General features: G+C 46.3%; 1 protein-coding gene across 1 annotated transcript; it reads left to right on the top strand.

Annotated features, from left to right (window-relative positions):
- The first annotated feature begins 1,741 nt into the window (after nucleotides 1–1,741).
- On the top strand, nucleotides 1,742–112,764 carry ACTL6B (actin like 6B). Its single transcript, XM_069215623.1, has 14 exons — nucleotides 1,742–1,881; nucleotides 4,522–4,598; nucleotides 54,196–54,361; nucleotides 58,362–58,462; nucleotides 60,264–60,361; nucleotides 67,727–67,821; nucleotides 72,988–73,094; nucleotides 79,853–79,942; nucleotides 87,931–87,992; nucleotides 88,692–88,806; nucleotides 90,428–90,508; nucleotides 93,387–93,482; nucleotides 95,226–95,312; nucleotides 109,960–112,764. Exons 1-14 carry the CDS (start codon nucleotides 1,857–1,859, stop codon nucleotides 110,038–110,040), a joined length of 1,281 nt encoding a protein of 426 aa, XP_069071724.1. The 5' UTR covers nucleotides 1,742–1,856; the 3' UTR covers nucleotides 110,041–112,764.
- Nucleotides 112,765–114,195: the final 1,431 nt, after the last annotated feature.

Raw genomic sequence — 114,195 nt, forward strand, 5'->3', positions numbered from 1 at the left:
GCGCTACACTGAATATTCTTAGAGATTCAGGTAGATCATCGCTGCCCATTCCGGTCAGCCTGTGTTGTTGGCCCTTGGGTGCAAGTTTGACAAATGCTTATTACCGGCTGGTAGACGTGGGAGACCAAAATACAGACTAAGCTTTCCGGGACAGTTCAAATGTAACTTTCTACAAGTTCCCTTTTGAAATATTTATTACAAATCCTACTTCCCCAGTGAATTTGGCTTAATTTTTCAGAGTCTGAAAATTAAGCTGCTTTCTTGCTAGAGATAACACTTATTAAATGTAATATTCTAACCCTGTGCTTTCTTATGGAACAGCCAACTCTACTACAGTGAAAATAGCATTTAAGACCCGTTCAAGTGGGGACATGTTTAAGATTAAACTTTTACTTGCCTTCCTTTTAAATACCATGCCTACTTAGGGCAGAACTATTATTATTTAAAAGGAAGATTTAGGTGTGTCGTAAAGAGGGGCATTTTGACAGGTTGAATTTGCAATTTAAAACTGCAGAGCTAGGCTACAACGGTAGGCCTAGACACATGCTTAACAATGCTATACAGTGGATGTCACAATAAGTGCTGAAGTCCACTGGTAGCCTTTAATTTACAGGCCCAGAGTACCCTTACTATCATATACTAGGTACTTATAGGCAAAGTAAATAACCATTTAGGTGTACACCAATTTTACCATGTTGAAAGGAGAAGTACAATCACTTTACCACTTGTTATGGCGGTAAAGTATACAATGTTCTATAGGCAACAAAAATAAGGTTTAGCAAGAAGGCAAAAAAAATCCGGGCTGACCGTGCAGAAAGGTCAAATTTCCAACATCATGCATTCTCCTGTAGCATGGTAAAATAAACCAAGGCGTTGACTGCAGACCCACCTAAGAATCCATTTATTACATCATGCTTTGCACTCGTGCATGACCTTGCAGCACTTTTGAATGTATTAAAATCAAAGAAATGTAAAATATGAATATGGGACCAATAGTAGACCGTTCAAACTACAAAAACAAAAGAGAAAGCAGATAGCCGCACTTTGGAACTGAGCTTTGTGAACACGGAATCCTTGAACAGCAAGTTGGAGATGTATCTCTACAACAGGCACATTAGCCTACTGAGCTAGCGATTAGAGCATGGATTGTGGCTCCTGTGATTAGAATCACTTAATTGGCAAACACACAAATCTGGAGCCGGCACATTAACCCACTGAGCAGCCCTTTGAGTAGTTAGTTTGTATGACATGCCTTGGGTAACTTAAATGAGCTCGAGAAGGTGGCCTGGAAGATGCAAAATGGATGTGCAACAGGTGCATTAGCCCACTGAGCACTCTTCTCTTTCTGTCATTCGATGTTTGGATGAGCAGGTTGTTCTCGGGCCTCTACACGAAGAGGACTACATTCATCATGGCAGCTGCACACCCAATGTCTCCAAAAGCATCTTCTTTCTCACTCCCAGACTATGGGGACCCTGCTGGCGTGATGACGTCAGGGGCGGGACATATGAGGCCGTGGAAGACAGCGGTCTATTTTAATGCACTCATTTGTACATGCATATATATATATATTTATACGCTTTTTATCAGATCTTCTCCCTTCCTTTCCGGGCGGTCCCTTTAAGAGTCCGAGCTGCGCGAGCCGGGTGAACCCGCCCATTTCCTGCCGCCAGCCAATCGTCGGCGTCCACCGTCGGCCGTCCTGGCTTGCGATTGGTCGGATGAAAGGGTCATTCCCCAAATCTTTTTTTGGGTGGGGGAGGAAGGAGAAATTGGGCTGGTCAAACCCCAACCCTTCTTCCAGCTGCCTCTGCATCATCATCATCTTCAGCAGCAGCAGCAGGTCCCCGGGCAGGATGAGCGGGGGTGTGTATGGAGGAGGTAAGGGCGCCCCCGGGCCTGGATAGTGCACCCTCCATGCACAAGGGCGACTGGGCTGGTGCATGGCTCCTCAATGGGGCTCAGCAGTGATCCTCTGCACCGGTGCTGTTACAGGGGCGGGGGCCCACACCTGGGAGGGGCAGTGCACCTCACCTGTGCCATCTCTGCTGTTCCAGCACTAGAGTCCACGAGTAGCTCTGCCAGTGCACCTCACCCCTAATCTATGCCATCTCTTCTATTGCAGCACTATAGCTCTGCCAGTGCACCTCACACCTGCCCTATACCATCTTTCCTATTGTAGCACTGGAATCCATGCCTAGCTCTCCCAGTGCACCTCAGACCTTCCCGGAGCCATCTCTCCTTTTGCAGCCCTGGAGCCCATGGCTAGCTCTGCCAGTGCACCTTACACCTCCCCAGGGTCATCTCTCCTTTTGCAACACAGGATCCATGCCTATCTCCGCGGGTGCAACACACCCACTACCTGCATTCTGTCTCCTGTTGCAAAAGTGTGACCCCCACACATCTCTGCTAGTATTCACCTGCTCCATCCTACCTTTGCATTATTAGGACCCAAGCTCAGCTCTGCCAGTGCACCTCTCCTTGCCCTTCATCATCTCTTCTTTCGGAAGTTTAGGCAAGCCTCCCCAACGAGTACCTAGTGAGCTACGAGTTGCTCTACAGCTGCCTGTAAGTAGCTCTCCTGAATGCAGTCCAGCCAATTAAACTAAAAGCTTTTGCTTGGTTGAATTAATAAACATATACCTAACTTGAGATTATGTATTCAATATGAAAATGTGTTAATTTTGAGAACTCATAAGCTGATATTTGAAATAAAATGGTTGAATTTCCAAAATATATTTATATTTGAGTGATTAAATCATGTGGCATTTGGACATTTTTTTTACAAATATTATTGCCTTGGTACCGGAGGCATTGCAGCTATGCCTAGTATGCATTACCCATGCAGAGGCATTTCTAATGGGCAAAGCCCTTATTACATTACTGCTGGCAACCATGCCTGAGGCACTGAAGTTATCGCTGGTAGTAGCATTGCCTATTGGGGCCACTAATGGTTATCTTGTCTTATGTGGGCGATATTACAAAACTGATAACATTAGTAGCTCTCGATGAGTTTCACTGAACATAAGTAGATTTCATCACAGAAAAGGTTGGAGACCCCTAGGTCCTCCATAGGACTGCACAAGTGTACATCCACCCTGGGGATCATTGGTTTTGGGTCCCACACTCAGCTCTCTAAGTGCAGCAACAGTTCACTTGATCACCTATCCCTTGTCAGCTCAGGGGCCCATACCTGGTTCAACCATTGCACCTCTGCCCAGACCAGCATTGGTGCACACGTACAGCTCTCCCAGTGTACCTCAAGTCTCTTTCGTATCTCCCTCTACAGTGCATATCTGCAGCATTCCCTGATGGCACAGAATTGGGACCCACTCACAGCTCTGCCATTGCACCTCAGTCCTGCCTTGCTGCACCTCTTCCTGTTCCAGTACAGAGACACTCAGCCCCGCAGTGCACCTCATCCTGCCCTGCAGCTCATCAACCCTCTACACCTACATATGGCTCAGTCAATGTACCTCAACCCTAACATGCAACTGTCTTCTCCTCATGTATCTCAACCAGTGCACTTCAGAACTCACCTGCATGTCCCCTGCTAGGATCATCACACAGCACTGTCAATGCTCCAACGTCCTGACCCACAGCTCAGCACACAGCTCTACCAAAGAGACTCAACCCTCACCCGAAGCAGCGTTTGTGATTTCAGTGCTAGGAATAGCACAGAGCTCTCCAGTATACCCTCCTCCTGACACGCCCCCACCCCCTCGCTGGGAACCACATCCTGCTTTGTCTACGCAGCTCCATATTGTACTGAAACACCTTTGCTGTGTCACTTCTGGGACCCAGTCAGAGCTCTTGTAATACGAGTCATCCATAACCAGGGCCACTGGAATAATGCGGCAGAGGAGGACCAAATTATGCGGCAGGATTCACAAAATTATATGTGCAAGAAAAATCCAATTATGCGGTGTCATGTGCCACATTTAATGTTTGTATTCCCTCATTATTTTGGAATTTGTACATGTTAACACTATCTGAGCTAAGGTTTCACATCGTTAGTACCACGTTGACACCAAAATGCAGAGATTACAAGAAGAAAAGTGACCAGTCAGTCTTTGAGAAAGGCTTTGCACTGCGCGGCAAGGCATGTTGCCGCGCCTTTAGTAACTTTTGTTCCATGTAAGCTAAAACTTTTTTTATTGAAATCTTGAGATTATACAGAAAATGATGGATTATATTGCAAATTCATAATTATGTGTGCCAGATGTCTCAGCTACAGACTTGCAGTGGCCCTCACCTTAACATACACATGTTCCTCCAATTCACCTCAACCCAGCCTGCAGCATAATACGCAATAACTGTTCAGGGGCCGACATAGCTATTCATGTTGTGGAAGTGGCAGGGTTTTATTAATAACATATTATGTAGACTTTTTCTCACTCACTCACTCACTCACTCACTCGTGGAGTGGATTTTTATTTGTTTGACTTTTCTTTCTCCCCCCTTCCCCTTGTCTTTCACTGCCCCCCGCCCTCACCCCACCACCCTTCTGTCTCTGGTCAGATGAGGTTGGCGCCCTTGTTTTTGACATTGGCTCTTTCTCCGTGCGGGCCGGCTACGCAGGCGAGGATTGCCCCAAGGTCAGTTGTATGCACTTTTCCTCTCACTTATTCTGGTTATTTGCTTATCATACAACCCCATGGTCGCTGTGTGTGCGTATCTGCCTGAAATGATAGAGCAGCCATTGTTTGGTAGGTGAGGAGTGCAGTATTTTTTTTTTTACGTTTAGGCCTGGCAGCACCTATGCTAACGTAGACTGGCATACCCTGTCACCATTGCATATGGGCACCAGATCTGTGGCATGGTGGCAATGGCTTGAATTCTTTTTTGGGGGGTGAGAGGTTGGTTCCCAAACTAATGGGTGCATGTAGGAGGCTGGACTGGCTTATAGTGGGTACCTGATTGTACTTACACCTTGTGCCAGGTCCAGTTATCCCTTATTAGTAGATTAGTAGCATTCTAGCAGCTTAGGCTGATAGAGGTAGCTATAGCAGAGCAGCTTAGGCTGAACTAGGAAACATGCAAAGCTCCTACTATACCACTTATATCATATAGCACTATATCATAAGAACCACAGTATTCAGAGTTACTAAAAATAAAGGTACTTTATTTTAGTGACAACGTGTCAAAAGTATCTCAGAGGATATACTCCCTTAGGATGTAGGTAAAATACACAAAATATACACACAAACCAAAATCAGGTAAGTAAACAGTTAGAAAAGTAGTGCAACCACTGTAGAACACCATAGAATGCAATAGGAGACAACAGGCCTAGGGGCAACACAAACCATATACTCCAAAAGTGGAATGCGAACCAGAAATGGACCCCAGGCCTAGTGTAGTGTGTAGAGGGTCGCTGGGAGTGTAGGAAAACGCTAAGGGTATCCAAGATACCCCACCCCAAGACCCTGAAAAGTAGGAGTAAAGTTACCCTACTACCCCAGAAAGACAGTAAAGTCGAGTTAGGGGATTCTGCAAAGGCAACAACTGACTGCAAAGCACTGAAGACAGATTCCTGGACCTAAGGACATGCAAAGGAAGGGGACCAGGGGGCAGGAGCCCGCTAAACCCCGGATGAAGGTGCAAAAGGGTTGCCTCCGGCTGGATGAAGCCAAAGATTCTGCAACAACGGAAGGTGCCAGGAACTTCTCCTTTGGTCAGAAGATGTCCCACGGCGTGCTAGAGTTCTTTCCACGCATAAAGACCGCAAACAAGCCTTGCTAGCTGCAAGAGTCGCGGTTGAAGATAAAGGGTGCTGCTCGGGCCCAGGAAGGACCAGGAGGTCGCCACTTGGATGAGGAGACAGAGGGGGCGCTCAGCAACACAGAGAGCCCACGCAGAAGCAGGCAGCACCTGCAGAAGCACTTGAACATGCGTTTAAGAAATCTGAGCACGTCGGTCGTCTCAGCAACACAAAAGAGGATCCCACGAAGCCAGAGGTCAACTCAGTGAGTTGAGCAATGCAGGACGGAGTGCTGGGGACCTGGGCTGTACTGTGCACAAAGGAATCCTTGCAAGAGTGCACAAAAAGCCCTAGCAGCTGCAGTTCACGCAGTACACAGGATTACTGCCTGGCGTGGGGAGCAAGGACTTACCTCTGCCAAATTTGGACAGAAGGACCACTGGACTATGGGGGTCACTTGGACCAGCTCCTGTGTTCCAGGGACCACGCTCGTCGAGATGAGAGGGGACCCAGAGGACCGGTGATGCAGAAGTTTGGTGCCTGCGGTAGCAGGGGGAAGATTCCGTTGACCCACAGGAGATTTCTTCTTGGCTTCCAGTGTAGGGTGAAGGCAGACGGCCCTCAGAGCATGCACCACCAGGAAACAGTCGAGAAAGCCGGCAGGATGAGGCGCTACAATGTTGCTGGTAGTCTTCTTGCTACTTTGTTGCGGTTTTGCAGGCGTCCTAGAGCAGTCAGCGGTCGATCCTTGGCAGAAGTCAAAGAGAGAAGTGCAGAGGAACTCTGGTGAGCTCTTGCATTCGTTATCTGACGAGAAACCCACAGGAGAGACCCTCAATAGCCCTCAGAGGAGGATTGGCTACAGAGAGAGGTAAGCACCTATCAGGAGGGGCCTCTGACGTCACCTGCTGGCACCGGCCACTCAGAGGTCTCCATTGTGCCCTCACACCTCTGCATTCAAGATGGCGGAAGTCTGGGACACACTGGTTGAGCTCTGGACACCACCCCTGGGGAGGTGCTGGTCAGGGGAGTGGTCACTCCCCTTTCCTTTGTCCAGTTTTGTGCCAGAGCAGGGCTGGGGGGGATCCCTGAACCGGTGTAGACTGGCTTATGCAAGGAGGGCACCATCTGTGCCCTTCAAAGCATTTCCAGAGGCTGGGGGAGGCTACTCCTCTCAGGCCCTTAACACCTATTTCCAAAGGGAGAGGGAGTAACACCCTCTCTCAGAGGAAATCCTTTGTTCTGCCTTCCTGGGACTGGGCTGCCCAGACCCCAGGGGGGCAGAAACCTGTCTGAGGGTTGGCAGCAGGGAAAACCCCGGAGAGCTAGTTTGGCAGTACCCGATTGTCACCCCCCAATACCAGAATGGTATTGGGGGGATAATTCCATGATCCTAGACATGTCACATGGCCAAGTTCGGAGTTACCATTGTGAAGTTACACATAGGTATTGACCTATATGTAGTTCACGCGTGTAATGGTGTCCCCGCACTCACACAGTCTGGAGAAATTGCCCTGAACAATGTGGGGGCACCTTGGCTAGTGCCAGGGTTCCCTCACACTTAGTAACTTTGCACCTAACCTTCACTAAGTGAGGGTTAGACATAGAGGTGACTTATAAGTTACTTAAGTGCAGTGTAAAATGGCTGTGAAATAACGTGTATGTTATTTCACTCAGGCTGCAGTGGCAGTCCTGTGTAAGAATTGTCTGAGCTCCCTGTGGGTGGCAAAAGAAATGCTGCCTGCAGCCCACAGGGATCTCTTGGAACCCCAACGCCCTGGGAACCTAGGTACCATATACTAGGGGATTATAAGGGTGTTCCAGTGTTCCAATCAGAATTGGTAAAATTAGTCACTAGCCTGCAGTGACAATTTTAAAAGCTGAGGGGCTGGTTAGCAGAGCCTCATTGATACAGTTAGGCACCACACAGGGAACACATACAGGGCACAACATATGAGCACTGGGGTCCTGGCTAGCAGGATCCCAGTGACACAGGCAAAAGCAAACATAGACACAAGTAAAAAATGGGGGTAACATGCCAGGCAAGATGGTACTTTCCTAAAGTGCAGTACTAAAAGTTTGCAGTTCTTTCGCACTGATGAATACCTTCTCAGTGAAAAAGGGAGCATTGGCCTGGTGGACACTGAGATGTCCATCTACTATGCAGAATCTCCAAGGCTGGCTACACATCACTATGCAGTCAGGATGGGTGGGAATGAACAAACCTAGTCTTTTAACAATGTCTGTTTTTACCTGGTCTCCCAAGTACCTTGGCACTACCCGCTTCCTGTGGTTTTGTCATGTTACTATACCATAGCCATGTTGTGCCCACGAGAGAGCAACATCCGCTGTGAGACCTCTCTGTTGACTTTATACCTGGTGTCGGAGGCATAGCAGTCAGTGACATCAGACCATGAGTCTTTTAATTGTAGAATATGAGTTTCTTCAGGGCCCCCACCATCTCCAAACACTACCAGTCCATGGTGGATTATGTTCCCTATGTCTCAAATAGGGAGACTTTTTATTCTCCAGGTATTAACTCTACAGGATCCTCACCTTTGGCACCGCTCTGCCTCCCCCTAAGAGCAGAAGCATCAGAGTGCGTAATGTGGGGCTTCAGTGCGTCCCGACAGGGCAGGAGGTGGATGGCACATGGGACTTCCTGCCCTTTGCTGAAGCCTTCTTCAGGCTCACATGTCTGCCTTTTGTGCTGCAGCTTTGAAGGACCTTCCAACATACCAAAATCAAACACAAGCCCAGAGTCCTTTGACATGTTGCTGCACCAGAGTTGGAGGTAAATCAAAATCTAGAACTCACTGTGTGACAAATTTAGGGCTACATGTGACCACGATGTATCCACAATCTGTTTCCTGCACTAGGACACGCTGCAGTTTCTCGATTCTGTTCAACATTTGATTGAGTTGGGAAGCTTGACTCTTCTCACCTTTGGTCAGAGAAGGCTCCTTGAGCTGACACTCATAAGAGTCTTGGATGGGCCATCTGGCCAAGCAACAATAGTATGAGACATGGGGGCAGTTTTATTAAGGTGTTGGCGACAGCTCCCCCCAAATAAAGGCATTATTTTGAGTTGTCTGATCCCGTAACACCTCAATCTGTGGAGACCAGGGTTTCCATTTGAGACTTCTGGTAACCTTGTGTCACAGAGTTCAGGAGCTGACAGGGCACATAGCAGGGAATTAAAGTGGGTGCTTCACACAGGCAACAGAAGAGGCGAGGCCCACTGACCGGTGGGGAGGATAAGATGGAGTCATCCAGCACAGACTATCTGGCTTAAGGTGGGGAGACTCCACTGGAAGTCCTCTTGAGGTCTCCATTCATGCACATGACCTACAAGCTATAGGACCTCAGTGCAAATAGTGGACATCAGCTTCAAGAGTTGTGCAGCGAGGAACACCTGGACAGAATGAAGCATGCAGCGCCTACCCTGCAGATAAGGTGGCAGGCGGTCCAAACACCTGTCATGGGGAGCATGAAAGGTTAACAGTTTTTCTTCTGGCCACAAAGTGGCCGTGAAGTTCCTGAATGTGACCAGACCAGTGAGGACAACCTGGAGGAATCTCTTTCTGGATAGACTAAAGCAGTGACGATGGCAAAGACATTCTTTACACAGCCCTGATAGAAAGCACTATGGCTGCTCCTGATGCTGTAAAGGTAGGAGAGGCAGGGTGTGGGGGAGGTGTTATTGTACTGAAAAGAAGATGCAACTCTGTGTCAGGTCAAAGTGGAGATAACTTCAGCGGCCTGGGTGGCATTTTCCGAGTCCTTAAGTTGTCTGCAGAGATTCATTTTTTCACTTGCTATCTAGACCATTCTATATCTAATTTCATAAAGTTGGATAAGAAGGTGAAAGTCCTTGTGAATATTTACTGGGGCAACAACAGCAGGCTTCAGGGCACAACTGATCTAGCAGTAGACGTCAATGAGAGAGCATTGAGTATTTAGTAGGCATTTTCCTGTCTACAGATGTCCCTATCGTGTTAACCAAGAATTCAAACAAGAGGATAGACCTACTGAGAGAGAGAAAACAGGGATAATGTCTGTGTGGTGAGTACCTCAGATCAACAGCTCTAATACTCCACAGGCCACAGAGGCGCTCCAACAGTTTGATAACTCCACAGCCTGTATCGGTCCTATCTGCCAACCCACACTCTAGCTAGGAGGTACCTTGGTGAGATCCTCATCTGCTGTAGTAAAAGTTCAACATTTTCTTTTTGTTGCTTTTTGAGTTTTTTGCTTCAGACCTCTGCTCTTAGGACCTATAAACAGGCTTAGCCAGTTAACACTTTGCATAAGCGTCTCAATAGTCAGGGGAGCACCATTGCTGCTGTGGTACTGGCCTGACCTGAGCCAGGGGAAACACCTGACACTTATAGCTGTTTTACCACACGTAACTAACAAGTTAGCTATGGACGTGCACATGACCTGCACAGTTGCACAAATGTTCACATAGAAAGGTTAGCAAGTTTTTCAAACAGATATGTTGCATGTGTTTGTAGTTATTGGCTGTTACGGTTTGTTTGCCGGGAAAACACTGCATTTGGAAGAACACGTTTTCATTTTAGTAAGGTTTATTATAATATGTTTAGGGTCGAGCCTGCATTGCATGCGCTCGCGCATCACAGTGAGACGCTTTAGTTATTAGAAAAGGGCTCGGAGCCCTGTCGACATCACGTCAGTGTGTTTGATTGGTTCGTGGTCTTGCCTAGTAAAATCTGCTTGCTTTCATTAGTAAAAGGCATGCCCACGTCATGCCTTTTCCGGTGGCTAGCCCTCCTCAAGCGCAGCGACCAAGTACAGAAAACATGCGAGGCTCGCTGTTTATTGTCGGATCGTGGACTACTTTTTCTCTATTTTCCTAGCGCGATTTCACTTGGCAGAAGTCGAGCGCTTTACGCAGTTAATTTCACTTTTTCGGGTTACGTACATAAAAGCACTTTTGCCGATAGATGAAAAGTCGGGTTAGGAGTTTACAACGCGATCAGCTCTAACATGAGCAAACGCGAGACCCGTTGCATTGCAAATGCTTGTTTTATTTTGTATTGGTTTTACTTACATGTCTCCTGGGAGATTTGGCCATATTGAACCCAGTAGCCTTAGATTAACATTAGTTCATAGTGCTCACCAAGTAGGTGTGCTTTGGACAGGAATTCATTTAGCATTAGCTACATTTCCTTCACTATTGATACAGGCTGATTTTCTTTAAAAGATCCAAAGCATCCTTTCCAGGACTTAAAAAAGGAAAACCAAGGAATAATGTTCCCAGAGGGCATGTGGGGAAGTGCCTGTAATTTTCTAGTTCTACAGTTTCAATTTCTCTTGCTCAGGAGGACGCGTTAAAGACATTCACCAGCCTCCTAACCAGATCTTGAGGAATATTGGGACGTAAAGCACAGATCTATAGTTTGAAGCAGCGGCCCCTGCAAATGTCAAAGGGGGGGGTGGAGACGAGGACAGGGGCAAGCAAAAAAAAAAGAAGGAAATAAAAAAACTAAAAAAAACTTACCCTTTTCGCCTTTCCCGCCGACTCCTTTAGCTCCACTCCTCCTCTTGTGTGCCACCATTCACTGGGGCACCAGCACACTCATCCCAGCAATTCTGGTGCTGCTTTCATGCAAAAGCTAGCATGGAAGCTGCGTCAGGGTTGGTCTGAGCAGAAGTGACTGCCGCTCAGACACAGCCCTGGGGCCTGTGCAGTTTCTCCAGCCCGTCTGTTAAACACAGCTGGACTGGAGAACCCTAAGTGTGCATGTGTGTTTGGCCGGCCTGAGATGGCTGGCCAAACACACATGCACACTTAGATGCACTCTCCACGTCTCCCCCCCTCCCACCTCCCCGGCCCAGCCCTGTCCCTCCCTGTACTGCTGGTTGAGCCAGCAGATAAAAAATAAAACAATAGTGTAACTGTGGTTTTATTTTTCATCTCTTGGCCACTGGGGCAATGCTCCTCCGCCATTGCGGAGGAGCCGCCCATGATAGTTTCACAGATGGTATTTCGTCCATCAGTGTGATGGAGGACATTACATCGGACACCCTGGCAGATTGCAATCTGCCGAACCAGGAAACCTCGTTCAACCAGCACCGATCTCGGGACCTTGACAGGAACTGTTGTCATGGCAAAGTTTTGGTGGTGAGCCGCTATCAGTTTTGACAGCCGTCCACCAAACTACAACAAGCAATGTGATTTTCAAAATCAAAAACACGTAGTAGGAATTTGTTATTGAAAAACAAGAACCTAAAGACCACCACACCCAGGTAATTTTTTCCCTCTTGTGAGGGTCATCATTAGGTTTTGTTTTCTGTCCCTCACCATCAGGCTTTACCTGGAAGTGCTGGACAGAAAAAAGGACATCAAACCATCCATCCTAATTAGGGTGGGTGGTGGAAGGCTCTTCCTCTGACTGCTCCTAATCTTTCAGGCCGTTAAAGGAAGCTTTCAATTGGGGACCCTACACAGGCCAGAGTGACAGTCATTTTGGAAGATGGATACTTTGTCACATTTGCGAGGAAGTATTTTGTCTGCAAAACTGTAAACCACCCCTATGTCTTTAGCTACCCAGAGGATGCTGCTGACGTATTCTGGGTGTCTAATCAATGTGGAGGTCTGGACTGTGATTCTGTGGTGAAACAACTATTTCAGCAAGTTCAGAGGAAGCCCATATTTTTTCATTTTTACGGTAAAAACTTGGAATCTTCTACATCTGGATTAGGAAAATCCCAAAAAGTCAGGGTTCCAAAACTGATGTAAACCACAGCTTTAATTTTGACTTGTAATCGCTTGAATGTTTTTTGTGCCAAATGGACATGGTTGACCTGAACCGCCACTAATTATATCTGGGTTCCTGAAGCCTGAATCCTATGACAGTATTTCATGGTTTGCGTAGTCTGAGCTGTAAGCACTAATGTTTCTAGTTGATTAAGAGCTCATGCTAGAGGTATCCGGTTTGGTGGAACCCAAGTCTGTGCAGCCTTTCGGTCGGTCCCCTGTCGTGATTTTTTGCCTTCTATAAACATTATTGTGTCCAAATGGAAAACCTTCCAGTGGGACAAATCCTGCAGTGTATGTGACTGCGTGTGTTTGTAAAGGCGCTCCAGCCAGTGTGTAGTTTCAACTCCACGGAAGTCCTATTTTTACTATTTGTCAGTATTTTTCAGGGTTTTGATTTTTCCATTGGATTGCAGGTGTCATGTCTCTAGTAATATGTTTCATTAGGCAAATTTAATCACTGATCATAGCACTGATTTTTATTGTGATCATTTTGCCTTTTGTTTCCATTGGTGTTTTCAACAGTGTTAACTTAATATTTCCTCTATTTCTGTATCATGTTATCGCCGATTATATTTAATGTGAGATATTTTCAATTGCTTCAATTGATTTTAAATTTGGGATTTTACAGCACATCTTCAGCAGTTGCATTTTGAACATTTCTTTTTAGCTTTTATTATTGATTGTGATGTTTTATATTTTTACTTCTTTTTAATGTGATGTTTTAACCCCTTCGCTGCCAGGCCTTTTCCCCCTCCTGTGCCGGGCCTTTTTTTGCCTATTTGGGGCAGTTCGCGCTTAGGCCCTCATAACTTTTTGTCCACATAAGCTAACCAAGCCAAATTTGCGTCCTTTTTTTCCAACATCCTAGGGATTCTAGAGGTACCCAGACTTTGTGGGTTCCCTTGAAGGAGGCCAAGAAATTGGCCAAAATACAGTGAAAATTTCGTTTTTTTCAAAAAAATTGGAAAAAGTGGCTGCAGAAGAAGGCTTGTGGTTTTTCCCCTGAAAATGGCATCAACAAAGGGTTTGCGGTGCTAAACTCAGCAGCTTCCCAGCTTTCAGGAACAGGCAGACTTGAATCAGAAAACCCAATTTTTCAACACAATTTTGGCATTTTACTGGGGCATACCCCATTTGTGCAATTTTTTGTGCTTTCAGCCTCCTTCCAGTCAGTGACAGGAATGGTCATGAAACCAATGCTGGATCCCAGAAACCTAAACATTTCTGAAAAGTAGACAAAATTCTGAATTCAGCAAGGGGTCATTTGTGTAGATCCTACAAGGGTTTCCTACAGAAAATAACAGCTGAAAAAGAAAAATATTGAAATTGAGGTGAAAAAACCATCAATTTTTCTCTACGTTTTACTCTGTAACTTTTCCCTGCAATGTCAGATTATCGAAAGCAATATACCGTTACGTCTGCTGGACTCCTCTGGTTGCGGGGATATATAGGGTTTGTAGGTTCATCAAGAACCCGAGGAACCCAGAGCCAATAAATGAGCTGCACCCTGCAGTGCGTTTTCATTCTATACCGGGTATACAGCAATTCATTTGCTGAAATATAAGGAGTAAAAAATTGCTATCAAGAAAACCTTTGCATTTCCAAAAAGGGCACAAGATAAGGTGTTGAGGAGCAGTGGTTATTTGCACATCTCTGAATTCCGGGGTGACCATAGTAGCACGTGAATTACAGGGAATTTCTCAAATAGATGTCTTTTTTACACACACTCCTATATTTGGAAGGAAAAAATGTAGAGAAAGACAAGGGGCAATAGTACTTGTTTTGCTAATCTATGTTCCCCCAAGTCTCCCGATAAAAATGGTACCTCACTTGTGTGGGTAGGCCTAGCACCCGCGACAGGATATGCCCCAAAACACAACGTGGACACATCACAGAAAACAGAGCTGTTTTTAGCAAAGTGACTACCTGTAGATTTTGGCCTCTAGCTCAGCCGCCACCTAGGGAAACCTACCAAACCTGTGCATTTCTGAAAACTAGAGACCTAGGGGAATCCAAGGAGGGGTGACTTGCGGGGCTCGGACCAGGTTCTGTTACCCAGAATCCTTTGCAAATCTCAAAATTTGGCTAAAAAAACACATGTTCCTCACATTTCTGTGGCAGAAAGTTCTGGAATCTGAGAGGAGCCACAAATTTCCTTCCACCCAGCGTTCCCCCACGTCTCCCGATAAAAATGATACCTCACTTGTGTGGGTAGGCCTAGCGCCCGCGACAGGATATGCCCCAAAACACAACGTGGACATATCACAGAAAACAGAGCTGTTTTTAGCAAAGTGACTACCTGTAGATTTTGGCCTCTAGCTCAGCCGCCACCTAGGGAAACCTACCAAACCTGTGCATTTCTGAAAACTAGAGACCTAGGGGAATCCAAGGAGGGGTGACTTGCGGGGCTCGGACCAGGTTCTGTTACCCAGAATCCTTTGCAAATCTCAAAATTTGGCTAAAAAAACACATGTTCCTCACATTTCTGTGGCAGAAAGTTCTGGAATCTGAGAGGAGCCACAAATTTGCTTCCACCCAGCGTTCCCCCACGTCTCCCGATAAAAATGATACCTCACTTGTGTGGGTAGGCCTAGCGCCCGCGACAGGATATGCCCCAAAACACAACGTGGACATATCACAGAAAACAGAGCTGTTTTTAGCAAAGTGACTACCTGTAGGTTTTGGCCTCTAGCTCAGCCGCCACCTAGGGAAACCTACCAAACCTGTGCATTTCTGAAAACTAGAGACCTAGGGGAATCCAAGGAGGGGTGACTTGTGTGGCTCGGACCAGGTTCTGTTACCCAGAATCCTTTGCAAACCTCAAAATTTGGCTAAAAAAACACATGTTCCTCACATTTCTGTGGCAGAAAGTTCTGGAATCTGAGAGGAGCCACAAATTTCCTTCCACCCAGCGTTCCCCCACGTCTCCCGATCAAAATGATACCTCACTTGTGTGGGTAGGCCTAGCGCCCGCGACAGGATATGCCCCAAAACACAACGTGGACATATCACAGAAAACAGAGCTGTTTTTAGCAAAGTGACTACCTGTAGATTTTGGCCTCTAGCTCAGCCGCCACCTAGGGAAACCTACCAAACCTGTGCATTTCTGAAAACTAGAGACCTAGGGGAATCCAAGGAGGGGTGACTTGCGGGGCTCGGACCAGGTTCTGTTACCCAGAATCCTTTGCAAACCTCAAAATTTGGCTAAAAAAACACATGTTCCTCACATTTCTGTGGCAGAAAGTTCTGGAATCTGAGAGGAGCCACAAATTTCCTTCACCCAGCGTTCCCCCACGTCTCCCGATAAAAATGATACCTCACTTGTGTGGGTAGGCCTAGCGCCCGCGACAGGATATGCCCCCAAACACAACGTGGACATATCACAGAAAACAGAGCTGTTTTTAGCAAAGTGACTACCTGTAGATTTTGGCCTCTAGCTCAGCCGCCACCTAGGGAAACCTACCAAACCTGTGCATTTCTGAAAACTAGAGACCTAGGGGAATCCAAGGAGGGGTGACTTGCGGGGCTCGGACCAGGTTCTGTTACCCAGAATCCTTTGCAAATCTCAAAATTTGGCTAAAAAAACACATGTTCCTCACATTTCTGTGGCAGAAAGTTCTGGAATCTGAGAGGAGCCACAAATTTCCTTCCACCCAGCGTTCCCCCACGTCTCCCGATAAAAATGATACCTCACTTGTGTGGGTAGGCCTAGCGCCCGCGACAGGATATGCCCCAAAACACAACGTGGACATATCACAGAAAACAGAGCTGTTTTTAGCAAAGTGACTACCTGTAGATTTTGGCCTCTAGCTCAGCCGGCACCTAGGGAAACCTACCAAACCTGTGCATTTCTGAAAACTAGAGACCTAGGGGAATCCAAGGAGGGGTGACTTGTGTGGCTCGGACCAGGTTCTGTTACCCAGAATCCTTTGCAACCCTCAAAATTTGGCTAAAAAAACACATGTTCCTCACATTTCTGTGGCAGAAAGTTCTAGAATCTGAGAGGAGCCACAAATTTCCTTCCACCCAGCGTTCCCCCACGTCTCCCGATCAAAATGATACCTCACTTGTGTGGGTAGGCCTAGCGCCCGCGACAGGATATGCCCCAAAACACAACGTGGACACATCACAGAAAACAGAGCTGTTTTTAGCAAAGTGACTACCTGGAGATTTTGGCCTCTAGCTCAGCCGCCACCTAGGGAAACCTACCAAACCTGTACATTTCTGAAAACTAGAGACCTAGGGGAATCCAAGGAGGGGTGACTTGTGGGGCTCGGACCAGGTTCTGTTACCCAGAATCCTTTGCAAACCTCAAAATTTGGCTAAAAAAACACATGTCCCTCACATTTCTGTGGCAGAAAGTTCTGGAATCTGAGAGGAGCTACAAATTTCCTTCCACCCAGCGTTCCCCCAAGTCTCCCGATAACAATGATACCTCACTTGCGTGGGTAGGCCTAGCGCCGGCGACAGGAAACACCCCAAAGCGCAACGTGGACACATCCTAAATGTTGGAAAAAAACAGAGGTGTTTTTTGCGAAGTGCCTACCTGTAGATTTTGGCCTCTAGCTCAGCCGGCACCTAGGGAAACCTACCAAACCTGTGCATTTCTGAAAACTAGAGACCTAGGGGAATCCAAGGAGGGGTGACTTGCGGGGCTCGGACCAGGTTCTGTTACCCAGAATCCTTTGCAAACCTCACAATTTGGCTAAAAATACACGTTACTCACATTTCTGTGGCAGAAAGTTCTGGAATCTGAGAGGAGCCACAAATTTCCTTCTACCCAGCGTTCCCCCAAGTCTCCCGATAAAAATGATACCTCACTTGTGTGGGTAGGACTAGCGCCCACGAAAGGAAAGGGCCCAAAACACAACGTGGACACATCACATTTTTTTATAAAAAGCAGTGCCTACCTGTGGATTTTGGCCTGTAGCTCAGCCGACACCTGAGGAAACCTAGCAAACCAGTGCATTTTTGAAAACTAGAAACCCAGGGGAATCCAAGATGGGGTGACTTGCGGGGCTCTGACCAGGTTATGTTACCCAGAATCCTTTGCAAACCTCCAAATTTGGCCCAAAAAACACTTTTTCCTCTCATTTCGGTGACAGAAAGTTCTGGAATCTGAGAGGAGCCACAAATTTCCTTCCACCCAGCGTTCCCCTAAGTCTCTCGATAAAAATGGTACATCACTTCTGTGGGTAGGCCTTGCGCCCACAAAAGGAAATGGCCCAAAACACAACGTGGACACAACATATTTTTTCACAGAAAACAGAGGTGTTTTTTGCAAGGTGCCTACCTGTGGTGTTTGGCCTGTAGCTCAGCCGGCCCCGGGGGGGGGGGCAGAAATGCCCTAAAATAAATTTGCCCCCCCAACCCCCACCCTCCCCCGCCGGGAGCGACCCTTGCCTACGGGGTCGCTCCCCCTGCGTGACATTGGCCCCAAAAAAACAAATCCCCGGTGCCTAGTGGTTTCTGCCCCCTTGGGGGCAGGTTGACCTAAACTCAGCCAATCTGCCCCCAAGGGGGGCAGAAATGGCCTAAATACAATTTGTCCCCCAGGGGAGCGACTTTTGCCTGATGGGTCGCGCCCCATCTCTAAAAAAAAAAAAACAAAGAAAAAAAAAAAGAAAAAAAAGAAAAATTCCCCTGGCGCCTAGAGGTTTCTGCCCCCCCCCCGGGGGCAGTTCGGCCTAATAATAGGCCGATCTGTCCCCCGGGGGGGCAGAAATGGCCTAAAATAAATTTGCCCCCCCAACCCCCCCCCCCCCCCCCCCCCCCCCCCCGGGAGCGACCCTTGCCTACGGGGTCGCTCCCCCTGCGTGACATTGGCGCCAAAAAACAAATCCCCGGTGCCTAGTGGTTTCTGCCCCCTTGGGGGCAGATTGACCTAAAATTGGCCAATCTGCCCCCAGGGGGGCAGAAATGGTCTAAATACAATTTGCCCCCCCCAGGGGAGCGACCCTTGCCTGATGGGTCGCTCCCCATCTCTAAAAAAAGAAACAACAAAAAAAAAAAAAACACAAAAAAAAAATTGCCCTGGTGCCTAGAGTGTTCTGCCCCCCCCGGGGGCAGTTCGGCCTAATAATAGGCCGATCTGTCCCCCGGGGTGGGCAGAAATGGCCTAAAATAAATATGCCCCCCGAACCCCCACCCCCCCCCGGGAGCGACCCTTGCCTACGGGGTCGCTCCCCCTGCGTGACATTGGTGCCAAAAAACAAATCCCCGGTGCCTAGTGGTTTCTGCCCCCTTGGGGGCAGATTGACCTAAAATTGGCCAATCTGCCCCCAGGGGGACAGAAATGGTCTAAATACAATTTGCCCCCCCAGGGGAGCGACCCTTGCCTGATGGGTCGCTCCCCATCTCTAAAAAAAGAAACAACAAAAAAAAAAACACAAAAAATAAATTGCCCGGGCGCCTAGAGTGTTCTGCCCCCCACCCGGGGGCAGTTCGGCCTAATAATAGGCCGATCTGTCCCCCGGGGGGGCAGAAATTGCCCAAAATAAATTTGCCCCCCCAACCCCCACCCCCCGGGAGCGACCCTTGCCTACGGGGTCGCTCCCCCTGCGTGACATTGGCGCCAAAAAACAAATCCCCGGTGCCTAGTGGTTTCTGCCCCCTTGGGGGCAGATTGACCTAAAATTGGCCAATCTGCCCCCAGGGGGGCAGAAATGGTCTAAATACAATTTGCCCCCCCAGGGGAGCGACCCTTGCCTGATGGGTCGCTCCCCATCTCTAAAAAAAGAAACAACAAAAAAAAAAAACACAAAAAAAAAATTGCCCTGGCGCCTAGAGTGTTCTGCCCCCCCCCGGGGGCAGTTCGGCCTAATAATAGGCCGATCTGTCCCCCGGGGGGGCAGAAATGTCCTAAAATAAATTTGCCCCCCCAACCACACCCCCCCCCCCCCCCCCCCGGAGCGACCCTTGCCTACGGGGTCGCTCCCCCTGCGTGACATTGGCGCCAAAAAACAAATCCCCGGTGCCTAGTGGTTTCTGCCCCCTTGGGGGCAGATTGACCTAAAATTGGCCAATCTGCCCCCAGGGGGGCAGAAATGGTCTAAATACAATTTGCCCCCCCAGGGGAGCGACCCTTGCCTGATGGGTCGCTCCCCATCTCTAAAAAAAGAAACAACAAAAAAAAAAAACACAAAAAAAAATTCCCCTGGCGCCTAGAGGTTTCTGCCCCCCCCCCGGGGGCAGTTCGGCCTAATAATAGGCCGATCTGTCCCCCGGGGGGGCAGAAATGGCCTAAAATAAATTTGCCCCCCCAACCCCCACCCCCCCCCCCCGGGAGCGACCCTTGCCTACGGGGTCGCTCCCCCTGCGTGACATTGGCGCCAAAAAACAAATCCCCGGTGCCTAGTGGTTTCTGCCCCCTTGGGGGCAGATTGACCTAAAATTGGCCAATCTGCCCCCAGGGGGGCAGAAATGGTCTAAATACAATTTGCCCCCCCAGGGGAGCGACCCTTGCCTGATGGGTCGCTCCCCATCTCTAAAAAAAGAAACAACAAAAAAAAAAAAACACAAAAAAAAAATTGCCCTGGCGCCTAGAGTGTTCTGCCCCCCCCCCGGGGGCAGTTCAGCCTAATAATAGGCCGATCTGTCCCCCGGGGGGGGCAGAAATGGCCTAAAATAAATTTGCCCCCCCAACCCCCACCCCCCCCCCGGAGCGACCCTTGCCTACGGGGTCGCTCCCCCTGCGTGACATTGGCGCCAAAAAACAAATCCCCGGTGCCTAGTGGTTTCTGCCCCCTTGGGGGCAGATTGACCTAAAATTGGCCAATCTGCCCCCAGGGGGGCAGAAATGGTCTAAATACAATTTGCCCCCCCAGGGGAGCGACCCTTGCCTGATGGGTCGCTCCCCATCTCTAAAAAAAGAAACAACAAAAAAAAAAAACACAAAAAAAAAATTGCCCTGGCGCCTAGAGTGTTCTGCCCCCCCCCCCGGGGGCAGTTCGGCCTAATAATAGGCCGATCTGTCCCCCGGGGGGGCAGAAATGGCCTAAAATAAATTTGCCCCCCCCAACCCCCACCCCCCCCCCGGAGCGACCCTTGCCTACGGGGTCGCTCCCCCTGCGTGACATTGGTGCCAAAAAACAAATCCCCGGTGCCTAGTGGTTTCTGCCCCCTTGGGGGCAGATTGACCTAAAATTGGCCAATCTGCCCCCAGGGGGGCAGAAATGGTCTAAATACAATATGCCCCCCCAGGGGAGCGACCCTTGCCTGATGGGTCGCTCCCCATCTCTAAAAAAAGAAACAACAAAAAAAAAAAAACACAAAAAAAAAATTGCCCTGGCGCCTAGAGTGTTCTGCCCCCCCCCCCGGGGGCAGTTCGGCCTAATAATAGGCCGATCTGTCCCCCGGGGGGGCAGAAATGGCCTAAAATAAATTTGCCCCCCCAACCCCCACCCCCCCCCGGGAGCGACCCTTGCCTACGGGGTCGCTCCCCCTGCGTGACATTGGCGCCAAAAAACAAATCCCCGGTAAATACAATTTGCCCCCCCCCCAGGGGAGCGACCCTTGCCTGATGGGTCGCTCCCCATCTCTAAAAAAAAAAAAAGAACAAAAAAAAAAACACAAATAAAAATTTGCCCTGGCGCCTAGAGGTTTCTTCCCCCCCTGGGGGCAGATCGGCCTAATAATAGGCCGATCTGCCCCCAGGGGGGGCAGAAAAGGCCTTCCCAAAAAATTGCCCCCCCTGGGAGCGACCCTTGCCAAAGGGGTCGCTTTGTTGCGTGACATTCATGCGCAAAAAAAAACTCCCTGGTGTCTAATGGTTTCTGCCCCCCTTGGGGGCAGATTGGCCTTATCAAAATAGGCCAATCTGCCCCCAAGGGGGGCAGAAATGGCCTAAATATATATTGCCCCGTAGGGGAGCGACCCTTGCCTAAGGGATCGCTCCCCACCTAAAAAAAAAGAATTCATCACAAAAAAAAAGAAAAAAAAAAAAATGGTCCCTGGTGCCTAGAGGTTTTTGCCCCCCCTGGGGGCAGATCGGCCTAATAATAGGCCAATCTGCCCCCAGGGGGGGCAGAAAAGGCCTTCCTAAAAAAATGCCCCCCTGGGAGCGACCCTTGCCCAAGGGGTCGCTCCCTTTTGCCAATTTCAAGAAGAAAAAAAAAAATCCCTGGTGTCTAGTGGGGTTTCAAAAGCCGGATTGCAAGCAATCCGGCTTTTGAAACCTGTGAGAGACTTCAAAGGGAAGGAAATACATTTCCTTCCCTTTGAAGCCTCTCAGGGCCTCCCCCATGGGATTGAAAAAGAAATGCAAAAGCATTTCTTTTTCAATCGCGCTGGAAGCTCTGCTTCCAGCGCGATGGGGGAGACCCTGTGACTAATCAGCGCGCGCTCGCGCGCTGACGTCACAGGGGGGGTTGGGGGGGTCGGGGGTGGGAGGGGAAGGGCTTCCCCTTCCATCCCTGACTTGGGGGGGTGGGGGGGAACCCCACAGAGGGAGCGAGAGCGCTCCCTCTGGGCTCTGTGCACAGGACGTAATGGTTACGTCCTGGGCACAGCAGCACTGTGCCTCAGGACGTAACCATTACGTCCTGGGCACAGAAGGGGTTAAACATCGAGGTGGTCATTCTGAGTTTGGCCGGCTTTACCGAAGACTGCGTGTGTTTGTAAAGGCGCTCCAGCCAGAGTGTAGTTTCAACTCCACGGAAGTCCTATTGTTACTATTTTTCAGTATTTTTCAGGGTTTTGATTTTTCCATTGGATTGCAGGTGTCATGTCTCTAGTATTATGTTTCATTGGGCAAATTTAGTCACTGATCATAGCAATGATTTTTATTGTGATCATTTTGCCTTTTGTTTCCATTGGTGTTTTCAACAGTGTTAACTTAATATTTCCAATATTTCTGTATTATGTTATCGCCGATTATATTTAATGTGAGATATTTTCAATTGCTTCAATTGATTTTAAATTTGGAATTTTACAGCACATCTTCAGCAGTTGCATTTTGAACATTGCTTTTTAGCTTTTATTATTGATTGTGATGTTTTATATTTTTACTTCTTTTTAATGTGATGTTTTAAACATCGAGGTGGTCATTCTGAGTTTGGCCGGCTTTACCGAAGACTACCGTGCAAGCGGCTGCCAAAAGACTGCCAGTGACAGCGTTCTGAAGACCGCCGCATTACAACTCACCCACACAACACCACTCAAAATACACTCAAAAAATGACACAGTCCGCCTAAACAATGCGTGAAGGAGGTGGTTGTACCTCCAAGCCGACAACACCCCACCTGCCAAATAACTAATCTCAAATCAGCACAGCGGCAATCCATTGGTGGTCTGAACCGTTGCATGTAAAAAGGCACCACCACCAGAACACTGCACCACATTGGACAACACCATTACCCACACCTGTCCACAGCACTACAAAACACACCAGATGAGACTAATCTGTTATTGCAATTTGGGGACCCTATAATATGGACTGGGGATTTTAATATTGTACTGAATTATGATCTGGATAGGTCCTCACGTAGAAGGTCAAGAGCTGATGAGAAGATGCAAGCTCAGGTTCAAATAATGATGTCCCAATTTGGGTTACATGATGTGTGGAGAGGGAAGATGGGGCATGAGAAAGGGTACACTTATAATAATTTAAAATAGGCATCAGTCTAGGATTGTCTATTTTTTAATAGTTGGTATCTTAAAAGAGCTAGTGGAGGATGTGATACATGTTGGGGCGCATTTATCTGATCATTCTGCTATTAGCCTGAAGCTTAGGCTACTGATTATTAAAGAAGGAAGAAGGTGGACCTTAGATAGAACATTGTTATCAGATGAGAAGGTAATAGCGGAGTTACGGGTAGAAACATTGGAATTCTTTAAGTTTAACAAGGGCTCGTTTTCGTTGGCAGTAGTTTGGGACACCTTCAAAGCTTTTTTGAGGGAGAGACTGATAAATGCAGCTTCATTTAAGAGGAAAATATATAATGAAGAGATAAGAAGATTAGAAAGTCGGATACAGCAAGTTGATCAGAAATTAGTGGCGCAGCTATGTAAACTGGCTCAGGAGGCTTGGACGGAATTGGTAACAGTGATAGATAGGGTTAGATTGAGGTGTGAGGCAAATATGGTGGCACATTTTGAACACTGCGAAAATAGCGGTAAAATTTTGGCCTGGAAAATAAAATCTGAGATAGTTAGAAATAGGGTGGTAGAAATTCGAAGCGGAAACCAGCAGGTTAGGAGAAGTGGGGCAGAGGTGGAGGAAAGCTTTTATAATTATTTCAAAGATTTGTATACAGAGGAAATTGAGGTATATCCGGGGAGGATAAAGCAGTGGGTGGGGGTATTAGACTTACCTGCCCTGAGGGAAGAGGAAAGTGAGAAGCTTAATGAACCGATTAAGCTGTTAGAAGTAGAGCAAGCTATGCGGTCCATTAAACTTGGTAAGGCTCCAGGACCAGATGGTCTACCAGTCGAGGTATACCGAAACCTAGGAATTTGTGTTACGGATTTTCTATGGGAATTGTGCAATACTATAATGGAGGCGGATAAAATGCTTCCCCCGGCTTGGAATGACGCTATTATCACAATTATTCTAAAACCAGATAAAGACCCCAAAAAATGTAAGTCATACCACCCAATACCCCTTCTAAACAGTGATTATAAAATCTTTGCAAATGTGCTGGCAGGTAGGCTGGGGGTGCAGGGGTGGGAGGGGGGTTGGGGAAGGTTAATTCATACAGACCAGAAAGGATTTTTGAAGGGAAGAATTGACTCACGGGTTGATAGGTTCAATTGATTATGCCATTACGTGTCAAACCCCGTTAGCAGTTGTAATGGTTGATGCTACAAAGGTGTTTGATAGGGTTAATTGGACCTATTTAAATGAGGTGTGTGAGGTTTTTAAATTGGGTAGTCAGTTTATAAAGACCTTATTAAAAATGTACCATGACCCGTGTGCTAGAATTTTGGTTAATGGGTCACTTACTCCTTCATTTAAGGGGAACGAGACAGGGGTGCCCGTTACCTCCACTCTTGTTTGATCTATGTACTGAACCATTGGCTAGCAGTATTAGAAGGGACCAGAGGATCCCCCCATTTATGTGTAGGAAGCTATCTAGGAAAGTTTCGCTATATACAGACGATTTGATGGTATATACATCTAACGTGAGTCAGGCAATGCCGGCAGTGGAAGAATTAATGGTGGAGTTTGGAGAAATATTGGGTTATGCAGTTAATAATCAAAAGACAGAGGTTATGGCATGGAATATGGTTACAAGTACCCCTATAGTTAAAAAGCAGGGGTTTAAGTACTTAGGGGTTATTATAACGCAGGATATAAGTAAATTAGCAGATACAAACTTTATAAAAGTGACAAGTGGAGTAGATCAGTTAATGAGAAAATGGTCCAACCTTCCTCTACCATAGGATGGGTAAATTGCGGTAATATGGTAATAGTGCCCAAATTTACATTTATTTTTAACTCAATACCATTAATGTATAACCAAGACTGTTTTAGGAAACTCCAAGGTAAAATAAGTAGTTTTATTTGGGCTTCTAAGGGAGTTCGTATTTCCTGGAAAAAGCTGAGAAAGAAAAAAGAGAAAGGAGGATTGGCGGTCCCGGATCAGCAATATTATGCGTGGGCTTTTTTTCTGAAAAATGCGAGGGAATTTTTTAATCAATAAGGATACTTGGATGTGGGGCAGATCTTGACAGTAATGATGGAGAAAAAGTACGAACAGCAGAAGAGTTTTTTTGTACAAATTTTGAGACCCTAAATCTTTCAAGAAAATCCGATTTAAGTTGCTGCAGGATCTAGCAAAGCTCTGGTATAAAGTTAGGAGAATTACTAATCTATCCTACTACAGCGAACATGCTTCTGTTTGGGACTCACCTGGCTCCCCTGAATGGACAAACAATGCTTTGTCGATCCCGCTAAAAGAAGCTGGATTGTTGGAATGGGGACAGTTTTGTTATAATGGAGAAATAAGGTCGTATGAAAATTTGAATGGAGAGACAAGGGGTAATTTGTCTAAATTTAAATATCTTCAGATAAAAAGTTGGGTGAATCATCTAACTAAGGAAGTGGGAGGTACGAACAGCCTGGAGGAATTGATGCAGCAGGGAACTGTTTTGAAGAAACAAGTGGCCAGATGGTACTGGTTGATTCTGGACACTGTGGACGGTGAATTTACTCTCCCAGAAGAGTCACAGCAAAAGGATTTATGGCAAGTATCTGTTACACTTTTGAACAATACGGTTAAAACCACTGCTTTCAGAAGGAATCATTTGTTTTCTATTCTTAGAGTCTTCTGGACGCCAGCAAAGCACTCCAGACTGGATCGGAACATCACGGTTAGGTGCAGAAAATGCAGAGCAGATGATTTGCATACGTTTGTGGAATGCCCAAGGCTTAGTAAGTTTTGGGAATAGGTAGGTGAAGCAATTAAGGAAATACTTCCTCAGAGCCCTAAGGTATGCATATGTTAGTCATCTTTGGATGTCAGCATGAAGTAGCCAAGATAAATAAGGATGATGCTTAACTGCTTTTTTACATGATGCTGGTGGCAAGAAGGGAAATATGTAAAAAGTGGATTAGCGTCCTCTCTCCCACGTTTTTGGAGTGGAAAGACTCTATGATGTATAAGTGGAGACTTGGTGCAAGGGTGGATAGTAAGAGATGTAGGTTTTGGGACCCCCTGAAACAATGGTTGGATACTGGAATGGATATTGGTAAGGCAGTAAGTTAGGGATGTTCTTATGATTATGTATACTTCCAGACACCACTACGCCGTATTCCAGTGACTGTTGGAAATGTGGTTGTAGTGGAGGTCAGATACATTCCAGACAGGTATGGCTCTTTGAATGTGAGCTATGAGTAAAAGATGAACCCCCCCCTCTTTTTTCGGAAGTGGAATGTCGGAAGATTAATGATGACCAAAAAAAAGGAAGAAAAAAAACCCACCCCCCACTCATACCCAGAAACCTTTGCAACCAGAAACGTTGACAGAGCGAAGCAAGAGCCCACTGAAAGGAGGCGCTGCGTCTAGCTATCACAGGCACCATCACACTGAACACACATCACACAACACACTTCTTCATACAATCACTGCAGAGCCCACACACATACCGCTACCCAAACTCACACCCACAACCAGCACACCCATCATCCCTGCACAACATACATACACCCCCACCCACAACCCAACCACCATGGTACCACCAAAAAATTACACGATTCACAGGCGAGGAGGCGAGGAGCTGAGGGTCATGGTTAACAAAATCATCAGAGTGGAGCTGAAACTGTTTGGAGCACAGGTCCAGCAGACATCCATAGTCCTGAAGAACGACTTATGGCAGAGGATAGTCATCAGGGTGAATGCAGTGGGGAACTATCCACGCACAAGGGAGGACATAAGGAAGAGGGAGAACGACCTTAGGGGGAAGATACGGGCCATGGCTTCCAGCCACAAAATTGCCATCATAAGGACTGGTGGTGGACCCCCACCACCTCCCCCAGAATTGCCATAGTGGGAGGAGAAGGTCCTGGACATTCTACATCCAGAAGGGATGACAGGAATACCTAGTGGACTGGACACTGGTAAGTCAACTATACTCCCCGGCCAGCATGTCCCTGTGAACAGCATGTACCTCCACCACCCTCTCACCCCCTCACACCACCCTAACATGAACAAGCCCACCATGGACCCAATTCCCACCCTTGCATGCCACAGCCCTATACTGACACCATTCCCTCACAGGTCCACCCAGTGCAGCAAGTACCACAACTACCACATTGCAGCAAGTACCACAACTACCACAATGCAACACTCCCTTCCTTTGCATGATTGCTACATCCACTTCACATCCCTGCAATTGCACATTAAACCATGTTACTTCCATCACCAATAAGTATATGGACTGCACATCAGTACATGGCAATGACGGTAGACAGACAAACATTACCTGTTCTCCAAAATAGGCCCATTGCAACATTCCACTGATGGTAACACAAGCAGTAGACTAGTAACTGTCAATGCCATTACTGCCCTGCAAATCCAGTCAATGATGGCATACAACCACGTGTGTCACTGCTACAATACCATCATCTGACACAATACCGCTCATTCCAAAGGTCTCCCAAGTTACCTTGGGACCACAGGAGCCTAGGGACCAGAGGAGCCCAGTGACAGGAAGACCAGCCGTGGAAGCAGGTCCAATAGGGGACAACTCCCCTTGAAGTTTGGATATGGACGATGAGCCTGGCCCATCAGGCATGAGTGGTCAGTCCACAACCACCAGCCTCACCCTGCCCAAACTCAAACCACCTCCCCTGTGGCAGCCAGTGCACAGCAGAGCTCACCTTCCCATACCTGTGCCCGAAGGTCACATCAAACATCAGTGTTCCCCACATGACAGGGGCAGGAGTCAACGGTGCAAACCGAAGACAAAGAAGGTCCTGATGTTAGTGGGAGGGGGAGCACTGCACCAGCAGCACAGGCACACGGGGCAACAGCCAGTAGGAGGGCAGTCTTTGGCCAAGGGACGAGGCAGGTACAGGACACGACTGGCCAGGAGGCCGTCACCAGAGTCCTGGGAGCCTACCAGCAAACCCAGGACAAGATGGGCCTGATACTCACCACCTTGCAGGACACCCAAAGGCTGTAGGTGGAATACCACCAGGAAGCCATGCAGCAGTGGCGGGCACTCAGTGCCTCCATGGTCTCCATATTAGGGAAGTTCAAGGAATTGAACAATATCCTGTGAACAACCTCCACCCAACGGTAGGCCGCATCCAATAGTCAGGCAACACCACTGCCATCAACATCAGCACCTGCTACAGGAATGGAGGTCCAGCTGGAGGACCCACAGGCCACCAACACCCCTACCCTTGCAGCTGAGGGACCCCCCTGTAAAAGAGGTCGCCCATCCAAATATCCTGCAGGACATGAGGCCAAGACGAATCCCCCCACCAAGAAGTTATCCCTCTTCTGAACTGTCAACCTTGTTTGCCACTGTTACACCCTGTTGGCTGTCCAAAACCAAGTTCACATCATACCGGGCAAATGGATAAAGGACTTGTGAGACAAACAGCTGTTCCACCCACTCTGATCAGCACCTGGACCATTAACCCACTCCTCTGGGCTGTGATGTCATACACTTAATAAACACAAATCAACACAAGTCATGTTGCACGTCTCTTCATTGTATGTAGTAGCAATCCTGTTTCCAAGCAACAAATATATACACATGTCGGCACCACAATTATGTTGAAGAGACAGACGTAGTAGGACAATCCAGCAGGTGTGTAAGTACATCCATATTATAACAATGCCAACAGGCAATACAGTAATCAACTTGCAGACAGGGATGTGACCTGAAGAGGGACAATTAAATGGGATCAGGCACAATGTTGTAAGGCATGTGAACCACAGTCATACATCCACAGCATTTTAACACGTACACAGTACGAGTGGCCTAGCAGCTATGATACCACATATGTTGGGGCCTGCATAGGCACTCACACACGTGTAGGATAGGACAGATATCACATAGGTAACATCCTCTATAGTTCACCTCCCTGAGTAGTCAGGAACAGGTACTCAACACTCAGCAGCTGACAATGCAGCATGATGTGCCTACGCAGCAGGACAAGACTGATGAGTCCCCCTTACATTTACCAAAACAGGCAGACTGAGGACTCTAAACCTTTGGTCAAACTATAAGGCTGTACCGCAATGGCACCAGCATATCACATGTCCTTAGCAGCAGTGTGTTTCCACTACCCCTCATGGTAAGTCAGCTACCTTTGAGGGTCGGAAACCAAGATGGAATGCTGTAGTCCCCACACACACCTTGATGCATGCAAATACTGGATATAGACTGGCTTCAACAATACATCTTCCAAGTGCATTCAACATACAAATCACACATACCTGTACATCATTGAAAGTAGTAACAAATCAGGTCAGTCCTGTTGTCATGTGCCTCATCCTCGTCTGCCTCCCCCTCAGCATCAGAGACACCGGCCCTAAGCACTGCTCCAGCATCAATGTCCCCCCTCCTCCAACAGTGGGATGTGCCTTCTGAGGGCCAGATTATGGAGCATGCAGCATGCAACAATTATCTTGCAGACTTTCCCAGGTAGGTACTGTAGGGCACCACCGGACACATGGAAGCAACGAGATATAGCTTTCAGTAGACCGAAAGTCCGCTCAGTCACTTGCCTCGTCCGGCCATGTGCCTCATTGTACCTGTTCTCCCCTCCTGTAGTTGGATGTTTCACAGGTGTGAGGAGCCAGGGCAGGTTGGGATATTCGGAGTCACCTGTGTGGAAAAGGAGATATGTCGATAGGTAACAATGCTAGGCAGAGTGCTGACTGTGTTGGGAGGGGTGCAAATGTCAGACATGGAGGGCAGTACACATACTCATGAGCCAGACCCTTTCTCCCTGTAGCGGTGACATCATTGCAGGGACACTGCTGTTCTTCAGGATGTAGGAATTATATACGGATCCTGGGAATTTAGCATTCACATGTGTTATGTATTCGTCTACAAGACACGCCACTTGAACATTGAGCGAATATGTACTCATCCAGTTTCTGTAGACCTGTTCATTGGCCCTCGGAGGTACCAAGGCGATGTGAGTCCCATCAATGGCCCCAATTACATGTGGGACATTTGATATGTTGTAGAAGGCTGCTTTTACAGTGGGCAATTCTGGAGGTTGTGGGAACCTAATGTACCTGTGCACATGCTTCAGTAGTGCATCCAGCACATCCTGCAACACCTTACTGAATTGGGGCTGTGAAATCCCTGTCCCACTGTGACCTGAAAAGAGCCACTCTCCAGAAAATGCAGGACTGACAATACCTGGACTGTTGGAGGAATGGCATGGGGATTTCTCAAACCCAGCAGGAGGTCTGGCTTCAATGGGCGACCAATTCCCTGATGCACAAATGGTTCAGTCGATTGGTCAGGATGATGTGGTACTTTTCAATTGTATCAAGATCTACAAGTGGCCGGTAAACTGGTGCACTCCTCATCACTCCGTCGTGGCGATATCTGGATGGGGAGACAAACAATAATCTGGGAACCTCGCGCAATGTTGTGCACCAAGTATGACATATGACAGTCACAAAGTTTTATTCATGCAAGTTGGCTGTCATGTTGTGGGAAGACTCATTACTCCACACTCCATTCCTAACCAGACGATGGCACATAATCCCTGTGACAATGCACGTATACAGGACATGTAAACATACACCTTCCATGTGTTCCACCATACGGATTGTCAATAAAGACATATGTAGAGACAAGTGTGGTGATGTCACCAGACACTCACTACATATGTCATTGTCCACAGTGTGTGACCTAATGTATCAATTTGTGACGACATGCAGGTAATTATGCATTGTGAAACCAGGACAGTCATGTTACAGACTAATATGGCATCCGTCTGACGGCATGCATTGGACAGCCGGAAGTGACCTTGTTCCGCAAGCAGAAGTCGTCATGGTGGAAGGTGGTCTGAACCGCCGTGCAAATCCTCATTGGTTAACATTGACGTCTATGGGAGACTGGGCCCAATGACGATCACTGCCAGCGGTGACGGTCATGACCGCTGCAGCTGAAACCACCACTTTGTATGGGCCAGCTCACTTGACTCCTTGCATTCGAGCAAGACAGACCTCAACTTCGTGTGCTGCTGTCTCCTGTATCTTGGAGCAACGGTGGCATGCACTGCAGGGGTAGGGCCCCAGCCCTCACTACAGAGGAACTGGAGAAACTGGTGAAAGGGGTCCTACACCTGTATGGGCGGTTGTACGGTGTTCCAGGGCAACAGGTCAGTACAACATCCTTTGTCCCACATGTCGGGTGGAGTCTGATGATGTATGTGTGTGCACATTGACATGTCATGACTGATCAGGTGTTTTGCATGCACATGATATGTGGGGTATATTGGCAGTGTGCATGGCCCGTGTATGTTGTGTGTCGCCAAAGGTTTCAGCTGCATTGGTATTAATTACATCATGTCCCCCATTTTCAGAATGCTTCCCATGCAGTTCAGCGTCCACCAGAAAAAAAGGGTTATGGAGAGCCATCGCCAAGAAAGTGCGGACCCTGGGGGGTCCATAGCCAGCAGAGCACACACTGCAGGAAGTGGTGGGAGGACATGAGACGCTGGGCCTGGAAGACCGCAGAGGCCCATCTGAGGACTGCCTCCCAACATGGGAGGGGTGCCCGTAAGACCCTGACCCCACTAATGGCCCGCATACTGGCGGTGGCCTACCCATAGTTGGATGGGAGCTTGAAGGCAGCACAGCAGCCAGAAGGGGGTAAGTGTTGACTGTTAGGTGACTTCTGCATGGTGGGTGTGTACTGTGACCCTCACCGGAATTGGGATTTACGTGGTCAGATGAGATTTAGGTAATGTATAGTCCTAGTTGTCACACCAATCATGTAGGAGTGTGACACATTAGCTATGACCCATGCAGGAAAAGAAGTGGTGGTACGGTGACACACGTTCACCTGTACATATGGGTCGCTCAAGTATTCTTTCATGTTACTGGCTGCATCCTCCATCTCTGCGTGTACTGTTGTAGTACAAGGTGACCATATTGGCACTGAATTTGGGTAATGACAGGCATGTTTTGTAAACATTGCAATTGCTTCAATTGCTACATCAATGGACCTCGTACCACATGTACTCCACACATTCCTGTCAGTTGGTTTGTGTGCTCAGTTCCTCTGAGCCCAGATTTGTCTCATCCTGGAATGGATGACATGTGGTTGGGTATGTTCCTGGCCTGGATTGTTGGATCAGTCATTTAGCCAGTTGATTGGCATGTAGTGGTCTTCATTCAGTTGTATAGGCTGCAGGGTTGAGGTGATCGCTGATGAGTTTGGGTCTCGCTTGCATGACTCAATTGTAAGTGATTGCAAAATGGTCTCTTGTTTACCCGTCAGTGGCCGAATTATGTATTGTTTGTATGTGAAGTGGATGTGTGGGTTATCACAATTTCCTCACTTTCTGTTTCTCCGACCCCCTTCTCTCTCCACCTCTGTCTATGTGTGCATTAGCATCATCTGGCAAAGAAGGAAGGGCGCCGGCAAGTGGGGATGCAGCAGCCCATGGGACCCAGGAGGCTGGCACCAACGAAGCTGAGGGGACAAGTGGGACGGAGGGCGAGGGGAGCACCACGGTGGAGACTGGAGCAACTACCACATCTGATTCAGATTCCTCCTCCGATGGCGGCTCCTTGGTGGTGGTGGACCCACCTGGGACCACCTCAGCAACATCCTTGTCTGCCACCTCCCTTACAAGAACCGCCCTCCCTGTAGTACCCCACCCAGTTGCCCCTGCCACTCACCCAAGAGGATGGGTGCCTCCTTCGCCTCACGCACTTCTGCCCCTGCCCCAGTCAGCCCTGCTGCCCTCAGTGAGGAGACTATTGACCTTCTGCACTCACCACAGCTACCATCTCTGCCACCTGCAGCACATTCACCTCACTTGCACATGCCATTGCAACATTCATTCACACATCTCCCATTTCCTCTTCCTGCATCTCTACCTCCTTCTCCTAATGAATGCACATGCACCCACTCACCCACCCAACATTCACCCACCACACACCTGCACACATTAAACACACCAGCATCCACGTACAGCACACCAACACGTCACAGAAGCACTCCCTCTACTTCCACTCCCAACCCTCAAGCACATGATTGTTCCTGTGTACATAAGAAAGTTTTCCTTGCCATCCTTGACCTCTTCCCTACTCCTCTCCCACCCCGTGTTCCCCGTAAACGTTGTGTCCCCCTGCCCCTCCCAGGCCCTTCCACCTCCCATTCCTCAGGTGCCCCCTCTGGTGTTTCTCATGCTCCTCCACCCAGCAAGAAATCAACCCCTCCCAGAGCCAAAGTACTCCCTCCCAAGCCCAAACCGAGACATGCCCCTTCCAAATCAAAGCCACCCCCACCACCCCCAAACCCCTAAGTTGCTTGCCTGTCCCATTGATGCCCCTGTGACGTGGAGGCCTATTTGCTATCAGGAGTCAAGTTGGGGCCATGATATATGGACTTTATGCGTTTCTGCATTAATGCAGATTGGACTTTCCATTTGGCAGATTTAGTATATATTTATAATATTTTTGATAGTTCCAATTACATCTGCCCACATAGCTGTGATTGGTAAGATGGGATGCTTGTCCTGGTTACCTTCTACTTGGTGGTGTGACATCTGTGTGCAACGGTGTGTGAGGTCTGTGTATGGGTTGTGTCTGTGTTGTTGCATGCGCTGTGTAAATGGGTTGTGCCATGGGCATGTTGTGATGTGTCTGACTGCTTGCTTGTGGGATTGTATGGAGTGTAGTGTGCGTCCGTGTGTATGGTGCTGCATGTGTGGATTTGCTTGTTTGTACGTGATTTGTCACCTGTGTCATTGTTTGGATGTGTGTTCACTGCTATTGATTGTGTGTCATTGCTACATGCAGTTCGTGGTGTGTGTGTATGTGTGGTGTTGCACAACGTGCCTGTCTATGCCTGCGTTGAGGTGTTTGTTTTCTGGTTGTTGTGTGGTTATGAGGTGTGTTGGTGGGCATTGTGCTTTATGTTTGGCACATAACGGCTTGGCTCTGTGTGTGTATTGGGTATTTGGCATTGACGTATTTTGTGTGTGCCTGTGTGTGGCCTTTGCTGTCTGTGCGAGGAATGTGCGTCATGTGTGGGAGTGTGTCACTGCCATTTCCTCCACTCTGTGCTAGGTGTACTTACGGTTGTCATCTTCATCATTGTCGGTGGCCCTGAAGGTGTATGGCGAGGTACAACGCTGGGAAGACTAGCAGTTCGTTTGCCATGGAGGCCGCGGCCTCGTCTCTGTGCCTGGAGGTGGGTGTCTCCTTTTGTACTTTCTGTTTCTGCCAGGATTTTCATTGTGGCCAGCCCGCCCCGGATATCCTGGCAGTGTGGTGACTCGGAATATAGTGGGCCGGACATTGGCTTCCGCCAGCCTGAACTTGGCTTCCACCGCCGGGTGCTCCTCATCGGCAGTGGCGGTGCTGGCGGTGAGTTGTCTGTGTTACGTTGGGTTCACCACCTTACTCGTTATATGGCGGTCTGCACCGCCACCCTGGCGACGGTCAAAACAAAGCCGCCGGCGTGGCGTTCAGGTTACCGCCAAACTCTGAATGAACACCTGAACTTTGATGTTAATTTTCTTTTCCTTTAACTTTTGGATCCCTTACGATTTTTGCTTTGTTTCGGTTTTATTTTGCTTGTCACGCACGATTTGTTTACTTAATCTTGTTGTGAAGACTAAAAATGTTTTATTACTTAATTGAGCTTTTGTGATCTTGGGTTATTCAGCACTGCACCTATGCACAATTGTTCTGTCTTTGCCCTCACACCAAACTCTAATGTGTGAGTATAAGTCACTATCATTGACACCTTCTAGCCTTTATCGACTTGTCAATGAGCCATTGTCCAACTGGCCTATATCTTACAAAACCAGAAGAGGATGGTTACGTTTTGTAGGGTATTCTGTTCCTCCTAACTTATTTTCCTCTTGTTCTCTCGACCTGTCAGTGAACTGTCATCTAGTGATGGGACCCAAATATGTTTATAGTCACTGTTAGAACCTTGCTTTGCACTTTTGATATCATACAGTTCTGTGCATGCATGATCTCATCTGCTGCATGATTGTGCACTGTAAAGCATTCTCTTTTTTTATCAAGCATTAGGATAATGTGTTTAAATCTATTTTTTGCAAACAGATGCAAAATGCATTTAACCTTTAAAAGGAAAAATGCTGTGGTATTCTGAAGGTGACGTGGACACATTTGCAAAAAAAGACTCATCTCAAATATAAATAGAACAACCATGAACTGAAAGCAGGAGTCGAAGCAAACCTAGGGCCCCCCCCAGCTATCGCACTTAAGTGGACCCATGCGTTTTAGGTAGACGTGCACGTGGAAGATGCCTTTATTCACTTCAGGGAGCCAAAGACGTAAGAGGGTTGACCCTTTGCCCACCCTGGATCTTGTGGTGAGCAGAAGCAAAATGTGACTGAAACTTGACCCAACCAATGGCTCATGAGGACTCGCTGAAGCCCTTGAATGTGAATATTTATTTTAAATAATATGTATGCAGAGTTGCAGTGTTTGTGTGCTGTTTATTACCATTGTTGAGTGTGAGGAGGAGCCATGACTCACAAACAAGAGGTGAAGAAATCCTTGAGTGAGGCCTGATGCCCCTCTCCTCCCTCGACAATGGTAATAAATAGCATATTATACTCAGCACATCTGCATATTTGGTTTATGCCTTGGCGTATATTCATGTGCCATTTTTATAGCAAAAGGTATTTAATGAAAACCAGGAAGCAAGGGTTACATTTGTGCAGCACTGTAAACTCAGATACTGAAGAGACCGCTCGAGTATTAGATCTGTTTCCTTGTGTAAAGTAATTGTTATATGCAATCTGTGAGGCAATTAAAGTGTTTTTTTCTTATATCAATTTTGTTGGCTTCTGGTGATAAATATATGGTGCACACATGTATATATATTTATAAAGACATATATATAGAGAGAGATATACATACATATATTTGCACACCATGCCACCTCGCACAGGAACCAACCATGTGCAAACCAGACTTGGACCTGCTCCAGTAGGAATTGTCCAGCCCATACTGCTGGGCCAATCTCCTCCAAACCAGAACACAAGGGAGCGAAGATTGTTCCACTGCCAGCCAGCTGCACTGCGGGACATGGATGCCCCTTGCTTCCTGATGGAAAAGAGGACCGCAGTGCTATTGGGGTGCATCATTAACACCTTGGATCTGGTCAATAGGAGGAAGAACACGAAGGCTGAGAAAAGCAATATCAACTTCCATGAGGTTCATGTGGAGGGACATGTGGGATCTGGTGACCTCTGCCTCCTCCCTGTGTACTCTGACAGGTTGGTTGTGATCAAGACCTGTGTGGTGAAGGGAACAAACCCTTAAAACAAGCATTGGAAAAGACAGTAGGTCTCAACTTTAGGCTTTGCTTATGCTGTTCAGCAATAGAAAATCCAGTGTGACTCATCAAGTGTGCCAGGTTTGTAAGTTACCCTAAGAATAATGAAACATGCATTTACAAAAACACATGCATTTGTTTAAAGCAGTTGTTCCCAACCTTTTGACTTCTGTGGACCCCCCCTCTTTATCATTACTGAAACCCAGGGACCCCCACTGAATAATTATTGGAATCTGGGGCCCCCCACTCAGTCATTACAGAAACCTGGGACCTAATCTGTTAATATTATTTAATTTTCCAAGCAGTCGCGGACCCCGTGAGGAGTCTTAGCGGACCCCCAGGTCCCCCAGACCACAGGTTGTAAACCATTGGTTTAAAGCTTTGAGAGTTGCATGTTCTTCAAAAGCACCAGCTGCATTAGCAGCAGGAAATAAATGGTTGTCAGAGTATTCACAGAAGGAAGTGAAACGAACAGTGCATGTGAAGTGAGTCCCCTGGAGAAATACATCAGCACGCTTCAAGGACCTGGGAATCTCAGACGATCCCAATATAACATGAAGCTGACAAAAGCACATGCCAAGTGGAGGAGGTGAGGATGGCCAGAGTGCAACGCTCCAGTGTACAGCGAGAGAAAACATTGTACATACAACGATTTACTTCTCATCATGTAGTGAACAGAGGCGTTTTACACAGTGAGATTAAATATTGTACATTAATTAATTTATAGTGCATCTTGTGGAGTCATTTTGCACAAGAAGAGAAGGCAATAAACTGCAGGCCAAGCTGAAATTACAGAGGCAGAAGGAAAGTTAGAAGCACAGATGACTTCAGTCGTGACAATCAATCAGGCTAAATTGAAATCCTGTTTGAAAACAAACATTGCTAAGGAAAGGAGCTAGAAGTAACAGAAAGCTGCTTGAAACACATTGTCAAAGCAGCAGCGAAGGAAAAAAAACAGGCAAGGGAGGGAGCAAGAAAATGTATGTACTGTCATAGAGAGCTAAAAGCAGAAGAAAAATGTAGCTCTATGACTGTATGCAGTGTAAGGTTACAATTCATGCAATCCAAATGTCTTAATGTAGCTATGTTTCAGGGGAAGACAAACACAAGAAGAGAGAGGAAGGAAGGGCAACAAAAAAGGCTGACATGAAATCCAGACATCGATAAGCAATTGGCTGATCCAAGCACATTGCAAGAATTGGTATGGTATGCAATATGTCAGGCTACAGTGTTCTGCCGGCTTAACTCAAGCGTGCATTAATTATGCAAGGCCGCGGACAGACCCGTCGCTTAGTTGGGGAGGTGTAGTATTTCCTGGAATGCTGAAACATCACAGCTGCTTGGACGGCTTCCTTCTATTCTGCCATTGTGGGGGTAGCGGAATGAGCTGCATCAGGGTTCTGATATGTGCGTAGGCGCCATCTTGGATTGGGCTGCAATAGTGGTTAAGGATGGTGCCTGGCATTGTAGATTCATGTTAGCCCAATCTAAGATGGTTGGTAATTAGTTCCTATAGTTCCTCTTTAACTTTCAGGGTAATTGCCCCTATATAAGCAGGGGTCAGTCAAATGAACAGTGTGTCACAACCCTTTCACTGTGTCCTTTGGTGTAACTATTTTTTGGTGCTGTTCCTTGGCTGTTTTCTTGCCATTCGGATTCCTTGGTGTAGCTCCAGAGTTTTGTCGCCTGTTGTCTACATCAGAGGTTTTTGCTTCAGCTTTTTGCCCTCGCTGCAGTGGTTTCTTTCCAAGGGCCCTGCCAGCTGCTGTCGAATGCATCACTATTCAGTACAGTGGCTGTAGAAAGGAATCGCCCATTCTTCTGGGTCACATCCTTGAAGATAGGAAGACTTCCACTGTGTCCAGCTCTTAATAAAATTAGGGCCACATGTACGTACCTTTTCTTGTTGCAAACGGGTTTGCGACGAGAAAAAAAGCATTTTGGTATGTACAGACCCACTTTTGCGACTCGGTAATCTATTTACCGAATCGCAAAAAGGGTTTGCGAGTCACAATTAGGAAGGGGCGTTCCCTTCCTAATTGTGAGTCGCAGTGTGATGTAGGATTGTTTTGTGACCGTGAATGCGGTCACAAAACAATTGCAGTTAGCACCAGTTTCAAATTGATGCTAACCCATTCGCAAACGGGAAGGGGTTCCCATTGGACCCCTTCCCCTTTGTGAATGGTAGCGAAAATATATTTTCAGAGCAGGCAGTGGTCCTAGGGACCACTGCCTGCTCTGAAAAAATGAAAAGAAAACTTTTCATTTATGTTTTTGAAATGCATCCCGTTTTCCTTTAAGGAAAACGGGCTGCATTTTAAAAAAACTGCTTTATTTAAAAGTAGTCACAGACATGGTGGTCTGCTGTCCCCAGCAGGCCACCATCCCTGTGAGGGCAGCCATTCCCAATGGGGTAGCAAATTGCGACCTACCTTATGAATATTTATGAGGTAGGTCATTTGCGACCCCATTGGGAATCACAAACAGTATAATTGACACTATTGCACATCAGGTTTTGCGAGTCGCTATGACTCGCAATTTGCGAGTCTCAAAACCTAAAATTCGTACATGTGGCCCTAGGTCTTTTGACAACAGACAACTAAACCTGTCTGTGGATGAGACCTTAAAAAAAGCTCATGACCCAATGCACATTCTCATCTTCTGTACCCTCTCACTAAAATGGTTGTGCTCTCAGGACGCTTCATCGTGATCTACGTTTATTACTTTTACGCCCATAGTGGTAGTGACACCCATGCCCCAAACGCCATCATTAGCCTTCTAAAACCGCAACATTGAGTTAAAAAAAAATATATATATATTATAAACAAACTCTTGAGAATCCCGTTAAATCTTTCGCACAGCCATCCATCTCAAGATGATACAAGATGCTGGGCATGTTCTGCACACCATAAATTGTATCTCAGAAATCCTATCAGCTGCTTTCTCAGTGAAAGATTACTTATGCAAAGGTTGGATTGTGGTCTCCTTCATCCGCCACAACCTTGGCACTGATTTATTTCAGGGCAAATGTCTTGGTGCACCTCGTGGCACGGTGGCCATCCATAAAGATGTGCTCTTTATTAGTGCTGCCTGACTTTTTGTGTTCTTTGATCAGGTTGGTTCCAATGAGTAGAAGGGGTATAAGCTGTGTCTTGTTTAGTTTAGTTTTAGTTTTATTGAAATCTCCCAGTCAGACAAAAAGCACAATCTAAAAAAACAAAAGTTAAAAATCCCAGTACAAACAAGTTGCTAAATCATTCGGGAACTCTTCAGGTATATAATACTATCAGCATTGCTATAACAGTAATAACAGTGCACAGAAACTGCAGTGCACTATACTGTACATTGAGGGCCATTTAAATAATTAACATAAACTGTAAACAATGCAATCTTAACATTTGTTACAATTAAAACCTTACAGAAAGAAAAAGAAAAAAAACCTTCCTGCCTAAAGCTGGGCAAATACCCATATACAAAACTTCGCAGATATGACATTGTGTAAACATTAATAATGGTAAAAATAAATTAAAAAAATCAGTTTCAAACTTTTGAGGCTGGACAAGTATGTAAAACTAACAGCTTTAGACTGCGGTGGTACTAAGAGCTATAAACTGCAGTGATGAAAGTCACAAAGACAAAGTGCACAGTGCGATACGTATCTAAGGTAGAAACCGTATAAATAGTCAGTGCAATCTTGCAATTTAATTCAAATGGAGCCATATAAAAACCATTCCTGCCTAAGGCTGGAGTAATAGCCATGTGCAAAACTGCACAGAAATATTGTTATATAAACATTAGTGATAGTGCAATAATAAAATAGACATTTTCACTTTCTAGCCTGTAAGGCTGGTCCAATATCCCTTTGCAAAACGGTGCAAATAAAAACTCTTTACTTGCGCGATTCCACCCAAATGCTATGAGAACTCTGGACCATTGTAGCCAAAGATTCTTATTCTGATCCGTCCCCTCCAAGTGATATGAGGGCCCCGCAGCAGGTACACCAGGCAGCTGAAAGATATTTACAAACTGCACTTACTACCAGTGTAGATGAATCATTTTTACAACTTCCATAAGCATTGGCGCAGTCTTTATAAAAGCAAAGATTTACAAAGTGGGATGATCCATTTTGTCCTAGGGATCTTATATAAAGGACAGAAGAAAAGAAAGTGTTTGTTTCCACACATGATTGGCACAATTTGCATTTGTTACCTTCAGAGCTGTTTGACCACCATTGGGCAGTAAAAGCATTAACAGGGAGCGTACCATATCTAGAGTGGAGAAATAGGGAACCAGCATAGGCCGGTATTGCCAGGTCAAAAAATTGTTCAGCACGTGGCTCCTGTTTGACAAGCAAGAATTCTGATGTTAGTTGTCCCAACCCACTCTTATGGGAGATCTGCTCATTTACCTTCCCCCAATATCTCGGCTTGACGAGCATGGCAGCAACGGTTGGGATCGATTCAGGGTTCGCCCAAAACTGGGGAAACCCAATTCGACCCAAGCGGATTTTATTTCCCCCAGCCAACTAACCTTATCCCAACTGCTTGAGCACCCTAATAAGTCTGTGATTCCCTCCCGGAAAGGCTCCAGTTCCTCTGTCTTCCAGAGCCAGATCCAATATAAGGGGGGCTTCAGGGCTACATGATCTTCAATGTTGTTCAACCTGAGATCCAGTCTTAGAGGTACCAATGGGGTGCCCTTCCCCAGCCTAGCTATGTATCTGATAAAGTTGTTTTGGGATCGATTCAGGGTTCCCCCAAAACTGGAGAAACCCAATTCGACCCAAGCAGATTTTATTTCCCCCAGCCAACTAACCTTATCCCAACTGCTTGAGCTCCCTAATAAGTCTCTGATTCCCTCCCGGAAAGTCTCCAGTTCCTCTGTCTTCCAGAGCAGGATCCAATATAAGGGGGGCTTCAGGGCTACATGATCTTCAGTGTTGTTCAACCCGAGATCCAGTCTTAGAGGAACTAACGGGGTGCCCTTCCCCAGCCTAGCTATGTATCTGATGAAGTTGTTTTCTTTGACTACATTTCCACAATGGGGTTTAATGGAGGACTAACTACAGCTTTAGTTTTGCTGCCCAAAATCCCCCCTCTGTGGCATATGATATGGGCACTTTTACTAATATGTGCGTCCCATCTACCAGAATCCATCAATCGGATCCCTAGATAGTCGATCTCATTGACTCTTTCAAGATTGACTGAATTCATTGTTATACTAGCTTTCACATTCTTCTTTTCCTGGCAGAAAATCATCAGTTTTGTTTTCCCGACATTGACCTCAAGGTCAAAGTCTTTACAAAATAGGCAAAATTTGTTGACTAAGTTTTGTAGTCTCATAGGTGATTTTGCCTTAATAATGGTGTCGTCCCCGTAAAGCAACCCCAGGATTTTCTGACCAGCCAACCGAGGTGAGTCATTCTTGCAACTGTTTAGATACTTAATACAATTGTTTATGTACAAGACAAAGAGGGTGGGGTCTAGAACACAGCCTTGCCGCACTCCCCTTTCAGTGATGACTAGGTCTGTCAGTTCACCCTCCCTGCCACATCTGAATCAGGCAAAAGTATCTTCATGGAGTTGGACAATTTGGTTCAGGAGTCCACTAGGAACTCCCCTTTTGTTCAATGTCTGCCACACCTTATATCTGGCAACCAGATTGAAAGCTGCGCAGAGATAGATGAAGGCAACATATAAGTTTCCTCCACCAATATCCACCGTCTTCCATTTGATTGCCATATACCTCATCACTTGATAAATTATACTAACTGCAGGCCTAAATCCTGCCTGTAAACTTGAGATGGCCCCCCTTCTATTCAATCCACTCCTCCAGGTGAATCAAGATCTGCTACGCAAAAGTTTTTTGGAGGTTATCTAACAGGCTTATAGGCCGATAATTAGAAGGATCACTAGAATTTCCCTTGTTGTAGAGCGGGGCTATGTCAGCTCCTTTCCATGTATGGGGAACAGGTGCGCCTGGAGCCACTGCATTACAAACCTTATTTAAGTAAGGTGTCCAGATGTCAAGATTTGACTTATAGAGGTCACCTGGTATTTGGTCAAGGCTGGGGACTTTGCCCCACTTAGGGAGGATATTGCTGCCTTGGTCTCAGCTAAGGAAAACTTAGTTGGGGATACACTCTCTTCCCTACTGACACTCCCCTCTATGGGATCTTGCTCATCTCTCCCTGAGTAGAGTAAACTAAAATGTTTGACCCATACATCAGGAAGAATTAATGCCCCAAAGCAGAGGCTGGGATTCACCGCTTATGTTTGAAACCAGTTTCCAAAACTTCTGTCACAGAACTTCCTCAACGAGCCCACCCAGCCTACCCTCCTCACCATTAGTATTGAAGATACCATTGAAAATGGTAAATTGCCAAAAACATGTAACCATTGTGTTAGAAATGGGGTCTCTAGTTGGCAGTTGGTTTGCACCCTGTCCAAGTAGGGACCCTCACTCTAGTCAGGATAAGGGAGATACCCGCTCAGATAACCCCTGCTTACCCCCTTGGCAGCTTGGCACGAGCAGTCAGGCTTATCTCAGAAGCAATGTGTAAAGCATTTGCACTTAACACACTGTAATAAGTGAAAACACTACAAAAGGACAACACACTAGTTTTAGAAAATAGCCAATATTCATATATATAAAACAAGACCAAATGCGGTAAAAATCCAACATACAGTAAGAAAAATATGAATTCTGCAAGATTTACTCAAAACTAGTTTCTTGAAGTCGATAGCTCCACCTGGGGCTATCATGGCGTCGTGATCAACAAAACCAACAGTTCAGGCCGGCTGCGGCGTGGCGGGCCAGCTACGGTGTCGGGAAGACTCGCAAACAGTACCTTGGATTTGCAGGGCGTCGTGATCCTCGGGATGAGCTCCGGAGAGCGGCGTCACTGACATCGCGGTGTCGGTTCCGGAGTCGGTGCAGGAGTCATCGGGCTCTTGAGGTCACACGTGTTGCAGATCGAACTCCAGGCTGATGAAGTCAGGTGCACCGGCGTGGATGGCGTCGGGGCTGCGGTGCGAAGCAGGGCGATGCGACGTGCGGTGTCCACAGGTCATGGTGCAGGCAGCGCCGACGTCATTGCTGAAGTGCTGTCGTCGGTAGGCCCAAGCCAGCAGTGAGGGACGGGACTGTGCTTCGTGACCCTCACCAGCGGTATCCACAGGCCACGGTGCCACAGGATGCCTGGTGATGACACAGGAGTCAATGGTGCTGGCGTCGGTGGACTGGGGCTGAGGTGTGGGATGGGTCGGTGCTTTGTGTACCTCACGAGCAGTGTCCACAGGCCACGGTGCAGGCAGCGGCACTGGTGTCAGCAGGAGCATCGTCGTCGGGGATGCCCAGGCTGTGGTGTGAGCAGGCGATGCCGGAGTGCGGGGCCCACAGGTCGGGGTGCGAGCAGCGGCTTGGTGAAGTCATCCGATGACAGTGTCGGGGAGACCAGGGTCGCGGTGCGAAGTGGGGCAATGCGACTCCGTGTGGCGTCGGCAGGTCACGGTGTGGCCAGCGGTGTCGTTGGCGGCATCGCAGTGGTTTCTCCTCTTGAACAGCACAAAACACACAGTTCCCAGTGCTGCAGGTCAAGGAAACTGAAGTCTTTGGTGTCCCTGAGACTTCCAACAGAAGGCAAGCTCTACTTCAAGCCCTTGGAGAATTTTCTCAAGCAGGACACACAGCAAAGTTCACCCTTCGCACTCTTTTCAGGCAGTAGCAGCAACTGCAGGCCAGTCCAGCAAAGCAGCACAGCAAAGGGACAGTACTCCTCCTTCAGCTCTTCAGCTCTTCTCCTGGGCAGAGGTTCCTCTTGATTCCAGAAAGGTTCTAAAGTCTGGGGCTTTGGGTCTTCTTCTTATACCCAGTTCTGCCTTTAAAGTTGGCAAACTTCAAAGAAAATTCTCAAGTGTTTGCAAGATCCTTCCTTGTCCAGGCCATGCCCCAGACACTCACCAGGGGCTCAGAGATGGCATTGTGTGAGGTCAAGCACAGTCCTTTCAGGTGTGAGTGACCACTACTCCCCTGCCCTCCAGCACAGATGGCTAATCAAGATATGCAGGCTACACCCCAGCCCCCTTTGTGTCACTGTCTAGAGGAGAGGTGTGAACAGCCCAACTGTCAAACTGACCCAGACGGGCAATCCACAAACAGGCAGAGCCACAGAATGGATTAAGCAAGAATATGCCTCTTTCTAAAAGTGGCATTTTCAAACTAACAATCTAAAAACCAACTTCACTAAAAGATGTATTTTTAAATTGTGAGCTCAGAGACCCTAAACTCCACATTTGTATCTCCTCTCAAAGAGAATCTGCGCTTTAAGGATATTTAAAGGCAACTCTCGGGTAACCTATGAAAGAGATAGGCCTTGCACAGTGAAAACTGAATTTGGCAGTATTTCACACATCAAACACACTAGTATATGTCCTACCCTAAACATACACTGCACCTTGCCCATGGGGCTACCTAGGGCCTAACTCAGGGGTGCCTTACATGTAGTAAAAGGGATGATTGAGGCCTGGCAAGTGGGTACACTTGCCAAGTCGAATTGGCAGTTTAAAACTGCACACACAGACAGTGCAACGGCAGGTCTGAGTCATGTTTACAGGGCTACTAATGTGGGTGGCACAACCAGTGCTGCAGGCCCACTAGTAGCATTTGATTTACAGGCCTTGGGCAACTCTAGTGCACTTTACTAGTAAATCGAAAATGCCAATCATGGATAAACCAATAAACAGTACAATTTCTATAGGGAGCACCTGCACTTTAGCACTGATTAGCAGTGGTAAAGTGCACAGAGACAATAAACAAGCAAAACAGACCTAAAAAAATAGGAGGAAAAAGGCAAAAAGTTTGGGGATAACCCTGCAAAAAGGGCCATTTCCAACACATTGGATGACTTTGTTTTTCAGTTCTATATATGTCTCTGTGCTATTTAGCTGTAACCTTGGTACATTAGTAATCACTGCCACATATGGGCTGGCATCCGGCCAAGCCCTTTCTCATGGACAATCCAGGAGAGGTACTTTTGTGATCCTGATTGTGACATACTTCTAAATGCACTGGGGTTTCTCTTGGCACAGTGGAGCACCATCTTGTAGCCCAAACAATGGAGAGTTGCTCTGGGGTTGAGATTGAAGGGAGGAGATTTTACACAATAAATCATTAGACTTACATAATTGGGACCCCCTTCCCCCCAATTTCTCTTCAATGGCTGTTAGGCGGTTCTCTATGGAACACACTCATTTGGTTAACTCTTCCATTATGTGCTCTGTTACTAAAGTGATTAAGTCAGCAGGAACCTCCTGAAGCCTCTCAATCACTCCACTTTCAATTCTAGAGCTATTGGGACCCACAGTGCGTGCACGCTTATTCTTTAGGGAATTGTCGCCTCACTTTCTTTTCCCTTTTATTGCTGGGATCTCTGAGTCTGACACACAAGTCAGAGTGCCCAGTGGAACCGGTGGAAGTTCTGCCCTAGATAGATCAATTAGGCAGGTGTCCGATATCCCCAGACAACCCTCTCACGTGACTCTCTGTTGATTAACTTTTAGGGCTAATTGAGATGTCGGCAGTAACTGGGGTGGCGGGGAGGAGGTGCCAGAGGAAGCTGTGATAGATAGAAGGCGTTCAGCAGATTCAGTCTCCTTTCTGTGGCTCCAACAGCCCTTTGTAAAAAAACCATCTAGTGAATTGTTAGTTCTAGAGCTGTCCTGTGAAGTTACTACCTTCCGTTTACCCAGCTTTATACAGGTTCCAAGTACCATGAAAAAATACACTCAGGGACAAACTCAGCTCTTGTGGGGCTATTAGCTCTCGGGATTAAAAGGGAAGTCTAATTGGCATATAAAGTTCCATTTGCTATGGGTTGTTATAAATGGGTGGAACGTATAATCAGCCCAATTTTTGCTGCCCGGGCCACACAGTGACAAAACCGGTCCTTTAAGCTGGTCCTTCAGCATGCCTAATGGTCCTATATCTGTGGCACGCACTACCGTGTCTCTCGGGGCTCTGGGGGATTATGGACCCATCAGCTACTCAGTCTACACCTGCTGAGGGAATATGTGAATACTGACTACCACAAAATTCCTCTGTGAAGAGATACGATTTCTGTGACCCCCAGCAACAGGAAAATCAGCAGTCTTTGCTCTGCTTACAACAGTCTGTAAAGCTGTGAGGCTGTAACGGTGACTGACAAAGTTTTCAAGAATTTTGTTAAGGCTTTTCACAATCTCACCAGGGGAATTCCTTCACATCTCCCGCCAAGGTAGGTGTGCAGCGCTTCTCCTTTCCACGCCGGGTCAGCTGCACCATGCGTCAGCCAACCTCCATCGCTCCAGTGCCAATACCCAGTCTGTCTGCAGTCTGCATGAAGCCTCCAGTCACGGGGGCAGCTAGCGGGCCAGCTGGGCACGCAAAAAAGTCACCCGCTCGTTCACCCCATCCATTCAGCTGAGGGCAGCAGGGCTGACTGGGGCAGGGCCTGAGTTGCCTGGGGTGAAGGAGATGCCCACCATCCTGGGTGAGCGGGCACGGGAAACTCGAAGAGGGGCTGCTGGGAGGGCGCTGCTGGTATGGGGGGGGTGGCGGGTGTACCTGTTGATGCGGTGGGCACTGAGGTGCCCACCACCGCAAGGGAGCTCCCATCAGAGGAGGAGTCACTGTCGCTGGTGTCTTCTCCTGTCCCCATCGTGGAGCTCCCCTCGCCCTCCTTCCCACTGGTGCCTTCGGACTCTGTTACTTCACCCTCCAGGGCCATGTGGGGTGCAGCTCCCTCCTGCTCCGGTGCCACTGCTCCTCCGCCAGATGATGCTAATGCACACAAGGACAGGGTGACAAAACAAAAAGGGTGGGAAAGACAGAGGAGACACATGGGCAGTGCCTGCAACACCACTTCCGTTGGCGGACACAACACACAGGGAGCAGCCCTATGCACTAAGCCATGCACTAACAGGGCAGGGGAAAAGCACATGCCCATGGGGGACTCTGTCTAGACCCATTTCATGCACAGCTGGAACCCATAGGAGCCTGACTAGGTGTATAGGGCAAATACCACCTTTGGGGTTGGACTGGGAATGAGGCTACAAATCAATGGATCTACCTTTGTGCGTCTGCCCTGGCCTAGGGGAACCCACAGCCCACCTCCCCCATCCAGACACCTTGTCAAGCGTGCAGAGTCAGCTGAATGAGAGTGTACTCACCCCCTTGTGGCTGCTGTGATGCCCTCAAGCGCCCATCCAACTCAGGATATGCCACCGCCAGGATCTGGTACATCATGGGGGTCATGGTGCGACGGGCACCTCTTTTACGATGAGAGGCCATCCCCAGCTGGGCCTCCGCCGTCTTCTTGCTCCAGCGGCGCAGATCCTCTCATCTTTTCCGGCAGTGGGTGCTCTGTCTATGGTAGACCCCCAGGGTCCGCATTACCTTGGCGATGGCACGCCCAAATACCCTTCTTCTGGTGGGCGCTGATCTAGAGGAATAGTGAGGTAAAAATGTATGTTACTCCCTCGTACATTTCTTCTCACACATTGGCCGCAAACCTCCACCCTGGCCCAGAGAAACATACACATACCATCCTCACATGCTGGCCTGTCCCCCCCGTCTCTTCCATCCACGACACTCCATACAATCATGTGCCATCCACCATGCACACAGTTTACTCATCTGTTTGTCTGGAGGACCGTAGAGTTGCGTGTACTGGGGAGGACCTCATCCACCAGTTTCTCCAACTCCTCCGCAGTGAAGGCAGGGGCCCTTTCCCCAGACACTGTAGCCATTGTCGCTTCCAGACGCAGTCCACAGCAGCACTTGCAGTGTAGGTCCTCTCCTGTTGAAGGTCAGGTATCAAGTGAGGGAACAGATAGAAAATGGCAGTCACGTCCGCAGCGGTGAGTACCATCACCGCGGGCGTACATCGTCATTGGCTCCTGGAACCCATAGGGCTTCGACCACATACCGCGACGCTGCACAACGCCAGCGCAGTTACCTCATTGTGCAGATGGTGTGTTTGGCAGACCAGTACATCTCCCATGTTAATGCCAAGTATCCAGGCTCTGTGCATGACGCTTACATTTTGAGGAATAGCAGCATCCCTTATATGATGGGGCAACTCCAGAGGCACCATGTGTGGCTAATAGGTGAGCCCAAGGTCCCCACACAGTTTAATTTTCTGTCTGGGTATGGGAGAGTCCGTAATGTTTGGAGGATGTGTAACAGTTGTCCCTCGATATTTGCAGGTGACTCTGGTTACCCCAATCTGTCATGTCTACTGACCCCGGTGAGGAATCCAAGGACAAGGGCAGAGGAACGCTACAATGAGGCACATGGGTGAACTAGGAGGATAATCGAGCGCACCCTCGGCCTCCTGAAGGCCAGATTGCAGTGCCTCCATCTGACAGGTGGATCCCTATACTACTCACCGAAGAAGGTGTGCCAGATCATCGTGGCCTGCTGTATGTTGCACAACCTGGCTTTGCGACACCAGGTGCCTTTTCTGCAGGAGGACGGGCCTGATGGTGGTCTTGTGGCAGCTGTGGAGCCTGTGGACAGTGAAGAAGAGGAGGCAGAAGAAGAAGATGTAGACAACCGTAACAACATCATCATGCAATACTTCCGGTGAGACACAGAGGATGGCACTGCTTCCCGCATCTCATACTATTGTAGGACCTAGCATAAATCTGCCTTTTTGCCTCTGTGTATTGACCCTGACTTGTCACTTTGGCTTTCCATTTCACAGATCTGGGTCCCACTTTTTGCCTTCTGCTATGTTTACTGCTGGCCAACAACTGGGTAACATTGGTATGGGAACAAGTACATTGACAATCCTATATTTCAGAGAGGTTGCAATTACACATTTGTGAAAGCACAAACTGACTCCAGATTGATTTGTGATTCAAGGGTGTTTATTTCTGTGCTAATAAGTGGAGGGTGTGTGAAATGGGCTGGGGTGATAGTGGAGGAATGTCCATGGTAGAGTCCAGTCTCTTGGTCTCACAGGTGCATTGTCCAATGGGGCATAGGAAGGGGAGCAATAACAGTTTAAGGTGGACAGGATGACAAAGTGGGACAGAAGGGTGACATTCAGGAGGGTCTTATTTCCTGGTGGGGGTCTTGGCAATGTTCTCTGTCTTGTTCCTGGATCTCAGGGACCATTTGCAGGGTGGTTCTCCTTCTGGAGGGGGTGGGGTGCTGGTGGCCTGTTGGTCCTGTGGCGGTGCCTCCTGTCCACTAGCACCGGCGGAGGTGGAGGGCTGTTCATCGTCCAGGTTAGTGTCAGGGGCCCGTTTGTGCACCACTGTGTCCCTCATGGTGTTGACAAAGTCTGCCAGCACCCCTGCAATGATGACCAGGGTGGTGTTAATGGACTTTAAGTCCTCCCTGATCCTAAGGTAGTGTTCCTCCTGCAGCCGCTGAGTCTCCTGAAACTTGGCCAGTACCGTGCCCATGGTCTCCTGGGAGTGGTGGTATGCTCCCATGATATTGGAGAGTGCCTTGTGGAGTGTCGGTTCCTTGGGCCTGTCCTCCCCCTGTCGCACAGCAGTCCTCCTAGCTTCCCTGGTATCCTGTGCCTCTGTCCCTTGAACCGTGTGCCCACTACCACTGACCCCAGGTCCCTGATTGTCTTGGGTTGGTGGGTTTACCTGGGGTCCCCGTAGTGGTGGACACACAGCTGATTGACGTGTCCTGGGGACAGTGGCATGGGCCCGCTGGGTGGGGGCTGTGGTGGTGTTTCCTGAGGGGGGAGGGTCTGTGGTGGCTTGTGACAGTGGCAGGGGAACCGACTGTCCAGAGGTCCCTGATGGGCCGGGCTGGTCATCTTCATCCAGGCGTGCAGAGCTGCTGTCATCACTGTAGGCCTCTTCTGTGGGGGACTGGATATGTCTGGCACCTCCTGTCCCGTGAAGTTGGGTATGGGTCCTGTTGGGGTGTAAATGCATAGTTTTAGTATCTGTGTGTGCCATCTTGTGCATTGGGTGAGGTACCCTCCACTCCTGTGCTTGCATTATTGTGTTTGCCCTTTTGTGATAGTTGGTTTGGGGTCTGTGTGGGTATCTGTACTGGACTTGCTTTGTTGATGGGGTCCATGCATAGGTGTTGCATGCAGGGCCTTGGTATTGGGATATGTGGGTTGTGATAGTGGGGCATATGTGAGGTTTTGGAGTGATGGGGGTGAGGGTGAGGGTGGGGGTATGTGATGGCATGCAGGTGGGGTGGGGGGATTTGGTAAATAAGATATGACTTACCAGATTCCAGTCCTCCTGCTACTCCAGCTAGGCCCTCACCATGCAGTATTGCCAAGACTTGCTCCTCCCATGTTGTTAGTTGTGGGGGAGGAGGTGGGGGTCCACTGCCAGTCCTCTGTACAGCAATCTGGTGTCTGGATACCACTGAACCCACCTTCCCCCGTAGGTCGTTCCACCTCTTCCTGATGTCATCCCGTGTTCTTGGATGCTGTCCCACTGTGTTGACCCTGTCAACGATTCTCCGCCATAGCTCCGTCTTCCTAGCAATGGAGGTGTGCTGCACCTGTGATCCGAAAAGCTGTGGCTCTACTCTGATGATTTTCTCCACCATGACCCTGAGCTCCTCCTCTGAAAACCTGTGGTGTCTTTGAGGTGCCATGATGTTGTGTTGGTGATGTATGAGGTGCTGTTTATTGTGCTGTGTGATGTGTTGTGTTGGTGTGTGTTGTTTGAGGTGTGTGGATGTTGTATGAGTGATGGTGTTGTGTGCCTGCTGGTGCTGGTGTTGTGTTTGCTATTCTCTCTCTCTCAGCTTTTTCAAAAAAATGTGGTTGTAAGGGTTTGTGGGTAATGTGGGTGTGTGTTTTATAGTGTTGTGAGTGTGTGGGTGTGGTGTGTGTATGTGTATCAGGTGTGCATATTTGTAATTGTCGAATGTGGTTGTGTTTTGTAAATGTGTGTGTATTTTGAGCGCGGCGGTGTGTATCGCTAGTGGATTACCGCGGTTGTAAGACCGCAGCATTTATTCGTGGGTCGTGATAGTGTGGGCGTATTCTTGTTGGTGTGACGGTGTAGGTTTTGGTATCGCCAGTTTATCACTGACCTTTGGTGTGGCGGACTTGTGTGGGTGTCTGTCGTAATACCTGTAGCGGAATTCCGCGGCCGCAGCAGTATGTTGGTGGCCTTCAGCACGGCGGAAAGTGGAATTTACCGCCAGGGTTGTAATGAAATCAAACATATGTATTTCTCCAGTTCTCAGCTGTGCCATGTGTGTTTAGGGGGGTAACAAATTATAAACTTTAAAAATAAACACACTGAAATGACAGTTGCGAAAAGAAATAAGATCCAGAAACTTTAAACTATGGACAACTCGAAAAAATGCAATTCCAATCTCTGGTTGCCACCTCTGCTCTATCTCAAGTCCTAGCATGTTTGGTGGGGCAAGGGCTTGGTTTAAAATAGGGTGCTGGTCAATGTTTTTGGATGGATGTTTTTATGCTTTTTTGGCAGTCTTTATTTTCTGCTGGGATCAGCAGGCCACCATGTCTCTGATTGCTTTTTCAATCAAGCAAATTTTTTTTGGTAATGCAGCTCGTTTTGCTTAGAGGGAAAAGGGATGCATTACAAAAAAAAAAAGAAAAGTTTTTTGTTCATTTTTTGAGAGTAAGCAGTGATCCCTGGGACCACTACCTGCTCTTAAGAAATGTTTGCACCCACATTTACAAAGAGGAATAAGTCCCTTGAGGACCCCTTCCCATTTGCGACTGGGTTACCACCAGCTTGAAGTGGGCGATAAACTGCAAATTTTTTGTGACCACATTCCGGTCGCAAAACCTTCCTACATACTAGTGCAACTCGCTATTAGGGAGGGACGCCCTTAACATGCCCCTTCCTATAACCGACTCGCAAAATTCAGTAATAGGTTACTGACTTGAAACCGCTAAAACCTTTTTTACATGTGGAACTTTATTTCCTGTCGTTTTTGATGCAGCTCTCTCGGTTTTCCCTCAGTTGAGTGTTGTGTTGATGAACGCCCAATTATAACTCCAGATGCATAGCAGAGAAGTGCCCAGGGTGTCATTGGCCCAGCCACCAACATCTAGATCTATGAGTGGTTATGCACTTACGGTTAGGAGTGAATGGTTAGTGTTATACAGTTAGTGATTGTGGATAGTTAAGTCATAAGCGTATGGGTTAGGGATTGGGTTTAGAGCTAGTGGTTTAGGGTTACTGTAGCATTTTTTTTTTGTTGCCAACAGAGTTAGATACACATGGAAAGAATTAGAGTTTAGGTTAATTAGGATTAGTGTTTGGGTTTTCAAATTTCTAAGTAGAGTAGTTTTGGTTCGGCGTTGGTCAATTTCTAAGTTGGGTAGTTTTGGTTTGGGTTTGGTCGATTTCTGAGTTGGGTAGTTTTGGTTCAACGTTGTTCGATTTCTAAGTTGGGTAGTTTTGGTTTGGGGTTGGTCTATTTCTGAGTTGGGTAGTTTTGGTTCAGCGTTGGTCGATTTCTAAGTTGGGTAGTTTTGGTTCGGGGTTGGTTTTAGGAGTTGAGGAAAAAGTGTCAGGAGATAGCCTTTTTGTTTTGGGGTTAAGTGGTTAGGGTTAGTCTCTGAAAGGGTGGGATTAGCATTGTGGTTGGAGCTAAGGTCAAGGGCACTGGGTAAGAGATAGGTTTTGAGTTTTCAGGCTACATCTTCACTTACTTTTAATTAACGGGTGATTATAGTTAGGATGCTAGTTGGGGTTACAATCAGGGATATCAAGTGTACAGTTGTTAGATATTCTTTTATTAGGGTGAGCATAGTGGATTTAGAGGTTAGAGATAAGTTTTGAAGTTAGGATAATGTTAGCCACTGTGACATTCTCTGTCTGCTCCATCACTCTTGCCATAAATGCAACTCTATTAGAGACTTATGGAAGGAATATTGGGAAGGAAGTTGTGCTGACGATGCAGATTGCCCGGTCTAGGGTCTGCCTTGATGCAGGCAAAACTGCACACCTGTAAAAACTAGTCCCAGTTCAACGCTGTCACCTCCTCATGCTTCCACATCCTCCGCATGTTACGTAAAATCTTCAAGTGGATCCCACTGGATAGCAGACGTGCCAACATGCAGGCCCTCCTCAGAGAGGTACACTGGCTCCCCATCGAGAAGCGCCACCAGTTCAAACTTCTCACACACGCATTCGAGTCACTACGCAACATGGGACCCGCTATCCTCAATCACCGGCTTCACTTCCACGACCCACCAGGCACCTTCCCTCAGCATCACTCACATGCACACACCCCACATCTACATTACCTTACTTTACATTGCTAAAGTAAACTGTAACTTCAGAAAAACACAATTTTGTAACTGAAAAGGGGTATTTGTGCTGGACCACCTTAAAAAAGCTGCAGCCAGGGTTGAGTAAATAATACAACAAAAACAACCAAATTATGCAGCATTATGCTTCATATTTTGTAATAGTATTACTTCAGAATTTCATCATTTTTAAACTTGGTAACATTGCCTGGGCATTGGATGTGCCTCATTAATACCAGTTTAACAATAGAATATAGCAATAAGCAAGAGAAAGGTGATCAGTCCAACTTTGAAAATGACCTTCCACGGCACAGCAACATGTCGCTGCATTTTTAGTAACTTTTGAACTGTTTGAGCCTGCAACAAAATGTTTTTTTGTTGAAATCTGCAGATTATGCGGCAGATGGACTTTCCCGGTTGAGTTAACTGGTGATGTCTTGACTCTTTTAGGCAGACTTCCCCACCACGGTCGGCCTCCTTGCGCATGATGACTCTGCTATGGACATCGACGGCGAGAAGGAGAAGAAGGTTGGCAAGGTTTACTACATCGACACCAACTCTCTGCACGTGCCGCGGGAGGGTACGGAGGTCATCTCGCCCCTCAAGAACGGCATGAGTAAGATTCTGGCGCGGACGGAGGGGGAGGGCTTATTTCTTGATTGGAGGCTTGGGGAAGGAGAATTCTTTATACCTGTAAGATATGAGAGAGGGAGGACCTTCGAGAGCCATTGGTCCATAACATGGCTCTAGATTCCATGGCAGCAGCCCCAGTCTGTTTATTTTGGCATCCAGATAATACACCATTGATTTAGAATGGCCTTAATCAAAATAAACTTTTTCCACGTAAATTGGGTGGTACTCCTTTTTGAAGTATAGCTTAGCGTTTCATAATAGTAATATTTTATAGATACTCCTTAAAGGTTATCTTGAGAAAAACTAAAAGGTGATGGGTGAAATGCTAGAATTAATCTGACCCACAATTTGACATTTATAAAGGGTTCCAACTGTGAGACGGTGGTCACGTCACTTAAGAAGAGAGGCTTCTAGTTCCTTGCCTTCAGAAGGACATTATGGATAAAACTCTCAAACAGTAATATTGGGGCAAATAAAAATGCTTTGAATTAGCTTTTAAAGGGAAGAAATGTCATTCATGGGCAATCTAGTGCTCTTTTTAATTGCTATATATTTTGGTTTTCTCATACTATTAGCACATATTTCTCATGGTACATGTATAAGGGCACATGGATGATGGTGGTGAGAAATTATGAACATTAATACTTAAGAATATGATAGGGATGTGTTCTGGTGAAGAAGAAGGACTGTAAATAAACAATGACCACCACCAGAATAAAGCCAAGATGTTTTGTTGTTTAAGAATCCGGTAATTGAAAGCAGACTGAAGGAAGTTTAGTGCATAGGCTTAAAAATTATCCTAGCACTATGGAGAGCGGTTCGCTTTTTGTGAATAGAAGCAAGGTAAACTGGATAAAGTAAATATTTACGAGTACCTGGAGTGTGTGGGTTGGTGAGCTATGGTTGCGCATACAAGAAAAGACTGCGCTAGCTGTGGCGGGTGTCCGAATTTAATACTTTGCATTAGGGCCATCCATCACTACCTGTTATAAGGACTCCTACAGCATAGGTTGTCCCATTGATGAGTATGTGGCTGCTATTTGGCTTTCCTTCTGCAAATCGTCATCAAACCCTGCTTTGGACAGTGATGCTGAATTACTGTTGAATGTGAATGAGAAGAAAGCAGTACATGATTTATGTGAACTTTGGAATTGTTTTAATTGTTGCTTGTGCAGATGTTCCCTTCATTTTAATAACTCAGTAATAGTCAGTTAATACCTATTGGTATGCTTTGTTTATGTGGTTTAAAGAAACCTATAATTAACTAGTAAAAAATACATTCCTCAATCTTCATGCAAACTCTGAGACAAAAAACAACGCAAAACACATCATCTTAAGCGATGGTCTACTGGTCCAGCGTCTTTGGAGGCACCGATGAAGCATGTGAGCCCTTAGGCTTGGAACTGACCCCGCTTCGGTTAGATGACCCTAAACTACTAATGGGACACTGTGAGAGGAGCAGAGGTTGGTTGCTTGATTTTCAAGTGGACAAGGGAGCCCCCTGGAGTAACTCACCACTCTGCTGGTAAAGGAGACCTCTGCAAAGGATGAGGTGAACGTGGCGTCATTGGGCCTTCTACACATATGTGAGTAGAGAAAAGACATCTGCTAGAGAATAGGATTTTCTGCCCATCAGGAGTGTCAAGGACATTTTGTGTTTGTGATACGGTCCTCCGCAGGCCTGGAACTGTCTGACAGACACCATGCTCGAGGAGACTTTCTTAATGGAAACCTCGAGCTCCACTGTGAGAAGAGGTGTTTCAGCTAGTCAGTAGTTCTCCAAGGACAACCATTCCAAATCTCTCTTCCTTTACATGGAGATAGACATCTGTTCAGAGCATGGGGCGAGTTATGACTTCTGAGTTCACAGGGACCAGGGTTTGATCCGAAACAAGGGACCTCCCCGGTAAACGAGTGGCCCTTAGAACTGACAAGTAACTATTTTTTAATTTGCTTTCAGCAGATAGGGCAGAGACAAAGCATCTCACCATGTTAAACTCAAACACAATAAGATAAGGTAGAGCTTTTAAAGGCAGCGAAGGGTGCAATCATTACCAAAGATCTCTCCATGCCCTGATGCGGCACCTTGGAAGCTCCTGGTCTGTAGATGCTGCAGACCGCTCCGTCCCATCCAATGGGATGTTGAAGACATTTCTTGTCTTCTCTGTAGAGGCTGCAGACCGCTCCGTCCCATCCAATGGGATGTTGAAGACACTTCTTGTCTTCTCTGTAGAGGCTGCTGACAGCTCCGTCCCATCCAATGGGATGTTGAAGACACTTCTTGTCTTCTCTGTAGAGGCTGCTGACAGCTCCGTCCCATCCAATGGGATGTTGAAGACACTTCTTATCTTCTCTGTAGAGGCTGCAGACCGCTCCGTCCCATCCAATGGGATGTTGAAGACACTTCTTGTCTTCTCTGTAGAGGCTGCTGACAGCTCCGTCCCATCCAATGGGATGTTGAAGACACTTCTTGTCTTCTCTGTAGAGGCTGCAGACCACTCCGTCCCATCCAATGGGATGTTGAAGACACTTCTTGTCTTCTCTGTAGAGGCTGCAGACCACTCCGTCCCATCCAATGGGATGTTGAAGATCTCTCTCGTGGCCTCAAGGGAGAGGCCCGAGGAGTGCAGGTCTCCTAAAGTGTGGTGTCGTGGACATGTCCATGTGACTGATTACTTTCTATAGCACTGAAATGCCTGTCTTAATACCACGTCAGAACATTGTGTGATACCATATGCCAGCAAAGATGCAAAACACAAAAGCAGAATTCTGACAGCTGCAGTTGGTGTCATGCCTTAAACGGCAAATCCTGGCACGTGACCCGATACATGGATCCTAGGATGTTCAGTAGAGCCACCCTTGTCGTCGCGTCTTGCACCTGAACGCCAAGGACTATAGACAGGTGGCAATATTACGGTGCTGTCATGGCATGAGCCTCATCAAAAGACTTTGCTAGAATATTGGTGGCAACATTTTGTACCAACAAAGAGTTATTGCAAAATCTGGACCATTCTTAGGCTGGCACTATGGTTCTAAACTTGAGTAAGCCCTTCCATCCCCTTCACAATCTCCATAAAAAGGGGAAAGGACAGAGAGAAGATCTGAAACAGAAATAGAGTGAACATGAGAAAGAGTTAAAAACAAGAGAATATGAAAGGGAAATAGAGAAGACCTGAGAGAGAAAAAAGAGGGAAGGAATATGAGAGGGCGAAAAGAAGAAGCGAGAGGGATAACGAGAAGGAATAGGAAAGAGAGAGAATTGCGCGACTCCGTAAGTCTGGATGAAGGGCCCGAGAGTAGAACTGTGGCACTCTTAAGACCGCTCGTGCCCAGTGGGCACTGCTGCACCCTCCAGCCCGGGGTGCTGTAATTTGATGTTATTACAAAGTATTTTCCCTGCCCAGGCCAGCGTTTTGTGTGAATGTGTGCAAAGCACAAAGCGGTCTTTCTTTCCCCGGTGCGTCACTTCTCGTCTCAGAGCTGGAATTTTCCCTGGGGTGATCATCATGTGTTGATGGATTGAAATCATGGGGAGAATTGTTTTGTCTAATGTCATAAGATTATGCAGTGTTCTTCATTACTTAATTTTTCAATGCATATTTCCATGCACTTAGTTTCCTTTTGGTCACCATCTTCTTCTGTTTTCTTTCAATTTTTTATTTTTTCTATCTACTCCTTTACATTCTTTTTCTGAATATTCATTTCTTTTTCTTGTTTATTTTATTTTCCATCCTTTTACTCAATTCCTCCTTTTTTAACTACTTTTTTTTCTCTTAACATTTATTTTGTGATTGTTGAGTTGTTCTGTTGACTACAGCCTATTTGTGATTTTTTGCACAATGACCCCAGCTGCCTGTAGTTGATTTACGACTTGATGCATTGTACCCCTCACTTATTTTTCTTTTGTTTTGCACTTTTACCTCCTTTGGTGTGTACTTTCTCCTCATCGCCCTCTTTTTCCCTTCTCTTTTACTTCCGCGCAGTTGAAGATTGGGACTGTTTTCAGGCCATTTTGGATCACACGTACAACAAGCATGTCAAATCTGAACCCAATCTGCACCCTGTGTTGATGTCTGAAGCTCCGGTAAGTCACTCTTTCATCATACTATGAATTATCACTTAAACATAAAATAATTTCTTGTTTTGGAAGAGAGTATACTGTTATTAGGCAAACAGTGCTTACTGCCTAATAGTGAATGGGCACCAGTGTTACTGTGTAATGTTAATACCTTTGGTGATATTTGGCAAATCTGCACAAAACTTTCGAAAGTAAATCCACTTTTGGTTCTTCATGGCAAGCATTTTACATTTCCATCAAACAGATGCCAAGACAAAGGTTGGGTGGGTCTAAAACTGCCATCTCCCATTTCAGCTCATTTAGGATTCTTTGCTGTATGTTAAAAAACAGCATAATGGAATTGGCATGAAGGTAAAACCTTATTCAAAGAAGTGCCTTTGCTTGGTTTGGTGTAAATCTACCCAGTAGTTTTTGAGAAATTAGCGTTTAAAAAGGTGCCCAGTTGAACAAAAAGGGGCCATTTCAGAGTAATCTGGACCAATAGTTTGCTTGGAATCCACTTTATCGGTACTACTGACCTCGACGGCTAAAAATAATTTAAAAAACATACATACTCTAATCTGGTAGGCAGAGGAAGTGTTTTCTCCTGTTGCTATTTCGGTACTTCGGATTCGAAGATAGATCCGCAGTTCTACAAAAAAAATCAGACTTGTAAATCACATGAGATTTTGAGTGTTTTTGTTTGTTTTTTAATTAAAACTTTAAAGGCTTGGTGGTCCTTTGAGGGTCCCTACGCCGTAGCCTGGGGCCCAGAGTGTGCCTGCTGTGACCCTCATGGGCCCCTTTTTCTGATGTGTTTGACAATCAGAACTGTTGGTACCATGATTTTGAAAAGTCCGACAGGATAAAAGGCTACCTTCGCTATCAGGTTCTCACTTGTTTTAATATTAGTTCCCGGACAAGTGAATAATTGGCAGAATCCAAGTGGCAGAGTAATACAAAAGTGTTACCTCTGCAACTTTTTAAAATGCTAATATCTCAAGAACTCACTGGATTTACAACAGATCGCATTAGTTTGCCTTCCAACTAAAGTTCCACTTGCATGCAATCTTTTCAGCGGTTTTTAACTCTTCTTTCGGCAAAGTTTCCTCTATGAGCCAAAATTGAGAATGATTCACTTTTTCAGCCTCCCCTTAACTTTAATTTTAAAAAATGCTTTTAGGTGGATCTTTGGGAACCTTTGCATGCTAAAACTTATCTGTCTGTGTTGTTAGAGTGCCAAGTTATGCACAAAAAAGGAATTACAAAAAATACTCATCAGTTGAAAGTGCAACTGAGCCATAACTGCACAATGCTGACCACTATGTATTATGTAACTGTGTGACTTCCAGGTTTAATAAGTACACTGAACTTGCAACAGTGAGTTAAAGTGCCCCAGTGGTAGTTATACTGGCGGCCGCAGTTATACCTCTGCACCACTGGGTGTACACTGTGCAACTTTAAGAAGACACCGAGGCACTTTTGTTTTTATGCCAGGCCAAAGAGCCTTGCAGCCATTTTTGAGTTACATCTATACAGTGCCGGAGGTTGCTTAGGTTGAGTGTAAGTTGTAGGCAATGTTGCTTGAAATGCTTGGAAGCTGGGGCAATCTACCTGATTGTTGTTATATATTTCTGTGTACAACTAACTCTAGAAACAACCTGAAACATCACAACTAGCACTGTGATATCTTCCAGGTTCATCTTGGGCATTGCCTAGTAGAAGCCAAGTTAGTATCGCCTATGCGTCCATCTTTCTTACTCAATGAAACCAAAGAGCATGGTTGACTTTGTATTTGTGGTTAACATGCCTCTCTTTCTCTTCTCAGTGGAACACAAGGGCCAAGCGGGAGAAACTGACAGAACTGATGTTTGAGCACTACAACATTCCAGCCTTCTTCCTGTGCAAGACCGCGGTGCTGACAGCGTATCCTTCACCAGTAGCCGCACCACTAATAGATCCTAATCCTTACTGTGGCTAGTGAAGTGCTGCCCCAGCTAACGGGTATGGTCTCCTTTTAAAGAGACTAGTTTGGGTCCACGCAGAAAAAGCTTTTTTAGAAGACATAATAGTCTAGTTAAAATCTGGTTTGGGTCCCCTGTTCAAAGATGGAGATTGCAGGCTGGTGCAGAAGGTGGGAAAGGTAGGTGCCCACCTGAAACCTGAATTGTCCGGCAATGATGTCCTACCCAGATTCATGTGTGTTTGTTGAATTCCCTGCAGACTCGATGGATCCAAAACAATGGCCCACAGTGGTAAATTACTCTGTGGAGGATCCCTGTTTGTGGAATAAAAAGTTACCCACCTGTCCGCACTGGTTCCTCCAATTGCATTCATGTAGCTCTTCATACCCCTACACTTGTTCTCCAGCGATGCAGCCTATAAGGATTCTCCATTCTTAAGTTTCCTGGTGTCAAGGAGCAGACCCCTTGCTGAAAAGAAATTTACCCATAATGTTTATTTCTCAGGGAAGGCATCCCCTTTTCTGATTAATGCCCTGTTGCCAGGCCAGAGTTAGCAACAAATAATTCTCCTGAAGCTTCTGAATGTAGAGAGGACCCCGGGATATAGAATGAAATGTTACCTGTGCGAATTATGCGGCAACACGGGCATCCTCGTCCATCTCCTGCTCTCTAGAGTTCACAAGGCTCAGAACAAGTTCTTGGTGCCAAGTCAGACTGCACTGGTGATGAAGGATCATTGTAAATTATATAAGTCGGTGAGAATCCCATGCATGAGAGGGAAAGTTATCTACCTATAAGATTGATTCTCCAGTGAGGCCATCCTCTACTGCTTAAGAATGCGTTCCTGGTTCTAGGCCAGAGGCGGGGTAAGGAATTCTGCTAAAGATTATGAACTGAGAGTAAGAACGACATGACTGTGAACCTTATTTCAGTGAGGCAAGCCACACTTTCCTTTTCGGTCCTGTTGCGATGGGAATGTTACCTCCATTTCTTTTGTGCGGTTCCTGCTGCCCTGAATGATCCATGAAGTAAGTCTCTGGTTTTGATCCTTTATTTTAATCCTTTTTTTACTGCCTCAGTGCACAACAATCAAACTTACGTGCTGCAGATAACTGAGTTATGGAATGAGATCCAGAGAGAGGCTCTACAGCCAGGAGGTGCCACCCATACATTGCCTCCAGGGTCAGCATAACCACGGTCAGTTGAATTGATGTCTCTAGGTGGTGAGCTGGGGCAGGGCAGTAAGACTGGGAGTTGGCCTTCTGGCCTCGTGTGCTAAGATTGCCCAGTCTTTGGCGGTCTTGCTGCATTCGGTGTGCATGGGTACGGGCATATATTTGCTTTATTGTGAAGTAGGTTGAGAGAGAGAGAGAGATGACTGTCAGCTTGATGGAATCCATTTTGATCTCCACTGTAATCAAGCTGTAAAAATTGAGGCTGGAGATAGCCTTAAATGTTCATTGCTATAATTCCTAAAGCTTCAGTCACCCCCTAGACCAGAAGGTTTGGGGTAGATAGATACAGCAGTCTCTTTAGAAGTTTATTTGTCCCGTCTTGCACTCTTGTCACCCTGAGGGTGATAGAACATGTGGGCAGAGAGAGGTCTCTTTAGAAGATCAGAGTTAGTCTTTGACTCAGACCAACCCTTTTGTTCCTCAGGAAGTGCAACTTCCAAAAGACTGATAATTGTACGATGTGAGGAAGGCTTTTTACCCATTTGGGCCTGTGCTTTGGCCCTGTTATAGAAAAAGATGCCCAGCTTCACTGTTCAGGGCTGGCTTTAACGCTGGCGGCCCCCAGTGGAGCAATCATTTTCGACCCCTTACCCCCAATGATCTCCTCCTCCTCAGATTCCCTCACCACCACTGTAGGAAGTTGGCTCTGTATGTACTATTTCAAAGTAAGAAATAGCATGCACAGAGTCCAAGGGTTCCCCTTAGAGGTAAGATAGTGGCAAAAAGAGATAATTCTAATGCTCTATTTTGTGGTAGTGTGGTCGAGCAGTAGGCTTATCAGAGGGTAGTGTTAAGCATTTGTTGTACGCACACAGGCAATAAATGAGGAACACACACTCAAAGACAATTCCAGGCCAATAGGTTTTTATATAGAAAAATATATTTTCTTAGTTTATTTTAAGAACCACAGGTTCAAGATTTACAAACGATACTTTAAATGAAAGGTATTTCACTTGGGAACTTTAGGAACTTTGAATTAGCAAAATAGCATATACAGCTTTCACACAAATGGTAATAAGCTATTTTAAAACTGGACACAGTGCAATTTTCAACAGTTCCTGCGGGAGGTAAGTGTTTGTTAGTTTTGCAGGTAAGTAAACCACCTACAGGGTTCAAAGTTGGGTCCAAGGTAGCCCACCGTTGGGGGTTCAGGGCAACCCCAAAGTTATCACACCAGCAGCTCAGAACCGGTCAGGTGCAGAGGTCAAAGTGGTGCCCAAAACGCATAGGCTTCAATGGAGAAGGGGGTGCCCCGGTTCCAGCCTGCCAGCAGGTAAGTACCCGCATCTTCGGAGGGCAGACCAGGGGGGTTTTGTAGGGCACCGGGGGGGACACAAATCAGCACAAAAAGTACACCCTCAGCGGCACGGAGCGGCCGGGTGCAGTGTGCAAACAGGCGTCGGGTTTGTAATGTAGTTCAATGGGAGACCTAGGGGTCTCTTCAGCGATGCAGGCAAGGGGGGCGCTCCTCTGGGTAGCCACCACCTGGGCAAGGGAGAGGGCCACCTGGGGGTCACACCTGCACTGGAGGTCAGATCCTTCAGGTCCTGGGGGCTGCGGTGCAGTGTCCTTACCAGGCGTCGGGTTCTTAGAAGAAGGCAGTCGCGGTCAGGGGGAGCCTCTGGATTCCCTCTGCAGGCGTCGCTGTGGAGGCTCAGGGCGGTCAACTCTGGCTACTCACGGGCTCGCAGTCGCCGGGGAGTCCTCCCTGTAGTGTTGGTTCTCCACAAGTCGAGCCGGGGGCGTCGGGTGCAGAGTGCAAAGTCTCACGCTTCCGGCGGGAAACTAGTGTTCTTTCAAAGTTGCTTCTTTGTTGCAAAGATGCTTCTTCCTTGGAGCAGAGCCGCTGTCCTCAGGAGTTCTTGGTCCTTTTAGATGCAGGATAGTCCTCTGAGGCTTCAAAGGTCGCTGGACCCTGTGGAACGCGTCGCTGGAGCAGTTCTTTTGGAGGGGGGAGACAGGCCGGTAGAGCTGGGGCCAAAGCAGTTGGTGTCTCCGTCTTCTCTGCAGGTTTTGCAGCTAAGCAGTCCTTCTTCGTCTTAGGTTGCAGGAATCTAGTTTCCTAGGTTCTGGGGAGCCCCTAAATACTGATTTTAGGGGTGTGTTTAGGTCTGGGAGGGCAGTAGCCAATGGCTACTGTCCTTGAGGGTGGCTACACCCTCTTTGTGCCTCCTCCCTGAGGGGAGGGGAGCACATCCCTATTCCTATTGGGGGAATCCTCCAAAATCAAGATGGAGGATTCCTAAAGGCATGGGTCACCTCAGCTCAGGACACCTTAGAGGTTGTCCTGACTGGTGGGTGACTCCTCCTTGTTTTTCTCATTATCTCCCCTGTACTTGCCGCCAAAAGTGGGGGCTGTGTCCAGGGGGCGGGCATCTCCACTAGCTGGAGTGCCCTGGGGCATTGTAACACGAAGCCTGAGCCTTTGAGGCTCACTGCTAGGTGTTACAGTTCCTGCAGGGGGGAGGTGTGAAGCACCTCCACCCAGAGCAGGCTTTTGTTTCTGTCCTCAGAGAGCACAAAGGCCCTCACCACATGGGGTCAGAAACTCGTCTCTCAGCAGCAGGCTGGCACAGACCAGTCAGTCCTGCACTGAACAATTGGGTAAAATACAGGGGGCATCTCTAAGATGCCCTCTGTGTGCATTTTTTAATAAATCCAACACTGGCATCAGTGTGGGTTTATTATTCTGAGAAGTTTGATACCAAACTTCCCAGTATTCAGTGTAGCCATTATGGAGCTGTGGAGTTCGTTTTTGACAAACTCCCAGACCATATACTTAATATGGCCACAACTGTACTTACAATGTCTAAGAATAGACTTAGACACTGTAGGGGCATATTGCTCATGCAGCTATGTCCTCACCTGTGGTATAGTGCACCCTGCCTTAGGGCTGTAAGGCCTGCTAGAGGGGGACTTACCTATGCCACAGGCAGTATTTTGTGTGCCTGGCATCCTGAGGGGGATGCCATGTCGACTTTGCCTTTTTCTCCCCACCAACACACACAATCTGCCATGGCAGTGTGCATGTGTTAGGTGAGGGGTCCCTTAGGGTGGCACAACATATGCTGCAGCCCTTAGGGACCTTCCCTGGTCACAGGGACCTTGGTACCACTGGTACCTTTTACAAGGGACGTATCTGTGTGCCAGGGGTGTGCCAATTGTGGAAACAATGCTACATTTTAGGTGAAAGAACACTGGTGCTGGGGCCTGGTTAGCAGGGTCCCAGCACACTTCTCAGTCAAGTCAGCATCAGTATCAGGCAAAAAGTGGGGGGTAACTGCAACAGGGAGCCATTTCCTTACAACCACCCTACAGCACTGCCCCTCATCTCTCCATAGCCCCTCTCTCACATGCATTTCATTTGTTTATACTACTCAGTGTCAGAGCACTTTACATCACACAACATGATACAAAGACGATGCCCATACGTGTGTGAATCAGTCTATAGGAAATGTTTCTTAAGAATGTATTTCTACCTAAACACATCCTTTTAGCAACATTAACATAATGAAAAATGGGGGGAGACTAGCAAATATAACATTCTAATCTATGCCATGCAGTTTGCATGCAGCTCTTTGATGACATTTCATACGTTACTGTGATATATGAGGATTGTAGCTTATGATCTGCATGGTGCATGTTTTTTGCATAGGGAATATTAACCCTCTGTGCTAGTGTATAATGAGGTAAACTGTCAACTAGACAATACTCTGATCTCTGTTCAGTACGAACATAAATCACAAGAGTTATGTTGACATTTTTATTATTGCCTGAAAACTGCACAAGGAACTCTGGAGCATATGCTTTTAAAACGCTAAGTTATACCTAAACACAGCACCCCTCAAACTTAGTGCTAGGTGTGGCTGCCCCAGGCGCATCGCCCTAAAGCTGTCCTTGCCACCGTTCTTTCTTGCTGTTACCTGAAGTCAGAAACTTGGCTGGCCTGTCCTGAGATGCATGAACCAAGGGGCAGAACCACCTCAAACCAGTCTCTGATCTGTGCCTAGGGAATACACAAACGTTCTGCAAATATGGTATAAGATGGGGACTTGAAACCACAAGTCCATGTACCAGGACCTCACAATGACCAGTAGAAGTGGAATACGGCAGGATTTTAGATCCTTCTTAGATCGACAGCTCGTGTCCTTGACAGCCAGATTCCGCTGTTTGAAATGTTCAGAGGCTGACGACAGGGACAGTTCAAAGCATGTTTATTTATAAAGTATGTCATTACTAGAGAATTGTAAATGCAAGTCATCCACATTTTCTCCCATCAAATCCTGCTTTTTTCACAAGGACATACTCGGAACAATCTTACCTTTTCTTGCCTGAATTTTATAGGACTTCCGTGTGAACAGATGAATCTTACACCTTTTTTAAAATCTCTACTTTTAAAACGTAAAGGAGTTTCCTGAACTTTGGTTTACAGGGGATTTTAATTTTATCTGAAGAGTACTAAAGACTTCAGATCCTCTAGTAGGTGTTTCAAAGCTCACAGCGACACTCCATACAAGTCTTTGAGACCTCCATTGCCCCCTGGGTGGTCTCCAGTATTCTTTTATGCAAATGGCTTTCTCCTCCAGATATAACCTCCTCACACGTAGCAAGGCAGAGACATCATTAGTAGCTTTCCATAGTCACCTAATGGTGGTGCAATATGCCGGGTAGCCACATAAGCGACCAGTTGTACGCTTGAACATTTTTGGGTGAGCTCATTGTGCATCATTTGCTGCCTGGACCCATTTTGAAAAATGTTTCCAGTTTGTCGGCCGCTATCTTTTTTGAAGATGGTCTTCAGGATGGGTGTTTGTGCATGTGGAAGCTTCTTCTTCCTCTCGGTGGTTCACACTTTGTGGTTGGGAGTTGACACCTTAGCTCCAGACACTCTGATCGTGATCGTACTCTTTTCCTAGAAGTAATACGCAGTTCTGGTGGAGCCATCGTTGGTTCAGATTCACCGTCTTGGAGCTCTGTGCCTCCAAGGAGAATGCTTAGTTCCATGTCATCTATTCCTAGTTTCTGTCAGAGGGAGGGCGGGGGTAGATGTCAGTGGCTGAAGGTCATTGAAGTTTGTAACAAAGGTGGCCTAATGGTTTCCCATCAAGCAATGCCGTGCTCTCAATATTGTACCCCAATCCAGCTAACACGGGTCCTCTCCATTCTGCGGAACTGTATGGGTTTACCCAGACGGCACTGTGACAATTCACTTCTGTGACAGATTGTAACTTTGTGTTGTTCCAGGCAAGGGGTAGCCTTCCACTGCCAGACTGTGGAGGTGTTTAAAATTACTCATAGGATTCACTTGTAAACTCCAGGGTGGGCCCTGCCTGGGAACTTATGGAGTGAATTTGCAATGTAGTTATCTGCCTCATGGGGGAGGTGATGGGTGTTCCTTTAGCAGCCCTTGTCCTCCACATTAGTCTCATGTTACCAGCTGGACATTAGTGGCTTTAAGGAAGAGGTCTGTGTTAAGGAGGTGTTGGATTTGGTTCTTCAAGTAAAGAATATGGTTCTTTTATCAAAACCTTAGGTGTTTGGCATGATATACTGGGATGTGCTAAGAAGAAAACTCTAACCTTGCAACTTCTCAAATGTGTTCATAAAACTTTGCCAGGTTTGGTATCTGGGGAAGAAATGGGGGTAGAAACAGAGCTCTGCCTTGCACCAGGAATGTCAGTGCTGCTGTGGAGAGCTGCAAGTCACGGCTCGGAAGCATGTGAGAGTTGTTTTCAGCATCACCCACATATCTCTCATTTCCTTGCAGTGTGCGTCCATCATTCAGGAGTCTATTGTATTTCCTAAATAAGATGCCCCTAGGTGTGGTGTGCACATCTACATTATTATTTTGGTAATTATGATGTTAATGGTGATATTTTGCTTGCAGAAGGAACAAACCCACACCTGCTCTGGTCATTTAGAGCAAAATATGTCCTTCCTAAAATGTTCTCCTCGATTGTAGCAGATTTCATCAAATGTTATTGCTCGTGAGTGCACATGCGTGTGCTAGATTGCCTTCCTTCCATGATAAGGACATTTTCAAGCTCTTGTTTATGCCACTCAATGCTCCTTAACCTCTTGTTACCTGTCAGATTTGCCAATGGACGGTCTACGGGCCTCGTCCTGGATAGTGGGGCCACACACACCACGGCCATCCCAGTGCACGATGGATATGTTCTCCAGCAAGGTACGCCTGGACCTTTGTGTGTAGACTGTATTGATTATCAAAAGGACTATTCTGAAAACATTTGTATGATGTGGCCTCTTTTCCCCAGAGCAAAATGACCATGAAGCACCTTAAGAAACAGTCTGCACTTTGCTCTCTGTGGCACAATAAGTCATGATGCCTTACAACTGCTGTAAAGTACTCCACTGATCTATAAAGTCTGCCACCACCTGAAATTCAGAGCCCTCTGTGCCCTTAGGAACTCCTACAATGGTGTCATTGTTACGCCTGGAGTGGTTTTATGCATCCTCGGCCTGTCTGTGGAGCTCGGCAGTCAGAGAGAGGAGTGCAGAGACCTGGGGCTTAAAGCGGAGACATCCTCTTCGACCGTGGACATCCGGGACTTGGCTTCTGTTATGCGTGTTGAGGTGTTCAGGAGCTCTTGGTGAAGCAGTGCCACCTACATTCTTGCTTCTTGTGTATTCGTCTCCACTGCAGCTTGCGATGTACGGATGGCCTGGAGGATAGTATTGAGCTCATTAGATGGCATGGCGGGGTTATCCCCGCCAGTAGGGCTAGCTGATCCAGTGGTGGGACCAGTGGTGTATGCCGGTCTGTGAGGTGGCAGAGCGGGCCTGCCTGTCCTTGCCCATCACCACAGGGGCACGAAGTGATTATTGTGTGTCGCAGAACAGAGCCAGCCCTATTGCTGCAGGACTGTAGCTGAACGAGCAGCTGGCTCCCCAGGCTCCTGAAGGTGACGAAGAACCACTCGATTAGAAACGCCTACTTGATCCCTCCGGTTGCGGCAGGAGTCTCCTTGAGGCCCTTCTTCAAGCCCTGTGACTTGGGAGGAGAAGGGAGGTCTAGATGATGACCGATCTCTGGATCCCATGTTTCCTGCACTGGCTGACCCCGAATTAGACACAGACCTCTTTCACAGCTCTGCTATTTGATTAGGCCTGGACACCTGAATGCCATTCGGACGTGAACTCCAATGGCTTCGTTGTTCAGGTGCTGCAGTGAAATCTTCCAACTACCGGACCTGCTGCCAGCTCCAGACGAACAGGGGCCCATTTTCGTACTGACTGGGCGACAACCCTCGGCCTATGTGATCCTTGGAGGTTATGGCATCCCTGAAAACGCCAATTAACTCACACCTCAGTGGCCCACCACTTGCACTCACAGATAGACCTAGCTTCCCTGCCTGCCATTGGTTATAAGGTGCTTACCCAAATCCATATATTACCTTGTGGGATTTTGGACCTCTCCCCCTTGCTCCTCCACATGGGCCCCCCCCCAACGACAGGCTTACGTCCTATGTGGCGTCTCAACACCTGGTACCTCCAAGACAAACCCTTTGTCCACTCCCTGCATGTGGAGCTCCAGGCCTACTTTAATAACAACTAAAGGTCGGTCATGAAAGTGGGCACCCTGTGACAGCCAGCAATGCGACTATGCGGGGCTTTGCCCGAGGGCGTATTGTGGCCGGAGAGCGAGCCCACTCCCTCCATACTAGCCATTTGGAGGCCTCGCTCTTCGCCTGGAACAGCAACTTGCAGCTGGTCCTCGTGAAGACCTCCCCTGACAACTGGAACTTATCCAGGATGACATCCGGCAACACTCCCTTGACACCTCCAAGCACCTTTGGCAAGCCACTAACGCTATAGCTGGGGGGACAAGAATTGGAAATTGCTGTACTGGCTGGCCTCTCATTAGAAAGAAATTAGAACTTTGTCCTCTGTAGACTTCTGCCCGATATCACTCCTTAATGGAGAGGTTAAAATCTTCATCACTGTCCTAGCACCAGACTCAAGCGGGGTCTTACCGTGCTGATACACCCAGACCAGTGTGGCTTCCTGCCAACCCACGGCAGGTGGCATTGCTTCTGGGGACTGCAGGTGGCCCTGGCGCACCGTTATCAATTGCCACAAGACTTATCAGTATTATTTATCGACTTTGAAAAGGCTTTCGACCCGGTGGTCTGGTGATACCTCCGTCTGGCACTGTCTCGAGCTGGCTTTAGCCCCCAATTTCAAGGCATGCTTTGTGCCCTGTATTCGAATCCTATGGCCCTGGTCCGAATAAATGGGTTCTCATCTGAAGCCTTCCCCATAGGTTGGGGGACGAGGCAGGGATGCCCCCTCTCCCACCTCCTGTTTGTGTTAGCAATCAAAGCATTGGCCCAGCTCGCCCGGACAGACACCCAGATCGAGGGATGGCGATGGTGGGATACCCAGGAGGATGGCTTAGCACTATATGCAGATGATGTCCTATTATACTTAGTGAATCCCGGTACAAGTGGTCTTTTTTTGCTGAAGTGCTTTGCAGCAGCCTTGGGCCTTAAGATGAACCCCTCTAAGTCCGTCTTGGTGCCCCAGGCCCCCTGAAGGGACTGCTGTGATTCACAGATGAGCATCTCCCTTCGTCTGCTCAGTTTTAAATATCTGGGCGTTCGGGTCGCCCTCCGTCCAGAACTCGCCAGGAAGCTAAAGCTGATCTTGTCAAATGGCATTTCCCTCCATCTAAATGTCATGGGGCGCATTGCATTATACAAAATGGTGGGTCTACCACAGTTTTTTGTATGTCTATCAAATATGACCGCTCCACCTGTCTAGGAAGTGGTTTTATAGCCTGGATCAGGCAGCGACAACGTTCCTATGGCACGGATCGCGACCCCACTTGGCCCTCTTGCATTGCCAACGTGCCACTATGACGGTGGCTTGGGGATGACCAATCTTTTCCTTTACTATTTGGCATCTCACCTGCTTATCATTCATGACTGGTTTAAGGGGGGAATGGTCTGACCCAGCCTACCGATTAGAACTCTCCCTACTTGTTTTCCCCCAACTACAGACAATGCTATATGGCTCTACAGTCCCAATTTCCACACCACAGGTTATTCGAGTGGTACGCCTGGCCTGGAGGGTGGCGCTCGGCCCACGCATTGGAATGCCAAACTAACACAACAAACCCCCTTGAGGCATGGCAGGTGTCTGGGAGAGTTGGCGGCGCTTACGGGCTTTAAAAACTGAGCTCTCAATGGTATCACCCACTTGGGAGACATCTGAAAGGGAACACAAATGCGCTTCTTTGCAGACCTTCAAACAACGTATACACTGGCGAACACTCAATTATACAAATACCTCCAACTCCAACATACAGGCCACACTTGTGTTCCAACCACTGATGTTCTCCCATAGATTAGCCCCCTGGGGGCGAAGCTCCTAATGGGTAACTTGGGACGCTGAGGGATGTCACAGATTTATTGTACATTAATAATGAACTCGCCCAGCACTCTACACCACCTCAGAGATCGATCGGAGGATAGGCCACATTGAAGATGAGACTAGAGGGACGCCTTGATGGCCCTAAGAAAGCTGGCAATCTCATCTCAGTTACTAGTGATACAAACATACTATACTCACTCTGGCTACCTCTCACCAGGCTGGCTGCATCGGGCTGGTCTCCGTGCCAGCTAATCCTGCCTCATGTGCAAGACAGAAACAGCGGATTTTTATCACATGGTATGGTCCTGCCCCATAGTGACGGCCTACGGCAGGGTTCTACAAAGTCAGTCCTGGAGAGCCGGGTCCATGCCATATTTTTAGCATATCCGCATTTAGAAAAATGTAGATTTCTGAAACATCTTGTTGGGCATGGACTCTCTCCAGGACCAACTTTGCAGAACCCTGGCCTACGGGAACAGAGTGGCACGGGAGTTATCGGGCGTTCTTCGGTGGGAGGTCCCACGCTCCCTCCTACTGATACTGCTCGGTGTGTTGGAGGGCTCTGGGGGTACGAGAGCAGAGAAAACCGTGTTAGGCCGGTCCCTGCTTGTCGATAAACGAGAGGTTGCTGCCCGCTGGATGTCCTGTACTCCTGCTCTGCCGAGGTGGCGGCGAGGGGTAGATTGATGCGCGCAACAGGAACGAGTGGTTTACGAGGCGAGGAGTTGCCCCCGTAACTATGAGCGTGTTTGGGGGAAGTGGATGGCATCCTTTGTGTAATTGTGGTAACTGGTGCTATAACCTGGGTAGCATTCAGTACTCAATATGGTGCTTTTGTGATGCTCGAGAAGTGCTCCTCCGTGATATCGCCGCATTTATTTCTTCAAGAAATTACTTGCTTGTATGTCACTGTCAATCTCCACCACTCGGTGCTTTAAAATCAGTAAAAGTTTGTTTATTAAAAAAAAAAAGTGAATACTTTATAATATTGTTTATATTTGCTTACCTTGTTTTATTTACTAAAACTTTATTTACCGAAAAAAATACCAATTTCCTACTGAGACTACCAAAATAAGAATTCACTCCAAAACACTTCAAGTGGAAGGCTAAGTTGAATCAACATTTCAAATGTCAGATCCCACAGTCCAGCGCACGTTCGACCGACACCTACCCCTCGTGGCCACGAGATGGCGCGCGTTTCCTTGTATGCGGGAACAACAGTGTTAGAAACAGCTTTTGAAATCCCCAAGCAAGAATCTTTGTTAGTGTTTTTGCTGTAAATAAAATAGTCTACTCTACAAAGCACCTCATTGTTTCCTTTATATGTCAACCTTATTAAATCTCCTCCAGCCTTAGGCAAGACATCGCGACCTGTTGGATATTCAGTTAATTGTGGAATTGAAAAACAAAATGATTTATTTAATTAATTCAGGTATTTCTTTACTTGCTGGGATTTCTCTCTCTCAGGCACTGCTCCGTGGGTGTATTTAAAACAACTGAAGCAGTGAGTGCAATAAACATTGTGAGTTACAGGGAGTATGTATTTATAACACACTCGTGTTATAATTACAAAAAGCAAAATGATGCATATTTTCTTGTTTTTATTCCTATAATTTCTGCAGCCACCGCATGACATGTCTCCGTCTCCCGGGCTGAAGTTCCGCGTTTCACAGACAGAGCCCACTTAATAGTTATATTAAAAGCTGTTGGCGCCTCTCTCCAGTGAATCCAGGGGGTGTTCACACTCGGGGCCACACCTGGGGTTTGCTGTTCCATTCTAGTTGGCATCTGGCGTGTAACTGAACAATTCACGGCTGCTCCCTGAGCCACGTAGTGTGATCGCGGCCAACTCATTCCGTTTACCCGTGCTCTTGTTCTTTTATCTGCTAGCATGAGTTGCTTTTAGAAACAAGGTAATGACCACAAGTGTATATATTTTTTGTTTTTTAATTTGCAGGTATCGTGAAGTCGCCTCTGGCCGGCGACTTCATCACCATGCAGTGTCGCGAGCTCTTCCAGGAGCTGGGCATTGAGATCGTGCCCGCGTACATGATCGCTGCCAAGGTAAGGCTGGGTCTGAGAAGGGGTCATAGGGTGGGCAGCCGGGGCAGGAGGGTGGGCAGCCAGAACAGGGGCACAACCCCCCCCCACTGCTCTGTAGGGTGAATAATCGCTCAGGCCATTTAGGGGGACGTTGCACCAGGTTCACCGTCATTGGCTTCCATGTAGCAACTTAATGCATTCTGGGAGTCGTAGTCTTGGTTCACTACAGTTGAAAATACTGACCTGCAAGCAGTAGATCTCAGAGGCTCATAAAAGAAATGAGCTAGAGTGGAAACACGATGTCCTTGTTGACAATCGGTGCTGTGGCCAACCTCCCCTGCTCCATGGACAACAGAGACATCGCAGCTCTGAAAGGGACATTTGACGTATGTGTAACATGTAATTTGGGTAGATACTCTGTTGAGCAGAAGTAAATGATGAACCTTCAGAATCTGTGGATCACCTCAGGAATAAGTGAATATCTGAGTTTAGAGAAAAAGGCGAGGTATTTAATAGATGGACTTACTCTGAAGTCAGGCGAGGTTTGAAGCCACACCACAATGTTTATCCTGTGTGGGCTGAGTTCCCATGCAGGCCACAGTGTTCGCATAGTTCTGTATCTTTAGGATACCGTGGTTCCAGCAATGGTCAGTCACGTAAAAGGTGAGTGCATTCTGGGAGTTGGAGTCTTTGCTCACTTTGATTGAGCTGATGTGGAGAGCCATGCAGGGAAAGTATGGAGAGTGTAATTTGATGTCTGCTTGACAAGTACTCGCTCAGCGGCATCTAGTACCGTAGATATAGAACCAATGCACAGAGGCTGTGGCCCTGGCCTTCACTCTTGCCATGAACCAGGCATTCAGAAAAGGGATCCGGCATTCGAAGAAGAGATCTGGCATTCAAATAGGGGATCCGTCATTCGAAGAAGAGATCCGGCATTCAAAGAAGGGATCCGGCATTCAAAGAAGAGATCCGGCATTCGAAGAAGGGATCCTGCATTTGAATAAGAGATCTGGCATTCGAATAAGGGATCCGCCATTCGAAGAAGAGATCTGGCATTCGAAGAAGGGATCTAGCATTTTAATAAGGTATCTGGCATTCGAAGAAGAGATCCGGCATTCGAAGATGGGATCTGCCATTCAAAGAAGGGATCTAGCAGTAAAAGAAGGGGTATGACATTGAAATAAGAAATCTGGCATTCAAAGAAGGGATCTGACATTCAAAGAAAGGATCTGCCATTCAAAGAAAGGCATTCAAAGAAGGGATCTGATTTTTAAAGAAGGGATCTGGCATTCGAATAAGTGATCCGGCATTCGAAGAAGAGATCCGGTATTCGAAGAAGGGATCTGGCATTCAAAGAAGGGATCTGGCAGTCAAAAAAGGGATCTGATATTCAAAGAAGGGATCCAGTATTCGAAGAAGGCATCCGGTATTCAAAGAACGGATCTTCCATTCAAAAAAGGGATATGACATTGAAATAAGAGATCTGGCATTCGAAGAAGGGATCCAGCATTCGAAGAGGGGATCCGGCATTCAAAGAAGTGATCTGGCATTCGAAGAGGGGATCTGCCATTCGAAGAAACGATCTGGCATTCAAAGAAGCGATCTGGCGTTCGAAGAGGGGTTCTGCCATTCAAAGAAGGGGTCCGGCATTTAAAGAAGGGACAGTGGGACAGTGATATGGACATTGAGGTCAGTTTATTTCCACTGGGACACTGACCAGGGAACAAAAATTGAGAAAGGGGCATGGGTCATGGAGACCCTGTCCAGGGACATTGACATTTGAACAATGATTTTATCACACTGATACATGCGGTTGTGACAGTCTGTGACCCTGACATTAGGACATGTGATACAGGCACAAAGTGTCACTGAAAAGGGCACTGAGAACCCAGGTCTCTGTCGATGGGACATGAGGACATAGGGGCACGAATGTGCGAACATAAAGACCAGGCCTGTGAGCAACACCGGGAGCTCATGGACACTCGGACCATGAGTATCCGAGCAAACAAGACCATGGTCCCAACTAAACAACGTTGTTAACAATTCTCGGCCCCAGGAGGGCATAATGTTGGCAAATGTGGTTCATTCCTAAACTTTATTCTTGAGACAAAAGGGTAGCCTATCAAATTACAAAAACAATTATTCCCCAGCTCAGAACCCTGTCCCAGCTAAAGTAAACTCCCAGAATGCACCTTTCGGGTTCAAGTGCTTCCAGGAGGGTATATGCTTTCTGCTGTCGCAGTAGGGAAACGAGACCTTCAGTCGGGCTAGGCGGGCCGCATTTGAAGGAGAATAGAGGCACTTCCTTCCCTTGTTGTTTCAGCTTTTTCATCATTTGAATTGCACTTCCACTATCCAAGTCGATTTGTAATCCTTCGCGAGGCGGCCACCTAAAAGTGGCCACTACAGAGTGAGGATCTTTACCCAGAATGTACCACTACTGCCTCTGCATGGGGATCCAAGCAGTGTTTACTCTCTAAAAGTACTAGTGCATGGGCTGGCGGTGTGTCCTAGGAGGCTGTCACAGCATTACTGCCAAACACCAAGGCCGCCTAGCCTAGATTCCACCCTGTGCCTCTTCCTTACATCCCCATCAATTTCTGTATATTTTTCCTACTCCTGCAGGTGTGTTTTCATCCATGCTGTCCACCTTTGCAGCTGTTTCCCCATCTTTCTCTTCGGCCTTTGGTATTCCTTCTTCTCTTTTGGTCTGGGTCCCCCCAAAAGTGCTGGTTGCAGCCGCCTCCAAGCACATTCACAGATTAAGCACTAGGCCCAAGGCTGTGGAATGATGGATAGCTGGCTGTCTGACATGTTCTAGCTCAGTTTGACTAGTGGATGTGGGCACATTGCCTCACTCACTGCCTGGGCTGAGCCCCAGCTCCCCAACAACTTATTCCTAACATGTCTTTCTGTCCTGCTGACTGTTCTGTGACGCATGTCGCGCAGGGGCCTGCGCACTGAGCGCAGTGCTGACCGTGCGCGCATATCCTCGCGTGCATCATGCCTGCCTGAGTACTGAACATGTCTTTAGAGCTGCCATTAAAAACCCATTCAGTTATTTTAATGGTTGTTATTAAAATATGCCTAGAAATGCCGGTTTTGTCATGCTCGTTCCCAAAGGTGCCTTGGCAGAGAATGCAAAACCCTACGTATAATTTAATTTATATCCTAATCCTTTTCATTATTTAATTGTTCAGAGGTGCTTTCGAAACACCATTTGACACATTTCCTGAAAAATTCCCAATGTTCCTTTCGCATTGTAGTTTCAATGGCACAATTTAATACTTCCCATCAGCTTTCAATGTAGAATCCTTTAAAAATACCACCAAATGCATGCGTCCGCTCTAATCTCACTATATTGCGTCTATTTAAGAAAGATACTCAAGGGGTGGGGAAGCCGCATCCTTGTCCAACCAGGACCCCTTTTTTGATGTAGTTATCCTTTGGGGCCAAGCTTTGCAAAACATCTACTCCTGGCTCGGTGCAGCTTTGCTTATGCATCACCATCGAACATACGGAGCGCCGGGCCTGAGCACTCTGCCTGTCTGTCGATGTATCCTGGAGCCAAAGGAGTTTCCTGAAACTCAGTGGAAGCCAGTCGGACCTTCTGTTCCCCAACACCAAAACCATCAGCCCAGCACCGAGGTCCAAGCTTCATGGTCTCCATTGACTCTTGAACAACAGTTGTACACAACACTTTCCAAGTGTGGAGTCTCTGCACATAAAAAGACTTGTCTTCTTATGTGCAGAGACGCCGCACTCGTAAAGATACTGCTCGTAAATCCCTTTGTGAATAGCAAGTAATCATAATCTTTCACCGGTCTAAGTTTACCTTTCTGAATCAGGCCTTTAGTTCCTCTCCTATGTGACCTTTTTCCTCTCATACTTCTACCTGCATTAAAATAGTGTTCTTAGAAGGGTCCTGTGCCCCTGAAGAAACGCCGCATGCATCCTTCGGCAACTTCCATATTGTATATCAGAGTAAATAACTCTCCTGTCCCTGTGTCACCTGTAGTTACTGTTCCAGTGAAATTCACCTGACCATTGTTCATCGTGAGTTATCAGTCCTGGACATCGAGCACAAGATCTACTTTTAGTTCACGATTATGAGGTCTGCATGCTCAGATTGGTTCTTATTTGACTTTTTTACCTGTAACCACTAATTGTTAATTGAAAACTAACCCCATGACCTACTGTGTGGGGCGTGAAGCGGCAGTACCTTATAAAGACGCTTCAGTACTAACACAAATTGTGTTCCCAGTACTGCACAAATCTAAGTCTTTGAAATAGATAAGGCAGGGAGATTGCTCTCTATGGGGGTTATTCTAACTTTGGAGGAGTGTTAATCCGTCCCAAAAGTGACGGTAAAGTGACGGATATACCACCAGCCGTATTACGAGTTCCATAGGATATAATGGACTCGTAATACGGCTGGTGGTAAATCCGTCACTTTTCCGTCACTTTTGGGACGGATTAACACCTCCTCCAAAGTTAGAATAACCCCCTATGTGTTTTGTGCTTGCGGCTGAATTGTGTATGCGACCACCAGATTAGAAGTATAAATCCCTGCATGTCCTTTCAATAGGCAGTCTAGGGACTAAGCTGTTGACCTTTGAACTTGGGATGTGGCTTCTGGCCCCAGCTTGAACTTGACTGAAATGTGTGTGATTGTGGGCAAATCACTTAGGGCCTGATTTAGAATTTGGCAGATGAGTTCCGCCGTCTTAAACGTGACGGATACCCCATCCGCAATAATATGATTCCTATAGGATATAAAGGACTCGTAGTATGGCGGATGGGATATCCATCACGTTTGCGACAATGTAACCCCATTCGCCAACCTCTAAATCAGATCCTTAATTTCCATGTGCCTCAAATTGTAAAAGTATGTGAAATTATTTAAATTGTAAATATGTATGTGTCATGCAGTATCAATACACAATTCAAGCTAATCTCCAGTTGTTGCACACAATCTTGTATCTTCCCACTGACTTCTCTCACTAATGTAGAAAGCTCTTTAACTCCAAAACTAGGTCCATGCTGCAGAAATATACATGCACGCTTAATTCTGATTTTAGTGCTTCTAGTCTGTGATCCACCCAAGAGGTGATGCTCCTCTTGAGGTGAATTTTTCCTGTGACTGAAGTGCTTTCTTTTCTTCTGCTGAGTAAAGTTCACTGGATCTTGACAGACAGCAAGACAACCGTGCCCTATTTCAGCAAGCAGTGTGTGGATAATGTCTCACACTGTGCTAGCAAACTGTTTGACTTTGGGATTGGGTGTTTCAAAACCACATTGTGCCTTTGATCTTACATTCGGACGGAAATAAAATATTGAGGCGGACGTCCAGACAAGTTTTTAGCTCGTTCCACACAAATGGCAAAGGAATCTGTCGGTTTTCCTTTCCGTCTTCAGTAAGAGAAGATTTATTGAGAATTGAGTTGGTTTTCCAGTCAGTCTTTGCTAAGTGAAGATTTTGTCGACTAAATGTGCTGGTGATACCAATGTCTTCAGCTCACTTTTTATCTAGGAGTGGAGGATGGTTCTGTTGCAAAAGTTGTACATCTAGACTAAATTCACAAAAAAACTAACAATTGTTAATTTCTTGTGTAATGATTTCTCATCCTGCTAGGACAGCTTAAAGCCTCGGAATAATGTATGAAGGTTACCAAAATTAGTCTGTACTTCTATTTATAGCCAGTTTATGAGTAATAGAGGATTACCAAATTATTATTAATCTTGCCAGTCTAGACTGGTCAGAAAAGTTTCTGTGTGGCGTTCTCCAACGCTCCTGATTACCAGGACTCTGCAGCAAGTCAAGAAGTTCTCCACTTGCAGAGGATCCTCATAGCCTCTTTCTGGCCGAGACAGGTTTCTTTTTTTGGGATGCAATCTTCAACATCAGCAATGACCAGGTGCTTCTTGTCTTCTAATTTTCCTGTTTTGGCATACAAGATGGATTCTTCCTCCCTCCGATTACCGACCTTGAAAGCTTTGTTCCTGTTAAACTAGGTCATGCATCCTTGGAATTGCCAGGCTCAGAGAGCTCCATCTTGTGTGAAGCCAGGATTGACTTCAGTAGGCATCAGTAGAAGGATCGATGCATCGATAGATTGAAGAATCGATGGAATGAAGGATCGATGCATCAATGGATTAAAGAATCGATGGATTGAAGGATCGAAGGATTAAAGAATCGATAGATTGAAGGATCGATGCATCGATGGATCGATGCATCTTCAGCCAGCGGAGAATGAGGGAGAGTAAGATCTAACAGTACCGGAAACACCAAGGCGGTACTTTTCCCTTTAACTCCTGTTGCTGCCAAAATGAGCCACACCTCCCCCATCTTGCCCCTGCACCCATGGAGTAAGTTTTGTTCAGTCTTTATATTTTCTTTGCCTCAGCTTAGAGCCTGGCTATCACTTTCGACAATTCTCAAGACTTTTGACAGCCTTCACTGCAGAAGGATGCCCCAACCTTTCCCTCCCTGTCTCTCTTTCAGTCCAGAAAAAAGGACCCACTGAGAGCTGAATTTGCACTCTTCTGCAGCAAATACAAAATTAAACAGTGGTATTTTAGTTTAGCCAAAGCGAATTATAGACAAACTCTCCACATATACAAAATTGTTTTGTTATTTTTGAGATCCGTTTGTATGTATTTTAAAATAGTAGTGTGGGCTGCGAGATGTGCGAATCAGCCTATTTTGACTGAAAATGTATAGGAATATCTCTATCTGACCACTGGCAAACAATTATGTTACTTTGCTCACACAGGAAGCCGTCCGGGAAGGTGCTTCGCCCAGCTGGAAGAAGAAGGAGAAGCTGCCCCAGGTCTCCAAGTCTTGGCACAATTGCATGTGCAACGTAAGTAGACGGCGGGCGTGCCAAGGCCGACCCTACAATGAACACCGGTGTCATCCTCTGCGGTGGCTGTAGGTAGAGATTAACACTTTATCATTATTCACAGTTTTTTAAAGTTTTAATATGTTTTATTGATGAATTCCATAAAGCACCTGATTGAGGCTTTATGTCGTCATAGCACTGGAGTGTCTTAGATTGTGGGTCCAGTCATACACTCTTCAGTCAGGAGATGAAACGGCAGGTGGGCGACTGTAGGTCTATTATTTCAAGTTTTCAGACAATGGTTGACAGAAATGTTTTGATGGACCTACTTCCATTTTGCATTTGGGGGTTTTCTGTGCTGTCCTGGAGTGAGGGGAATGGATACCTCTCTTGAGAACTCCAGGGCTTATACATCTGCGGACCCATAACACTGATAGAGCTGCTGTGGGCATTTTCGGTTAAATATGGACTGTGTCGTCAAGTTTGCATTGCTGCCCTTTGATCCTAGCTTGGAATGAAGTGGTGTGATAGTTCCTGCAGCATTCTGGGCCTTTCCTCCAATGGCTTTGTTGAGAAAGTGAAACTCTTACAATTCTGGGAGGTTAGATCCTGTTTTAGGTTATTCTGTCAGAATCTGGCTGCTTGATTTACTAATATCTGCAGCAGGGAAATTTCTGTTTTGGTGCAGCAGTCACGATAGACTCTTGATTTGTTCCTTCACCTAAGGGGCTGGATGAACTCTTCCAAGCATCATGAGTTGGTGTTGTTTCTTTCTTGTGATGTATGTGATCTGATGTGTGCCAACAGTGCGTAATTTGTAAAATAATGAGTGCAAGTGACCAAAGCTCTGCACAGAAGCCTGCGGGTGGTGCAGTTAAATAGCAGCGCTCCGAATACCAAGGCTGCCTAGTCTTAAATCCACTGCATGCCTCTTTAATCCTCTACCAGGCATTCCCTACCCCTTTATCTCACAATTGCATGTTTCTGCTTTCTCGCCTTAAGATGTTTTTTCCATCTTTCTGTTCCTCCATCTTTCTGCTTTGTATGTTTTCCCTCTCTTGCTCTTAATAAACATCTGTTGCAGGAAAATAAGTGCCAGTCCCCAAAAATGAGTGCTGGTGCTCCCACCGGCAAACACTAGCTCAAATTAAGCACTGTGTGATGAAGAGCGCTGGGTCACACTAAACCCCATGGCGCTTAGTTTTCTGTGCTATCGAGGCTCTCCTTTTCTCTCCACCCTCTTCAGTTATAGACATGTATTTTGGTATCAGCTCTCTGCTATGAGGTATGGTCACCAGAGCTTTGTATATGGGTCCTTTCTGTCTGTATCCGGTTCATATCCGGTAAACCATGCCTTGGCGTGAGGGAACGAGAGGCAATCTAGACGTACCTCGTCTGCCTCCTCCCACGTTCCAGTCTAAATTACCAAACGAACAGGCTGGCATGTTATGTCAAGACCATGTGAGGTTTTCCACTGAGGAATTTTTTGGCCAGATAGTTTTTGGAGAAACCTAAATATCCTGTATGTATTTATATATACAAGGACCAATGGTTCATACAAAAATTATGATGGAGAGGGTGTGGTGTAACAGCCTGAGCTGCCAACTTCGTAGCCCATGGGAACCAGGTTCGAGTCTCGGCGTCGGCTCAACATCCTGTGATTCTGGGCAAATTACTTAATCACCCCGTGCCTACAATTCAGCGCCTTGAGACACTCACTGGTGATTTGCCATGCTTTACAAATCCAGGATTATTATTATTATGAGGTGAGGCCTCACACACCACCCTGAATGTCATGTTTCCCCATTGGGCCGCCCTTCGCCATAGAATGCTGTTTTGGTGAGTAGGATCCCTGTGTTAGCAAGGAGTACATTTGGGGTAGTTGAGTGAGGGAGAGTTTGAAAATCTCCGGTACCTTCCCAAGGTTGTATTTTTTATTATTTATTTAACCAACTGGGCCACTCTCTGCTTTCATTTCTACTTTCATATTTTTTCAAACATAATTTTGCGATGGGTCATTTTTTTAATGTATTATTTTGGCAAGCATATGCACCGCACCTTTAGACTGCCCTCTTTTACTTTTATTACTTTTAGACTCTTGGGGCCAGATGTAGGTAGTTCCGATTTTGCGAATCGGAAATTGCAAGTCGGTGCGACTCGCAATTTCCAATTCGCAAAATCGGATGCAGAACGGTGTCTCATACACCATCTGCGATTCGCTATGGGGTCGCAAAGACCCACCTCATTAGTATTAATGAGGTGGGTCGCATTTTGCAACCCCATAGCGAGTCCCTGCACTCACAGGGATGGTGGCCTGCTGAAGACAGGAGACCTCCATGTCTGTGACTGCTTTTTGAATAAAGCAGTTTTTTATTTTTATTTTGCAGCCCGTTTTCCTTAAAGGAGTAAATTATTGTTTTTTTTGTTTTTGTTTTCGTAAGGTGCTTGTGCGACCAAAGGACACCACAGAGCGCCAGAGAACAAAGAGAGAGGGAGAGGCAACTACAGGGTGATTGAAGTCATTAGAGCCACTCAGGAAAAGATGTGGGTCTTCAATCTTCCATTATTAGCAGAAGAATTTGATGGTAGTTTCATGATGAATATGCAGTGGTACAAAGTTCCCAATGACAGAGCCTTGTTGATGCAGAGAAATGCTTTCAAAACATTTTAGTCTTGATCGGAATAGTAAGAAACATTTTTGAGAGGCCCAATGTAGGTGTTTGATGGGCTGTAAGGAACCAACAGTATCAAAGGTACTCCAGGGCTGTAACATGCAAGGTATCGTCTATTCTAGCGCTGGGCTGAGGTGATCAAAGCCCTTCAAGGTAAAGTTGACTGGGACGGCAAAGCTTTGGGCTTTTTGTGATTTACTCAGGGTTTTGACTGGTAGCATTAGTTGATGTGTGAAAGGGCCACAGCTCTGATTAGGGAGATTTAGGTCCTCTTTACAACCTTGGCGGTCGGACGAAGCTGACCACCAAGGTTGTGCCGCCAGTCGGCCGCCCATGCAGCTGGAGACCCGCCGGCCACATGTGGACATCCCCGCCGGCCCAGCGGGGATGTCGGCTGTAACATTGCAGTCGGCTCCTAATGGAGCCGGTGTCAATGTGGCGGCTCGGTGGGTGCAGCAGCACCCGTCGCGCTTTTCACTGTCTGCCAGGCAGACAGTAAAAATCGCGACGGGCTGTGCCTGGGGTCCCCTGCACTGCCCATGCAAAATGCATGGCCCCGCAACTCCCCTTCCCGCCAGCCTTTCCATGGCGGTCTCTACCGCCATGAACAGGCTGGCAGGAAGGGGAGTCAAAATCCCCAGGGCAGTGCTGCAAGCAGCGCTGCCCTGGCGGATTCAAACCACCGGGACAACCATGGCGGAAAACTGCCGGTCCCGCGGTCAAAATATGGTGATTTGTACCACCGGCCTATTGGCGGTGTGATCGCCACTTCAACCCTGGTCTTTGACCGCCAGAGTTGTAATGAGGGCTTTAGTCTTGAAATGCAGAAAGGGAAGAAATCCATGGACACGGCAGAGGTAGAAGAACCCATTGTTAGTGACAGAATTGACCTGGATGGAGAAGGATGGTTCACTATCGGACATGATTCCGATGTTTGTGAACATCTAGTTCGGTTGTGATCAGTTAGGCACAACTTTAAACCAGTACCTAATGCTAACGCTAAAACTTATCCTTAAACATCACGCTTAATTCTACCACTGTAAGCCAAACCCCAACACCGGACCATATGCTAATCCTAAATTTATCCAGAATTCTCATCTTGGCCATAACAATATCCATATCCAGAATGAAATTCTTTATCTTGCCATAACTACAATGAAAATATTCTATTGACCTCAGTGCTAAAAATAATATGCAGTAACAACTAATTTGAACTTTTCGACGTAATTGATTTCTGTTGTGGGGTTTTTCTAAGTGATCTTTTTCTCTTTTCTTGGTTCAGTGTCCCAGCATGATTCTGTCTCATTGTAGTCAGATATGTGGTGAATTATTTATAACACTTTGTTCTGTTTAAATATGTGTCTGGTTCATTGGGCTCAGATTTTTGTACATCTGGATGCATTCGGATATGCTGTAGTTGTGTATATGTTGTGGATAACGTCTAAGTTCCAAGTTGCTCTTTCGTTGCGTCGTGCCCTGGTTTGCTCCAGCTTTGTTGTGGCTGGGGGCAGGTATGCTACATACCAGAAATGGCTGTATATGCTTCTGGTGTGTGTCCTGTTCAGTTGCAGGCGGTATGCTTCTGACCTCTTCCTTGTTTCTATGCAATGAAGTAAGTGTTTTTGTAGAATACTAGCTAGTTATGTTTCAGACATGTATCTGTATTGGTTGTCACTTTTTTATATATATATATTTGATATAGTTTTGGTCTGACAATGTTTCGATGTCAGTTTGGTTTGTTTGTGATGAGGTATGCTTTAACTTCTGGTTCTGAGAGCTTAGGCGTTCACATACTACATTACTACAGAGATGAGCCTCAGGCTTCCCTCTCCCTGGGGGAGTTACCAACCCTTCTGCTGGTCAGCAGGGGGTTATGGGTCATATAAGTAAGACACCATAGTAGATGCCCTGCCATTGTATCAGCAGTTTAGAAATGCTGTGTCAGTGCTCATCTACTGCTGGGCTGGACTGCTCAGTACGTGCAGTGAAAAGGAACAGAAGTCAGTCCTGTAATGGAAGGTGGGCACGAGTACGCAAGTATCCAGGTAGGCAGTGATGTAGGTACATGAAGAAGGTTTATTGTTGAAGATAAGTCTTAGTTACAGGAAATATAAGTAAGATGGTCCCTAGTAGCAGCCCCACCAGGAGCAGCATCCTTGCTGCTCGGCCCACTCTCACCAGCTGACATTGATTCCCAGCAGGCACGCATCAGCATTCCTTGACATCACACTCACAATGGCTGAGCAGCAGGGAACTGGTAACTAAGGAGAGAATGCATAGCAGCTGTTCAAGTCACAACAGTCAACATCTGCATTATACCAGTTAGAGAAATCTTACCAGGGCAAGGCTACACCTACTCTTGTCTCTTTTATGTTAATCACAATTCACAGTTGTTTCTTCTGGGCTCAGCCCTTGAAGGTTTTCACAGTCTTAACAATCCTTAGTGTCCAGATCTCCTTCTTTACTGTTCATTTCAGCAGATGGAGTTTGGACATGGGGATATACTCTCTTTATGTTGGTTCAAAGATGTGGAGAGCACTCTTCTCACACATTCTCCTAATATTGGAATCGACAAATGTGATTTAAGTCAAACCAACGCTATAAGCACATCCTTTCTAAGCCCTCCGACTTTAAATGCAACAAAACCCTGGCTCTATGTTTATTAACTTATTTGCTTCCTTGCGATACAGCTTATAAGCAACATCCTGCAGTCCTGCGACAGAGGTTAATATATCTCACTCAACTGTCCTACAACCCATCCTGATAAAGACTCATTACAACCAACCTTGAAGTCAAAACACGTAGCCACTATACATTAATGTCAAATACTGCTATCACTAACCAGTTGGGTGCACTAGCTATATGTTCGTAAAGTAGCAGACCAAAAACCTACAATCGTACGGCTCATGAGTGTTGTTACAACAAGTTTGTGGTCCTCTCCTGTAACTGTTGTATGTCCATGCATGAAGGGGTACGACCTGCAGTAACGTGATGTTCTTAACTGAATAGTTTTTAGAAACGCCACAGGTCTGCACACAATTAGTCTTGACTACCCAACTAATATGTCTACATCATTTCTGAAGAATCATGCCAAAGAGCTTTCTTCGTTTGGACAACATGTATTACCACTTGCCAGTTTTGTTGTTGTCAAGTATTCATGCATCGATTTACTTCAGTTGTGGTCAGATATGGTTTGCATTTCTGTCTTCTTTGGTTGTCATCACGTATGGTTTGGACATGCATCCAATTTAGTTGTCATCAGGTGTGATCTGTTCATGTATCCAATTTTAGTTGACATCCGGTCTGATTTTCACAGATATCCAATTTACCAGGTACGATTTGCACGTTTCCAATTGGCTTGTCATCAGCTATGGTTTGTACATGTTTCCAGTTCAGTTGTCATCAGGCGTGATTTGCTTATTTCCAATTCAGTTATCTTCGAGTACAACTTGCACAGGTTCCCTGAGCATTAACAGAATAATCAATGACGATCAGCTCGTTTCCATTTCAGTTGTCTTCATGTGTGATTTGCACAGGTTTGCAGTTCAGTTGTTGTCAGGCATTATTTGTACATGTTTGCAGTTCAGTAGATTTACTCTTTCTTCAACTTTAGTTGTGGCTAGGCTCAGTTATGGTCACTAGTTATTTACATCTGTATCCTGGTAGCTTGTAGAACTATAAACAGTTAGATCTTTTACTTTTGTGGTATTTAGTTGCATGTGTTTCTTCTTGTGATTTAGATCCTCAGGCTGTTATGCTTTTGATTGCTTATTTTTAAATTGTGGGCACTTTCAGTTGTGCTACGACCTGGCACCTGGTCGTTGGTAGTTGTGAGGTGGTTTGCTTGTGCCTTGGATTTGCTTCCAGTTAATTTGTGGTTTGGTGTGGCTTTGTCCTGTTGAGTTGTCCAACATTATTGATGTATGTTTTTGTATGAGCTAGAGCGTGTGTTATTGGTTATGCTATAGTGGTTGGAGAGCACACTTGCACCATAAATGACCATTTGGTGCTGGAGAGTCTGACACACCTACTGTGGTGGCAGCAAGAAAAGTAGTTTATTTGAGAGAAGATGTTCTTTAATCGACTTTATGCAAACAGACAGAATGTTCCCCACCATCATTGCCTGGATCCTGAGTAGGCGCCCAGGCACGGTTCCTCTCCAGTGATGAAAGACAAGGAAGCATGACTGCTGAAGCTTCCAGAAACCAGTAGGACAATTGTGTTGTATTTTGTTAGCAAGGGACTGTGGCATTGGCTGTGAATGGCTTGGTGTGTGGTGTTTAGAGTTCCACACCCAGTGGTCATTTGTAAATCAGAGGATCAGGGCCAGAAACAGGCCACATGATGGCTCTGAGAAGGTGAGGCGGGCCCTGCAGTGAGACCCCTCATCATGGCTCATCTGAGTCTGTGGTGCATTGGACAAATCTGCCTTTAGTTTAACCTACAAACACGGAGGAGCAGTAGTTGAGTTGTGCCTCAGTGTCAGTCACAAGTGATTTTACTACATTTTAGTTGTTTGGGAGATATCAGTGTTTGGACATCTGCCCCGAATCGAATTCCTAAGGATTGTAAATGTAGGACTCATGCCTTTTAAAGACTATTTACTAAACCAGTTTTCACGCAGGTAATAATAATTATACGCTAACACTTGTAGTGCCTTGGGGGAAGGAGCCTCTGGACATCAGGACACCTAGGACTACATTGGTGAGGGCTTGGGGCGCACCTTCAGTCTGTATCACAGTGATTTTGTGTGATTATTTTTTATGGGCTACAGGTTTTTGTGGTGTCAGTTTGTGTTGAAAGCACAAGTGCATCCCTTTTCAAAGTTAAAGCACTTCAGTAGAGAGTGTACTACCAGATTATTATATTTTACATACCGTGCTGCCAAAATATTGTAGCCAACATACTCTCTACTACTGCATTGTGAAGACAGGTGTTTTGAACCCTGCATCTACGTTCCTTGACAAAGTCTATATTTTGGTTATGATATTTTTGTAGCATGATATATTTCTATAAGTTCTCTGACATAGAACACATAAGAGTTTCATCAGATCGTGTTACTTCTTATCCCTCACTAATCATCATTAACACTACAGATAGTTCAGAAACATTATATTTCTTAGTTACCTGTGCAGACTATTCCTTGGCCTACGAGTTGTCTACACCACAATCTACTCTTGCCAACAGCAGGTCTCATAGGCCAAGAGCACCCAACCAACTTGATCAGTGGCGAAATTTTGTTGTAAAGTTTTGGAAAACTTGTGGTGAAAGCGTTTGGAGGATGGCTTGGAAGGGGTCTTGTTGCAGCTGAATTAACCCTTCGGGTTCCCTGTTTAGGAGGTGATCCAGGATTTCCAGGCCTCAGTATTGCAGGTGTCAGACTCCCCATACGATGAGCAGTGAGTACCTCTTTCCATCGATAAACACATGTATTGTGGTTAACCACATTCTCCTAACCTTGCTGTGAGAAAGTCTCTGTTGGAGAAGAAAGCTATGATCATTCATAGAGTTCATATATTTACTAGCTTTGAGACTGATGCCTGTACTGTCTTTATTACCATAACTCTCAAATTCTGGCTGTATGCTGAAGCTGTCTTGAATCTTGTTAATCCTTAAACTGTGAGTCTCACTCGTTGAGGGACAGTCTCATTTTTTTAAACAAAATTCAAGCATGATTGCAGTTTACTGGGATTCAGCTTTGCACATGGGCAGCAGTCTCGGATGCTGGAAGACCAGGGTTCACTCTGTTAGCACACGTTTGATGATTAAAGGGCATAGGAAGTCACTTTTGCTATAAGGCGTGTTTCATGAATACGCGCCAACCTTTTCATTGGTTGTCCATTGATCTCTGTAGACCACAACCTCAATGGCTGTAAGCCAGCCTAGTATATCCGAGATCCTTTGTGTACTTATCGCGAAGCTTTCCATTGCAAACACTCTTAGTTACATTAGTGTTTTTATCTTGAAGGTTTTCTAAGTCTTATAAGAGGATACCTTTGTAGTGGGAATGCAAGGGGGTGTAAGTCTTGGAGCTCCCTCTCAAATGTAAGAATGACCAAATTATCTGATTTTGTATTCTCCTCTCTGCTGTGGGGCAGAGTGGCAGCGCAGATGCCCACTGTCCACTATGAGATGCCGAACGGTTACAACACAGACTACGGTGCGGAGCGGCTGCGGATCCCCGAGGGTTTGTTTGATCCGTCCAATGTTAAGGTAAGGCATTCATAGTCACACGAAGTCCGAAGAGATAAACCTTGGAGGTGGGTCGAAGTAGTGGAAGAGGAGTTGGGGGGTAGCAATTATGTCAAAATGAATGGTGATAGCAAAAATAGACATGTTCTGACATTGATGTGTTTTTACTCAGTGTCGCAAAGGTGGAGGAAATGGGTGGTTCATGACCGTGAGTGGGACATGTCTTAGAAAAGTGGCCTTCATTGTAACAGCTTAACGGCTAAGATGTTGAAAAGAACGTTTCCCAAACCATTCATGAGGATGTACCTCTGTGTTAAGGATGCCCAATGTTCTGTACTGTACATATTTAATGTGTAATTCACAGCGTTGGAGACTGGGGTGTACTATACATTTTGACTTTAATAAGGAAGAAAGTATGAGAGTTGTGTGCCGTATATGCTGCAGACTGTTAAAAGCAACGCACCTCTAGCAGTGTGTGCTGTAGAGGCCACCATTTGTCACGAGCAGTCGCAGATCTAGCGATGTGTGGCGTGGTTCAAGCCACCCAACTTTTCTAAGTAAACTCAGATTTAGTAGTGTATGCTGTGCGGACGCCGACCACTAGAGGCAACCTCAGATTTAGCAGTGGTGCTCTGCAAGCCGCCAGGTGTTACAAGCAACCTCAGGTTTAGCAGTGGGGCTTTGCAAGTCACACCCCACCTCCCCGCCAGCAGCGGAAGCTGCAAAAACTTTAACAATGGATTGATAATAAACCATGTTTATTATTGTTTTGTTTGTTAAAGGGGTGGGCCACTGGGTGACACGCAGTCAGGGAAGTGCACTGTGCACTTACATCAGTGCGCATGTATGTTTGGCCGGCCGTCTTGGGCCGGCCAAACACACACGCGCAGTAGGCTCTCTCCAGCCCAGTTTCTGGGCTGGAGAGAGCCTGCACAGGCTCCCAGTCTGCCTGGGAGCAGCCTGGCTGGGGGCTCCCAGCCAATCCTGACGCTGCTCTGAGCAGCGCCGGGATTGGCCGCAGGGCAGGCTGGGAGCCAGTGTCTCCCTGCAGCGACAGGAGCAAGAGGAGTGGTGCAGGAGCGGAGCAGGTACGTTTTTATTTTTTTTAATGATTTTTTAATACAATTTACCCCCATCACCCCTACCCCCGCGCGCCCCATCCCTTCTGACCAAAGCGAGCCGCTACTGGCAGCGTGTGCTGTATGTGTTATTGACTTGCAAGCACAGATTTAGCAGTGTGTGTTGTTTACGCCACAAACTCTTACAGACACCCGCAGATCTTGTGATGTGAATTCTACAAGCCACCGACATTTACAAGCAGTTGCAGATTTCGCGACGTGTGCTGTATAAGCCATCAGTGGGTACAGGTAAACGCAGATTCAGCCGTGTTTCCTGTGCGAGCCACTGAGTGATACGGGCACTGTAGATGCAGTAGCCTGTGCTGTACAAGCTGCTGACTGTAAGAAGCAGCTTCAGATTCAGTGAGGTGTGCTTTGAGCTGTGGACTAGTATCAGCATCCTCATTGTGAGCAGCGCATAAGTGTCCGATTGTGCACAACACCAGCTTATGATTTTCATGAAAACTGGATTTAGTGGCTGTCAGTGTTCAGAGCTGTTGTCCTTTGTTACTAATGTCTTTCAGGGGCTTTCAGGAAACACCATGTTGGGAGTCGGCCATGTGGTGACTACCAGTATCGGCATGTGTGACATTGACATCCGGCCGGTACGTATGAGATGTACGCCTAAGAAATCTTCACATTTGTCAGGACAGCCCCTCTTTTGCATCACCTGTAACATCTAAACCTGCATGTGGTTCATGTCTGGGAGATCATATATAATAGCCACGTCTCACTGGTGAGTATCTATTTTGCATCATCTGTCAGCTGAGTAGCCCCTGACCATACCTTATAGCATGGGTACTCGCAAACATTTTCCCAGGGGCCAAAATGTTTGGTCTGGGATGTGCCCGGGGGCCGCATTGATGCCAGGGCAGTGGCGGTCGGGTGGGGTGGCTGGGGGGAATTGGTGGCAAGGAAGGTGTAGAGAAGCGAAGGATATCCATCTAGTGGCTGAAATGAACAATGAGAAACCAGAAAACGTGGAATTAATCCCGGCTTCCCCACTTTTCCAAATTGTGTGACCCTAGGCAATTGTTTAATTTTATGTTCCCTCCTTTTTCTGCATCATCACATATAAGAGGACCGCGGGATACATATTTTCATGGTGTGTGCTGCACAAAACCTGCATCTATTTTTGATTTAATAAACTATAATGTTGTTCATGTATGATATGAACCCAGGCCACCCATAAAGTGCGCATACCAAGTGACTTGCCTCTTTAATTCACTATTGTTGGTGTTCTCATGGTAAGGGGAAGAATTCATGTTCCCAAATTTATGGTTGAAAACTATCACTAGTAAAATGAATACTTCTCAATGCACTGATATAATAAATTGTACTAAGGTGAAAAGGTTCTGCATGTTAACCGAATACGCTTTTTTAATTTTGAAGAGACTGTCATAGTTTTACACGTATGCTGCAAGATGTCTTTAAAAATGAAGGCGTTTCTAAAGTTAAGCACAGGACTCCCTAGTTACTTCCTTTCTTTAACACCAATTCGGTTTGAAATAAATGATTGTCTATATTTTTGTTTTTAGTGCTGAGTCGAGCAAACAGCTGCCCAGTGCTCCTGTTGCCAGGGGGCCGCATGTAAAGGTCAGAGGAGCCTCATGCAGCCCGCACACCGTACTTTGAGTATCCTTGCTTTATAGCTTCACCTGGAACAGGAGCACACTCAATCCACCATATCTGAAATCTACAAGCAGGGGTCTTCATCCTGTGCAATTCAAGTAATTTTCACATCTGGCTAAAGTATCCCCTTTGCACCACATGTTTTTGAATTGTTTTTTTTAATTTTATTTTATTTGATAGCCACATGTACCAGATTTGACATCTGCATCTGGCTGAGGATTGCTTTCTGTGTGCAACTATGACATCCACATTTGGCCAGTAATTAGTTACTGTGCGCTGTACGTAATATCCACATCTTGCAGGGGTGTCACCAATCTCCCATATGTGATAAGCGCCCCACATCCCTGATATTGATGCCTGGATGGACTGTACCTTCCATGAACCATGTATGATGTCCACCTCTCACGGAAGGACCTTCTGTGTACCACATGTTAAACTCACGGACCACTGTGGGTACCACCTGTGTACCAAGAGTAATAATGCTCCAGTGGGCACCTGTTGAGGGGATTGGGATGCGCTCTGTTGATGAAGCATTATACTGTAGAATTAGGAGACAAAAATGCTTTTCCCAATAGACCAACTTGTGTGTTATATGATTAGAACCCAGGCAGACATGTTCCCAGCTTGGTCCAAGCATTGGAGAAAACTGGGGGCATGCAGCTGTGCAATTAACTAGCAATGACGAAGAATCCTTCCGATCATCGCTATGCGGATTTGCAAAATATTAGCTGCTGTGCTCAAAATGTGTGCAGGTTGTGGGAGATCCAGGGGAGGTGGAAAGGGAATCAGCTCACAATGAGTAAGCAGCTCTTTTTTAAATATTTTGGTGGCAGGGTAGTCACTCATCCAAGGTGTCCTTTTTTGGGGGCTACCTTTCGTGCGGCAAGGAGCCAGGGAAGCTATATAGACAGGCAGATTGTGTATTCCAGCCGCCAAGCCAAATATCTGGAAATCAATACCTTGTTTGATCATACAGGATGTTTGAAGTGGCCGTGCAAGAAGTTTATTTTGTTGTTGAAGGAGGCTCTATTTTTACGACCTTCATTACAAGTTACTCAGATGGGAGTCCGCTATCGAGATCCTGAGTAATGCAGTAATTTCACATGCAATATTCCCACGTGCTTGGATTACCTCAGGTTTTTGGGGGCATATTGATGAAGAAAACCTTGTAAAATCTGTCCTTGCAAATGGCCCTGCACCATGACAATGCATGTGAGCAGCGGTGCAGTAGCATAGATTTCACCAGCAATTCTCCAAAATGTAGCAGGTACTCGGAATTTCCAGGAAAATACAAATTTTAACATGAGCAAGGCGGTCATTGGATCTCTCTCAGGGGTACTGTGACAATATAAACTTTAACCCACCAGACAGACTCCCTATAGTTAGACCCGGGAAGTCACTGCCTGCAGGTTAAAGGAGTGCAGAATCTAGAGATCTCCCTCCTTGGAGCAGCCACCGAGGTGGTCTCAGATCAGAGGCCACTAGGTCAAAACAAAGTGGGAGAGACCTTAGAGGGGTACAGAGAAGTAAATGCAGGGGGGAAGGTACAACAAACCCCCAAGTCTCTAGTGGACACAGTGTGTGCTTAGGAGCTCTAGAGGGCCCTTGGGTACTCAAACATGTATTTATTTTAAGTTTTTGTTTTAAAAGTGTTAAATACCAGACTTTGCTTCTTTACCAATGATTTTTTCTACTGGTTTCTTTCCATGGTGGTCAGATACTGGGCAGTAGTAATCTTACCTTTAGAAGCAGCTCAGGAATTTCCCAGAATTGGGGCTTTGGTGGAGTTGGTGAAGGCATGGAAAGACATTTTCAGGAATCAGCAGCCGGTCTGTTCTCTGTCCTCACCAGGGCCTGTATGGCAGTGTGATCGTGACTGGGGGGAACACCTTGCTGCAGGGGTTCACCGACCGACTAAACCGGGAACTGGCGCAGAAGACACCACCGGTAAGTGAGGGGAAGAGTCTGTGGAAACTTGGGCCGGATGAAAGGGCGGTGCCTGGACCGTGTGCGATACCTGGCTTCAAGCATGTGACCGAGAGAGGGATATTGAGTGATCTGTGTTTTTGCATCCATCCTGGGTCACCAGTCACTGAGGAATTCTGTTAGAGTTATATGTTGGGCTTTAGAACTGGCATGACATGCCTACTGCAGGTCTGTGTGTGTATGCATGTGAGTGTGTGCACACCTGTGTGTGTTTGGGGGTGTGATTGCCTGTGTTGTCTATCTGTGTCTTTGTTAGCCCTGAAATAGTGAAGGGCTGTTAGAGGTCAGCACTGAAGTGCAGAGATAGTGCCCTGCAAAGAATTTTTAGTCCAGTCTCAAAAGAGGCAATGCGGAGGGAATTTCTGGGTAAGGCTAGCAGAGCTGCCAGGGGCCACAGGAATTTAATTGCAAGGAGTGATCTATGTCAAGATTGAGGTGCATTTGAAAAGCTGCCTGTTGCTTACAGGACTGACAAGGCAGGGAGGTCAGGACCCAAGAGTACTGGAAGAGCTGCACGAGATTCACAACCTGGAATAGCAGGCTGTGCTGCAGGTCAGGACTGAGGTGCATTAGACGAGCTGCCTGTGGATCGCAAGCTTGGAATAGCAGGCTGTGCTGCAGGTCAGGACTGAGATGCATTAGACGAGCTGCCTGTGCATCGCAAGCTTGGAATAGCAGGCTGTGCTGCAGGTCAGGACTGAGGTGCATTAGACGAGCTGCCTGTGGATCGCAAGCTTGGACTAGCAGGCTGTGCTGCAGGTCTGGACTGAGGTGCATTAGACGAGCTGCCTGTGGATCGCAAGCTTGGACTAGCAGGCTGTGCTGCAGGTCAGGACTGAGGTGCATTAGACGAGCTGCCTGTGGATCGCAAGCTTGGAATAGCAGGCTGTGCTGCAGGTCAGGACTGCGGTACTTTGTAAGAGCTGCCTGTGGATCACAGGACTGAGGTGCTATGAAAAAGCTGCTTGAGGGTCACAGACCTGGATTGGTGGGGAGTGCTGCAGGTCAGGATTGAGTTGCTTTAGAAGAGCCTCCTGGGAGTTACAGAACTGGAAAGGCAGGGAGTGTTGCAGGTGAGGACTGAGGTGCTTTGGAAGAGCTACCTGTAGGTCACAGGAATGGAATCACAGGGAATGTTGCAGGTCAGTATTATTGTGCCCAGTTTAACTGCTTCAATAAATCCTGGCCCAGTGTTGGGAACAGGAGCAGGAGTGGCCAGAAGTTCAAGAGAGTGAACAGGGTCTGACTGCTGCTGTTCAGAGGAGAGCTCACTCCCTTCATGTGTTGTGTTTATAAACGTGTCCTGCAGCTGGGATCCACCACAGGTTGCTTTGGGTGGAACCAGCATGTCACTGTGGGACCAGGAGTGGTTCTTGAGGTGAAACAGGGGAGCTGCTTCACTCTCAGATAAGTGATCACCCAAGCGGCCACAGAGGACCCACTGCAGATAATTTGAGCAGGACCGAGATGGACCGCACCTGCCATGGGTCGGTTGAGTGATGGGTCAGGTTTTCGCATCCGTCTTGTCTAGCCATCCGGAAGGCGGCTAGCTGTAGGGACACTGGAAGCAGTGATTATTGGCACTACCAGATTCCAGGATCCAACCTGTCTTTTATTTTGACTCTACCTCTGTCATCGTCTGGGTGTTTTATGCTCCGCGTGGCACCTTGCCTGGCTAACCTCTGTCTCCTTTCCTCACCGCAGAGCATGCGTCTGAAGTTGATCGCAAGTAACAGCACCATGGAGCGGCGGTTCAGCCCTTGGGTGGGCGGCTCAATCCTGGCCTCGCTGGTAAGTACCATCATCCTTTGAGGGGGTGCGCCTGTGTCCGCTCTGGATTTGGAGGTCAGCATCGCTGCGTATTGCTGATTCCTAGCACAGGGTGCCCTTAAGCACACAAGTCAAGACGTGAATATATAGAGCCCAAGAGCAAGTAACAGACTTTGCACATCCTGGGAAAGCTATGTGGACTTTCGAGGGACGATTTGGTATATTTTTGACACCAGAGCCATTAGCAGTTGATATAGGGGGTCAATATTCCCCAGGCCCTGCATTGTTTTAAGGCACTGCACTCGGGTTGCATCATTCACTTGTATATTTTTAAGTAAGTCTGTCCTATTTATCAATGACAAGGCAGCTAAAAAAAACTAATACCAGTAGGTGGCACCTACTGCTGGATCTGATGTCCTCTACCCCTGCAGAACATTTGTAAAACTTTGAAAAAGGTCCTTTTTCTCTGGGGGCCCATTTGAGTTTGTTGCCCTGGACCCTGAAAACACTTTTGATATGTCTCTCTGCCACCACGTGACTTAAGATCCAGTGTTTGCCAGTGTCCTGTCTGACATTCCCCGGATCACCGATCCCACCACTCTCCCTACTACGTTCTCCCCTTATAACACTCCACCGATCCAGTCTCTGCCCCACCCCCCTCTGGCCAGTCTTTCTCCCTACAGGACCCATCCTGGGGTGCCTACCACCCTCGCTACGAATAAACTCTCCATTCCACCCATTGCTGTGCCCAACATTCCTCTCGTATACATGTTACCACATCTCTCTCCTATCCCCTCCCACTCTTCGTACTATGGAACCCTCCCCGTGCCCTCCTCCCTTCCCAACCCTTACTTATCTGCCTGATGCTCACCCACTAACCTCAGTCTTCCCCTCCGCTGTAGCGCCAACGCTCTCCTTCCAGCTCATATCCTAATGTCTGCCACAGTGGGATCTCCAACTGGTTCTCCCACAAATACCAACCTTTCTTCTCAGAATGGAACCTCATTGCAAACAACTCATTTCTCCTGAGCTCACCCCCATGCTGATGAATTCCTTCAAATCCTCTCTGACTGCACCTCCCCTGCCCTCCTCGTCCGAGCTTTTAGCCTCTCTGACTCTTCTATCCAAGAAAATTGACTTGTTACAAAAAGTTTCTCATCTCTCGTCACCTTTGTCCATATTCAGCTACCGCTCGCCCCATAATCCCGAGCCTAAAGCTCACTCCCTGAAGAACAATCCCTGGGGGTGTCAGTGTTCCTTACAGCAACTGCAAACCTAGACCTAAGAGAGCGAATACCGCACTGCAGGATGGTGATCTTAGTCAACTTATCAAAAGTTATGGGAACTTTAATGCAACCAACAAACAAACTCATAACCGGGCTTAAGGGGCCTTCTGTAACCCAGTCATCTTGTGAAAATCTGGAGACAAGCCCCCTTTGCATCCTACTGTTCTCGTGGCTGCCTGTAGAAACTCCAAACTACAAACAAATCTTTAAAGTTGAATCTAGCCACAATAAATCCATGCTCGATGCCACTAAAAATCACTCGAAGCTACTTTTCAATACCATCAAACAGTAGAACTTGAACCAGTGCAGTCTCCACACCAACTTCTAAACCTAAAGCACTTATGACCTCCTTTGTAGAGAAATCATAATTGAGCAATAACTTCTGCCCAAGTCCCAGATGACTGTATACTGACCCGGAAAGCCCAGTGGTCCTGGTCGCACAGTGATACAATCTCTGAGACAGAGTTAATCAAAATTGTAGCTAAGGTGAAACCTTCCAATCACTTCTCGAATGCCTTGCCCGGCACACTGAGCACCAAAGTGATAAAGTTGCCTCCCTGCTGAACTCCTCACCCAAACAAGGTGTTTTCCCCAAAAGTCTGAAAATTGTCCATGTTTTTCCCATCTTGAAAATGCCCAACGCTGACACCAATGACCTGAATATCTTCAGCCCGATTTCAATTCTTCCCTTCTTAGTGACGGTATGAAAGAGCTGCAAAGCATCACGGGTATAGCTCCGCACCCAGGGCAGTGACCTCAATGTGTTCCAGTCTGGCTTCATGCAGGCCTGTAGCACAGCAATGACCCTTCTGTAAATTGTGGATGATTCTCTCCACCTCCTCCGGGGAATGACTTGCGCTCCCGGACGTTTTCGGCTGCCCTTCATACAGTCACCCAGCATGCTCTGCTCAGCATCCCGAAGGAACGGGTGGGCATGAATGGGACAGTCCAGTGGAGGTTTGACTGCTGTTTGTCTGATCGTTCATAAATAGTGAAAATTGGTACCTCTGTCTTGGGCGAAACCAACCTAAAACAAGAGGTTCCAAGCGTCTGTATCTTCCCCCAACCCTGTTTGATCTATATCTTGAACCTCATGGTGAGATTTTGAGAAAATCTGGACTTCTTAATTACTAGTATAAGGGTGAAACCCGGATCTAAGTGAAGATGTCATCTCTTGAAAGCATGTCTTCTCTCCTCCACTCTTCCAGTTCCAATAATCTCACCAGAAACTCCAACCACCCTATCCAAGAGTGGCTAAAATCCTTCTCTCCCCTTAACTGCAATCCACACATTGTAGAGAACAACAAACTACTGGGCAATATTCTTGGCAACAACCAGAATGTACTTCCTGCTCTCTTTGAAGACACCTCAATACCTATGGGCCACGGGTATGCTGTATTAAAAATAAAACGTAAAATATAAACTTCGACAAAAAAATGCGTAAGATGATCCCAAAAACGTGTCGGTTGTACGTTTCCTACAGAAGTGGCACCTTATTCCTGTAGAGTTGTCAAGTATGGAAATAGAATGCCCGCCGGAACGTCTCCACGTCTACTTAAACTTGAGAGTGGTGGGTGGCGCTGCGTGTAAAAGTTGTTTTTATAAAAATAGAAAAAGAGGCTGCTGTTCACGCTCTGACCACGAGATGGCAGCAAATACCAGGAAATATTTATGGAATACAGCTCCCAAGATTTGTCAAACAGCATGCAGTGTTACAAGACATCATTATAAAAGCATTGGAGTCTGCAGGTCACTCCAGTGACCACACGGTGTCACCAGAGACCATAAAATACTCCGTCTTTCTCAGAGTTTAATAAAGAAATAGAGCTGTGTAGTAAACTACGCACTTGATTCATGTCAGAGGGAGAACTTTAAAACTAATGTGAACTTACATGGCTGTTCGAGAAGATGCGTACACCCGACGCACAAGACAGATTTGTTTATTGGGAAGTATCCGCATAAAACCTGCGGGGAGGAGAGAAATCAAACCCTTATGTGACCTAAAAACAGCTGAATCTTTCTACCTACACCCCCCCAAAAAGTATCGTGATACTACTAACCAAAAACCTCATCTAGCAATGTCGGTACACCCTAATCCTAGTTGCCGCCGATGTAACCCAAAGCCCCAAAACATGAGACCTCTCTGTTCACCCCAAGCCCCACTGTCTGCCTGCGGCTCATCGAAATCTCGTAACTTATGAGCTTTTTTCATCTTCTAAGCACTTGAGTTGGTTGCACCCAAAAACACGCATTGCTGTGGCTGTTAGAATGTTATAACTAATTAAATGTAAAAATGCCACCATTAACGCGGTGTACACATGTTTGCAAAAAAAAAGTTAAAAATTGACTCAAGGCAAAAAAATAAAAAATAAAAATGAAAGCAGAAATTGGCCCACCAGCCCTGGGAGTGGAGTGCACTACTTTTTAAGCGGATGTGCACAAACTTAATGCCATCACTCACAGTGAAGAGACAAAATGGCTGAAGTGGGCGACCCTTTGCCCCAGGCTGCTTACTATGGATGACAGAAGCAAAATGTGAACAGCACTTGAAAGTCCAGTTGGTGAACAGGGCCGACTCAAAGTCCCTGCATGTATATAGTTTTATTTTGACTTTTTTTGGGCAAACATGAGGCTAGTGAGACAGTTAAAGCTTTCCCTTGGCCAGTTCTAAATACCAAAATGTTCCTTATTCAGCCATGTCCTGGCTGGGCTCATGAAAGCATCTATCAGTAGTTTGAATATCACCCAAGCGCTGCATGGCTCCTCGCAATGACATCACGCGTCACCCAATGTGCGGATCTCAAGGGTTGTTACATCTTCGGAAGTGAACATTTACTCTCCAGGTTTTGTTTGGTGAGACCAAACTCAGGACGCACACGGGCCTCTGCAGTGTAGTTTGGTAACCTGAATACAGTTCTGTATGATTTTATTATGAGTCAATCAGGAAGTTTTGCGTGTTTGCCCCGCATGATTTCACTTCCATGAGTGAACGTTGGTAACAGTTTAGTTTTCATCACTTCCTGTATGGGGAGAAGTGTAGGGCCCCATAATAATGCTGACAGTGTGAGGCTTCCTGACCATACTGTGCATGATTTTGATTTTAATAGCTGGCTGGGCACAGGAAATGAGCATCTTGAGTCAATTATTACTCACAGGTGTTTATATTTAGTTTTATTTTTGAGTTTTTGTTCATTAATACTTCATGTGCCAAGTATCTTAATTTTCTGAAAACAAAGGTTACAGGGACGTTATAGTTCATGAAATTGAATTAAAAAAAAATAGAAATTCACTTAAAAAACAACGGTTACAGGGACGTTATAGTTAGGCCCACATTTTAAACATACTAAACTACATAAATTCACCTGTTAGAGTTATTCAAAGTAGCCATAACTCACACCCCGCCGTGCACAGTTTTTTCATAAAAAATGTGACTGAAAATATTACAATGATATTATTAATTATGTTATAAAAAATGGCATGAGTGCCATAATATGTGGGTTAATTAGCAGTGCATGGCCAGTGCGAGTTATAGTTACCTTGGGCAGACCCTGACTTGCAGCCAACCTGTATAACCACCCAACCCTGCTCTGCACATCCTCGCTACCTAGGCTGATCTCTCCCCCCTTCTACCTCATCCCCCGGGGCTCAGCTTAAATATTTAATTGATTTATGGGGAAGGGAGGCCATGCATCCCACCCTCCCCAGGTTGATCTCTGCCTCGGGGACCCCATCCCCTGAGGCACAGCCTAAATATATATATTTTTTTGTGTGGGAGGGGGCCTTCCCCAGGCTGACACCGCCAAGTCGCAGCAAACATCTATGTCCCATGTGTGGGAACCCCGGGACATAGCTGGAGCCAGTCCTTGGGCCCCCGTCCAATGTAAACAGTCCCGGGGAGACAGTTGGTGGTCTCCGGCCACAACAGACCCTCTATCTTTGTTAAAATTAGCCGCGGGAAAAATGGCGGTCCCTAGGGCTGTGGGGGTCGGGCGACCCCCTGCATTGGATTTGGATGTGTACCCCAGGGAAGTAGCGGTTCCCGAGGCTGCATGGGGGCCACACGGTCCCCAGCATTTGATTTGGAATATGTGCCCCAGGGAGGTGGTGATCCCTGGGGCTGCAGGGGGAGGGGTTGAGCCTCTCCCCCTACATTTCATTAACAATAGTACCCCAGGGAGGGGGTGGTCCCCTGGGCTGCCGGGGGGAGGGGTTGAGCCTCTCCCCCTGCATTTTATTAACAATAGTACCCCTGGGAGAGTGTGGTCCCCTGGTTTGCCGGGGGGCCATGTGGCCCCACTGCACTGGATTTCAAATGTGTGCCTCAGGAGTTGGCGTCCCAGGTGTGGGGCGGCTGAGCGCCCCACCCGCATATCATTAACAATAGGGCCCCCAAGGAGGTAGGGGTCCCCAGGGCTGCAGGGAGGCCGGGAGGCCACCTGCCTTTAATTTTTTTGAAGCCCCGGGAAAGTGGTGGTCCCCAGGGTTTCGGGAGGTCCGGATGCCCCCCACATTCAAAATTTGTAAACTTTTGTGGAGATTCGTCAAACAGCACCAAAGATATAGGTAAGTAAAAAACTTACTATAGAAGCTAGGTCCTAACTATAATTACCTACTGGTGACTGCCACTGGGAGACATGTATATATATATCAAGGGGAAGAACTTTGGGTGATAATAGGAGCAGTATGTCATCAACATTTACCAGCACGCCATACATTAGAAACAGTGGAGTAAACATAACGCATTGATGTCTTGTTTCCCCTAAGGGTGTAAGAGAGTACAAGATAGATGGAGGCTCGGGTAGCGTTACAGTTGTGGCTAAAAGGAGTCACAACATCAATCTCAGGTATGAAAGCGCAGCTGGTAGTGGTGCCCACAGATACCCACCCACCAACACCAGGTATGTGTCTCCTGGAAATGATGGAGAAACTGGTTTCCTTGATGTGAACGGGCATCATGGGTGCGGGCGAAAATCCTATTACCCATTCCTAAAGTTGATACTTTCACCTAACCTAGCAATCTACCTGTTCTGGGCCCTGAGAAGAGCACTTCATCGCAGGCCAAAACAGACTCCGTTCGGGAGTGGAGCTTGAGAACTGTTTGATAGTCACCTCAGATTTTTGGACGTGTTGCCATACCAATGGCTCATTGCGCGCAATATTAATGCTGTAACATAACTAAGGCTCCCACTTTTCCATGTTTACAGATAAATACAGATAGAAAACAATGTGTATCTTGTCTGTATTTATTTTTTGTTGCTGAAAAAGACTAAAAATTGTGCTTCTTTTGGGAGACTCTTCATGCTGTCTTACACGAATTCCAGGCAAAAGCTGCACAGAGAGCATGGGGAGTTAAAAACCAGGATGAGAATTCCTTAAATACAGGCATTTGTTAACATGCATATATAGTATAATAATGCTAATATGCACCTGCGGTGTAGTGTTTTGGCATATGTGGATGCTTAATGTGCTAAAATGTGACAGGCATCCACTTATGAGTGCATGTCTCTGTATTAAATTATGTGGAAATATACAATTTTACGACTCCATTTAGTCTCAAAACACAAAATAAATATGGGTAAATACCATTAAGATGGCCCAAAAAATAAATATGGGTAAATACAAATGGAAATGTTAACAAAATATATATATATCTTGAAACCGGGAACCCAATTATAACATAACAAGGATAGAATTGTTCCTAGCCATCTAACCCTTATGTTCACTCTTGCTGCCGCTGGAACCTACCACACTTTTCACCTGTTGCACAGTTTATTGGAAGGATCCTAAAATCCTTCCAGTAAGGAAGGCCAGACAAAGTTGTCCACGTCTGGCCTGTGCTGCTGGTGTGATGGAAAACTTTCATAGTCTGACCGGGACCCTTTGATGACAGAGGAGAGACGCTGCAGTCAGCAGCATCCGAAGCTTGAACAACTGCCCTGCGGTGCACATATATTCAGCAGGAGCCTGCGAGGCGCTACAGTGTCAGTATACCCCCTCAAATGCACGGGGAGCCACAGAATTGAGTGGAAGTGTCAGTGGGTGGGGGAGAGGCGTGAACACCTCTCCTACCTAAGGCCAGGAACTCTACCAAAAAGATTATCACCTTATAATTTTAAAAAGAAAAGTTTCACAGTGTTTTTCACAAAATATTATATTAAACTGTTTTAATACAAATATTTCCACATGTGGTTTCCATAAGTACCATAAGAAATCTAGTTGAAGTCTGGATCCGGCTCCAGGAAGTTCACCTAGAAAATTGTTGCATGAGGTATATATAGCCATGGTTACCTCATGTGACTGCACATTGTAATCTACATTGAGTAAAGACACAGAGCACTTCACATTTCAGATTATTGTTGTCACTGATTATTGGATTTTAATAGCAATAAGTATATAGCCACAATATTCAACCGGGTTTCCTTCTGCACGAGACAGGGAGTCTTCATCACATGGGACCATGATAAGATAACCATTCATCACAAGACACTGCGAGCTGCCGGAGACAAGGAAGTTTCTTGGGAGTTTACGCTTTCAACTTACCATACTCACTGCAGGGTATCTCCGCATGGCGGGACAGTTCTCTTAACCTAGGTTGGTCGTCTCATGAGTGAGCCCATGAAGAAAGGGAGGCTCAGGGCCAGACTGTGAACCCAAAGAAGCCCTGGCAAATTTTGTCAGACCAGCCCCCATAGGGTGCATATCGAATAAGCCTCACCACTACAATGGGCCTTGTTGGGTTCTCCCTCCCAAGAAAATGTGGGGGAAAAAATGACAAAAACAGTGCATTCTACAACACATTGTTCATTATATATTCAATTGTATTAGTTTCACTATCACTCTCATCTCTCCATACCTCTCTCTCATGTATACTTCATTTGTTTTATAGTGCCTCTCTTACCAGCGTAGGGTGTTGGCGCACCTTAGATCCCACACACATGCAGAGACACTTGCAGAGACAATGAATCATACATGTGTAAATCAGTGAATAGAAAATGTCACATAACACGAAAGGGACTACAGGGTGTAGGATTCACACGTCATCCACACTGGTGGCATTTTTTAAGAGTGCTTGGTCTGAGGAAGCATAAACTCAGGATTCTGAATGTAACTCAGTGGTTAGGGTCGACTTTACTAATAACAATTTGTTTCTACCCAAACAAATCCTCTTTGGCAAAATTAGGGTAACCAAAGACAGGGGAAAAAACCATACGTTTCTAGAGTAACAGGCAGCTTGCATGCCGCTCTTTGATGGCAATTCATAGGTCACTGTGCTAGATCACTATGGTAAATTTTGAACTGCGCAGTAACAATGGGATCTCTGTGCAGTATCCCACTGAGCATTGCACATAAAATACTGTTCTGTGATCGGCATGGTACACGTTCTCTGCTGCAGTCATATTAACCCTCAGCACTACCTTAGATAAGTCAAAACTGCCACTAGACAAAACTCCATCTCTCTCCAGCGGGTACATTAATCACCAGAAATATCTTGGCCCTTTTATTGTTGCCTGAAAACTGTTGGATATACAAGGAACTCTGCAGTGCGTTTGAAACTGTTGCACTGCTACAAAAGCACCCCCGCCTCAGTCCCCACCCTTCCAGCCTGCCGGAGAAACACCAGATGCCCGGTACGGCAGTCCGGCCTTGGAGGGAGCTGACTTCAAAGTACGTGGTCCCTGTACTGCACCGAACTAAGCAGCTATGAATCAGAAGATGTAGATTATCAACAAAGGCCAGACAAAGTTGTCCAAAGAATAACAAGAGAAATATGTGTTTGTTATTCGCCACCTGATCTTATATTTGTCTTCTGTTAGGATTTGAGGACTGAGCAAAAATCCTAATTTCAACCGAGTTTAAAGGGGAAAAAATTTGTGAGGATTATTCATCCGTGTTCACAATCGGGAATTAGCGTAGTTTTTTCCAAACAATCTGGTTATCACTTACCCTGTCCAATTCCCACCTTTAATGGCAGGCCTTGTTTGCAGAGTGGCAAGAAGAGTGTATATAGCATTTTACTTTGGTGGGCGGGCTGCCTCACGGTTACAGTGGCAGAGGTCTACCCTCCACCGCACTAACTCGATTACCGCCCACCATAATAAGAAATCTCTGCTGACCCTGCGGAGATCTCTGTGTCTATAGTGGAGCAATCATCACGACAGCTGCTTGGAAGGCACTGAGAATTTGGGGCCATATGTACAAACACATTTTCCCATAGACACAGAATGGGTAAAACCCTTTGATATATCTGGCCCTTTGTGAGCTGCTGACATGTCTCAGGCTGCTGCTCAGTACAATGTTTTGTCCCAAAGTGGGAGTTTGTTTTTGAAAAACTAAAAATAAATGACCTAGACATCTTGAGTTTTCTCCCAAGGTATGGGGGTCATTTTCATTTTTTCTGTTCAAGTAGGGTGAATGGTCTGATGCACCGATGTCGAGGGCGCTAACTGCATCCCGCTGCCGGTGCACGGTGTCTGATGTTGGAGTCCGCAGGGGCATCGCCATTGGAAACATGAAGGTTAACCCGACTCAGTAGAATGGGCGAACTGTCATTTTGGTGGACAGAGTACTCTGCCATATTTTTCTCCAATCTCTGAATAAGGCCCTTATTTAAAGCCCCTTATTTTCCTCCATTGACATATGACCCCCCCAGCGGCAGCTAGTGAGTCCCCACTCCTAGTAGCCTCAATAACTTGCCACTGCTGCTCCGTGCGCATCGGGTGTTCTGCAGGTCCCTAATCCTGCAACCGCTAAGGGCCAGATGTAGCAAAGGTTTTTACCCATTCTTTGTCTATGGGAAAAAGTGTTCGTACATATGGCCCTAAGTGCCTTAATGCCTCTACCAGTTTTATAGAGAAAGGATCAGCTGCAGCCAAAACAGCTTTTACATTTCCCATCAGATGATGCAGAGCATTTAGCTAAGCTTCCGTCGTCAGTTACATGTTCTGTGTTTGGAAATATGTTCCAGGTGCCTTGTTTAGTACTTAGCAATGCTGTACCCTCTAATTGTGCGTCACACATGTGCTCTGACATAACCCAGACCTCTCTGTTAAAAGATTCATAATGCTTTGAGAACTTGAGTTGTGGCCAAGACCACAATGTCTTTTCTTAAAGAGGCCATCCAGTAAATGATGTCTGAAAAGATCTTAAACACCAGCTTACGTCATCAACCAAAGGAACATCCTAGAATCCTGATCAGAGATACATTCTTAAATCCTGATTCAGAGATACATTCTTAAATCCGATTCAGAGACACATTCTAGAATCCTGATTTTCAGAGACATTCTAGAATCCTGATTCAGAGAGACATTCTAGAATCCTGAGTCAGAGACACATTCTAGAATCCTGAGTCAGAGACACATTCTAGAATCCTGATTCAGAGAGACATTCCACAATACTGATTCAGAGACACATTCTAGAATCCTGATTCGGAGACATATTCTAGAATCCTGAGTCAGAGACACATTCTAGAATCCTGATTGAGAGAGGGACATTCCACAATACTGATTCAGAGACACATTCTAGAATCCTGAGTCAGAGACACATTCTAGAATCCTGATTGAGAGAGACATTCCACAATTCTGATTCCGAGACACATTCTAGAATACTGATTCAGAGAGACATTCTAGAATCCTTATTCAGAGAGACATTCTAGAATACCGATTCAGAGACATATTCTAGAATCCTGATTCAGAGAGACATTCTAGAATACTGAGTCAGAGACATGTTCTAGAATCCTGATTCAGAGAGACATTCTGGAATCCTGAGTCAGAGACACATTCTAGAATCCTGATTCAATGAGACATTCCACTATACTGATTCAGATACACATTCTAGAATACTGATTAAAGAGACATATTCTAGAATACTGATTCAGAGAGACATTCTAGAATCCTGAGTCAGAGACACATTCTAGAATCCTGATTCAGAGAGACATTCCACAATACTGATTCAGAGACACATTCTAGAATCCTGATTCAGAGACATATTCTAGAATCCTGATTGAGAGAGACATTCCACAATACTGATTCAGAGACACATTCTAGAATACTGATTCAGAGAGACATTCTAGAATCCTGATTCAGAGAGACATTCTAGAATACCGATTCAGAGACATATTCTAGAATCCTGATTCAGAGAGGCATTCTAGAATACTGATTCAGAGACATATTCTAGAATCCTGATTCAGAGAGACATTCTGGAATCCTGAGTCAGAGACACATTCTAGAATCCTGATTCTGAGAGACATTCCACAATACTGATTCAGATACACATTCTAGAATACTGATTCAGAGACAGATTCTAGAATCCTGATTCAGAGAGACATTCTAGAATCCTGAGTCAGAGATACATTCTAGAATCCTTATTCAGAGAGACATTCCACAATACTGATTCAGAGACACATTCTAGTATACTGATTCAAAGAGACATTCTAGAATCCTGATTCAGAGAGACATTCTAGAATACTGATTCAGAGACACATTTTAGAATACCAATTCAGAGACACATTGTAGAATACTGATTCAGAGAGAAATTCTAGAATCCTGATTCAGAGACATGTTCTAGAATCCTGATTCAGAGAGACATTCTGGAATCCTGAGTCAGAGACACATTCTAGAATCCTGATTCAATGAGACATTCCACTATACTGATTCAGATACACATTCTAGAATACTGATTAAAGAGACATATTCTAGAATACTGATTCAGAGAGACATTCTAGAATCCTGAGTCAGAGACACATTCTAGAATCCTGATTCAGAGAGACATTCCACAATACTGATTCAGAGACACATTCTAGAATCCTGATTCAGAGACATATTCTAGAATCCTGATTGAGAGAGACATTCCACAATACTGATTCAGAGACACATTCTAGAATACTGATTCAGAGAGACATTCTAGAATCCTGATTCAGAGAGACATTCTAGAATACCGATTCAGAGACATATTCTAGAATCCTGATTCAGAGAGGCATTCTAGAATACTGATTCAGAGACATATTCTAGAATCCTGATTCAGAGAGACATTCTGGAATCCTGAGTCAGAGACACATTCTAGAATCCTGATTCTGAGAGACATTCCACAATACTGATTCAGATACACATTCTAGAATACTGATTCAGAGACAGATTCTAGAATCCTGATTCAGAGAGACATTCTAGAATCCTGAGTCAGAGATACATTCTAGAATCCTGATTCAGAGAGACATTCCACAATACTGATTCAGAGACACATTCTAGTATACTGATTCAAAGAGACATTCTAGAATCCTGATTCAGAGAGACATTCTAGAATACTGATTCAGAGGGACATTTTAGAATACCAATTCAGAGACACATTGTAGAATACTGATTCAGAGAGAAATTCTAGAATCCTGATTCAGAGACACATTCTAGAATCCTGAGTCAGAGATGCATTCTAGAAGGCCCGTTGTTGGTGGTTGTTAGAGATGCAGGAGTAGGCAAAAAGAACTGTCTGTCTCTACACTGGACGGCCCCTTTATTGCAGGGACAACACTTGATCAGTAGGAAAGGGTGGTCTGTACAATACAGTCTACTTTGGACTTGAAATCCCATCATGTTCTGTGTATCATCATTAAATACTTCAGGTAATGAGAGTACAAACTCAAGTGCACCTCTCAAAAGGAAGTTCTACAAGAAACTTTTGAGAAGTGTAGGCTTGAGGTACACTTTACCAGGGTCTGCAGATAATCTGTTTGCCACAAGTGAACACCAGCCTTGCACCCTCACAGCTGGTACCTGTACACAACTCGTTTGGAGCTGACGCTGTACTGCTCATCACCTTGTATGGCAAGAGTGGGACAAAAGTTGCAGGCTTTCCCTTTGTTGTAATGTGTGTTTTGTATTTGAGATAGCACAGGCCTGGGCACTGGCTGTTTTACAGACACACTTTTCATTGTAGCTGGGTATCTTCAATAAAAGGTGCCGCACACAGAACAGTTTGGAATGTGTAGTTGGGACTGAAGATTGTGAACCAGAAGGTGATGGGAGGGAGGCTGTGGTGACTTGTACCAGGGCAGTATTGGAGAGCAGAGTGTTGATTTTTAGTTTGTATATTAACACATATGTACAATATAACATTTATGGCACAATGGATTTCTCAGAATCGTGCAGACTCACACAGTTCTTTGGGCACAAATCCAAGCCAGGATTAGAGCCCAGAAGTCGTGGTCGAAGGTGAGAATCTTAGCCACTATGCCTTATGGGACCTCAAACATACCCGAGATCAGTCGATGCGGTCACCCAAAATGGAGCCTCCTACTGCTCCCCAGAGGACCAGATTGTGACTGGAGGGTTGTTGGCAAACAACACAGGAAATTGAGCCCAACCCCCAAGGCCAATGACTTGGGGCCCACATGATACTCCTTCCATAGTGTCAGTCTTTGCAGGCCTTAGGCCGATCACTGGGACCCTGCTTAGTACCTGCCGTATGTGCACATTCCTTTCAAGGTAGGGCACTGCGATAGACAGTCTGTAAAGATCCTAATCCAGAGGAAAGCCATGTCTCTAGACATTCCACCTTAGGGGTTAGTTCCACAGTCTGTCTCTGTAGACATTCCACCACAGGGGTTACTTCCTTCCACAGTCTGTCTCCAGACATTCCACTACAGTGGGTTACTTCCTTCCACAGTCTGTCTCTGTAGACATTCCACTACAGGGGGTTACTTCCTTCCACAGTCTGTCTCTGTAGACATTCCACTACAAGTGGGTACTTCCTTCCACAGTCTGCCTCTGTAGACATTCCACTACAGGGGGTTACTTCCTTCCACAGTCTGTCTCTGTAGACATTCCACTACAAGGGGGTTACTTCCTTCCACAGTCTGCCTCTGTAGACATTCCACTACAGGGGGTTACTTCCTTACACAGTCTGCCTCTGTAGACATTCCACTACAGGGGGTTATTTCCTTACACAGTCTGCCTCTGTAGACATTCCACTACAGGGGTAGCTTCCTTCCTCAGTTTCTCTCTGTAGACATCCACTACAGGGGGTAACTTCCTTTGGCAGTCTGCCTCTGTAGGCATTCTTCGCAAAGCAGGGCACTACCATAAACTGTCTCTCTGGATCCTCAGCCTGAGGAAGAGCATTACAGTTCTGTGTAGGCAGTCCACCTTATGGCGACACTTCCACAGTCTGTTTGTGTAGACTTTCCAGATTATAAAGCCATAGCTACAGCCTGGGTCTGACTTCCATGTATCTGCAGACTCTTAACCTTCATGAAGACTCCACCACAGTCTATCTTTCTGCACATTGGGCAGACACCTTTTCAGTCTGTCTTTAGACCACCTACCTTCTCGGGTCACGTCTACTTTCTCCAGACTACATGCCCCTGGAATGACATGTCTGTTTCTTGATTATTTCAGGGCACCTTCCAACAGATGTGGGTCTCCAAGCAGGAGTACGAAGAAGGGGGCAAACAGTGCGTCGAAAGGAAGTGTCCCTGACACCCCAGTGGTCCACCAGAGAAGAGACGCCTTGCTTCCTTCCTCCATATCCACAGTCCACGGCTACGCGCTTCCAATGCAATCATCTGTCAATGTGTGGGTGTCTGCGTGCGCAACTCTGTGCACGCCGGTTGAGTGTCACTGTGCGTGTCTACATGTGCCTGGGCTTTCCGTCCCCTAGTTTTTTCTCTTACTCTTGCTTGAGAATAGCAGCCTGTCCGGAGAAGACTTGGCTGCTGATGGTCACTTTCAATTTTTTTAGATGATGACATTCCGTGCCCTATTGGCGATTTGTATTGAACCTTTTGTGCCAAAGCCCTTTGCTGTACCTTACATTGGTGGTTGAAACTACAGGGGCCATGCAACAGCCTTGCGTGTGCACGTGCCCTGGAAGGGTTCCTGGATAATGTGTTTGTTCCTAGCCATGTATTTCTTTTTTGTGTGTTTCAGTGGAATTGCTTAAATGAAATGGAAAGACTGTTGAATATTGATGAAAAATTATGTTTATGCTTGGGTGACTTCGGTGGACTCCCATAATCTATCATTTTGCACACAAAAAAAAAAAAAAACTCGACCTTAACACCTTTGCTATTCTGGAAATCTGCTCCTAAATTAGTTTTCTGCCTCCTTTGTCTCAACTTGCTTAGCATTCAGATGATTTTTTTCTTAAAGTGTATGCTGAGTTGAAATGCTCAGGAGAAAATCATAGCATGAATGCAACCTGCAGGTGGTAATTTTGCAGCAGACCTCTGCGGAAGTACAGCCCTGCGCAAGGCACATGGAGAGCTCTGAACTTCACATAGGGCTTTTCCAATTGGCTACTAGCTGCCAATCAAAATGCGCCTAGCACCTACCTATATTCTGATTGGTTGAAATGGGGCGCAGTCAGATTTCTGACAGTCAAACCAGATTGTTGTGAACAGCTTACATCTCTCAAATGAACAGGGTGCTTCTATCCTTCTGTTTAAATAAAAAATCTTATTACAATACATACATATCCACATACATACAGTAGGGTTTAGTCGGCCCTCTGCACCCACTGGTCTGCTCAGAAGTCATTAGTTCTTAATTTGAGCCAGTGGTTTCCGGTGCGGGGCACCAGCACTTAGTTTTGAGGGCTCGTACTTATTTTTCTGCCTCAAGCATTTACTGCGAGCAAAAGACATATATGGAAAAGACTGAGGAACAGAAAAACGGAAAAGAGTCTCAAAAGGAGACAGCAGAAAGCTGCAAGAGCGGGCTGAAGGGGCAGGGAGTGGCTGTAATGAATTGAAGAGGTCCGAGATGGCTTCAGGATTATGCTGCCTTAGTATTCTGTGTTTGCACATTTAATTGCAGCAACAGGGTTTTTTAGAGGAGAGCTTTGGCCACTGGAACGTTTTTATTAACAAATTAAGCATTGGAAGTCAACCATATTTTGCTTCTGCTCCTATCAGCATATAGCATGGGGCAGCCCACTACATCCATTAGTCTGTTCAGAAGTCATTCACATCTGCTCCTATAAGCAGCCAGCATGCAGCGTGTGGCAGACCACTGCATCCATTGGTTGTCCTGCACTGTGAATGACAGCACTTTGCCCGATCACACGTGCACAGCCATCCAAAAAGAAGTCTGCTTCAGTTCCAAGGCTACTAAGTTACTCCTTTCATTTTAAATTTGAATGCTTTTTGCATATCACGTATTAATAATGAAATTGCAAAGAAAAATGCAGTATTAAACTGATTTGCTTTTTGGTTATTTTTTTGCCTGCCCCTACTAAAGAGTGCCTAGTTCTAAGTTGGATACATGAGTAAAGCATGATATGTGTTTTTTTTTATTTATATAAACCATTTTTCTTAGTTTTATATAGAACAGCGTAAAACCCAACAGGTCACTAGTACAATTAGGAGAACGAACTGCACAGATCCAAAGCATATCATACTGGTATACTGGTATACATTCAGGAACCATCGTGATAATCAAAGAAATGGCGCATATCCTCCCTTTAATGAAGCAATTCCCATTGCACAGTCCTCATCAGTCCCCATTTATCTCCCCACACTCTTTTATATTTGGCTGGACAGCCCCTTGCTTCGTAAACCAAACCCCTTGGCGCCACTTCGCCATCGCGGGGACAGTCTCCATCTTCCAATTCGCTGCAATGTCTCTCTTGGCCACCAAGCAGGCCGTCTCCACAAATGACCGGTTCGCTCTGCTGGAGTCCACCCCTTCAAGAACTCTCAGTAAAATAGGTAGCGGAGCAACCTCAACCTCCACCTGTATAACTCCTGAGATCTCTTTTACCACCGCCCGCCAGTAGGTGGCTATATGGGGTCAAGTCCACACCATGTGAAAAAAGTCTTCACTAGGGCTTGCAAAACGACGGCAATCATCCTGGATGTTTTTTTAATCCAGACAGGCTTGCAGGTCACATGCACACTGCCATTTGGTGTGTAAAGACGCAGGCAAAATCAGCAAACATCAACGCAGATAGTTTGTATTTACGCTGGGTTTGCAAATCTTTTTGTAGGCAGGGATGCCCTGTTGGCTCCTCTTCCTAAACCACAGTGCCGGGTTCTTGAAGCACCCTGAAGTATGCATGAGGCAACATGTAGGCGCCCTACAAAAGGCAGAAAATAAATAATTCAGGTGCACCAAACTTAAATAGGTTTGTAGCTGTAAGCGAACCCATAAAAAAGATGTTTACATTTAAGTCAATGTTTTCATTAAAAATTGTCCACTTATAATTAGAGTTCATGTATTTGTCTGCCAGTAACTCTCGTGTTTCTGGCTTGAATGCTCTAATCAATTACTCTGCATTGAAAAAAACATACAAGAGGAAAAGTGAGTACAAATGCACCAGAGCAACTTGTATCACTTTCATAAAGCATGTTACTACATTCAATAACATAATTCTTGAAAAAAAGCTATTCATTCAACCATCTGTTTCTTACACGAATACTAAACGTGATTCTTTGCACCTTCCAGTTATAAAGGGAAGAGATTGTTGAAGGCTTGCAGTGTGCGACTTAGGGACACTCAGTCTGGTGCAGAGGAGACCCATAAAGGGAATCTGCCAAGGAAAGTGCTGTTTTACCACTCGCACCTCTGCGTGCACATTTCTTAAGTTTTCCTCGCACTAGTCCTTCAATACTTGGTGTTTTCAAGCCTCCCAATACATATCATCCAGGTACCACAGAGGGAAGAAACACTTGTACTCCAGAATGTCTCTCTTGCCTTTTCATTATGAAGGCTGGGCCCACCTCCCCTTGATATCTTTCAGCACCACAGACAGGAAGAACACATTTTTCTTTCAAAGAAGTATTTCCTCCTAATAGAACCCTTGTAATTGGGTAAGTGTACTTTTTTTTTTCTCCAATGCAGACTTGGTTCTGATTTAGATATTGGTCGGATGGGTTACTCTGTCACAATGGTGACGGATGTCCCGTCCACCATAACCTAAATGCCATTATGTCCTTTGGGATTTAGATTTTGGGGGACGGGATATCTGTCACAGTTGTAAATCAGGCCCGTGGTCTCAGTAAGCTTGGTGGGGCAGTGCCTTCTGCCTGGCTAGGGATAAGGAGGGTCAACTATACTATTTCTCCTTTTCCTTTCCCCCACAATATGCAGGGGAAGATTTGTGAGGAAGCCGGTCCAGTGATGCTGGATGTCTCTTCCTGGCGTCACCAACCTCGGCCTCCCTCCCTTCTCGAGCTTGCAATAGCCCCGACCTCTTCATCCCGCCTTAACCCATCACCGGTTCAGTTTCCTGTTATCTCCCCTCTGGGTTGTGCCTCATGGCATGGAGTTTGAAGGGAAAGGCTGTCCTCGTAAGGTTGCCTTAGACGTTCAGCAGTCTTGTCGTCCATCTGCTTTAGCCTGCTCTGGTAAGCACTGGTTACATTTTGATAGATGGTGCAAACAACAGTGTGGTTTAAATCCCACATCTTGTGACACTTTTCTCATTTTAGAATTTCTTAGAGATGGTTTGTCTAAGGGTCCAGCCCCTACTGCCTTGACAGCTCAGTGGGTAAGCAATTCGAGGATTTAGGGAGCCTTTTGGTCCCTTGGAAAAATAATCCATTTAGCTTCTAGACTGCTAAGAGGTTTTTGAAATAAATAAGAGACTATCTACACCTCCCAACAGTGCTTTAAATAGAAATATAGAAGTGC

This window comes from Pleurodeles waltl, chromosome 12, assembly GCF_031143425.1.
Source record: "Pleurodeles waltl isolate 20211129_DDA chromosome 12, aPleWal1.hap1.20221129, whole genome shotgun sequence".
In the NCBI taxonomy this organism is placed as follows: domain Eukaryota; kingdom Metazoa; phylum Chordata; class Amphibia; order Caudata; family Salamandridae; genus Pleurodeles; species Pleurodeles waltl.

What these genes read in the sequence shown, in the direction of transcription:
- ACTL6B (XM_069215623.1), top strand. Translation starts at nt 1,857, where the DNA reads ATGAGCGGGGGTGTGTATGGAGGAG. An exon ending in GGCACAATTGCATGTGCAAC is followed by an intron (nt 79,943 to 87,930) that starts GTAAGTAGACGG and finishes TTCCCTGTTTAG; the next exon opens with GAGGTGATCCAGGATTTCCA. An exon ending in TTGATCCGTCCAATGTTAAG is followed by an intron (nt 88,807 to 90,427) that starts GTAAGGCATTCA and finishes AATGTCTTTCAG; the next exon opens with GGGCTTTCAGGAAACACCAT.